This window comes from Gopherus evgoodei, chromosome 23 (assembly GCF_007399415.2).
Source record: "Gopherus evgoodei ecotype Sinaloan lineage chromosome 23, rGopEvg1_v1.p, whole genome shotgun sequence".
Classification (NCBI taxonomy): Eukaryota; Metazoa; Chordata; order Testudines; family Testudinidae; genus Gopherus; species Gopherus evgoodei.
The window spans coordinates 4,212,265-4,353,527 of NC_044344.1; the positions used below are offsets into that span (position 1 = coordinate 4,212,265).

The window sequence follows — 141,263 nt, forward strand, 5'->3', positions numbered from 1 at the left end:
TCACTCATACACACCACACATCTCCACACACAGAGATACATCACACAGTCATACCCATACGCATTGGACACACTCACCCCACCACACTTCTGTTCACATAGCCACACTCATACCCCCACATCTACATAGAAACACACAGATCTCCACATACAGTCACACTCACACCTCATTCCCCATCCAAACACACACCCCACACTGAACACAACTTCTCACACAAACATCTCCCTTCTCATGGTGAAAGACACACGCTTAATATTCACATACAACTCTCTTCTGACAGTGCACGACTAACACACACACACCCCCCCCTTCTAATGCCTAGATTATTGACGCCAATCTAGTCGTTCTCAAAAAGCCTTTTAGACAAACTGAGCTCAACGCCGGGGGTATAGCTCAGTGGTAGAGCATTTGACTGCAGATCAAGAGGTCCCTGGTTCAAATCCGGGTGCCCCCTCGAAACACTTTTGTGAATTCTTATTTTTAATCCTACTGAAAGTAAAGCATAATTTTTGCACGTATTGGGCAAAAGAAAAAAACTAAACCTGTAGTTTCTACTGCAAAAATTATTTAACGTCAGTGAGTCAGTTATTGCTGCAGAGAGGCCTTTTCAGCTTTCCTTTTTGCCCAGTAGAGGGGGTATGGCTCAATAACAGAGTATTTGCCTGGTATCTTAAAGGAATGTAGTTAAAATTCTGAGTCTGTGTGCTGAGGGAGAGCAGTTTTTATTATTATAAAAAATAACCTATCCAGTGCCACACATTTCCACAGCCCTTTACAAGTAGAGAGTAATGCGATTTATATTTATATACTTTGTGTATCAGTCAGGAGGACCATATCTTGCATTCTCAAGACAACTGGCTAAATTATCCAATAATAATTTCTTTCTGTAAGCTTGCTTAGCCATAGCGCTGGAGGTTTCTGCTTCAAATTGACATGTTCTTTGCAGTAAATCCCTTTGAATTCCAGAACTGAGCTGTTTGGAAGTGTGAAATATAGATGCAAAAATTAGCATTTCATTCATGACTAAAATGAACCAGCTAGGACTCACCAAAAACAGAACCATTTCTCTGAACCACATTACATTTTGGGAATTAGGATCATATGAGACCCAGAACCCCTGAGTTTGTGACTGCCAACCAAAGCCCCCACTAGCCAACACTTATCAAAACCCCAGTCAGTTTAAAATACAGTCCACTTTCAGCAAGGTTGTTGGTTTTGTATTATAGTCTCCTATATAATAGCAGCATTGAATGGACACAGAAAAACTTCACACAAAGATAAGTGGAGATTCCTCAGCATGAAATACCGTATTATAATGAATTTTGTGTGCCTGTCCATGAGAAACAGCTGTGTAACGAACTGGCAGGTGCACACACACATATATACACACACATATATCATCACCCACTACTGGATGGAATCCAAACTGCTCATGCATCATAGGACCTGTAATGCTGCTAACAGCTGATGGAGATGCTCCCTTGGCTCACTAGCAGGCTATGGTTTTGAAGCAGGAGTATTCAAGTTCTATCCTTGTTACTGCTGTGAAGCTTGGAGTGCCCATGGTATATAGGGTGACTGGATAGCCAGTGTGAAAAATCGGGACAGGGTAGCGAGTAATAGGAGCCTATGTAAGAATAAGCCCCCATAATCAGGACTGTCCCTATAAAATCAGGACATCTGGTCACCCTACAGGGTATGCAGCAAGAGAAACAACTCTGACGGCCTAGTCAGCTATGAGTTTGTTACAATATTAGCCTTGCCTGACATACATTGCCTCTTGTATGTCAGTTTTCCATATCCATGATCATATGTCATCAAGCCTCCATTGCATAAATGTACATTCACAAGTTTTGTGCACCCGCTGACACAGCAGCGGCAGCATGATACGTGTTGCATCCAGGTCTCATGGAGTCAATCTCAGAAAAAGTTGGCAACGTTTGTCTTTTGTTCTCCCATAAGGATTAGAGAAGGAGGCAGAGTCACCAAAAAAATTCAGTCTTGTGCAAATGTGTCTAACCCTGGATTTAGCATTAAATAAATAAGTATCATTAATTCTGTGCTGGTGAAGTGGTACCAGCCTACCAACATCCCATGTTCCCTAACCTGTACTATCTAACCAAGCCTATCAACATCTTTATAAAATCCCCAATTACAGTGGTATCAGTATACACACTAACAGCTAAAGACTCTAGCAACACAGGAGGAAATTAATCAAATTACAAAATGAGGTGATGGACATGCACTCTTTGCTCCTTAGTGAGATTGTCAGTTATGAAGCTTAATTTGTTTTGTGGAGTTTGGGCTGAGATCAGGCTTAAATATTTGAAACTGTGTACTAAAAGGTTAGGCAGTGTCTCTAGTAGTAATTCAATACTGCTTTCTGGGAAATAAGTATTTAATTGACTGCTTATGCAATGAGATCTTCAGGGGGATAGAAAATGTAAAGATTTTGTATATATTTGTAAAGTGCCACGTACTCGGATGACATCATATAAGTGTTTTGTAATAATAACACTATTATTAAATGGACTTTAGCAGAAGAGAAATACTCCAGTGTTCCAATATTTGATGAATAATTTGATCATCTCCTTTTCAAAGCCTGATGCATGTACTACCTAAATCCTCTGTGAATTCTGACAAGCCCTGCTAAATATCAACAACAAAGCAAAAAAAAAAGTGCTGAAATTAGTGTAATGAAATACTGAATGACTGATCATTAAAATAGCCCATTAATAAAAGATTAGTTAGCAAGTAACCAAGCTTCTTACAAGTCCTGCCTTCTTGCAATTTTTGCTTTAACTAAAATAAATAAAATCACAACAAACTTATATAAGATTTTGTAATTGCTAACTTCATTATGATTACATCAGGGTTTGTTAATTTCTCATAAATAGGACAGCTGTACAAATATTGGAGTTTAGCTGTGCAAGAGTGGTTGATTTCATTAATCATTAGATATGTAGTTTCAACTTTGAGCAATTACTGTAAGAGAAAGAGACAGAATTCTACAGTACTTGCAATGCAGCAAAAGCAAATTATGTACCCTAGGAGCACATGGAGGGCACCTAGATTTGTATCATGGACTACTTGATCTGTAGTTATATATGCTACCCTTGAACTATGGCTCACGTCCAAAGTCTGTTTTATTTTACCAGCTATGATTGTGAAATGACTGATGTTAAAGCGACATCATGGTCTGAATTTACACTGATTTTTTTTCCAAGGGGGAAGTGAACTGGAGTCTGAAAACAACAAGCAAAGGTGGTGCACATCTGAATCACAGAAGAGTATGAGCTGCTAGAGTAAAATGTTTTGCCATCCACATGGACCTAAGCAAAGAGAAATCTAAGTAGTCATAATTTAGAACTGTATCAAAAGCCCATTGAAGTTAATGGAAGTTTTTCCTTTGCCGTGTATACAATGACAGGCAGAAGAGTCTGCATCTTGAATTTCCGACTGTAGCAAACGAGCTGTCTGTGCACCTGATTCAGTTTCCAAATGGTCATGTTCACACATACAATCATTCCTCCAAATCCCTTTTCATTTATTTACAATCATTTGGAGAGTCGTGTGTATCTGAAACAGCCTGTTGGACAAAAATACTAATCTCCAGCTCCAAGAAGCTGTGGAAGTATAGTGTGGTGACAGAACAAGAGCTGCTGGATTTAAATACATCTGCCCTCTGTGTGTGATTATGTGTTATGGTTTCTTTAAATTAAAGTTATTAGAGTGAATGGTGCTGAATATATACTTTAAACAATTTAGATGAATATATTACAAATACCTATAAAAGAAAATATACGGCCCTTTCGTCAGTGAGATAACTATACAGATATTCAGTGACATACATTAGAATAATATTCTCGTTTTTCTAAACATATTTTCAAAGCCAACCCTTATTTCTTGAATGATGATGGTTGCTATTCTGACACAGGCTTTAATGCCAGTGATGCACACTTGCATCAAGCCCAGTCACATGCAGCTTGTTCATTTCATGATTCTGCTCAAAATTTGACTTTCCCCATTTTTAACCCCCCAGAGGGCTTGATTTGGCCCACTTCAAATACCGTCCTGTGTCTTATCACCTAGCCTAACAAACCCCAAACCTTTAAAAGCAGCTTAACAAAGCCAGGTGGGCCCCTCCTTTACCCCCCAAAGACAGGAAACACTGCTCTGCACACACTCCCCCTCAAGCCTTTGTGACTACCTGGGGGGCACACCCCACACTTTGGGAAGCACTGGCCCTTCTTGTCTCTGTACATAATCTCCCTGCTGTTAGAGCAAGAGCCTTCTTCTCTACAGCACCTGTCATCTGAAACAGGCTGTATCTCTCTACTGTGTCAACTCAGATATCCCCTGAAAGCAAGATCTTTTATTCCATGTTTCTTCATTTCTTGGGTTTTCTACTAGTAATACATTATTTTCATCAGCCTTGTAAAATTTTACTCATCCTCATAGAGTGAATAATTTTTTTCATGGCTACATTTAAAAGATATCATTAAGGTGTTCATCTTCATGGCAAAGGGCAAGTAGATATACTACCAATTTCTAAAAGCGGCAAAGAGTTCTGTGGCATCTTATAGACTGAAAATGTACTGGAGCATGAGCTTTTGTGGGTGAATACCCACTTCATCTGACAAAGTGGGTATTCACACACGAAAGCTCATGTTCCAATACGTCTGTTAATCTATAAGGTGCCACAGGACTCTTTGCCGCTTTTACAGATCCAAACTAACACAGCTACCCCTCTGATACTTGTCAATTCCTAATAAATGTTCTATTTTCTGAGAGGTCGTAGAAAAAGGCATCCGGGTCAAAACCACGGAAAGCCATTTTGAGCTTAAGGGGCAATACAAATTACAAAATAGTAAATAATGGGGCGTGTTTTCCACCTTTCCAGAGCTGCATGGACAGAGGCAGTTATATTTCTCAATGCCAATATATCAGCCTTCTGAGCAAGCTGTCTGCATAGATTGAAAAAGGACAGCTATTAAGGCCCTACTTAACTTGTTATTGCACAAACATATCTGTCATACCCATGAGTCTTTTTAACAAGGGGGAACCCCGTTGACATATTTATAATGGAAACAACTGCCATGTCTAGGTGCTTATTAATGACTTCTCATCTCAGCTTGATTAGGGATTTCAGATTTTTAAACTTAAATCTAATCATTTTCCAATTCTGAGATACCTAGTGAATGCAAAGAATTTTGAATACCAAGGAAGTTTATGTGAAAAATCCCTGCTGAGCTGTTCCTCTCAGCATAGTCTTGGCAAATGTTGTGGACGCATACCACGAACGGGAAGCCAACAATTTATATCACAGAAACTCACATTGCACAGTATTTGGGCTGTGTTACATTGTATTTCTCTCAGTTGTTACAAACCACATGTTTATTGTCAGTGGTTAATTTTGTGGCCATGAAATAGCAAGACATTTGTTTGCTACTGAAGTAATTATTTGAAACATACATTTCCCATTATTAACTTTCAAGCCATTAAGGTACTTTGCTGGTATTGTATACAGGGAGGGCCCGAACGGCAGGATAGTTGAACTGTTACACTCCGTATCACTTGTAGTTCCATCCTGAAATTAGGTTTAGACACTCCCAGAATAAATTAAAATAATTTACTGCCACCACATGAAAATGTCTTTCACATTGTGGCTCAATTGCTTTGAGATTCACAGTATCAGAGGGGCAGCCGTGTTAGTCTGGATCTGTAAAAGCAGCAAAGAGTCTTGTGGCACCTTATAGACTAACAGACGTTTTGGAGCATGAGCTTTCGTGGGTGAATACCCACTTCGTCGGATGCATGAGATTCACAAAACCACTAGGGCTGAAATATAATAATATTAAGGAAAAAATGCACACAAATTAATCCATTCTGATGACCACACAAGGATTCATTAAAAGCTCAGGCACAACCCTCCTTGTTTTTTCAGCCCCAAATTCACTAGTGCTTTCTGGATCCCTTTACAAAAGGCTTGCGGGGAGGGGGAGAGATATCTGGAGATGAACCAAAGACAGTTTCCTCTGCAGTCAAATGTTCTACCACCAGCTATACCTCTCCAGCTGGTAGAAGTGTGGAGAAGAGGGGGTTCCATGGAAAAATATTTCCAACCAGGAACTGTGACATTCTGGGCCTAATAATTCATATATTGCAAATATACTGCATCCAGCATGTAGCAGTTGAGAAACCAAAATAAAAAACAACTATTTATTGTTACAAATCCTGGCTTACTGGAGGTGCCTCTTATGGCTAAACCTGTGAAATGCTTCCAACATCAGAACCTCTCTGTGCACATGGGATGCTTCTTAACTGCTCTTTTCTCTCTTTTGGGCTTGTCTCTGACCAAAAAGGTGTTGTTTTTTTTACTGTGGGATAATCCACCTGTATTAGCTGTCTTGCTGTAAAAAAAACATCGGGGAGCCAAGGGGCTCTAGTTTTACTGCAAGATAAACTAGGAGAGAAAACCCCCATGAGAAGATGTCACCACTTATGTTGCCTAGCTACCTCACAGTATTAGGATCCTCACGCTTTTTACCACACACTGAAAAAATCCACCCTTTTAAGCAGCAAAGACAGTCTGCAGTGCCACAAGTGCTTTGTCTCCATGTAAAAGCAGCAAAGAATCCTGTGGCACCTTATAGACTAACAGACGTTTTGGAGCATGAGCTTTCGTGGGTGAATACCCACTTCCTCAGATGCATGAGTTTCCATGTAGGATTTCACAGTGAGCCTGGCTGGAAGACAGAGCCCCAGGGAACAAGCTGCAGATTCCCCTGATGAACCTCCTGCTCCAAGCAGCTCCTTCTCCCCCAGAAGGCCCCCCACCCAGGACATATGATCATATACAAAGATCTGATCACGCTCCCCCTGCAGGACACTCATCAGGCTCACATACTGAGCTCTTCTAAGCCCACTGAGTCCGAGCAGCATGTAGGTTCTCCCTCTGGCCTCTCGGGCTCACTCCTTGGATAAAGATTCCCTGCCAAGTGCTCCTCCTCAGAAGGTTGACCCTGCGGTCCAGGTGGTCTCTGCCCCAGATCTGTACTAACACTACAAGTTTCCCCAGCCTGCCTTTTCCCAGCACTCCCCGCAGCTCTGGTTTAAAGTCTAACTCTCTGGGGCAGTGGTTTTCAAGCTAGTTACCATTGTGGGCCGCATATGCAGTTCTCTGTGTGTTATGTGGGTTATATATCCACACAATATATATACTGCCCGTATGGTTCTGAGAATGTCACGTGGGTCATAGCTGTGTGCTGACTGGGCCGCAAGCGGGCTACAGGTTGAGAACCACTGTTCTGTGGACATGTGACTGTTACAACAAGGAACTCAGAGGCTTTGCAAAGTAACTTCTTAAATGCACGCATACGTTTATAAAACCCTTCCAGCTACATTCAAACATCTGCATTCAAACCCCTCCCCATAGTGCCCTCACAACACCAAGAACCCTGTAAGTTTTGATCAGTCCTTTGAGGGTCCCAAGACCCTCCTCTTCTGCTCAGGCTTCAGGCCTTGTCTCTCTCTTCCCCTGCAACAAGCTCTTCTTAGTGTGTTCAGGTCCCATGGTCAAAAGGATCTCCTTGGGTCAGAGATTTTTGCACAGTAGCTTCAAACACGTGTCCTCTTGTTCTTCTGGGGCATTTCCACAGCCCTCCAGCAGACACTGTGGGGAGAAGAAACAGTTTCCAATCTCTTTAGCATAGCCACTGTATTGCCAGGGCAATATTCCCCCTTAACACCTCCTTTGATTGTTTGCAGTGTTGTTGCAGCCATTTTGGTCCCAAGTTACGAGAGAGATGCAATGGGAGAGGTGATAGCTTTTTATTGGACCAACTTCTGCTGGTGGAAGAGAAAAGCTTGAAAGCTTGTGAAACAGAAGTTGGTCCAGTAAAAGACATTACCTCACCTACCTTACCTCTCTCAATGTCTTTGATTGTCCTGCTTCCAGGACAGGGTGTGTGAAATGTGACATGGTCCCTCCGGGTCAGCACATGATGGATTCAAGACACACCAAGGATTACAGTTATACACAGTAATAGCGTTCATGAAATCAGTCAGAATTTGTAAGTTTTATAAAGGCCAAAAGGAACCATTAGATCATCCAATCTTACCTCTTCTATGTCACAGGCTGTTAATTTCCACCCAGATACCCAAAGACTTTAGTTAGACCAAAGCATTTCAGTCCCTAGGAAGCAAAAGTGTATTTGAGGAAGAGAACAACAAAGAGACCCTTAGCCTTGAACTAGGGACTACTACTTAAATTGAAATCACAGGTTCTACCTCCTCTGTATAAACAGATCACTGCCTAAAACTGTCACAACATATACTCACTCTTTCCCTCCTATTGCCTTCCTGGGGCCTGTTTTCTCTCCACCCCTCCCCCTTCCCATACAACATCAATAATTCTGTAAACCTTGATGACAGCTACTTGTATTCTGCCAGGGAAGAATCAGGCCCAGATGTCAGGCTGGCCTATATAAGGGACATCGTGCAGAGTTATCCCTCTGGGATTAGCAATACTGGGAAACCAAGTGTAGATGGAGCATCTACATGTTAAGCCCTGTACTGCTTATACCTGCCCCTGCATGGGGTTAGACTATATGATGATGGCAGCTTGATCCCATGTCTTCACTGCCTTGTAACAGTAGAGCTAAAGGGAGGCAGATTATCTATTGAAGGCCATCCCCCCATTATCTTCCCATTTGGGGGATAAGCGTGTGCATTGTTCTCTTACAAGACTCGCTCTCCTTGCATTCAACAAAAACAATGAGGAGTCCTTGTGGCACCTTAGAGACTAACAAATTTATCAGGGCATAAGCTTTCATGGGCTACAGCCCACTTCATCAGATCATGAAGTGAAAAATACAGGAGCAGGTATTTTTCACTTCATGTATCTGATGAAGTGGACTCTAGCCCATGAAAGCTTATGCCCAAAAAAATGTGTTAGTCTCTAAGGTGCCACAAGGATTCCTCGTTGTTTTTGCTGATACAGACTAACACCGCTACCACTCTGAAACCTTTCATTTGACACACTCCCAGTGTGACATCCGGGGCTCTTCATCCACCAAACCCACCCACTTTGTTACTGAAAGCGAACATCTCTCCGGGGCTCTCACAATGAATAGCAGTGAAGCAGCCCTTACTGTGAGACTAAAGTAAAACAATGATTAAAAGGGATTCATTACTGTCACTCTTTCCCTTGTTCATTTCAATGAAAGATAAAATACAGCATGGAGAGATTGTTAATGAACTCGAGTGACTTTGCATGGAATGCCACTCTTATTTACTATTAAGCTGCATTTATTTGGCCTTTCTAAATTACACTGCAATTTGCAAAAAGGTAGCACCCACCCAGGTGGCAAAAACCTTCTGAGCTACACACATATTCTAGCACTGAGACACAGCCCCCCTTGCAAGAGTTAATGTGAGGTATGCTGCCCAAACCCTATTTGTTAGAGCTTGTATGTTACTTCTAGCACTTTTCTGTGCTCAAATTACAGAATCTGTGATTCTACATAAGCAAATCAAAATCCATAGTTAGGGTTAGTGGAAAAAGAGCATGTGCGGCTGCCACCTTTGTAAAGTGCTTGAGATCTGCTGAAGAAAAGTGCTATATAAGTGAAAAAAAATTTCTTACTTGAACCCACAGCCAAGTCAAAGCCCTGTGTTTATGACCTTGCTGCCTGCTATCGTGGCCACTCATACAGTCCCAGAAGACTGGACGTTCCAGGAACTTCAGGCATGGGTGTGGACCTGCCCCTGCCGGCATGACTTCATGTGCCATTTAGAAGAATGCGCCGCTCTGCCCCTGCCGGCGTGACATTATCCACACCGTGTGTGGAACATCATTCCAGCTCTTCAAAATGGCACATACATCCCCATCAAATACCAGTTTTGTCACTGTACCAGAAGGGAACAAACCTTAGAAAAGCAGGACTGACTGTTTGAAAACATGAAGGGCCGGCCTACTGCCTGCTGTCTTAGAACTGAATGAGAAGTCACAAATTCTGCATTGTTACTTCACTCGGCAGGCTTCTGGATGGGAAGATGTGATTGGAGGAGGCAGGGCTGGAAGGAGAAAAGGCTTTTTTCAAAACAAATCTATTTGATAATTAACAAAACTGCAAAGTGAATTCTGAAACCCCCCCAAAAGGGCTTCTTTACAATCCGTCATCCAGGGGCGGCTCCAGGCCCCAGCATGCCAAGCGTGTGCTTGGGGCGGCAAGCCACTGGGAGCGCTCTGCTGGTCACCACGAGGGCGGCAGGCAGGTTGTCTTCGGCGGCTTGCCTGCAGGGGGGTCCCCTGGTCACACAGATTCGGCTGCTGTTCTGCAGATCTGCCAGTCCCGTGCCTTCGGCGTATCCGCTGCCGAATTGCCACCGAAACTGCAGGACTGGCGGACCTCCCGCACAAATGCCGCCAAAGGCTGCCTGACTGCTGCTCTCAGAGTGACCAGCAGGTCGTCCCCCCGCAGCTTGCCGTCCCAGGCACGCACTTGCTGTGCTGGTGCCTGGAGCTTCCCCTGCCAGCAACACAGATGCTGTAACAAGTAGTGCTACATGTCGTGATTTAATAGGCAGAGCCTTGAAAGGATACAAACTTTGTATCGCATCTGATCCACAAACATGGTCGACGATATAAAGCGGATATCCGCAGATTTGCAGGGTTCTATTAATAGCATGGGTGCCTGCCTCTGAACTGATGCCCAGAGGGAATTGGGAGAGGGAAGTTTTCTGTCCTTACACTGGCATTGGATGAAGGGGTGTTTGGATGGGAATAAAACTGAGGTCCTGCCCACCCCAAAGCGCTTTATACCAGAGCAATGTTGTACCCCTGGTGCCCTGGCCAAACTCCAATGCTGGGAGAATTTGCCTTTGCAAATGCCCCCCTTCTCCATCAACCTACCACCAACCCTTCCTTCCTCTAGTGCCTGTGCCACGTGTGCTTGGTGGGCTAAGGATCTTACATAAATCGGCTGCACTTCCCCATGTGCCTCCATAGGTGGCACTGTGGTGCACTGAGACTACCAGCGACTGCAGGGACCAGAGCGCCATTCCTTACCGCGTGATGGACGTCTAGGGCGTAACTGCGTCACGTGTCGAGGGAAGTCACCGCCTCCGTGTCGTCGTGTGACGTAATAAGCCTTGCGCCGTGCGGGAGCTAATATCCCAGCATCCTTTGCGCCACCCTTCCTCTTTTTTTTTTTTTTTTTGGACCCAAGATGTCCAAGCGAGGTGAGGCCTAGTGAGAGCGGCTGGCACTCGGGGCGGGCAGCATCCGTCGCCATCCTCCGGCCCCGGGGGTCACGCGGCTCCGGGCCCCGGGGGGATGGACGAGGGGGAGCCCGGGCTCCCTTCGGGGCCGGGTTTGAGGGAGGGAAGGAAGCGGGGATAGGCCCGCTGGGGACGGGGACTGGCGGGTCCCGCCGAAGGGGTGGAGGAGCCCGGGCCTTGGAGGGAGTGCGGAGGTTTGAGGCTGTGAAGGAGTGGGAGGGCCTAGGCACTGGGGGGCTTTCAGGGTGAGGCCTTAGCTTGGAAGGGGGAGTGCTGAGCTCCATGTGGATGAGAAATTAGGGTCGAAATAAGGTCCTAGGTGCAGGGCCCAATTTGGGGGAGCTCAGGACCTGGGATTGTCCCACGTCTGGAAACTGCTCCTTGCACCTCGGCATGCGAGAGGAGCAACAAGCCCTGTAAGTAAGAGAAGGAAAAGTAGCTTAGAGATACGGTGCTTCCTTGGGTTGAGTCATGTGTTTGATGCCTAGAATCTACAGGGATGGGCAGGTTAAAAATACATTGGCCTGAGTGGAGCATTTTAAATCGCATGTTTTAAAATAGCCGATTTCAATAGGGCTTGAGACTGTTTGGATGATTGTGCTGTTGCCATTTTAGATTAAACAGTATAGCAAATGGAGTGATCGCTCAGTACTCTTGTTATTAATGCCCCTGCTGGTAGGGTATTTTATTTGAATTATGGTGTGATATAGGCAAGAAAACAAATTATTGCCGGTGACGACCCTGGTGCTGCAAATATTTAAATAGATGTGGAACTTTATTCACATATAAGCATTTATAGCCTCAGAGACTAGAATGGTATTTTCATTAAAAACCTCTCTTCTTGTAAAATCTGTCATTTCAAAACAGGACTGTATCATTGTTAACAGTGAAGAATTATTTAGCGTTTCAGTACATTAACAAAGTTGTTGTGAATTTTCTCATATGCCCTGTGCCAAAATTTTCAAAAATAGCTCCAAATTAGGTGCAAATGTAAGCACTTGTGGTTGGGGTTTTCAGAAACGCCTAATTGATTTTGTGGCATAGTCTTCCAGTGCATCAGAAGATGGTATCTGTTGCAAACATGGCACTGGCTATTTGCTTATCAATTTTCATTTGAGTTTGTGTTCTCCTAGTAAGGATGTTAATGTGAGACCTGAGCTGTTCTCTTTCAGTAGATATGAACAGCTTTCCGGGCAAAACTTAGTAGGAACAAAACCTAGGTAATTTCCACATAAATGTCACTAACACTAACAACAGTTAGGAAACTAAAGAACCACCAGAAAACATCGACTCCAGATTGTAAATTGGGGGGAGGAGGGAGTAAAGAACTAGTAACACAAATAAAAATGTGATTTGGGTTCTAAAAGTCACTTTATTTAAACTGTAATTTTATTTAAAATAAATGTATTAATTTTAATCATGATTCATATCATCCCTGACATAGGAAAGAGGTTACAAATGCTCTTCTTTTTAACCTACAGGACGTGGTGGTTCGTCCGGTGCAAAATTCCGTATTTCCCTTGGTCTCCCCGTGGGAGCTGTGATTAACTGTGCAGATAACACAGGTGAGTCTGTCTGGCTCCTTTCTGGAGTCAATATCACTTGTTTCTGCTTCAGCAGCCCTTCTGCCTTGTCCATTATTCTGGTTAGGGTTTGTATAGGTAACTGACTAAACGAAACCAGGGGTTGGAAGTTGAAGCCAGGCAAATTCGCACTAGAAATTAAGGTGCTAGTTTTTAACAGTGAGGGTAATTAACTATTGGAACAACTGGATGGGCTCTCAATCACTTGGAATCTTTAAATCAAGACTGGATACCTTGCTGAGAGAGATGCTGCTTAAGGTCAAACTGAAATTACGGGCTTGACGCAGAAATTACTGGGTTATGCCAGGAATCAGGCTAGATGATGATCATAATGGTTCCTTCTGGCCTTAACATCTGTGTATCTGTTAATCTGCTTCTGTAGAATTTAAATTTATCACTCAATAATGATGCTAAAAAATACCTCCTACCTCGGAAGCAACAACAGCAGCTTCCCCCTTCTGAAAAGCACTTGCTGGGTCTGTGGTCAGTGACTCAGTGAGTTGTCGTGGAAGGGCATAAAAAAGGCATCGCTTTTGGGTGAGGTGGCGGCATGTGCTGTTAACTTCAATGAGCGGTGTGACAGTGATCCATGAGGGGACATCTATTATGTGATGAGTTGGCTAATTCAAAATGGTTTTTTCCTTGTAGGTGCCAAGAACCTGTACATCATCTCCGTGAAGGGGATTAAGGGGCGCCTGAACAGGCTCCCAGCTGCCGGTGTAGGTGACATGGTCATGGCTACTGTCAAGAAGGGCAAGCCTGAGCTCAGGAAGAAGGGTGAGTGTTGGAAGTGTCCCATGGGCTGGTCTGTAAGTGTCTGCTACAGACGTGCTGTCCTGTCCTTAGGTGCCCAGATTTCCCACAAGGCAGTGTTACAAACGTGATTTGTTTCTTTGGGGAGGGAGGTGGGAATACTGTCTGGGCACAGCTGAGTTGTGTTTGTCACCAGATGTAACACAAATATGGGTGTGCATGTAGAGTATGCTGAGTCTAACCTTGATGTACGATGATCGCAGCATTGCAGCTCATATCCAGGACAGAACTAGAATTGACATAACAGCATGATCTCATCAGGCCTCCATCTGCGGCTGGACTTCCTAGTCCCTTGTAGATTGCCCTTCCTCTGGGAGGAGCAAGGCAGTTTCAACATACCAACAATGATGCTGGAAGTAGGCAGCCTGTCTCTGAAGCAGCAGCTTCCCCCTTCTAAAAATCACTTGCTGGGTCTGGTCAGTGGCTCCACAAGTTGTCGGGGAAGGGGATAGCAAAACCTCACTTTTGGGTGAGGTTAGCAGCAGCATGTGCTGTTAACCTCAGTGAGTGGCGTGACAGTCCTGAAAGTTCACGTTCTGGTTTGATTATTAGTATATATTTTTTCAATTAGTCTTATGTGTTTTCCCTGCTGGATGTCTCTGTGGGGAGTGACCTTGTGTCTGGATATGTGGCTAGGTTTCACCTTACAAAAGGCTGTTTGAGCACCAGATTAGAACATGAATCTACACCGGAGTGACTGAATACCATTCAAGTGTAACATTGCATTGGACTAGGTTTTTTTTTTTTTAATGGATATATACACACACACACGCAAAGCTGGATTTTCCTTCTGAACCAGCACAGCGAATGCATGCTCAGCAGAGAGCGGTCTTAGCCCTTAAAACTAAATACCAAATACTTGCAATCAGTAAATGTGTGGAGTGGTGTTTAGGGTGGAAACCTGCTTTAAATGCTTTGTCATAAATGTAGTTCCGGTGAAGGGCTTTGGCTTGACAGGCTGGAAAACTGCAGACCCTTTTGCTCACAGAGCAGACAATAGCCAGGAGGACTATTCCCACCTCAGCCCTACTCTTCACGGTTTCTGTAGCCCATCCAGACCTTAGCTTCATCTGAGAAGCCGTCACCAAAAAACATTTTGTGACATGGATGCTTGGTGGTATCAGTCCCAAAGGCCACTGATGGTAATAACTTTGGTGGCAATCCCCATACAACAGGAAACCTTTACTGGGACCAAAATCTTGTTTGCCCATTCTGTTGCCTATTGAGGCCTTGCAAGGGTAGGGCTCAGAAGAGGACACTTACTGTTGAACACAACATTGTACCTGGGTGATTCCTTTTGAGTTTCGGCTGTTGGGCTGTACTTGGACATTTAGGATCCTGAGCTTGTCTTTCTCCCTGCAGTGCACCCAGCAGTGGTAATTCGGCAGCGGAAATCGTACCGGAGAAAAGACGGGGTGTTCCTCTATTTTGAAGACAATGCGGGCGTGATAGTAAATAACAAAGGCGAAATGAAAGGTACAGATGGCAATCTATTGCACTGGACAAGAGCAAACTCATAAAGAATAGTGCAGCACAAATGTCTGCATTCGTGGCCCAAGGAGAGCATCACTGTTTTCAGGCAAAAGGACCAAAACTATCCTTAGTGCCATGAAAAGTGGGCATCTTGGATGCTCCTGCAGAGAAGTCATGATGGCTCTGTTGTTAATATTCTACATGCTGCCTGAACAGCACTCGCAGAAGAGGGATGTGGTCGGAGTGTAGAACGTAAGCTCTAAATAGTTCTTAACGTCTCCTTTTCCTTCCCCACTTTTACAGGCTCAGCAATCACAGGCCCCGTGGCTAAGGAATGTGCAGATCTGTGGCCCAGGATAGCCTCCAATGCTGGCAGCATCGCATAAACCTGCTCTATCCTCGTTATAAAGATAAAATAAAAGTGGTTGCACCAAAATTCCTAATGTCTGTGTTGATACCGTAAAGCTTGGAACATCACCTCCCTGACAAACCTGGCTAAGGTGCTCCTAGTGTGAGGGAGAGATTCCCTTTACAGCTTTAGTCATATAGGTATAATACCCTGTGTGGATACACTTAAGTGTGACCTTTTTTTGTTGAGCTTAAACGCCTTCCCAAGCAACACAAACTGAACTACGATAAGGCTCTCTAACTCCAGAAAGGGGTTATATGGGTATAACAATATCTGTTTAAAATCACCCCTAGGGTTATACCAAAATGTCTGTCTTGTGTAGACAAGGCCTGAGGCTCCGATAGGAATATGGCAACTTGGCTTTAAAAGCTGCGACTCTGCACCAGGAGACAGATCTTCACGAAATAACCCATGACAGAATAATGTCCTTCGCATTGCAACGCTACCTGATATTTTTACATTTGATACTACAGTAGAACCTCAGTTACGAACACAAGAGTTACGAACTGGCTAGTCAACTTGCACCCCTCATTTGGAATGGGAAGTAAGCAATCAGGCAGCAGCAGAGTTAAAAGGAAAAAATAAAAACACGTACAGTACTGTATTAAATGAAACTACTAAAAAATAAATTGAAAGTTTAAAAAAAAAGGTTTGACAAGGTAAGGAAACTTTCTGTGCTTGTATCATTTAAATTAAGATGGTTAAAAGCAGCATTTTTCTTCTGCATAGTACAAGTTGAACATAGTGTGACATGACATAGTGTTAAGTCAGTGTTCCGTTGTGAACTTTTGAAAGAAGAAACGTTCAATGTTACGAACTTTTTGGAGTTACATACAACCTCCATACCTGAGGTGTTCCTTCATAACTCTGAGGTTCTACTGTATAGGATGCTAGTGACAGACCAGCTCTGTGAGAAAAACACTGTTTGAGTTTGAATGACAGCATTGGTAATTGGGTCTTGCAGAGTAAGCTGAGGAAAGGAACTTTCTTACAGAGAACCTGCTTAATGTGGCCCAAGGGGAAAGCAGAGCCCACCACTGTTGGAGGAGGCGATGGCTGCAGCATGTGCTACTAAGCCCTAGGAATAGAGAAACAAATTTGAAGGTGAACTAAGATGCTTCCTGTGACAACTAAGGCCACGTCACAAGCTGATATGTGCAGGCTTGACTTCCAAATACCTTTTAAGGATGAGCTGATGGGCTCTTTAACTTTTTAAGACCAGAGTTACAGCATTTACAGTAAAACCTGCAAAAGGTGATAGTATGGGCTGCTACATAGTGCAAAAAGCTTCAGTCCTTATGCTGTGTGATGGGGCATGTCTCATCCACTTTTTTTTTTTTGCAAAGTGCAGAACTGTGGATGTGAGACTCAATGGAATTGTAAATAAATCCATTTTCCTTCTTTATACCAGTGTGTCAGTTAAGAGTGTGGCGGTTTTACCCTATGGTCTTGAAAGGGGTTGTGTAAGCATATTGGTTAAGTCCACACTTATGGAGCAGACACTAAGTGGGTTTTCGGTCAGTATTGGAACACCACTTCCACAAAAGATATTAACTATGGTTATGTCTACACTGCAAAGTTGTCGACAAAACTTTGTCTTTCACAGGTATTTAAAAAAAGCCCTTCACAAAAGAAAAGTTTTGCTGATGCAAGTGGCCGTGTGAACACAGCTTTGTCGGCAGGAGTGCTCTCCTGCTGACAAAGCTACTGGTGCTGCTTGCGGGGCTGGAAGTATTTTGTCTGCAAAAGTGCTGACAGAGCGTTTACACATGCGGACTTTTTAGCAAAAAGGCTGTGTTGACACAGCCTTGTCACTAAAAGCTGCATGGTGTAGACAAGCCCTATGTTGAATGAAGCACTCTTCTGTCGACATAACTCCCACTGTAGATGCAGCTATGGCCACATAGCTGCTTGATTATGGGTGTGATTTTCACACCCCTGACTCTTAGTTATAGTGCTGTAACTTTTCAGCATACAGGAGCTGGCTTGCTGGGAGCATGCATGGGGTGGGGTTTCCTCATGAAGTGTTAAGGGCTTCACATCTGGATCTTTACCAGGGCCTGTGTGGAGTGGAAAAGTCCTTCAGTCATGTTAAACCATACAATAATACTGTATGCTGAAAGTTTGGTTTTTGTAGGGCTTTGTAGGTTCAGCCCTTGTCAAACTCCCTTCCTAGTGCAGCCATTTGCTGCACTCCCTGCAAGGTCTGGAAATTAATCCCTGATTCTGTTTTAATTTGCTTCTAGAGCAGAGGTCAGCAACCTTTCAGAAGTAGTGTGCCCAATCTCAATTTATTCACTCTAATTTAAGGTTTTGCGTGCCAGTAATACATTTTCACGGTTTTAGAAGGTCTCTTTCTATAAGTCTATAATATATAACTAAACTATTGTTGTATGTAAAGTAAATAAGGTTTTTAAAATGTTTAAGAAGCTTCATTTAAAATTAAATTAAAATGCAGAGCCTGGTGGCCAGGACCTGGGCAGTGTGAGTGCCACTGAAAATCAGCTCGCCTGCTGCCTTCGGTACAAGTGCCATAGGTTGCCTAGCCCTGTGCTAGAGGCTGTCAGTTTCGGATTGTGCTAAGCAGTTTGAGTGGCCCTGACTAGACTACTTCACCAGCCGGCTGTTGCCCCTCTCCAAAGGAAGCTTGGAGTCCGAGGTGCAGGCACAGAGGAGGGCCTGGCCTTGATTTTCAGGATGGCTTGATGTGAGCATGAGGGACCTGCTTACAGCGGTGCCCAGGGGCTGGACAAGGCAGCAGGAGGTAGGTTAGACTAGCCCCCCCGTGAGCCATGGACGAAAAGAGGAGCGGGGAGGCAGAGCCTCGCCCCGTGGTGCTGTAATCTGCCCCCAAACAAAGCGGCCGCCTCTGATGGGGCTGATAACACCCCCCCCAGCCACCTGCAGCTGGCTAACAGCTGACTCCATCCCAGCCCCACGTGGCGTGACTCGGCTGGGCGCCAGCCTTGCGGGGCAGCGGGTCCCGCTCCTGGGGGGCGAGTGATGGAGAGGCCTGTGCCCCCCCCCCCGCGGCCTTTCCATTCCCAGCCGGAGCCCTGCAGCTGGCTCTGGGGAGCGTCCCAGGGGCGGCGCCGAACGTAACAATGTAGGGAGGCGGCGGCGCGGGCCTGGGGCTCACAAGGAGCCGGGGCTGGCGCCGGGGCGGGGGTCCTGCCTTTGCTCGCCATGGCTTGCCTGAGCAGGCGGTGTCTGCAGCGGCAGAAGGGCTTTATCCTGGACGGGGTGGCCGTGGACACGCTGGCCGGCAGCTACGCGCACATCCCGCCCAAGCTCTGGTCCGCTTTGCCCCCGTACAACGCCCAGCTGGACGGCCACGCCGCCAGCTACTTCGCGTCCCCCGCGGTCAAGTCCCTGCTGAAGCACACGGAGCAGGTACGGTGCAGCTGCCCGTGGCCACAGCCCGGCTCGCTGGGCCCCAGGAGTGGGAGTTTCAGGGCTCTGGAGGGCGAGGAGAACTGGTTGGCAGCTCGCCTGGGTGCTGAAATGAATGAACCGCTGGGGGAGCCAGTGACAATGTGATCATCCTGCTTTTCTCCCTGCTGGGTTGTGTTGCTACCATCTTAGTTCATGATTCTGTGTCTAGGACCAAAAAAAAAATTGGGTTTATTTGTAAGGGTCAAAACCGTGTCTGGCTATTAGGTGGCTCAGAGGAGACAGAATTTTACACAGTTCTCCTCCAAAGCAGGCAGCCTGCGGATCAAAAATGTGGAGTATGGGGGAGCTGTTTGGGGAAAGAGGATGGTTCGTTTCTTTGTGGGAAGATTAAGAAATCCCACCATCGCAGCTTGCCCTGGCATATTCAACTGACAGATTTCTAACCAAATTCACAACTAAACACTAAATGTACCTTAAACTGTAAACTATTTGGTCACATGCGTCTGACGAAGCGGGTATTCACTCACCAAAGCTCATGCTGCAATACATCTGTTAGTCTATAAGGTGCCACAGGACTCTTTGCTGCTTTTACAGATCCAGACTAACAGGCCTACCCCTCTGATATTTGTGTTCTGTTTGTACCATCCAGGCCATGACAGGGGTTCCCAGGCAATACAAACAATAATAAAATGACCTGTAATTAACTTTATTAGAAGTCCATCTCCTCCCCCCCCCCCTCAGATTTCACCTTTTCCTCTGCTTAATTTTTTGAGATCCTTGCTGTTTCTGACCTCACAATGGTTCTTGTGTCATTTTCAGTGAACTGTGATGTCAGAAAACACCGTACATGGTCAAACTAGCAAGCGGGAAAGGGAGAAGGAAAGTCATGGATTAGCAAAAATTAGCCATTTAAAGAGAAAACAGAACCATAGACGGACAAAGCGATCTGGGTCCTGAAAATGACTGTTGATAAAATGTTGATGTCCAGATTTTGGTAGAATAACAGGCAGATCTGTGGCATGTTGGGTTATAACACTGTGGTTATAATTCAAAGAATGATGTGGCATTACCTCAGCCAATAGTGGACAGCATAATTCCCTCTCACTTCTCTTCCCTAGCATAATGTTCTCCCTGCTTAAGAATTCCTGCCGAAGGTGAGTGCGAGAAAGGAATAATCTCAAAATAATGGTGATTTTGTGGTTCTTTATGTAGCTGGGATCTTTTCTTAGTTGCTTAATATCAGATCAGTTTAAAAAAAATTTTTGTAAATGTTTTGATCAAAAAGCGAACAACTGTTGCAGTCTGTGTGAAAATTTATTTTTTAAAGAAAAATATACAGGGCAAGCTACCATAGTCACACATGATCTACCTGCGCTGACCTTGTCCTCTTGCTGTCTGTGCTTTCTGTGCTGCTTACAGAAGCTCAATGCTACCCAAGCCATGGTGAGAAAGCGAGAGATATAATGCTCATTCGTATTCTTTTCACCTAACTGAAATCGCATTTCATCTCAATTTACTGTTTAAAATCTCACTGATGCTTCATAGAAAACTTTTGAAATAATAATCCTTTGCATTTGTATGCACTGCGTTAAAGAGCTTAACAAAGAGAAGGTTAAGGGGTAATTTGGTCACAGTTTATAAGTACCTATGTGAGGAACAAGAAGTTTGATAATGGGCTCTTCAATCCGGCAGATAAAGATATATCAAGACCCAATGACTGGGAGCTGAAGCTAAACAAGGACTGATTCAGGAGGGCAGAGTGGATGATCACAGTGGTCTCTTCTGGCTTTAGAATATATGAAAATAATGCCCATTGTGTCTTTCATGTGCTTTGTACAATGACAAACACGGTTGGTGCTTAATAAATAACTTAGACCTGGTTCCTGGAGTCAGATCTGCTAGCATGGACACCTGAAGCCATCATAAGGGATTCCACGCTTGCACTGAGGTCTGTGCTAGCAGATCTGGCTGCAGAATTAGGGCATCTTTCACTTTCAAAAAGCTCTACAAACGTTAGCTAGCTAATGCACAACCTGGTACCAGATTTAAGACACTAGAGTTACATCAGTGATGAATCTGGCCCTGTCGCTTTAGAGGGAATTCTCTGGATATATCCGATACTTTATGTATTTCATCTCCTTAGCTATTATTGATTAAAGATATTTTCACAGAAGCAGGATTGCATAGTTTCGGACTGGGGAACAGTAAAGATCCTGTTTTCATGCACCCCAGATACATTAGGAGTGCATATCCAGAGCTGTTTCTAAAATGCAGTGCATTTTCACGCTGTGTTCATGTGTCTTTAGAGACAGGACAAAGTCAGGTAGCTGGTTTGTTAGGTCCTGATCCGATGCTACTGAAGTCCATGGGAACTTTGCCATTGACATCAACAAGACTCTTTATGCTGGGATTTAGGGATGAGCCAAAATCTGGCTTTGTTCTGAGTTTTTGTTCTTTCTCTGACTTGCCCCAGCACCGAGGTGGTACATCCAGGGATGGTTGGATAGTGGATTATTTCCACATCTATGGACCAGAGCAGAGGTACCTGAACAGGAGGAACTGGGCAGGTGCAGGTAAGACTCCCTTCAAAAAGCTCTTCTCCAATCATCAGTTGTTCTATGTATCACCAATTGGGTTAAGAATCATGAGATTTTAAAAGAATAATAAATATTGGGTTCTTTTTTTTTATTAACGTGCTTTCTAGTTTCATAAAAGTTGGGGTAAAGTTGTCAAGTTTCAAACTTTTCTCCTCAGTCATAAGGCTACAAACTTACATTCCTATTAAAGGAAAGCTGAGTTTTTTGTGTAATCACTTGATTCCAAGACCTGGGGCTTTATGCAAACATCCCAGTGATAAAATTGTAAGAGTCGACAGTGCTGCATTCCACAGCATCACTTGGCAAAAATTCCTTTCTGTTAAATAAATATAATAGCATCTTTCAATTTTAAACACACTTCATAAAGGAGGTTACTATCATTTACCCCCATTTTACAGCTGGGAAACTGAGACAGGACATCACCTGCCCAAGGTTACCCAGCAGCAGAGCTGGGAATAGAACCTAGGTCTTAGAAGTCATAGGCTGGTGCTGTAGCCACTAGGCTACTGTTTTTCTGGAATTAGTAAAGCTGGGAGCTGTGGCTCTGACCTTACCATGTCCTGGCCACTGCAGCAGAGAGTACAGAAATTCTAAACAACTCACAAGGGGATGGCAGAAAATACCCTTGGTGTGGGCCCTGCTTTGGGCCTTCATAGGTGGCATTACTCTGGTCCCCAGTCCCCACTCCACAAGTTATGGGTCTTGGGAAAACTATTGTAACTTAGGGCAACCCCTCAGGCTAAGTGACACTTAGGGCCCCTTTGGTGCTCAGCATCCAGACAGCACCAAGCTGACTTAGCCCGTCTTTCCTGTGAATTGCACCTCCATAGAATCTAAGCCTGTGTCACCTCACACTTAGGGCAGGTCAAATCAACACGTTGCTCTAACTGTCGCCAGCAGCCCCTGGCCTGGGCCCACCAGGACTCCCAGTTGCTAATAGCAGAGCTGAACGGGTGGGGGATTTTTACTAAGTTTTCCCTAGCATCGACAAGGCTTCCGAGCTTGTGTGTAGCTTGCACACCAGTCCAAGTTCGCTCAGTGGCCTGGGTGAGTCGCTGGATGGAGCAGAGCTGGAAAGGAAGGAGCTATAAAGACTGATGGGGCCAACACTCTTCCCCACAGGCCACTCTTGTGAGCAGGTGGGCGGCCACTACAGCTTCCTGGCAGACGTGAAACCCATGAAGGGCTACAATGGGCGCTTCGGCTATCGTCGCAACACCCCAGACCTGCGGGTGAACTCGTCCTGCTTCGGCGAAGTCACTGTGTTCCCACTCCACTGATGCCAAAAGAGCTGCTTCTCACATACCCCCGATGCCAGCCCCTCTGGGGGCCATGGAGACCTGGAGACACTGATTAGGAGTAAGAAACAGGAGCTAAAATAAAATATTTGTTTTCGCTTGTTCTATTTTAACAGCTTGTTGTTATGGGTGATTTATTCGCCTAGGATACGCGCTGTTGATGCAGCATCTGGGCTCCTGCTTTTACCAGCTGCTCTGGAACTAGGCTGACTGATGCCAGGTGATAGCGCAGGATGACTAGCTCATGCATGGGCTTCCCCATGTGTTCAGAAGAGAATCTGTGGGCCAGCCCAGACCTTCATCCCCAGGGAGACGGGGAAGATACTACCTGTAATACAAGGTGCTTTAATCTCTATCTATAGAAGAGCCTAGATAGATAATAAAACACATGTATTTGACAACAGATCTTCATGTATACAGAGCATTAAGGGGGGGGAGAAAAATGGGAAAATATATTGTTCTTATTTGGCCAGGTGGATGACACCTAGTGGGCTCACGCCCTGGGGAGAAGCAGCAGTTAATATTTTTATAGTACCCGGAGAGATGACAAGGCCCCTGCCTGGAGGACACTTTGAGCGGTTGCCTCGTGTTTGTTGAGTTGGTTTGGTTTGGGGTTTTTTGTTCACTGTCCCCCCGCACGTGCAGGGACATGGGCAGGCTTTTGAGCGATTCAGCAGCGGGGTGAGATGGTGGGAATCCAGTGCTCTAATGGAGTGCTCTAGTCTAGTTCCAGGTACGGCACTAGAGCTGTTAACACAGGCCCCCCTGTAAGCAGCATGATGGAGTCTCGCTTGGGGCTCCATAGACTCTGAGGCTACCCCAGCGCAGGGGATGGTGCCATCTAGACTCCCCAGGGGTTCTAAGTTGTGTTATGCATGTTGCAAAGCTGGGCAAGGCCTAATTAGGCAACGCTCTGCATTATGGATGCTATGGCTTGTATAGTGTGAAAACAAGGCCAGGGATTACAGGGGCCTTGCCTATGCTAGCATTTGGGGAGGGGGTCTCCCATCATTACATTATCACCACTGGAAGCACCAATATAGACATTTTGACCATCTCAGACCTGAAGTTCTGTGAAAATAAAACAGCCCTTGCTGCTAATGAGAGAGGTCACACCCAGAGAAAAAGCCCAGTTGTTTGGCTGTAATGAGGGAGCTGCACAGAGACAGCCAGCCAGGAGTCACAGCTGGTCACCTGTCAGGTCCCGATCCTGCAGCTACAGCAATATGGGCAGAACCCAGCAGTTGTATAGATCCCCATTAACTCCCCTGGGGCTCCATGTAGGCAGATGCAGCTGCAGGCTCAGGGTCTGGTATTATAAAGGAAGCTGGAAGAAATGAACTGATCCAAATGATATCTGGTAAATTTCAAACAGACAGTGCTTCCGGGGGTGAATGTGCTTACTTTTTCTTACACTGCAGTGAGTCCCAGAGGCCTCAGTCAAATTCAGGAACCCCTAGAGCCAAGCATTGAACAAATCCCTGCCCTCCAGGAACTTGCAATCTAAGAAACCAAATGATATATGAAGGAGAGGGGTATTATAGCTTGACTTTTTTAAATAATAATCATAATTGTGATTCTCATCTCCCCCTTCATTTGCTTTATTCTATTTGACTCATTACATTCTACTCCACTAAACTCCTTTTTCATCCACATCACCTTCTTCATCTCCTTGCTGTAAGCTTATCTGAGGTTATTTTGGTGGTGTATAACCGGTAGCATGTTCTGCCCCAGAAATAGCTGCCTTTCCCTCAGTCAGGTTGCTACAGAAGTAGATATAGTGGGTGTAATCGCAAGCCAGCTTATTAAATAGGGCTTGTGTGGTTTCAAGGTGTGCTGGCCATGAGAAAGCAAACACAAGCTATTGAAAAGAAGAGAGCTTTTTTATGTCATTGGTTTAAAGAAACAGAACTCAGAGAGAGTTAGAGCTAGAACATTAGTACCTTGGCCCAAGTGAACCCAATTCAAACTGCAGTGAGACTTTTTTTTGGGGGGGGGAGGGGGTTAAATGCAGAATGAAAGCTGTGTGAGCAGTATGAGAAATAATTACAGGTGCAGTGAGTCTGAGACATAACTACCGGCATAATGAGTATAATGAACCTATTACAAGAAGTAGGGAAGAGTAACAATGTAACAGAACCAGTATCCCTAACTAGACTTACCTGTCACCTTTTTTCTTTCTGCAAGTGGGGATATAGCTCAGTGGTAGAGCATTTGACTGCAGATCAAGAGGTCCCTGGTTCAAATCCGGGTGCCCCCTCATTTTAATCAAACTAAAGACTTGTTGGTCATTGTGGACTGATCTTTCTTTGATTAGGTTTCAGCCAGTGAAAAAGATACAGACCACCAGTGGAAAGTGGAGTAACAATCTGAGAATCCTTAATGGAAATGTGGATATTAATTAAAGTGTATTTCATATTGCAGAGCTGAATTATATGGCTTGAGTTGATGTGACCGCTAATTCATATGAAATGATTCCCACCAAATTAGTAACAAAGATAAAGCAGGTATAGTTCAGTGGTAGAACATTTGACTACACCTCAAATAGTCCCTAGTTCAAATCCAGGTACCCCCCTCTCTTATTTATCTACTTCTGAAAAACAAAAAAATTACAATAGGTCTGTAACTATCACTGTTTTAGTAGGTTCACATTTTGCACAGAATTACAAAATTTAACCTCAATATACTCATCACCTGTTCATATCCATGAGCAAAATGACCCATTAGTTGTTTAAAATCACAAACTAAACAACAAAACTATGAATTTCTGGGTAATATTAGTACTTTTACTGAATGGAAAAACTGCAGGAATTTGACATTGGGTAGTTAAGCACCTGCTTAAAAATATGTTTAAAAAATGCCATTGGTACAATGGGGCCCTTATGTTCTTGGTCTTAAACCTCTAGGTGCTATTGTAATAATAATTAATTGAATAATTAATACACAGCTCCACAACAGTAGATGATGTACATGGGCTGACGGTTGAAAATGATGTTTTACTCACATTCTTCATCAGGAGATTCACTGTAAGGTGTAGGATAGGACAAGGTACGTTAGAGGGGCATTCAGTAACACATCATTTGATTTTTGGTAGAATACTTTTTTAGTGTAAGTGGAGGAACATCAAGGATGAACACTGAAGGGTCAGAAAAAGAACTGAGGTCACCCAGATTTGGGCTGGGGAGCCACTTGATCTTCAGTCAAATGCTGTACCCCAGAGCTATACCCACACCAATAAACATCCTATTGACTAAGCACTAAAAGAGATTTTTATGCGGACAGCCTAGTTAAGAATAATTCGTTTTACAAATAATTTGTGGTTACAAAAATTGAAGCAAATAGAATAATCAACTGGAACTTATTACAATAGCTCCTTAAATATATTAGGTGAAATCCTGACTCCACTGAAATCAATAACAAATTTCCAATTGACTTCAATGGAGTCAGGATAGCATCCACTGTATTTAGTAAAAACCTATCTTCTTAAGTCACCTTGCATTAAAATGAACCAAAGCACGTCATATTTCATGCAACCCTCTATACAGGGGAAGACCATTCTGAGCTCATCTGCTGTCCTGGCCACATGTAAATCCCCTTTAAAGTTCTACCGTTACCATGCTGCCTATACTGGATCTGATTGATTTGTATGAGTTGCAGGTTGTTATTCCTCTTCCCTGACATCTGTTGTTAGACTGGAAGCTCTTTGGAGCAAGAGCTGTTTGGAAAGCAACCAGCATAAAGTAGGTGTTAGCACAAATAAATACATTTAATAATAAAAATTAAAATGATTCAGGGATGATCACCATAAACAAGAACACTATCTACCACTGGCAAAGGGGGGTATAGTTCAGTCATGAGGCATTTAATTTCAGAGTAAGGGGTCACTCATTCAAATGCATAGGTGCTCCCCGAACAAAGACAGCTTTTCCTGATCTTCTGCAAAAGTCTCAGATACAAAGAAAGGTGAATTTATTAGGTCTCGGGTTCAAATACAGTGCTATATTTCTGACCATTCCAGCGTGTGCAGGAGTTGCTCAAAATGGCAACGCTTAAAATGAACGTAAAGATACAAGACACCTTTGTAACTCTGGCTGTGCCTCTTTAAGATTGTGATGCTACAGTCTGATGAGTCCATGGAACAATGAACTGGAAGTTATTAAAATCTCCTTCTTAAATATGTTAAATTTATTAGATTTATTTTGAAAACCAGCATCTGACTAATGCATCTTTTATTCAAATCAATGGAGACAATTTGTAGTACCTAGACATAAGGCACAAATTTTTAATAGAATAATTAACAATTGGAACAACTTGCATAGGGTTGTGGTGGATTCTCCATCACTGAATATAAGACTGGCCACATTGGGTTAGATCAATGGTCCATCTAGCCCAGCATCCTGTCTTCCAATAGTGCCCAATACCAGATGTTTGAGAGGGAATGAACAGAACAGGGCAATTTACCGAGTGATCCATCCTGTCATCCAGTCTCAGGTTCTAGCTGTCAGAGGTTTAAGGTCACTCAGAGCATGGAATTACATCCCTGACCATCTCAGCTAACAGCCGTTGATGGATCTATTCTATACGAAGGTAGCTAATTCTTTTTTGGAATCCTGTTATACTTTTGACCTTCACAACATCCTCTTGCAATGAGTTCCATAGGTTGGCTATGAATTATGTGAAGAAATACTTCTATTTCTTTAACACCTCTAATTATTGTACCGTTTATTAAAATGAACAAAGACCATTTGTAGTAGCTCCTTTTGACATTTTTTCTTACTGTCCCCTTCAGTGAATGATGGTATCAGTTCTACTAAATTTTAGTTCTAGCTAGATAACAGACTTGCACTGTAATCTCTGGGAGAAAGATAGAGACCATGTCTCCAGAAAAACATCAGTTTGTAAGCCCAGAGCAGAACAGTAGGGCTAGCCATAATCCAAGGCTTTGTCTTCACTACACTGTTAGCTCGAAATATAACTTGAGGGTTAAACCTTAACCCGCCTCCTGTCTTTCACTGACGGTTCACGGTATTGTTACCGATGAGCCAGCAGAGCTACACCTGTTCCCCAGCTTGGTTTTCTCCTCATATCAGGTGCGGATTCTTCTTGCAGTTCCCTGATCGCCCCGTGCTACTGTTTCTTAGGCCCAAAGCCCTAGCTCCTACTTCCCAGGCCCATACCCCGCCCCCATTGGTTCCTCTTCCAAAACCATGCCCCCCACACTTCCCAGACCCATAAACAGACCCCCACCAGGCCCATCCCCAACTCCCCTCCCCATTTCCTAGGCCCATAGCCCACCGCTAGGTCCCCTCCCCTAAAATGCCTCCCACACTTCCCAGACCCATAGCCTTCCCCCCCACAAACCCTGCTCCCCTCTGGGCTCCTCCCTAAACCTGCCTCTCACACTCCCCAGGCCCACAGCCTTCACTAGGTCCCCTCCCCAAACCTGCCCCCCACACTTCCCAGACCCAGACCTCTGCACACTGGATCTCCTCCCCAAACCCTGCTCCCCTCCCTAAACCTGCCCCTCACACTCCCCAGGCTCACAGCCTTCACTAGGTCCCTTCCCCAAACCTGCCCCCCCACACTTCCCAGACCCAGAGACAGCCCCCCACCAGGCCCATCCCCCAAACTGCCCCCCACAGTTCCCAGACCCCCCCCCCACACTGGGTCTCCTCCCCAAACCCTGCTCCCCTCCCTAAACCTGCCCCTCACACTCCCCAGGCACACAGCCTTCACTAGGTCCCTTCCCCAAACCTGCCCCCCACACTTCCCAGACCCAGAGACAGCCCCCCACCAGGCCCATCCCCCAAACTGCCCCCCACAGTTCCCAGACCCCCCCCCACACACTGGGTCTCCTCCCCAAACCCTACTCCCCTCCCTAAACCTGCCCCTCACACTCCCCAGGCACACAGCCTTCACTAGGTCCCTTCCCCAAACCTGCCCCCCACACTTCCCAGACCCAGACCTCTGCACACTGGGTCTCCTCCCCAAACCCTGCTCCCCTCCCTAAACCTGCCCCTCACACTCCCCAGGCTCACAGCCTTCACTAGGTCCCCTCCCTAAACCTGCCCCCCACACTTCCCAGAGCCAGAGCCAGCCCCCCACCAGGCCCATCCCCCAAACTGCCCCCCACACTTCCCAGACCCAGAGCCAGCCCCCCACCAGGCCCATCCCCCAAACTGCCCCCCACACTTCCCAGAGCCAGCCCCCCACCAGGCCCATCCCCCAAACTGCCCCCACACTTCCCAGACCCAGAGACAGCCCCCCACCAGGCCCATCCCCCAAACTGCCCCCACACTTCCCAGACCCAGACACAGCCCCCCACCAGGCCCATCCCCCAAGCTGCCCCCCACACTTCCCAGACCCAGACACAGCCCCCCACCAGGCCCATCCCCCAAGCTGCCCCCCACACTTCCCAGACCCAGACACAGCCCCCCACCAGGCCCATCCCCCAAACCTGCCCCCACACTTCCCAGACCCAGACACAGCCCCCCACCAGGCCCATCCCCCAAACTGCCCCCCAGACCCCCCCCCCCCACTGGGTCTCCTCCCCGAACCCTGCCACCCAACACACTTCCTAGGGCCCCAGCCCCCATTACTTCCCCTCTCCAAACCCCGCCCCTCCTTCTTGGGCCCAGATCCCCCCCACGGGCCCGCCCCCCATCTCGGGCCGGGCCGGGGCGGGGCGCAGGAAGTGGCGCCATCAGCCGGGGCCCTGCGGGGAAGGACTCGGCGCCGGGAGCTGACGCGCGGCCGGGCCCGGTAGCGGGGCGAGCTGGAGTCTCGGCCGCCATGGGGGGAGGAGACCTGGTGAGGGGCCCCCGGGAGCCCCCCGCGGGTTTGCAGCCTGCACCCCTGGAGTTTGCTCGGGGGGTGGAGGGTTAAATTGGGGGGGGGGGTTGTGGGTTGAAAAGCCGTTGCCATTGTGGTGCCCCCCCGCCCCCCCCCCGTGTTCGCGCAGGGGGGTAACTTGAAGCAAGCGAGTTGCCCCGGCGCAGGGGGCTTGAATTGAACCGAAACACGCGGACGTGTTTGCAGGATCGGGGCCCACATTTGGGTTTGTGGGGCACAGGCGAGGGGAAAAGGGCTTGCGAGGCGTCGTCATCTCTTTGGGGCAGGGACTGTCTCTTTGTGTGCTTGCGAGGCCCTGGCCCGCAGCTGGCACCCTGAGGTGCTACCACAATTCAGATAATAAGTAATGATTCCCCAACCCTCTGCCTAAAACACAAACCGACCCTCCCTTTGCTAAATTGAGGTGGTAAACAAATACCAGTGTCTTGGAGAAAAGGGACCCCCGAAGAACACAGTAGTTTTACAAAACCCCAAAGGTAGAATGCAAAGTTACACCTGCACTTTGATGTTTAAACCTTGGGGATTTTTTTCAGCTGATTTAAAATCTGTGTCTTGTTTGCTGCTCAGGCACTTCAAGGGCTGGTTTAGGTGAAAGTGAAACTGTTTTGTCTGTTTTTATTGGCCAAAATCTGATTTAAATCCCCCCTCCCCCCAAGATAATGACCTAAGCCTGCTTTGTTTGCATGATTACAGCTCCCACTGAAGTCAGGGGGAGTTGAAAGTGTGTGTGGAATGCAGGAGCAGTCCTTAAATTTGCTCACTAACCTGCCTTCAATATTAATAATCGAAAGCATTCAGAAAGTAGATGAGGAAATATTTGTTAAAATATGGCTTCTGTGCCCCTTTAATTCATCCTCCTGGCACCCCTTGTGAGAAGCGTGTGTTCCCGTTTCGCAGAGAGGCTTTGTGGGTCTGTGATATTAGCTTTCTAAAAACTGCTTGTACTGGTTCCTCTTCTCTGTAGAATCTGAAGAAGAGCTGGCATCCTCAGACTCTGCGCAATGTGGAGAAGGTGTGGAAGGCAGAGCAGAAACATGAAGCCGAGCGGAAGAAGATTGAGGAGCTGCAGCGGGAGCTGCGGGAGGAGCGAGCCCGGGAGGAGATGCAGCGCTATGCAGAGGATGTGGGAGCAGTCAAGTAAGAGTTAGGGAGAGTTTTATGCTAGACTCTGTGCGTGTGCCCTGTCCCTTGAAAGTCCTGTGTGCATCATTTGTACTCGAAGTACTTTGTGTCACCAGGAGGAATTTCTGAATGGGAACGTTCTAGTCACACATTTATTTTAGGACTTGAGTCGCAGCTACCAAATAACTAACTTTCCTGGCTGTCACATTATAAACTGTGGATGCCATAAAAAAATGAAGATGCTTGTTATAATGGGCCAACAATTACTACTTCTAGTTGATTAGAATAGAGCTTTCCATGTATCTTAGAGCTGGGAGATAATTCCATCCTGGGAGAAATTTCCTAGCAATGAAATCAATTACCCTGTGGAATTGCCTCCAGTTGTCATTTAAGAATGGACAAGGGCTGGAGTGTAGAGAGTAATCCTGCTGTGACAGAGAGATAGATAAGACTTAGTCCTAATAGGTCCCTTCCATCTAATTTCTAAGCCTTAATCCTGTAAAAAATTTACATAGGCATTTAATTTTCCGCCCTGTGAATGGTGACGTCAGTGGGTTTATTCGCCGCATGTAAAGTTCAGCCCCTGTGTAGATTTTTGCAGGATCAGTGCCAAAGATGGGGGTTTAAGGTCGGCTTACTCCCAAGCATTTCTGCTTGTCTTTGCAGAGAAAAGTGAAACTTTAGAGCAGCTTGGAAGGAAAACAAAGTAACATGACGTTTTTGCTTGAAACAGGAAAAAAGAAGAGAAATTGGACTGGATGTACCAGGGTCCTGGGGGTATGGTGAACAGAGAAGAGTATCTGATGGGCCGACCTGTGGACAAATATGTCTTTGAGAAGATGGAAGACAAAGAGGCAGGTTGTTCCAGTGAAACAGGACTTCTCCCAGGCTCAATTTTTGCTCCCACAGGTGCCAATTCTGTCCTAGACATGGCAAGCAAAATCCGGGAGGATCCACTTTTCATGATAAGGTACTAAATGGGATATTGACAAGGACAGTTAACCTAGGCAGGCAGTGAGTTGTGGTCACTGCTTGATGATTGGCCAAAAACTGCACAGAGCTCATCTGTTTTAAGACTCATATTCTGTTTGTCACCCCGCATGTCCCCTGTCCACTTGTTTCCTTTATCAACCTGTTGTGTCTTGTCTTTCAGACTAGAAGCTATTTGGGACAGAGACTGTCATTTACTATATATTTGTATGGCACAAGGGGGACCTAGCTGAGACCATAAAGTACTTCTGCAATACTAATATTTGGTCTGATTGGCCCGCAACTGTTTAGATTTCTCTGCTGACTCTCAGAGATGTTGCATGCTGTGATTTGGAGTCTTTTTTTCTTTTTCTTGCTGTATTCTGTTAAGCAAAAGAATTTGAACAAGGTACAGTTTGACTTAAGGTTTTTCCAAAAACCGAAGATTGTCTAGAGATCCTTTTGGTTCCTTGTTTCCTAAATGTTACACTATTAGTAATCTAGACTCTCTGTCTCTCTCTCTCTCTCTCTTCCTCCCTCTACCATCTATGAGACCACCCACATCCAGACAATTACTCGTGTGCTTAGGGGTTTGCAGGATGGGGGCCCAAGATGCATCCTGCTGCCCATGCTGTAGCTCGATGTGTGTGGGATTTTAAGCAGTTGATGCCCTCCAATAAGAAGTTGTAAATTCTAAATCCTTCAGTAGGAAGAAGAGGCTGCATTTTCTGCAAGGCTATAATTTTACATCTAGCTCTGGTGTAAATGATTGTATCGCAGTTGCATAGAATTAAATTCTGCAGCTGGATTTTGAAAGAGACTGGATAATTTTATGACCAATAATCATAGTTATGCATGCAAAGGAGTGCTGTATCTCATGCTGCAGGTTGTAAACAGATTGCTCTCTGACTCTAGAAGGAATTTTACTTCCCATGGGCAAGGCTTTGCAATTGTCTGGTTGCATTCCATATATATTGCTTTTGGCTGAGGTATCAGACATTCACCAGTGTCTCAGCCAGGATGGATGGCATCAGGACAAGTAAGTTCCTTAAGACAGGACTTGATGGAACCACGGAGCCAATCTGCACAGGGATATAAAACAGTTTCTTGATTGACTTTGCTATTCAGCATTAAAAAAACCCCAAAGGCCCCGATACTACAGTTAGATCTGTGGTCGCACTTACAAAGTCTGCCTTAAGCCCTAGTCCAGCCAATACACACATGCTTAACTTTACTGCCTTAAATAGCCCCGTTGATTTCAATGAGACAACTCTTGGTACGAAAGTCAACTATGTGCATACATGTTTGCAGAATCAGGCCTTGATTCGTGCTTTGATTTGATGTTTCATCTTTAATGTTTTGAATGTTCTTTGAAAACCCTGATGTTGCTTATTTTTGTTAGGAAAAGAGAGGAAGAGAAAAAAAGGGAAGTTTTGAATAATCCTGTAAAAATGAAGAAAATCAAAGAACTGGTATGTATTCTTTAACAGAAATCAGAAGCAGAATTTGCATTGAATTGAGTGAGAGCAGAATTGGGATCCAGAAGAAACGCTCTTTAGAGTAGTGGCTCTCAACCCTTCCAGACTACTGGACCGCTTTCAGGAGTCGGATTTGTCTTGTGTCCCCCCAAGTTTCACCTCACTTAAAAACTACTGGCTTACAAAATCAGACATACAAATACAAAAGTGTCACAGCCTACTTCTACTGAAAACTTGCTGACTTCTCATTTTTACCATGTAATTATAAAATAAATCAATTGGAATATAAATATTGTACTTACATTTCAGTGTACAGTATATAGAGCAGTATAAACAAGTTACTGCATGAAATTTTAGTTTGTACTGACTTTGCTAGTGTTTTTTATGTAGCCTGTTATAAAACTAGGCAACTATCTAGCTGAGTTGATGTACCCCATGGAAGACCTCTGTGTTCCCCCAGGAGTAAATGTTCCCCTGAGTGAGAACCACTGCTTTAGAGAGAGGAATTTTTCTATTCCCTGCCTCCTTTTGGATAAGAACAAAATAAGCTCTTTCATATAGAAAGTCTCTCAGCAACTGGTTTTTAAAAATAAACCCAACCCATGGACCATGTTATCTTTCCCCTTTCACTTGCTACATTATTGTAACAAATTATTTTCATTCTCAATTATCTTGTCACAGATCAGCTATGCCAAGTCACAGAGACAGTGAGGAGGACTCAGTTGGGCTCCATAGTAAAAGTCCCTTGCCTCCTCATAAGAGATTTTGCAAAGTGTGTGTTGTCCTGAGACTCTTTCCATACAGAATCTAATCTTTGTACAGCCTCTCATGATGGTGACTGTCTAACAAGTGTGTGAGCAGCAATGATCAGCCCTGAATTTGTTTTTTTCCCATTATAGTTGCAAAGCAGCTTGGAAAGAAAGGAAAAAAAGAAGAAGAAGGAGAAGAAAAAGAAGCACAAGAAACGCAGACATCGAAGTTCTAGCAGAGAAAGCACCAGCAGTGATGACGAGCAAAGCAGAGCGAGGTACGTTTGGGGGTTGTGTTCTTTTAAAAATCTCTACCCAGCCCATTGGGTTTGCATATAATATAGGAGGGATGAGAGTTCACTCTGTGACTCTTAAGGTCCCTAAGGCAGCTTGCTGTGCTCCAGTTGACTGCACAATCAGGTGTGTTTGGGCAGAGCTGAATGTAAACCGCAACCTAATCCTGAATCGTCCAGGTCTTGTTTTAACAGGAGTAGTTGGTATATTGTAGTTTGCTTCCCTTTTTACTATGCTAGCCCCAGGTGCCATTAACGATAAAGATCTCTGTTAGCACAAGATGAAAATTGCTAACCAAAATGTTACTGCTGAAATCCTCTGCTTCACCCTGCATTCTCATCCCATCACCCCAGTCCTTTGAATCCCTGCTCTGCAATATCCCCACCCTGGCCCTGCACAGTTTTGCCACTGCCTGCATCTCTGCTTTCACTACCTATATTTTCACTTATACCTATACAGTCAACTTGTTCTATGACTCCATTCACCTCTCTTGTTCCTCTCATGCTGCCCCTATGCTTAGAATGATTTCCTTCTCATCTGTCATCCCCCCCTTTCAAATTCCTTTATAAACCCCATTTTTATGAATCTGATATTTTTCATCAGTCTGACCCTCCCATCCCTGGCCTGCTGTCTCATTTCTTATGCTTTTCATTTACCTTCTCTTTCCCTGTCCCAAAGACCTTATCACATCTTATTCTGCCTTTGTAAACCACTCAGATCATGTTGTGGTGCTGTGTTATCTATAGTTATAACATGGTGATTTGGGGGGGATGATACACGAACCTTCAGTATCATTGAGGGGACTACATATTATTATTTTTTATATTTTCTATAGGGGAAAAACAAATTGGGAAAACACATTCCAGATACATACCTGTCATGTTAGACTGTTGGATAAACTCTGAAAGGTTTAACAGCTACAGTGGACAGAAAGAGAGATTGTATTCTTAGGTTTTTCAACTCCAAAGACTGTACTTTAATTTTTGCGTTTAGATCCAAGAAGATGGATAGTTCTTGGGAACCTGTTCATCCCAAAGTCCCAGGGTACGGCTTGCAGGTAGGCACATGTGCTTCTCACAATTTACTGTCTGTAGAGCGTGCCCATGTAGCTGTTAGGAATGCATGGCCCTAGAGATTACGCAGTGGTTTTAGGCTCTGGAAGAGGACTCTGAGAAAGGAGGTGGTTTTGTGGGTAAGCTCCCATTGGGACCAGAGATTCAAGTCCCATCAAGGATTTTGTCCTTCCAACATAGGTGCTGGAACTTGGGGTGCTGTCGCACCTCCTAGCTTGAAGTGATTTCCATCACATACAGGGTTTACAGTTTTGGTTCAATGGCTCTTAGCCCCCATACTATATAAGTTGTTCCAGGACCCCTGCCTTCCCAGGTGGAGAAGTCAAGTTCCGTTCCATTCACTGTGCCAGGGTCATATGTTTGTCTGATTTTATATCATGCTGTTTAAGCACCTGGGGTGATATAGTGGCTCTACTGGAGGCAAGGATAAAACTCCCATTGACTTCACTGAATCCAGGATTTCACCCCTCGTCTTCTACAAAAGGTCTTAACAACCAAGTTCTTGTGCACCTGCTAAAGATCTAGTGGGGCTTTTCACAAGAGCAAGGATCTGGCTCAGTTTTTTTGGCCAAACGTTCTTGTCCCCTTACTGTTCTGGTTAGCTGCTGCACGCCACACCAGAAGTGGCTGTATTTTTGGTGCTCCATGTAGTAGTAGTAAGTGTTTTGGGATGCAAGGCCCTATAGAAATATATGTTCAATATGTCTAAAGCCACTGCAGTGGACTATGTATAGATAGACCTTGTGAATGGATGGAGTTGTAGATGATGCCTTTAGCCTCTGTCTCATACATATGCATGCACTTTGCCTAGCCTACACTTTCTGCCTCATCAGCACCACGCCGGGGCTCCCACGATTTCTGCATTTAATTGCTCTCTGTTGAACGATGTTCTCTTCCTAATTCCAGGGTAGAGACCATGACCACAGTCACCGGCCTCGGTGCTCTCCAGTTGCTGGCCAGGAGAAAGCTGCTCACAAACACCGAGACCGCGCTAGGTCAAGGAGTCAGTCCGGGTCTCCTAAGAGAGACACTGGCAAGAAGAGTGCAGGGGAGGAAGAGTCTGAGCGCAGGAGGTCAAGATCGCCTGCTCGGCATGGTGAACAGTGAGTGTGAAATCTTCACTTTGAAACAGATTAAAGTAAAGGGCATGCGTGGCTTCTCTCAGGGGAGGAATTCACAGAAGTCAGTTGAATGCTCAGCAGCAAAATTCCTCCTATTATCCCATCAGTAACTCTTTCCCAATGTTTCTACAGCGTTAATTTCTCACATCGCTTTATCCCAATGACTTCAAATTAAAGCTGGTGGAACTACAGATGCCTGGCTTTGCATCAAGTGCAAGGGGCTGCCTTTGTAGCTGTTGTTAGAGATCTCCCAAACCATAAACAGGGCTTGGGAAGCATTTGATTTTATTCAGTAAATAAATTGTAATCTGTGAATTATCCCTTTATCCCAGAAATGAATAAGGAGAGACAGGGTAGGGTGAGACTAGGGTGACCAGATAGCAAGTCTGAAAAATCGGGATGGGGGTGGGGGTAGTAAGAGCCCATATAAAAAAAAGCCCCAATATCGGGACTGTTCCTATAAAATCAGGACTGTCCCTATAGAATTGGGACATTTGGTCACCCTACGTGAGACACACCATGCATTACAATTTACAGAGAAAAGTTGTTTAAATTTAATCATTCTTATGGTGGAAAGTTTTTCCAAATATTCTCACATCACTGACATTACCTTCTTCTAAACCCCTATCAACCCTTCCTCCCCAAAAGGAATTTTAATAAAAGTTTAATCAAAATTCTGACCCAAAGCAGAGTTGTGACCCTACAGAGGAAAAACTACCAGAGACTCCATGAAATCCACCAAGGACTTTGCTCTTGCTATCAGTTTTACATGGAAGGAGCTCAGATACAAAGATAATGGGTGACAGTGTAAAACCCTAAAATAGATTGTTAGAGGGACATTGTCAATTTGGAATCTGGTCAGTTTTTTACAAAATAGTTCAACCCCTGGTCTCCTTGCTACTCACACTTTTGTATTCTTTAAAACTTTTTTTTCCCTCCTATTGCTGCAAATAAAAATGACCCATACAAACAAGCAAAAGAAGAGAGCAACTATATGGGAAATCAGTGGAAGCAAGTTTACTCAAAGTGCAGCCAAATGCACAAAATAAACAACTGGAGAATTTTTTTTTCCTCTTGAATCTCTTTCTATTATAGTCATTTTAGGGGCTTTTTGTTTTAAAAAAAATTCAGGCAGTATGTGTGGTTTTTTTTGTTTTTGTTTTTTGTTTTTTTAAAGTTGATAGTGTCCCTTTAAAATATTGTTTGACGGTTAACGTGATGTCACTGGCTTTAACAAAATATTTGGTACTTCGAGATGCTCTGAAAAATGGTATATGAAGCAATTATTGTTATGAATCTTTACTTCCAGTCATTAAGTGTTGATAAACTTTGGATACTAGTTATTCCCTGCCAGTGCAAAAACTTAAGTTGGGTAAAAATAAAACAATTAAAAAAACCCATGAAAATAAACCAAGTATAGAAATTAATTTTTAAAAATAACATCCATTCTGCTGAAAGTGACAGGTAATGCACTGGAACTATAGGAGAGCTCTTATTTCAAAACGCCAGTGATTGTCCTTGTGATCTGTTAGATATCTGGTTGATACAGGAAGAGGCCATAGGTATGTTGATATTATGTGCATGTGGTGTTAAAAATTCTTTCCTGGGTTACAGGTACAGCACCAAAGTGGACAGGAAAGAAAAGGAAAGAGCTAGGAGCCCTTCTCCTAAAAAAGGATACCGACGACAGCATGCTTCAGGGTATACTAGGTAGGCAAAATGTTGCACATGTGGCACCTTCATAAGGAAGCTGTCTAGGCTGATCCTAAAATAATAGGCAGTGAGTAATGCAAAAACATAATTATTTTAACTAGCATGGACTAAAGGTGAATGGAATGAACCACAGCAGGACAGGGGAACAGTCCGAACAGTGTTTGATATTTCTGAGTGTGTTGTATTTTACTGTCTTGTACTGCTTCCTGTTGCGATGCATGTTCTCTTCCTGGCTACCAGTTGTTCACCTGCCATGTACCAGTCTGCGGGGGTGAATATCAAGTCATTGTTTTATCCCACAGGCTGGTAGCTAGTAGCATTCTATATCAAGGCCATCAGGATAATGGGATGCCCCTGTTGGTGTCCTCTTACCAATCAGTTTAAAAAACAAAAGGGCTTGGATCTCCTTCCCTCCATGGCCCAATGAGAATAGTGAAGCTCAAAACCCAAAAGACATTCCACTTAAGTGTGTGCTTAAGCACTTAGTTGAATCAAGGCCTGAAGAAAGCTGTGTCAGAAATGCCAAGAACTTGACAATCAAATAATTGTTATGGAAAACATCCAGGAGATGGGTGGCTATGTTGCCTGTTTCTGTCTTATGTCTTGAGAATGTTCATAGTTCAGAGCCTCAGCAAACAAGGAAGTTCTCCTCTGGGATTGCTGTGTTCAATAACGTAGTGGATTGTGTCCTTGCTATGAATAACTTCTGCATTAGAGTTTGGGAATGGGAGAGGCAGGGGGTTGGGGGAAGCTATTGTAATTAACAGCGCTGTTTCTGCCTCAACAGAAAGCTCTCCGCAGAGGAACTAGAGCGTAAGCGTCAGGAAATGTTGGAGAACGCTAAGTGGCGGGAAGAGGAGAGAGCAAACAATGTTAGGAGACACCGAAAGGAGGAGGAGCGGGAACGAGAACTGGAGAAACTCAGCTCCCGAGATGGAAAATTCCTACAGTGAGTGTCCTGCTAGCCCTCTCCTCTAGATGAGTTAAACGCAGAGAATAGTCTCCCAATGGAATGGGGGAGACATTTAAAATTAGACTCAACAAGGACACGGTAGAGAATAATCTTGCACTGGCTGCAGGATGGGATGGAGTATAGAACCTGATGGAGCTTCTCCCTCTCTACTGACTGGTTCCACGTTGTACAGTAGAACTAAGGAGGTTTAAATGTTTGTTTGTTTTTGTTTTTAACCTAACTCTCTAAAAGAGTAATCAAGACTTTCATGGCTGCCTAGTCATTCAGTGCAAGTGATTTGTGGAGCACTGTAGAATCACATGGTGTTTTACAAGCAGGTAAAGAAAAAATCCCTGTTCTCAGAACAGGCAATATCAAGGCCTGATCCCATAAATTCCCTGTACATAGACCTCCCATGGAAGTCTTTGTGCAGATGGCTTGTGTAATTGGGACCTAACTAGATCAAGAAATGACAGACCATGCGGGGTAAGAGGTGTTATGAGAGAGGCATTTGTGAACACAAGGGGTGAGATCCTCCCCCCTGCTCCAGGCTGTTTATGCTGGGTAAGAGTTGGAGCATTGTAAAGTGGCTTGAAAGCCCCCTATCGGGCTGGGAAAGGATTCTCCCAGTGTGGAACCTGAGGAAGACAGCTGTGTAGGTGTTTTCTGAGGACCGGCTCATAGACCTGGGGATAGAGGGTGTGGCAGGAGTGGTGTATACAGTAGCCCTGCCTTATACAGTGCTTTAGCCCAGGGAGCCCCTATGAACTGTCTGAATTATGTTGGAGGCTGTTCTAGCCGCTGGAGAAGCCCAGAATTGGGAAAGTGCAAAGTAGCTTAAAATCATCATAGACAACCCTCCTGGGCAGAATCCAAAGTTCCCTCCCCCTCTCAGAGCAGACAAGTTGACAAATTTGGCATTTTGTTCGTTACTTGAGGGCTTGGGAGGAGCATAGGATATTGTTTAATAATGTGGCTTGAGTCTTAAAGGTGATACATCAGGGATCACAATTATCTCTTCTTGTCTGTAGCTAACATCGCAATTTACAGCATGAGCTGTACCTATTGGGTTCCCAGAGGAGCACTGCCCTGATTTGAGGACAGATTGCTTTTCCCTCTTGTATGCTTCTCAGAAAGCAGCAGAATCTCCTGTGACAGATACATTGGTAATTAACAGTTCTGTTTGGAAGGTTGAGGAGTAATTGGGAACCTCTTAAAATCTATACAGAGAAAAACTGACCCTGCATATATGGTATTTAGTCTGTCACAGGCAAACCGTAGTCATTCAGCTGTTCCAATGCAGACTGCATTAGGAAGCAGCAGCCTGTTTCCTATTGTAGCTCATGCATGAGAGTTCAGGAACAATGAAGCTTGACTGGAAAGCCTGTAAAATTTAGACGGATGATCTGACTTTCTTTCTCATTCAATTCTTCTGCAGCCACATAAAACTGGAGAGTGCGTCCACTTCCTCTGTAGAGGATCGGGTCAAACGCAACATCCACTCCATCCAGAGGACACCAGCTGCCCTGGAAAAAAACTTTATGCAGAGATGAAACTTGCTCTCCTCCTGCTGATGTGCTGGCTCACAGAGGCTTTTTCAGAACAGTTCACAGGACACTTCTTCTCAGAGGGCAGCTGCCCCATGCACAGAGGGATCCTCCAACAACCTGCACAGATTTCTGAATGATACTTACTCTGTGAAAGGGAGCTGGACTTCTCTATATCAGCACAGAGTTCCTTGACCTTCTAGCTTTGTGAAGGCATTTATACCTGGAGTATTAAATTGCAAGGAGCCGTTTGGTGGAGCTACCCTTCACCCTTATATTCTATTTTTAACACTTTGCCAGAGCTTGCTTCCTGTTGCCCACCTAAACCAGCATCCATTTTTAATACTGTTCTCAGATGCAAATTTCTGGTAACTAATTACCAGACTCATTGGGCAAGTTGACCTCTTTTGATGCTTGAGAAAGGATCTATTTTATCAATACTCTAGAATCGGCCATGGGAACAAATTCACCTGTGGAGTAACTCTGCTAACTTCTGTGAAGTGACACCAGAGACAGACTTAGCTTGATTAGTATTCAGTGTCAGCAGTTTGGGAATAGGCAAGGAGGGTGTGTGGAGTTAGTTTCAGACATATCTGATCTGTGAAATATCTATATCTATAGAAATATGCCAAGTTGCTGGCAGGTTTGAATGATGTGTGTTAGCAAGGCAGAGACTTCAGTGAAAGGAATAATAAACTGAAACAAAACTCAAACAAGATGCAGGTAATAGAATAAAATATTTCTCTGGGATTTTGTACATATACATGGAGTAACGGGCATAAGTACTGGTGTGTATCTGACTAGGCTTTTTTTAAAGTACTTTTTAAAAAATCTCTGACTTTTTTCCAGAAAAGAGGGTTAGATTCTAATTGCAGAGAGCTCTGTCAATTCATCATTTAGGGCCAATTAGTAATTAGTGCAGTAGGTTACAGCAGCCTTGGAAAAGGGTCATAAAAATGTCCCCTCTCCACATAGATGAAAATGAGTATTGCATTCAAAAATAAAACTGTTGTGTTGATAAGCAGACAAAAAAATGTGCAGTGCTGAGTAACAGAATTCTGTTTGCAAATGTGTAGAAGGGGGAGGGGTCATTATTTGGAGGCTGAGGGTAGGAATGTGAGACTTAATTAGGGATTTCTCCATTTTATGAGGGGTCAGACAAATACATTTGTAGCTCAGAGAGCAAATTTTCATGACAGTTTTGCAAAGCTGATTTAAGTACCCTTTGAATTAACCATGCTGTATAAAGTGTTTTCCTTTGGCAGATGATTATTGCTCTATAGTAGCTTACTGCTGGGTTATTCTAAAATTAATGCAAATAGGAGTCAGAAATGAACCCACGTACTTTCAGGTATAATTTTTAAAAGTGGCTTAAAGACACAGTATTTCTCATACTTGCCTTTGTATATTACCACTGTGACTCCTTCCTCCTTGCTGTTACAGCAATAGGTTCTATTAAATGTTGTGTGGCCTGTTTTACAGCTGTGTATTCAGTCTCATGGCTCATAACCACTTGTCACAGAAACGACAGGAGACACTAGTAGGAAAAGCTCTGCTTCGAGAGAGAATTAGAATTGCACAGAGTGACTGAAAAAGGCCAAACCAAACTGTTCTAGGTCTCCTCAAGCATAAATGAGACTTACACTAAATGACTAGCCAGCAACCTTAAATCCTTGTAGCCAGGTAAGGAAATAAACCAGCCAGCTGCCATTATTAAAGAATCAGAGCTGGCTAACAAACTACAGATGTGTTGCTCCACGTAGTTGCTAAGAGAGAGCCTGGGCTCGCTCTCTGGAAAAGCCACGGGTATTTTGCCCCTTGGCCTGTGTCGTTTGGGGGTGGGTGGGGAAAGAGAGCCTCCCCTGGGGGAAAGTGACATGCTCCCCTCAGTGTAGGGAGGAGAGTTGCAGGTCCTAGGTCTCCCCCTTCCAACGCGGGGATCTTGGAGGGGGAGCTAGGGGGACCCCTGGAGCGGCACGTGGAAGATGAGGAGGGAGGAAGCTGCCAAGCGCCACCCCCCATGTGCAGCTGTGCCCCTTTCGCTCGCCCTTTAAGAGTGTGGTTACATAGATAGCAGACCATTCATAATTCCAGGCGCCTCGCTGATTATTGGTTACAGCAGGGCGGGGTGGGGCGTGACGTAATACGTCACTCAAATTGGGCGAGACCATCACTGGCGAGAGAAGGAGGGAGGCATTTTTTCCGCCCCCTTTCTCTACCTCGCCCCTTCTGGCGGTTCCCCCATCAGCCCAGAATGTCGGACGTGTCCTTAGGGTTTCCTAGGGGAACGCATCTAGGACTAAACCTGGACCAGGCAGTAGCTCCCCCTCCTTACACTCCTGCTCTCAGTACCCCTTGCCAATGTGGGGAATGGTACATCCCACTCTCCTCCTCCTCAGGCCTCCGCCATCTTGGCGCCTCCTCAGTGCAGGAGCCGGAGCGGGCTCGCCCGGCTACAGCGGCTGCTCCTTAGGGCTGGAGCGAACCACTGCACGGACGAGCAGGAGGGGCAGCTAGCGGGGCGGACGGAACCATTGTGGGGAGAGGGAGAAGCGAACGGGCCGGGGCGGACTGCTCCATCGGGCGGCGGGTGTAGGGGTTCGGGCGGAACCACTGTTTTGGGGGGCCGGGGCGGAACCATGCGGAGGTGCTGCTAGGGAAGGGGGGGCGGATCCGCCATGGCCTCGAACTGCGCGGGGGGCTCGTCGGCGGGGGGCGCCGGGGCGGCGCTGGGGGCCGCGCTCAGCGCCAGCAAGACCAAGACCAAGAAGAAACACTTCGTGTGTCAGAAGGTGAAGCTGTTCCGGGCCTCGGAGCCGCTGCTCAGCGTCCTCATGTGGGGGGCCAACCACACGGTGAGGCGAGCCCGGGATCGGGGCCCTTCCCCCCTCCCCCGGGACCCCGCTCCCCACCCGGGACCTGGGCCTCCGAGCCCGCCCTCGGGGGGGGGGCAACCACACGGTGAGGCGAGCCTGGGATCGGGGCCCTTCCCCCCCCTCCCCCGGGACCCCGCTCCCCACCCGGGACCTGGGCTTCCGAGCCCGCCCTCGGGGGGGGCAACCACACGGTGAGGCGAGCCCGGGATCGGGGCCCTTCCTCCTCCTTCTCCCGCCCCGGGACCCCGCTCCCCACCCGGGACCTGGGCCTCCAAGCCCGCCCTCAGGGAGATGGGGACAGCCGCACGGTGAGGAGACCTCGGGATCGGGCCCCCCATCCCCTTGGGGACCCCCCAGTGAAGAGCTCTCAGCCCCCCCCCATGCTGGGGACAGGTCCCCTCATTGGGACCTCTCCCGATGGCCTGGGCTCTTTCTGTAGTGCCCCCATGGGGGGGCAACTGTATCCTGAGGAGACCCTACTATTGGGATTGGGGGTGTTTCCCCATTCCTCTGAGGGTACCCCCCCTTCCCCAGGACACCCTTATCCCGGGCTCTCACCGTCCCTTATGCTGGGGCAGTAACTCCATGGCAAGGGGATCCCATGCACCTCCCTGCCCCAGGGACGTCTTCCATCCCCTGGGATCAGGGCCCCCACTCTGGACACTCCCACCCCATCCCTCTGGGGATAACTGCACCCCAGGAATGGCCCTTTTCCTTGGGCATCTATGGCTCAGGTCTTGGAGCTCATCCCGTTGCTTTCCTCATCCCCTCAGGGCTCTGACACCTCTCAGCTCAAGGACAGGGTCCCCCATCTCTCTGGAACCAGGAGGTCCTGCTTGGAGGGTGGGGGGTAACAACATGGTGGAAAAACCCAGAGGGTCCCCTGGGATCCCCATCCTTTCTGTGAGAGGCCAACTGTACAGTGAGATCCTGGGAGACCCTATGTCTCTGGTCTTCCCATTCCCAAAGATCCTCCTGCCTCTCCACATCCTTATGTGGGAATCTACCCTCAAGTAGTTAGCCAGGAAGGACCCTTGGCCCCTGCTATCCACTCACACATTGGATATTCCCCTAATGCTAGGAAACCACAAAACCAGCCTTAGCATCCTCATAGTAGGGTCAGATGCACAATGAGGAGATGCCAGGATTCTGTTCCCTTTCATTCTTCCCATGGAAACCCTTACCCCAAACCTTGGAGCCCGTGCTGAATGTTGACAATCGGGGGGCCATGTCTCAGGTGAGATCCCAGGGCATTGGGGGCCATAGATTTCCCACAAGGACGGACTGACACCTACCTCAGGTGGAAGCTGTGGGGGTTGACATGAATATCTGTGAAGCACTCTGAGCTCCTCACCTGTTGCAGTCTCCTTTGGATCCTGCTTCTGACAGCTTCATACCGTACTCAGTAAACGTATTCCCCCAGCTGCTGTGATTGCACCCAAAATCTTGTGCTGTTCTCCTCATACACCCAGATGGGATGGATTGGAAATGACTGCCTCATGGCTGTGGCAGGTAAACTGCCATGGCAGCAGTTAAAGATCTGAAATCCATCATCCTAGTAGAATATTCTTCTGATCATGGAATTCCAGAAACCTTTCTCTCCTCCCGTCCTCACTTCAAATTTAATGTACTTCATTTCAGGGCTGGGAAAACATTATTCCTTCTCATGGAGTGAAAGAACCTAAGCTATCCATTCCTGCAGAATTCACTTTGCTGATTATTATTTATAAAGCTTTCTAGCTCGTATGGTGGTGAAGAAAACCTTCCAGATATGACAGGATGCATGTTGTCTTCCTGAGTCAAAAGATGCTCAGGTGTTTCTGCTGCTGCTCAGAACTTTGCCAAGAAGCAGTCTAATGAAATTAGCAAGACTTCTGTCAGCTTCACTGCCTCTGTTAGAAGCTGTGAAATTAACAAGATTCTTATCAGTTTCACTTGCTGCCTCATAGTCACTGGAGCAGTTGCCACTTGGAACTTCTTGGTGGCCCTGGTCCCTTTTTGATTGGCCCTTGGCTGGTATGAATTTGGAAACATTTTTAGAGCTTGAATTGTTACGTTGCAATGGAATCTATTAACTCTCAGAACACTGGGCTGTGAAATATTTACTCAGAGAGAGGGAGACAAGGCGAAAGTTTGGTGCGAACACCAAGCTAGTAACATGATTATCTCAAACATATATTATAATGAAACTGCTGCCAGAAACTGCAAAGCTGCATCCTGTGGAGCCAGAAAAGGGTTTAGAAAATATCAGTTGTGACACTCCCCTCCTCCCGACAAACATCTGTGATTTCCTAATGAATTGTTGTCAATTAATTTTGATTTTACTTTACTTTGCCACTGGCCTTGTTGCTAAGAAGGCATTTACGTGAGGCTAAAATAGTTGGAGCCCACTTCCACCATCGTGTAAAGCAGAACAGAGTCTAAATTATTTGTATTTGCTTTACTAATGAGCAGTTGCTCATGCAAGCCTGTGTTTGAGGAGTCCTCAGAATAGGGCATCACAGAGTTATTTTTGTATGAGGTGGAATCGCTTATGTGCTACAAACAAATGAATTAGGCCAATTCTTATTATGCAGCAACTGTCTGTAAACAAGGCCCATTGCAAATGAAAAAGAACAGCTGAACCTGTTTTACAATTGGCCAGCCCTGAACAAATATTGACAGGAAAGCACCTTTTTTACTTTACAATTAGAGAAGAAACCTGCCCAGCTCTTAGGATGACAAATAACAGAAGCTGCAGTGAGGGTAATGCTTTGAGAGAGTCTTGTCACTGCCCAGCGCAGGGACTAGCCCAATTGGTGCATGTGCTTACTGAGAGCTTCTGAAACTAGATAGTGAGGCATATAGTTACGAGTTTTATTGATCACATCTGCTGCCGGTGTATTTATGCCACAGTTCTACCTCAAGTTCCAAAGCCCCGTCCCAGTATAATATGTCGGAAGGATTCTCTGCAATCCAGTCTCTCCTTTGGGTGTTCCAAAGGCTTGGTTAGAAATCTGAAGGGTTTGTCCCCAGGAAGTTATAGATCACGCATGGAGTCCTATCTTCCTATCCAAAGGTATTGAAATAGACTTAGTGTTTGGATATACTAGGCTTGCATCCAAGCACAGCAGTCGTCCAGGATGCCTTACTGGGCACTGGTTGTACTGGCTGGTATATCTCGGCTTCTGCTGAATCAATCCAGTGTGAACAGGAAGCCACAAGCATTGCAGCTCTACTTTTGCAGCCAGTCTTCTTAATTCCATGCTATGATGCATTGTCTCTCACCTGAAAATGTACCTGAAGCTCCTGCTCATAGACAAGGCCCCGTAACATGGCAAGCAGAATCTAAATTCTGCTCCACGGTCCCTGGTCTCTGAGGCACTGTAGAGGAAATTCTGCAACAACTCCAGATGTTTTTGGTTTTTTAAGAGATTTTTATGAAATATAAAAATAATATTGTTCCAGTAGCCCCGTGGCATTTATTGTGCAACTGTGTAATAAAAAAAATAGCTGGAGGTTTGCTTCAATGATCAGCAGTGAGAGTGTTAATGGTGTTGTCAATGTCACTGCCATCTGTAGGCTTCAGAGTTAACTGCTTCTTGCGACGAATGAGGTGGGTCACATCTCACCACTCCTATTCAGGCTGTGTGCTCTATAAAGTTTAAGTATATTTTCAATGTTATCTTTGCAACTATAAGGGCTAGAGACTTTTTTTTAGAAGCTCACGTTCTGGAGCCCATTTTTCTGCAAAGAGTGAACTCGATAGCTATAGAATGCACGGCCCTATTGGATAAACCCTTTCGGAGTGCCCGAATGTGTTTGTACCATTATGATTGTGATGGTTGTGTCAAAAATAGTTATAGTTGGGCCAAACTGTTCCATGAACAAAGGAGACAAACAATCATTTTATGCAATCCGTCTGCTTGTTTTGTAAAGATACACCCTGGGGTCCATTAACTTATTCTGGTAATAGCTAGGCCTCCCTTGGGTTTAAACAGGCTTGCTGGCAGCTGATGCAAATACAGTGCACAGTGGGCAAAAGTAGATGATGTGTCTGGAGATGTTAGTGCATGGAGACTGGGAGTTATTTTTTACTTCAGTTCAAGCTATAATTCTCTCTAACACTGTCTGACTTCATCTATACTGGCTGTGCTAAACCACATTTAAGCTAGGTGAGTCTGAACTGGTTTTTGATTGTACTTTGATACTTTGTGGCCCTGTGTAGTCAGGACCAAAAGTAATGATAGTTGGCAGCTGAATCTTTGAACCTGAAAGCTGCAGTGGGGGGAGGAAGCTTGTTTTTGCCTCCCTTCCTCCCTCTACCCCTCTCCCCAAAAGTGTGAGAAGTTGTGCAAATAGGAGAAATAGAGAGAGCTGGGAAGATTCCGAGTCCCATTTGTGAATGGCTCGTGAGTTGCACTGAAGAATTAAACCATGTTAAAGATGGCATCCTTGGGCGGCTCGCCACAGATGCTGTTGTCATGGCTTTTGGGGGAGAATAGAAGATTCAGGCTTCTCATTACTGGCTGTACATTTAGTGTCCCTCCCGTACATCACTTCATAGCCTGATTGAAAGTATTTGTGTAAGGAGTGGAGGAGAGGAACACCAAGACGGGAGGTGAAAATGTTAAATTGTGAAGAGATTCTTGGAAGGGATAACTACACTTCATGAAGCAACAGTGTTCTGTGCAAGTGGTGAGACCATAGTTGTCGTCGTAAGGGATTGGCTGTACCAGATGACAGGATTCTTGTGTTTGCCAGTGGTGGTGAGTGTCTCTCCCTGTTTCTACATGTTGAACAGCCATGTCTGTGCAGATCAAGTTAGCCTTTGTTCAGTGAGATGGGAGCTGTAGATCTGTGGCGTTTGGTGGGAACAAAAGGCTGGCTTCTGATCTGGTGTAAGCGGGTGCCCCTCCATTTAAATCCGTATATTCGCGATGCTGTCTCTGTGGATCTTGCTAATGGCAGCATTGTCTCTTCTTGAATCTCCATTTATTGAATGAAGCATCACCCAATCTCACAGGATTACTGGGATTTTGTGCTCAGCCAGTACAGAAGGCAGCTCTTTGGTACTTGATCCAAATAGTGAACCTGTGATTTGCAGAATACCATTGTTTTTGGCATGCCATATAAACTCTAGCCACAGAGATGCATCTGCTATATACTGTTTTGAAGTCGACTAAACTGATGCACTCAGCCTACCATATGCCAATATTCATCACATCCCTAATGTTGATTGTTTCTTTCGGGGCTGTAATTGACCGTTAGGTCCTTGCTCTGCCATAGATTGACTTTGTGATATTTGGTAAGTCACTTAGTCTTTCTGTGCTTCAGTTCTCAGTCTGTGAAAATGGGACTAATAGCACTTACCTGTTTCATAGGGGGCTTGAGAGGATAAATACGTTAAAGATTGTGAGACAGTTACTGTGATCAGGGCCATAGAAGTACCTAAGATACATCAGAAAAACTCAACTGGGTGATCTCGTGGCCTGCAACCCTAGCATACTGGGCTGTGATTCCACCACAGCTCACTAGCTGAGATCTCTGAGGTGCTTCAGGAAGGGGTGTGTTCAGTGTCACTAGGAGATGCTCGTCCCTTAATCAAACAATATCTAAGGGTGGTGCTAGGGGCTGTTTTTCTGCAGGAGTTTCCATCTCTGGGATGAGCTGTAGAACCCAAACTTACTGCTAATGGCTACAAAGAGTTCCATGGCATAATCTGTCTAATTAATCACACTTCAGCTCAGGAAAACTATATTTTTCTCAAATCAACCCACACGTAGGGTTTTAATTGTGTACACTATTCTTCTTCACTTTCTGCCCTAAACCATTGCGCTGGATTGGGGTCTGCAGTTGAGCAGTTGTATTCTGCTCCAGATGTGGTCAGATCTCAGTGCTTAAAGTGATCCCTACGTATATCCTTTACGTACCTCACGAGGGTGTCATGGAGCTTGATTAATGCTTGCAAAGCAGTTTGTGTTCCCTGGCTGAAGCACTAGAAGGGAACAAAGTGTTTTTCTTTTCTGAGCAAATTCCTGCTCTAAACAATCCTGGAGAATAGACTTGGATATGCTGTCATTTAGATCTTGTTTGTAAACAAATTGTGTTGTCCCATCAATTTACTAATGGTAATTGCCACTTTGAGGCTAGAGTCAGGTTTTGAAATGAAATTTATGCTTTTCCTGTTTATCCCATGAACAGCTGGCCCTGAATGGCACAGAATATTGATGTCTTATTGAATATGAAATCACTCTTGCTAATAAGGATGAGTTACCCACTGCAAATAAACCTAGAATCCTATTGATTACTGCTGCCTAAGAATTCAAGGCACTAAAGAATACCACAGCTTGCCCCACCTGTGTATTTACAGAGCAATATGAGCCATTTTTATTTTATCTTGTACAAAGGAGGAAATTGCATGTCCTAGTTAGTGGTATTGTGCTTGCACTCAGGTGAAACCAGAAGCATTTGCTCCTTGTTGCAGTGACTTTTCTGTTTGAGATATCGTCAGATAGTTCCATCTAAAGTGTGACCTGCTGCCAAATTCTGTAATCTGCCCTCCAGATTCTCATGTATCTGGTGGGTTTTGTTTTAAATTGATCGTGATGATGACTGGCATGTCATCCTATTTAAATCAGAATTCTGGGGAAAGGGATCGATGCCAGATTGACCAAACCCTGGCAAAAATGCAACAGACCAGGTACAGAATGGGCAGCAGCAGCAGCGTATGCCCCTCTTACCAGCACTTCTTTACTGACCAGGGCTGGGGGGTTGAGTGTCCCATTTGAGTCTTTGCTTTGCTGTGGTCTTGCCTGGAATGAGAATAGAAAGTCCAGTGGCAATTTTAAAAAGGCATAATGGGCCCTGTAAAGTGATAGTTTATTTTTCAAGACCACCCAAGAACTGATTTAATCTAAAAGGTCTTTTTGGTGGGAGGAGCTGAGGGGAGGAGAATGGTTGGAAACAACTTGTAGAGGGCCAACAGTGTGCCAGGCATTTTACAGTCAGGGATGAAGGCATCCCTGCCCTGAGTGCTTATGGTCTAGGACGGTAGATAATGTATCGATGGGATTAGATTAGTCAGCAAATGCACGGACTGAAAGGTGAATCTCAGTGTCTCTTTAGCGAACATAAGAGCAGCCATATGGGGTCAGATCTGAGGTCCATCTAGCCCAGTTTCCTGTCTTCTGTTCATTCCCTCTGGGGCACCTGGCATTGGCCACTGTCAGAACAGGGAATCATCAAATGATCCATCACCTGTCACCCATTCCCAGCTTCTGGCAAACAGGCTAGGGACACCATGCTACGGCCAACACATCAGATCAGTCCCCTTCTCCCTCCACTGGCTTCCCACAGAATATTGAGTCAGGTTCAAAGTTTTGGTTCTCGTCTCCATGGCCTGGGCCCAGGGTATCTAAAAGATAGAGGATGTGGCTGATAACATCACTCCTCTGGCACAAAGGGAGCTTCTGCAATAAGGGTAAAGCTCATCTGTGCAGGAAACAGCTTTCTCGGGGGTTGGCCCAACACACTAGAATGAACTGCCCCAGGAGCCAGGGACCATCGCAAACTTCGTCACCTTCTGTGCCAAGCGCACTGTTCTTTGATTTTGCTTTCTCTAACATAAATTCCTAGTAACGTGTGTCTGCACACACTCCTCTCCTTGGGGAGCGGATGAAAGAACAGACACGACAGATGTTAGTCACCTTGCTTAATGCGCTGTTGGAAGGCACTCTGATACTATGGTGATGAGAGCAGTATGTATTGTAGCATGCCTTTGTAGTTCCACTTTTATTTGGTCAAGATTTAATGTCTAGTGTCTGACTCCTCTGAAAGGACTATGCTTAACAGGCCCTTTGGAAGACATATGGTTGGTTGGTCTTTTTTGGGGGGGACTTTTAGAGTTCAGTGGCTATTAGCCAGGATGGTTGGGGTGCAAGTGTGTGCTCCAGGTGACCCTAAGCCTCTGAATGCCAGAAGCTGGGAGTGGAAGACTGGGTGGATCGCTCTACAGTGGCCCTGTTCTATACACTCCCTCTGAAGCTTCGGTGCAGGCTGCTACCGGAGACAGGATCTTGGGCGAGATGGACCTTGATCTGACCCAGCAGGTCTGCTCTTATGTTCTTAGGACTTGCTGGGAAAAGATGGATTCACTGAAAACAAGTAGTAATGGTTCTGACTTGAACTTTGAAAGGCAATGTGAGGGCAATAGGTTCATTTCCTGTCCTCAGATCCTAAAAACGGATGTAAAATATGGCAGCTGTCTGTTACAGTAACAAGGTATGTGGGTTACACTAGTGGAAGCTCTGGGATTTGCTATGTTCAATCCTGGACTGGTGCCAAGTGGAGACCTGACATAGTTTCAGAGGCAAGGGAACAGCAGGGACTAGAAACACCGGGTCAGCTCTTCATTCTGTTGATCACTTTGTAAGGTAATGATCCTCTGATGGCCCTCTCCTCTCAGGGCAAGTCACTTCCCATGTTCAGTATGGGATTGTAATACCCTCCTTTCAAGGGAGCTATGAAGCATAAGTAACTCAAGCTTTGAGATCCCTAAAAGGAGCTATAAAAAAATGCGTGGGAGGGGAGTGTTAGTGAGGCACCAGGAGGGTCTTAGGATCTTTAACGCAGATCAGCGTAAATGGGAGAAGGTGGTTGGGTTTAAACATCCAATCCAAAGAGGAATGCTTATAATAATGCAACACCCCAGTACAGCACCTACCCTCTCGATACTGGATGGCAGGAGTTCACATCTCTGTCTAGAGGGCAGCATGAAATACAGGTGCCTAAATGTCTTACCACATCATTCCAATGGCTTTAGAGGTGGCGCCATGCTACTCACGGTGTGACCGCCTGGCGCTTATGAATGGTTGAGCTGTGCTCCAGTGCCATCCAGAATAAAATCACACCCCATTAACATCTAGTGGCTGTTCTCCGCTGACCCTCAACTCAGTATCCAAAAGCTGGTAACAGGGTCCAGTGAATTCAGCTGGCTCGGGGAGGAGGCTGCCAGCGAAGGATTTTCCCCTTGGACGTTGATGCTGTGTCCTGTGGGGCAGGGCATGCTTTGAATGAGCATTGGAGTAGCCCCACTGCAAATCACACGTGTCAGTCAAAAGGGCTGTACCATGGAAAGCCACTGTGGCAGTAACCAGGAGAGACAAAGGTCAGACTGAAATCTTTTTGCCTCCCATTAGGGAGCTGTTCATCCGTAAATGTTAGCCATCTCCAAATACCCTTTTTCTCGCAGCCACTGGCTTTGGATACCTCTGTGGCTTTGAAGAGCGCTGTAATGTTGCCGTTGGCACTCTGTCCGAGATCTGGTCTAGAACAAGCAGATTGTGACTTGCCAGCTCTCACCATGCCGCAGGATAAAAAAGGGCTGAAAATGGCCATGTCTCAGGAGAGGCGATTTAGTAGTTCCTTCCTACTAGGCAGGCTGACTTGGAAGCTGGGAGCAGAACCTCTTATTAATGCAGAATTGAGGGTCTGCCGCACCTCCCACCTGGGACATCTCCTTTCACTTTGCACTTCTACACCCAGCCCTCAGTGTCTGCCTTGTCCGGGATCAGGCATTCAGCAAATGCAGTGAGAGTATCAGTCTCTTCGCTCCATTGCAATTTATAAATGATCGGCAGCGTGTAACATTATTTATTCATTCATTCGTCTGTACGGTACAACAAAGCACTTTATGTAAGTGGGTACCATCCCCTGATGCTGCTACAGAGTAAATACTGGACAGTGCTTTAAAGAGCTTCTGCTTTCAAATTTTAATCAGACAATGGCCCTTTTACTTTCTTCCCTCATTGCTGATTCCCAGGATTTTTCTCTTTAATAGTTCTCTTTTCACTTGGTAATGCACCTGATTTTTGCAGTGAAAATGCAGACGTGTTTGATTTCCCAGTTTATGTGCATTTCTTTCATGGGCAACAATGGGAAAAGAGATGTGAAAAATACTTGTCTGTTCAGTGATTGTGTGCCTTCCATCAGCATAGAATCATAGAATATTAGGGTTGGAAGGGACCTCAGGAGATCATCTAGTCCAACCACCTACTCAAAGCAGAACCAATCCCCAGACAGATCTTTACCCCAGTTCCCTCAATGGCCCCCTCAAAGATTGAACTCACAACCCTGGGTTCAGCAGGCCAGTGCTCAAACCACTGAGCTATCTCTTAGATCTCCATGTTCTTTGCAAACATTGAATTAAACCTTGCAGTCTCTCCAAGAGGTAGAGCTATATCACCCCTATTTTACACATGGAGAAACTCAGAGTCCTTGGATAAGTCACTTAACTTCAGGGTGCCTCAAAGAGTCCGGATCAGAGCCCAGGTCTTCTGACTCCCAGCCCACTGCTTTAACTACAAGGGCAGGCTGCTTCTCTTCAAGTATTACTGGATTGTTGCAGGCACATTTTAAAATAACAATGGTAATTGAATTGCGGTGGAATTACTTTGTAAATCCACTGTGTTAATACCAGATCAGTGAGTTGGGACTGATGTGGCCACTCTGACTTCCAAATTAACGAATAACGATTGGACTTGTCGTAGTCTGAGCAAACGTTGGGGTTTAGGTAAAGCTGAAGTGGAGGGTATTGCTTAGCGAGCCACGCTTGCAAAGAACGCTTCAGTGTGTCACTGGGGACAGTCACGCTTTGATATTTCTTATCATGTTGGTTCCTTTAGCATATTATAGCCACATGTAGCCCTCCCGTTGTTTTACTACAGGCTGTTTCAGTCCATGGTGCAACAGACTGAATGTTCATACATGGCTTTCTCAAAAGTCTCTGTTCTGCAGCGTGGCAGCCGAATACCCAATCGCCTGTTTCCATGTATTCCTGTGGTTGCCACACATGAACAGAGAACAACAGAGAGCCAGTGGAGTGATTCATCCTTTTGGGGGAGTGTGGGATAAGAACTACAAGAGACAGCCAAGGATGGAGCTGGTATCGCTGAGACAGCTGTATTGGCTAGAGAGAAGCAGTCCAGAACCTCCGTCACTGTCCAACCCATTATTTATACCAGTGAGAACTAGTTATGGAGTTTGTTGCCAGTGCAGCTTTTGACCTAAAGAGAGAGGAGTGTAAAAACAGAAAATCTGAGTGATGCCTTGCAGGACATGGTTAAATCTTTGTTCTCAAATCCTATCATGGGTGATCAATAGAAGGTTAACAAATTGTAGCTGCCTTAGAATAATGCAGAGCAGAGATTAGCTGGAAACGTACTTGCCACGTCACTGGCAAGTATGTATAATGCCCTTTTAAACTTGAAACCACAGCACTTTCCCAGATCTGTTCAGCACAGAAATGTGCTCTAAAAGTTAAATGAATTGTATCGCTTCCAAATCCGTTTCTAGCAAGTATTCAATGATATCCATAGCTTTCTGGGGTCACCAGTAAACCCACTGATGATGACACGGGATCATGATTCAAGTCTGAGTCTTGTTGGTTTTCCCTTCTCTTACAGATCAATGAGCTAAGCAATGTTCCTGTCCCTGTCATGTTAATGCCGGATGACTTTAAAGCCTACAGTAAGATTAAGGTGGACAATCATCTTTTCAATAAGTAAGTAGGTGTGGTTTCGCCTCCCTCTCCACTTGCTGTTCATTCTGTCTGTAAAGAGCTTCTGCTCTCTCTGAGGATTGGCCGTGACCAGTTCAGATGTTTCCATGCGTTGTTGTAAAGAGAGAATGTGGCATGATTTGAAATATGCCAAACCTGCGAAGCAGGGAAGTGGGTATTCTGACAGTACCTGCCAGGCTGTCTTGTGGTTTGGCCTTGGTCACTCACTTGGTTATGCAGAGGTGCAGTCAGTGCTGCGATAAAGAAAAGCTGTCGCTGTAATCACAGAGGTGTAGTTGCTGGATTGGGTTGAATTTGTTTTAGGGTTCGTGGAGGGCAGTTAATCCAACACCCTAATCCTCCTCCCACCTGACCTGTCTTCCTCAAACCTGCCCCAGAGAGACCACCTCTAGGAGAGTATGTGGGGCGGGGGGGGGGTTCATTCTGCATGACCCCTGTGGTTCTTTGTCTCTCTGCTGAGGTTGCTGACAAGGGAGCCAGTTGCTCTGGGGGGCTTTGTGATGTGGACTCTTGTCCTTGGGAACTGGATGGAGACCACCAAAGATCCTGTGTTTGGAAGTGCTCCAAACCAGTAGATGTAACTGATATCGGGAGTCGCAATATGTTACCTGGCTCTGAGCCTCCCGTGGTGCCTCAATTGAGGAAGAGGACTGTGCGAGGGAATCTTGCATTATGTATTAAGAGGAGCAAGACTGGAGCAGATTCGTCCACTCTCCTTTGTCTCCTGATGGTTAACCACTTGCCAGTAACTGACCTCCTCTTTACCTTACTGTATAAGTCCCGAAGGTCTGTTCTGAAACTAGAGGACTGGTTTCCCCAGCTTTTCATCTTAAACAGTCATGGTGCATTACAGGGTACATCTGCCCAAATTAGCCTCCAGGGACCAACTGGTTTCTCTAGACACGTCTTGGACTGTATGTTCCGTTGCTTGAAAACCTTGTTCTGGATTAAGGAAGCTGTGCTGGGCAATGGTTAGGGCACGGAAACAGAAGTACGAGACCTGGATCACTTACTCCCACTGTGCCCTTGAACAAGTCATTCCACAGCTCCACGCTTCAAATCCTTTACCTGCAAAATGATGAAAATGATGGACGCAGCTTCTAAAGTATTGAGGACAGAAGTGCATTGTGCTGTTTGTTGGAACTGCCACAATACAGTTGGGAATGTGGACTCTGAGCTTGTGTGTGAGACTTTTTTTTTTTTTTGGCCTTTGAATAAAATCCTACTATGTTTTTGGATTAGGCTTTCGGAATCATAGAACTGGAAGGGACCTTGAGAGGTCATCTAGTCCAGACTCCTGCACTCCAGGCAGGACTTAATATTATCTAGACCATCCCTGACAGGTGTTTGGAGATTTTTAAGAGCAGGTTAGACAATGATGGAGATTCCACAACCTCCCTCGGCAATTTATTCCAGGGCTTAACCACCATGACAGTTAAGAAGTTTTTCTTAATGTCTAACCTAAACCTCCCTTGCTGCAATTTAAGCCCATTGCTTCTTGTCCTGTCCTCAGAGGTTAAGAACAACAATTCTTCTCCCTCCTCCTTGTAACAACCTTTTAGGTACTTGAAAACTGTTACTGTGTCCCCCCTGTCTTCTCTTCTCCAGACTAAACAAACCCAATTTTTTCAATTTTCTCTCTTAGGTCATGTTTTCTAGACCTTTAATCATTTTTGTTGCTCTTCTCTGGACTTTCTCCAGTTTGTCCACATCTTTCCTGAAATGTGGCACCCAGAACTGGACACACTACTCCAGTTGAGGCCTAGTCAGCGTGGAGTAGAGTGGATAATAATGATTGATAAAAGCACATATCACTGTGAATTTACACAGTCCTTCGCAACCATGTAAGACATGCACCCTCTCCTAAAGAGCTGGCAGACTAAGGACCAGATCCTGAAAACACTTTACCTACATTAGTAACTTTTCATGAGTTATTATTTATTACAGGTATTATCATAGTGCCTAAAACCTACAGAATTGAATATGACCAGTTCCATAGTACAGGTTAAGTGTTTGCAGAATAAGGCTATTAGGGAACACGCAGAACAATAATTCAGGAAAATGCAAAGCTGAGAATGGCGGAAACATGGGTAATTGAAACAATTCCGGGGCTAGTGGTGAAGTAGTAGGAGCTTAGAGCAGGAAAATAGCTTTGAAAATTGTACTACGGAGTTTTGCTGTGCCTGAATAACGTCTTGCTGTCTGTCCTAGGGAAAACTTGCCAAGCCGTTTTAAATTTAAGGAGTACTGCCCAATGGTGTTCCGAAACCTCCGCGAAAGATTTGGGATTGACGATCAAGATTATCAGGTACGGGGGACAAAAACCACTCATGGAGATCGCGAGAGTTTAGATATTTGCCGTGTTTGGTTTTGCAGGTTTCTAAAAGAGCCGCAGTGGAAAGGTGGTGTGTCACATTTGTAGGTTTGGGGGCCTCTTCAACAAAGTGAATGTGCTGAGTGATTATTTTTGTACTAAGGTTTTATCAAGATGCTCTGTGTTTGGGATCTTTCCTAACAGCACAGCTGTGACCATTCAGACCTGTCTCAGATGTGGGGGCAGGGAGGGGAACGGCCCATTATGTCCTGCAGTTTGGTTTAAATCCGGTTGTCAGAGTGGTTGCAACTCTCTGGGATGTAGAAGAGCCTCCTTTCTCATTTGTGGTTTTTAGCTCTAAAGAGGTAGCAGATACTTAACAGGCAGGGAGATAAGAGGCCACTTAAATTAGATAAAACAGATTAAAAAAAGAGAGGCTTTGATAGCAGCCTGACCTTTAGCAGTATGAGTGTCAGGTAATTAAAACATCTTATCTTTGCAGCTGTGCAGCTGTGGCTAACTGCTGGCCTCGTGCCAGCAATGGTCTGCTGATGCGTATCTACATATTCTTTGAAACCTGCAGCATTGGGCCAATGTATTGATTAAGCCTGATATTTGAGTGTGTTTTCGTGTATATGATCTTGTAAAAACGCTCTGTCCCCCAGCACGTCACCCACTTAATGTTTTCTGGCATCCTGGCAATATTTCTCAGAAAGATCATCACAATTCTCCCTAATTATGTCTCAGTTATCACCCACCCTCCTCCGGCTAGTGTAATGAGATTTGTTTTCTCACCCCAGACAGCATTGGAAGCAAAGGTGCAATTGCTATTATTATTCCTTTGGATGACAGCGCAGGGCTCATCAGGAGAGGGATTGCCAGCTACTCAGTTCAGTTTCTAGTCTCCTAGTTCAGGAGCCCGGAGGGGAGCATATGTGAGTGAAATGCACACTTGGTACTGCTTTGATGCATTGTAGCAGCATCACCAAGAGATGACGCATCGAACGGGCCATGGAATACCCCTGTAGAATGGATCTGTCCAGATTTGAGTTGATATATTGCTCTTGGCATCACGGTGGAGGTCTGAGCAGCTTGTATTGTAGCTGTCCTTAGTCCTTCAGTCTTCAGAGCTGTCAATCCAGCACCTTTCCTTAGCCTGACATTGGTTAATTTGTTTTAAAGGTTTTTCCCAGTTATTTTTCTGTTGTAAGAGTCAGGTCTCGGTTTCTACAGCAAGGTAGCTTCATGTCTGTAAGCGTTATTAGGAGCATGTTGAGAAGAGAGACAGAGTGGTTACAGAATGAGACTAGGAGCCAGGGGAGCCTGCGTTCCGTTTGTCACTCTGCTACTTTCTTGCTGTGTGACCCTGGGCTTGTCACTTAACTCCCTTGCCTTAATTTCTTCACCTGCAGAATGAGGTCTATGGAGCACATTGAGATCTCTGGATGGAAAAGGCTGTGTAAGCTCTTGATGAACTTTATTCTGAGTGGTTGTTCTTTTTTCTGTAACTATATTTCAGTAGAAGCCTCTTTCCCGATACCCTTCCCCCCACTTGTTAGATTCCCTTCTAGTCTGCTGCCTTATTGCACACTCAGTCAGAATGGACACACACAGGATGTTTTCACAGAGCAGAACAGATTTCCTATGGCAGAAGCAACAGTTTTCTTTGCTTCTCTTCTGCAATAGACTGTTCATCACAGTGAGAAATAAACAGTGGCTGCAGTTCCATGGTCACATTTCACCCTGCTAGCTCTTGTGACAGCCCGTCTGCTGCTTTGGAGATGGAGCAGAAGAGACTATAAAGAGCGATATCTGTTGGAGGATGAGGAGGGGGGTGTGTGTGTGCATGCACATGTACAAGGAGCACACTGCATACTTCACAGCTACAGCTGAATGATTAGCTCTGCTGCTTGTGATGGAAAATTCCTTTCATCTTATCTCCTGGACATTGTGTTTTTTCCGGTGCACATGCTTTCTTGAGTTTTGGCCCTTGGGAGAGTAGACTGGGACTTAGGAGATCGGCGTTCTATTTCTGGTTCTGCCATTGGCCTGCTGGGTGACCTTGGGCAAGTCACTTCACTGCCCCGTGCCTTAGTTTCCCCATCTTTAAAACAGAGATAATGATACTACCCTCCTTTGCTAAAGCACTTTAAGAACATCAGAGTGGCCACACTGGGTCAGACCAATGGTCCATCTAGCCCAGGATCCTCTCTTTCGACAGTGGCTGGTGCCAGATGCTTCAGAAGGAATGAGCGAAACAGCTTAACGATTGCATGATCCATCCTCCGTCACCCAGTCCCTGCGTCTGGCAGTTGGATGTTTAGGGACACCCAAAGTTTGGAGCTTTGAGATTCACAGATGAAAAGTGCTCTACAGTAGACGCTTGTTTGCAGCAGCACCTGGGAAGAGCAACTGCCGCTTACGAGCACCATTTCCCCTGGGAACATTTTCCCTACTACGAATTGTCACCGTTCCCCATAACAGCATCAGCTGTTCAGGAGCGACACGGCAAAAGGCATTGACATGCTGCTACTAATGAACACCTACTGTATCGGTTACACTGGGTCCCATCGCAAATAAGGAATTTCTCTAACAAGGTGCTGTTGGGTATTTTTCATAACTTTTTATTTACTACGATAAGCTCTAAAAAGGCTTGCAACAGAAACCTTTTCCCGCACTCTGTGACCCCACTCTGCTCGCACTTAATCTCTTGCCTGCACATTGGTATGAGAAGCAATGAGGTCAGGAGCAAAAGGCAGGTCTCCTGCACTCAAATCTCAGTTCTGCCACAGTTTCACCGTGTGAACAGGAATTCTTATGTACATCTATGTTTCCCCATTGATAAAAATGTGGATATTCTCAAACCACCCAATGAAATCCCTTAATGCTGGTAAGGAATTTTGAGATCATCTGGTGAAAATCAGAATATGTGTAAAGTGTCCAGGAATCCTTGGCTACTGGTATTACAAAACCAAGTGGAAAAAATGGTGCTAAGGTTATTGATGTTGCTTTTTAAATACTAAAGATGGAAATGCCCTAGTGCGTCTGTGCGCTAATACTGGACACAACTGCATGTTGTAGTACTGCTAATGGAGCCATGTCAGCTGAAATATTTGGGGGCTGTGTACTTGGAGCAGGAGGATCAGAGTTCTCTCCCTGAAGTTGCTGTGAAGGTCTGAATGGCTGTGATGTGCAGCCTAGGGATGCGTGTCAATAGGAGGCCATTGATCTGTTACAGTATCATCTTTGGAATCTCGGTGACATCTGGAGAGAACCCACATAAGCCAGTCACTAGAGATGACTAGTCCCTGCTTTCACTGGTATGGACTATGCCAGCCTTTATTTTTTCCCCCTCCTGGCGTCGGACATTCTCTGTACAGTGATTGCCTTGTACTGGCAGAGGAAGTGCCGCCGTCGCCCAGCCTGTTGGCATGATTTCATGCCAGGCTTTATCCAGATCTTGAAGCGGAAGGTTGGACAAAGCTATCCTAACTAGCTGATGTGTAGCGGGTTGGCTGGAAGAAATAACTGTGTGGGTGTTGGTTTCACACAATTCAACGTGCCTCTTACATCTATTTATGTGAAAGTTGTTAGCTGCTTTCTCTCTGCTGTTATTTTTGTCCTCTGGCTAATCTGCCGTAGCATATTTTTACGTAGCCTAGATGCTCTTTTCTTAGGTTACGTTGTATTACTCAGAATCACTTCCTATCTGGGAACACCATTATTGCGTCACTTTCCTCTCTTGCCTAATCTGTCATTTATGTAGTACCTGGCACTCTGCAAGAACCATGTCTCCCATCTCTGGGGTGGGACAGTGTCAGATGTTTAATAGCACTCCACTGGACTGAGGCTGTGTAGGACAGGAAGTAAAGAATGCTGCATTCAGCTGAAATTTCATTGGGGTTTCAGGCAGGTAAAATGTAATTTATTTGAGTGGGAATTGGGCCAGGAAGCTATATTTTAATCATCCCTACTCTGTGGGGGGAGAGAGAATAAAGTAAATTGGAGCGTCACGACAGGATCTCTAAATGACCACAAATGGTTAGAATTTCTGCTTCCTGACCCCTCTAAAAGAAGGGAAATTGGCTTGACGGTGGCAACTGCTTGGTTTTTGAGATGATGCGTGTTAGCCCACACAGCACCTACTAAGCTGCAAATGTCAGCAAAAAGCAATTCCCCCATCTCCCTCTCCCTCTCCCCACCCCCGCTTTCCCTGATGGTTTCTAGGCCATTGGCAGGAAGTGAGTTTTTCCCCTTCTGCATTAAAACCAGGTGCATTTAAATGCTTCCTTCTAAAATGAAAACTCTCTCCTCAGCTTATTTTTTAGTTTGCAACTGGAAACCCCCCTAGTTCACAGCAGGCTCTGTTTGCCTACATGTCCCATGCTTCACAGGAGCAGAAAAGCAGGCTCCCTCTGCTGGTATGCTTTCAAAAAGCTCCGTGAGTGGAGAAGAGACAGCAGTAGTAATCACTGGCATTAAAATATGTGATGTTGTGTGTAACCGGGATCCAGAAAAGCACACGTACTTTTGGCGACACAGCATCCTTCATCCTGATGTGCATTTCGAAGCACACGTACAGGTGTAAGGATTAGCTTGTGTGGGTAGATATAAGGAAATAGCAAAATAAAATGGAATGCTTCAGAGTCTAGTAAAATGATGATTTTGCTCCAATCCATAAAACAATGTCCAGGGCTGCAGGAGGTGGGGGGGGGGGAAGAGTTGATCTTTAAAAGAGGAAGGATGGCCTTGTAGCTAGGCAAGAGATCAGAATTCAGTTCCTAGTTTTGCCACAGAATCTCTGTTGGACTTCAGGCAAGTCACTTCATCTCTCTGTGCCTGAACTGCCCAGCTTGTGAAATGAGGAGGACCATTCCTCCCCACTCTCTCTAAGTAGCAAGCTCTGTGGGTCGTGTACAGTCTCTTCCCGTGTGTATGTGCAGTGCCCGGCACGGACACATGGTATAAGCGGGAAAGGTGCAAACAAGCTGTTCTTGCAGAGCAGTTGCAGCAAGGGGAGGCTGCAGTAATGGGTAAGGGCAAAGTGACACACACTCGTTATGTTAATTCGTTATGGATTGAGGAGGATGTCAGTATGACAGCTTAGACCAAAAGCTCAGCTACTGGCGTGCAGCAAAGAGGGATTGGGAAAGATCAGAATAGAAGCTTAACAATCCGTTACCTGCCAAAGTTGCTTAGACTGCAAGTTCTTTGGGGCAGGGACTGCCTCTTTTTGTGTTGGTTCAGTGCCTCGCAGGATGGGGCTTGGGCCTTTAAGGTGCTACCATGATATTAAATCATGATAATAAAGACACCAAAGAAGGCTTTTCTAAAGGTTTGACTACACTAGACTTCTAAAAATGTCCCACTGGTGCAGTAGTGGTGAAAGTGCTAACGTAGACCATCCGTTGGCATTTTGACCATCACATCATATAACCCGTGTATAGCTGACATGATGATTAAAACTCTAGCGGCCGCCAGAACACTGGCTGTCCCAGAACTGTCCCCTACCTCAGCTATCACCAGCAAAACTGGACTAAGATCGCAATAATGGGAATCCTTAAGGGGCAGGGAAAAAGCGTAGAATAGATACGCCTTCTGTGGCTACTACATAAATTGCAGTTGCAACATTTCTAGCACTCCACTGTATTGTGTTTCATCAGGACTTGAGGCTATTCATTAAGTGGTGTGGTCAAAGAATGAAACAACTTAATTGCGCCTTGTCACAGAACATTATTGTCATGGATTACTCTACTCAGCAGTTCAGTTTGGATTTTCCAATCTTGCAGTGAGGATTGAGAGAAGCTGCTCATCTTGTTCCTAAGGGTGGGGACAGGAATATAAAGGAGAGTTCCTCTAGCATGTTGGAAGAACAATCACTATTTCTGTTCTCTAGGCCCTTTGGTCAAACTCCCAAGAACAAGAATAGCAGAGAACGACTTTTGGTTCAAAGGTGACCTGCAGAGGCTTTCTAAGCAGTTAGGCTTGTGCCAGTTTTTGCTGTGTTACGGTGGATCAAGAAAGTCACCTTTTTAAAAAATCCTTTATTCCTACTTGTTTTTATACCCTGGATGTATCAGGAATGTCCAGTCTGGCTGTCCTTGGTTTTGCTGGAGGAACTTGAAGGAGTCTCTGACCATGTGTATTGTGAGCCCTTGCACCACCACTGAAGGGGTGAGAGATGATGAATCTTCAGCAAAGACTTCCTTGCTCCAAAATGTGTGTGAATCACGGGCATTGAGTATGTGTTAACAAATTGATGGGCAAGCTTTTAAAGATGGAGGCCAAAAATCAAGGTGCTGGATCCCAGATCTGGGCACCTAAATAAATGGCTTTGCCTTCAAAAGCATCGAGCATCTAACAGCTCCCATTACACCTCTACCCCCATACAACGCTGTCCTCGGGAGCCAAAAAAATCTTACCGCGTTATAGGTGAAACCGCGTTATACTGAACTTGCTTTGATCCAGCGGGAGCGCTGCTTTACCGCGTTATATCTGAATCTGTGTTATATTGGGTTGCGTTATACTGAGGTAGAGGTGTATTCGTGTTACCGTAGAGTCTAGGCGGTCCAGTCACAGACCAGAATATTAAGTACTAAGTGCCGAGGGGCTGTACAAACACACAATAAAAAGGCAGCTCACTGAAATCTGTTTATCCTGTTGGGAAGCTAGAGAACAGCTGGACCTGTTGAGCTGATGCCTTGGCTTTAAAAGGGGGGGCTTGCAGCTTGTTACCATTTCCTCTGATAAGATGCCACCTCTTCTCTCCCCCTTCAGAACTCCGTAACACGAAGTGCCCCAGTGAACAGCGACAGCCAAGGTCGATGCGGGGCCCGTTTCCTGACCACCTACGACAGGAGGTTTGTCATTAAGGCAGTGTCGAGCGAAGACGTGGCAGAGATGCACAACATACTCAAGAAGTACCATCAGGTACGGTGAGTCTAGAGCCCTGAGGAGAGGGTGGCGGATAACGCCTTAGGGGCACATCTGATGCATTGCGGTGGGAGCCTGATGAGTTGAGACTAGTCCTTGGATTCAAGTGGAACGGCCATAGCTTCAGCTACAGCGCGTGGCAGCTTTTGCGCGGGGGAGGTTGTATGGTTAGAAACTGGATGCTGCCAGTGGCCCCAGGTTGTCTTCTGTTCTTTTGGGAGCACAGTGGGATTTTTAACTTCACCTCTCCCTCAGAGGCCTGGCCCTCCTAACAGTGTAAATATCCCTGGTCTGCAGGCTTGCCAGTGCTCGAAAGCTATAAACCGAGACCTCTTCCTAAGGTTCCACGTTGGATTAGAAAAGCTTTCCAGATGGATAAGGAGGGGAAATTGCTATTTTGCAGAGTGGGGGAAAAAGTAATCCGGGTCAGCTGCTGTGCATAGAAATGGCTGCTCCATTCTGCTGCTCCGCTGTGTGTTAATGTGTCCTTTTGCCTCCCTTGAGCAGAGGTATAGGATGACCGTTAAAAAGCCCCATTCTCAGTTGGAACTAGACACTTAGTTTCTCTTTGACATAGTGCACTACCGGAGACCTGTAGCGTGACTTCCTCTTTCCCTCCTCGCCCTTTCAGTTTATAGTGGAATGCCATGGGAACACCCTTCTCCCCCAGTTCCTAGGCATGTACAGACTCACCGTGGACGGAGTGGAAACCTACATGGTAGTCACCAGGAACGTATTTAGTCACAGGTTGACTGTGCATCGGAAGTATGATCTGAAGGTAAGGGTTTGAAAGCGGCAAGTACCTCTCCCTGTATAGGAGCCCCTTCTTGTTTCTTTATGGAGCGTTCTTAAATTGTTTTTCACACTAGATCAACAAGGTGCTGACTTTCCTTTTTCCTGAAGGACTTTGTCAAGCTTTGGTGAACCTGGATGGGGACATCTCTTGAGGTTGAAACAAGAGTGGTACCTGTGCCAGCCCCTAGTTGAAGAGGGAAGAGATACTGGATAAGTCCCATAACTCAGATCCAGGACCTTCCTATTCCGCTAAAGCTTGCCAGTCCTTCAGCTCCAGCAGTGCAGTTGGGACCTGGTACTTCTAATATTGAGGTTCCCTGTATAAAATAAATAAGAGTAGAAAAGGGCAGACACAAGGTATTCTTGCTTTGCAGTTTACTTTGAAAGAGCCTGATGGTCTATTTCTGTAGCTGCTGAGACTAGGGAGTTCTAGGCACAATGTGTTTTATCTCCTACAGTTTGTGGCCAAGACAGGATTACCTTAAGAGCCAATCAACACTGAACCGAAGTATTCACTTTCCTTTTGTTAGCATGTCACTTGGCTTCACTGTGTTTCTTTTCATCCTGCCTTGTCTGCACTAGGAGAGATGCATATTATTGAGATAAAACCCACTTCTTCATAGCATAGTGTGTGAACTGCATTTCATAAAGCAAAGGTCAGAAGCTTTTTGCAGCTGTGTAGTTCCTGGAGGTGCTAATGCAGTGAAACCGTGTGGTCTGTTGTCATGGACGTGAGAAAGTTGGGCAGGATTTCATCTTCACTGTTCAAAGCATGGGTTGTAGTGAGAGAAGGGTTCATGTAGGGATTCAGGTATTGGGCCATTTAGCCCAGATTCCTGTCTCCTATAATACCCAGGATCAGACGATTCAGAGGAAGGTGCAGGTCTCTCTCCTCCCGATCAAGTATATTTTTTTAAATCGGGGCAACCCATTGCATTGCTCAAATTACTGGATATAGTAGAGAGAGACCACAAACGAGGGAAAAGGGGACACATTCTCCAACCAGCTCAGACCATTGTCTGGCGCCTTTATATTGTGTTTTTAAAATATTTTTTTGGGAGGTTACCTCTTCATCAGAAGCAAAGAGGCATTTAAAAAAATTAATTAAGTCTTGTACATTTACTCCTCGTGACAGTCAATTTAAATGCTGCTGATGGCTGCTCATGGTGAATTGTGTCCCACTTCTGTTGTTGTTATCAGGGCTCAACGGTCTCCAGGGAAGCAAGCGACAAAGAAAAGGTATGAATGATACTGCTACTTTGCCTGTCCAAGAACAACATTTCATTCCCTGTGGTGCTTACAAGGAGTCTAGCCAGCTAATTGTGTCTTCGTACCAAAGGGTTAATGAACAGTGGAACCTGGTGACAGCCTAAACTGCTGGTTCAGTAGAACGCTACCTTTGTCTGGGCCAAATTCCCCATTGTAGCAACTGTGTGTTAAGCCACTGCACAACTTTTGGGGGACTGTCTTCTTGTTGTACAAAATAAAGTCTTAACAAAAAAGCAAAGGGCTCGCCTGACAGTCTAGGTGTGGTACAGCCTGGTCCCCTTGTTTGCCAGGCTACTGGCACTGCCAGAGGAGGTACCTAATAATAACTTCATATAAGGTACATTTTCAGAAGTGCCTACGTCCCACTGAAAGTCAGTGTGACGTAGGCTCTTCCAGGAATGTTGCCCATTAGTGCCCACAGCGTGCCAGGTATCTCACAGACCAATCTGAAGCCAAAGGGCCAGATTGGGAGTTAAACACCTAACTGGGATAGGCACTTTGGTAAATCCCACTAAGCATTTACCTCCATCTTTAGGTCCCTAAATCCCTTTGTAAATCTGGTCCAGATACCCTTCTCTAAAGAGTTTCCAGCCTAAGGCTCCAGTCCTGCAAACCCCCTATGCCCATGCTTAAGGTTACTGCCATAAATAGTACTATTGAAATCAAGGGACCTACTCATGGTAGTAAACTGAAGCACATGCATAAGGGTTTGCAGTAGGTATAGTCCAGGGGGATGGGGCACACCAAACAGCAAAGCCATTTAGTAGAGCTGAGCACACCTTGTTAAGGCCACACTTTTTTTGTTTCAATTTTTTGGAGCTGTCATGATGATCTAAGGAGCAGCACTTCACTCATGCAGGAAGGCTGGGCTGGAAGGCTGGATTGGTTGCTCACAGGGTCTTTGAGTGGAGAAATTGGAGGGATCCTGGAAGCCTTCCTCTCCTCACTACACACTAGCCTCCCAAAAAGTTACAGATCTCTCGCACGAGCCATAGAGAATTCCCTTTTCATAATTAAATCTCCAATACCTGGGCATAATCTAACCTCACCTTACAATTGCCCCGTTGTGCCTGGTTATGTGGGGTTACTCCCTAACTATGATTTCTTGCCTTACATGGCTTTGTCTGGCACCACATAATATTTAAATAAATTGCCATGGATTGCCATGCCTCTCTAAGGATGAAAGCATGTAATTCCCAGCTGTACATGCAAAGCGTTTGTGAAACTTAATTTCTTTAATATCCATGAGAAGCACTTACATTGCAGAAACTCTTGGTCCCCACTACAAAGTCCTCAAAATGCAGGGGATTGATTTTCATGTAAAGACTGGGGAAGGGGAGCACTTGTCTCAAGATTTTCTAATCTGAAAACAACCACATGAATTTTTCTTCTCTTTGTGGGGTTGTCTAGCCCCTCCTTGGCTGAGACTGTTTATCGAGCTTTCAGCCCGAAGCAACTATTCTTGGCAGCCTTTGAAACTGAGCTGCTGTCGGTATCTCTGTTGCCGCATCCTCCCCCAGCTGGAGCCAAGCAAATGAACTTGCTGATAAATCCAGGTGCTTTGCTCCATGCCATTTGCAGGCATATGGAAATGAGCGAATCTCTTTGCTTTAGAAGACTGAGTCAATGCAGCGTCCTCGGTTTTCCATTTGTCATGTTGATCCAGTTGATATTTTGCAAAAGAATGAAACCACCAATAGCTGTGGCCATTGGCATTAGGCTCAGGACACCTAACACAGTCCTCTCTCTCACAGGCCAAGGATTTGCCAACGTTCAAAGACAACGACTTCTTGAACAAAGGCCAGAAGCTCCACGTTGGAGAAGAGAGTAAAAAGCACTTCCTTGAAAAGCTAAAGCGGGACGTGGAGGTAGAATTGAAATGGGGCTCAGATTGTTGCCCTGAACAGGTCTCCAACAGCTGTGCTTTGTGACCCCGCAGTCCCATCCGTCTCCCCTTGTCCCCCGCACCCCCTCGGCCAAATGGTACAGTAGCTGCATTATTTTTGAAGTATCCATCCTCTATTGCAATTGCTATGGAGGAGACTGGGAAGTGATGAGGAAGAACAGAGAATCTCTTGTCTCCTCCCAGTCGGAATGCATCAGAAAACACCTTAGTGAATACATGGGGTGCTCTAGGAATACTCATCTGACCCAGTAGGCCAAGGCCTGTGGTTCAGCTGTTTTGTTATCCTGTCTCTCACGGTGTCCAACACTAGGTGGGCCTCTTGGCTCATACAATATTGCCCCAACTCTGTGTGCGTTTGTGTATCAAACATTGGTTGCCTACTGGATGCAAATGTTTCAGCAGTCTCCCTGGAGATCCATCATAGAAGGTTCCACTGGCTGATTCCACGTTGGTTAGCTGGCTTAGCTCTACTCGCTGTTATCTTTTCTGTCATGATCCTCTCCGCATCCTGATGTTTTCTTCCTTTCTTTCTAAAGTGGCAACACCTCTCAGTCCCTCTGGCTTGCTATAGGTAACCAAGCACCTGTATCACACATTGCAAACATTTGGACTGATTTCCTGCTGGATGGACGCAAGTGCAGCATCTATCCCCTGAGTGTCTGAGAGATGAGAGACTGACTGTACTTGATCTCTGTCTTTCAGATGGTCCTGAACAGAAACAGCAGGCCATTCCTGGTGCTGCAGTCCTTTGATCAAACTCACTGTGATGAAAACTGGCTGTCTCCGCTCAAAATGCAGAGGTGTTTTCTCCTCTCCATGTTGATGATGCAGCCAGTTGGTTTTATCGCGGTTGGGAATCTTGATGGGATAACGTTTATATAGACACACTGCTAACACGCTTCTCCAGCTGCCGTAGCTCTTCTGTAACCCCTTTCCAGGCAAGGCCCTCAAACCAATGAAACCATTAGAGCTAGAAATGGTCAGAGCAGGGGACTGAGGGTCAAGATTCCTGGGTTCTGTTCCCAGCCCTACTGCCAGCAGATATACGTCCTTGGAGCAAGTCTCACATCATCCCAAAGCCAGATATAGAACCAGATTCTCCCCTCTCTGCTCTAGTCACAAGACCAAGCTCCCTGGAGGCAGCACTTGCTGAGGTTTACGTAGCTTTGGCTCATGAGATGTGCCTTTGCCAATTGAAATGTCCCTACGTTTTTGTTGCTCCATCCTCCCAGTTTTTAGCTCAGCTGAAGATCATGGACTACAGCCTGCTAGTGGGCATTCACGATGTTGACCGGGCAGAGCAGGAAGAGATGGATGTGGAGGATCGGGCCGAGGATGAGGAGTCTGAGAATGATGGCATTGGCGGGAACCCTATTGGCTCTTACGGGACCCCACCTGACAGCCCCGGCAACCTCCTCAACTTCCCGCGGTTCTTCGGGCCTGGGGAGTTTGACCCTTCAGTTGACGTATATGCCATGAAAAGCCATGACAGTGAGTGAGGAGGGGTCCTGTTATGTGGAGGGGTAGAAGAGCATGTCCTGTTTTGGGTGGGGTACACCCGGCAAGAAGTAACCCAGACCCCCTCCCCGGGAACGAGTCCACTTGGATGTTCAATTCCCTTGTTGTAAATGGTAAATGTTTAAACTCCATGGAAACAAAGCTTTCAGTGTGGGATGTAGATGTTTCTAGAGGGTATGTGGGTCTCTGCTCTGATGTTCCCGGTAGTTCCTCTGTTCTGTCTCTTACAATCTCCAACCATTTACAATCTGCTTCTCCCCCCTGCCTGTTAATTACATTAAAGCAGATTTATATACTCTATTAATAGAGGTGGCTTTTCAAGTGCTGCTGATGTAGCTTGGGGGTATGTTAGAGAGACTTTTTTGTGTCTTCTCAGGTGCCCCTAAGAAGGAGGTGTATTTCATGGCCATTATAGACATTCTTACGCCGTACGATGCAAAGAAGAAAGCTGCACATGCTGCCAAAACAGTAAAACATGGGGTAAGCAGGTCTCTCCTCTGACAAGTCTGGGTCTCTCTCGTTTTGTTTGTGGTGCTGACTTTTGAATAATTGCTAAAACCAGTTTTTCAGGGGCCTGGAAATTTCCCCACTGCCCATGAGATCCTTCCATCTGCAACAGATCTGATCTGTATCCTGTTGGTATCCCTCATTAATCTGTTCACCAGGGCTGAGCCTCCTGTCCTGTTGTCGCTGACTCAGGAAGCAAGGACTCAGGTCTCTCCCTCTTAGCAATACAAACAACAGACACTAAGCTACTGGGCCAGACCACTGAGGGAAACTTTCATGAGCCAGATCTCCTGCTCTTTTCCGCAAGTGACTAGTGCTGGGCAAGGTGCCAGCTTGCCAGCCCTGAGGATTGCAGTCTTCCATCCCCAGAACAGTTACAGAACAGCCACCATGCCTCAGCATTGACCTGGATAGAACCGCCTCTAGGAGGAGAGGAGAGATCAAGGTCTTTGGCCGATTGGCTTCTCCCTCTCTGCTCAGACTACTACCATGTGCAGTGGTGCCTGGTGACCCTGAATCACTAGAAAGTGGACTGACACCCAGCAACTTGGCTTTGCCTAGGTCACCAAACAGCCATGAGGCAATAACTTTAGGTCACTACCAAACAGGGCTTTAAAGGAGCTGGCGCCTTTCCACGCATTCATCTCCTGAGTAGAGCCCCAGACTTAGACAAAGTAAATTTCTTCAGGTCAGGAGTCTAGCAGTCATGGAGCTTGGAACCATGTGACTTGTGGATTCTTGTTGCTTAGCTGTGCTGGTGCAGTAACCTCCTGCTGTCTCCTCATTCCCTGGAGCTTAGCCTGCAGTTATGAACAGTCCCCTGCAGCTGCCACAGTGCTGCCTTGTAATCTGTCCTTCGTGCATTGCAGGCCGGGGCGGAGATCTCCACGGTGAATCCGGAGCAGTACTCTAAACGCTTCAATGAATTTATGTCCAATATCCTGACATAGTCACCTTCTATCCTGAGCCAGAAAGGAAAAGAAGAGGGGCTACTTCCAAGCAGAGAACACGGCTTGTGACACTAAAACAGACACTGTAGCAGCACGTGGGGTATGAGTGAGTGTGAGCGTGTGGCACTGTATGATTTACAGGAAACTAATCTAGGTGCATTCTCAAATATTCCACTTGACCCAGGTGGAAAAGTGGCTTTTTTCCTTTTGTTACAGAAATGCCCAAATAGAGATTTGAGGCTTTTTTAAAAAAGAGAATCTAATTGCTGCAGCAATGCTGTTCATAATGACATTTTCTCTTCTCTGATCACGAGACGCCAGTAAGGATACCACGAACAGCTGTTTAAAAGGGGGAGCTCTAACCTGTAGCTTGTGTTAAATAAGAGGAGAAGCAACACCTAATTCCACAAACTGCTGTTCTTTTTAATGGACAGCTTGTTTGTTTTTTAACAGAAAGCCGTACAAACCCTTTTATTTCATTCTTGGTAGGAGTCGGGGGGCAGGGAGTAGTCTGCCATTTCAAGAATGAAAATATGTTGAGGAGCTGCTGAACCTTAACTAGGTAAATTCAAGCTGGGAATATTTTTTGGGGGGAGGGGGGTGTTAAAAATTTATTTTACTTAAATTACCATCAGAAGAAAAACAAGGGAAATGAACATCTACCAAAGCTGGTCACATAAGGCATAACTCATAGAAGCTAAAAAGTAGTATGAAAAATACTGGAGAGCCACAGAACCATCATGCTTGGGATAGGCAGCCTGGGAAGATTTCCTTGAAGAAAATCATGTTAACTTATTCTGCAGGTCTGGGGTTACATTTGGCTTTCTAGAAAAAACAATTGTTAAATCTCCCTGCCTCTAAAATAGAGCTGACGCGTGACAGTTCTGCCAGTGTTAATCTAGCTAATGTTCAGTCTTCCTAACTCGTCCAAGCCTGTTACAAGTACTTGAATTGTTGCCTGAGAGAGGTTTAAAAAAACAATCAAGTCAACATGACGTGCATCTTGAAAAATGTAAATTGCTGTCAGTTTGGAGTGTTCTTAGTTGTGACTGTATCCCCAGTTCCACTGCTCAAGGACTCCGAATTTGAGCCATAATTGTCTACGCTCTGCTCCAAGTCCATAAATCTAGCTGGTAGAGTGAGTCAGTGGGCATAAATGACTGAATGCTTCCTCCAGATATTTTCCCCCTAAGGAATTTGAACTGATTTGCGTGATTGAATTATGTCCTATTTGTCTCCAGACCACTTGTAATATTTTTCACAGCCAAGCTTGTCGAACTTGCTGTAAGTTTAATTAGTTCTGCTGCACAACAGTTATGTCTGGGTTTTTTAAAGCAGGATTTAGCTGTTTTGAAGAGATACCTTGCAGTTGACATAAGTTGCTTATCTGCCTTGAAACTCTTTTCACAAATGCCTTTGTTTCAGGAATACGCTGTTAGAATGTTTGTGTCCTGTGCTATAATCTGTGCTAGTTTGCTCTGTCAATTTGGTCTTGTCTGAGAGATAGGTGGTACTCATCGTGTCCTGGTAACTAACTAGACTAATGCTAGCTGTGATTGGATTCTGAATGCAGGATGACTTTTTTTTTTTTTAATCCACGTTCCTGATGTGATTCCACAGCTCTCAGCACGGGGGAATGACGGGGGATTTGTCAAGACTGAAAAATAGGCTGAGAAGAGTACATTGTAAATATTGTTTAAAAAAGGTCTAAAACAAATCATTGATTTTAATGGGACACGAAACTTTTTGTTCATTCGTGGGTCATTCCCTTTGATGGGGGACAAATTTTTTATGCCACTGTAATCCATTGTCTTGTCTTTGTGTAAATTTGGGGAACTAACATGCTATTGTCTGACACCCTGGTAAGATTCTCGCACATCTTAGGGTGTCTGGCTCACAATACCACAAATCAAGTGCAGATAAGAGAAAACATAGAGGGATACTGGTTGCTTTCCTCTAAACAAAAAAATGCACTTATGTCTGCTGTGAAATAGGAATTAAATATCGATCGCCTTTTACTCTTGACAGTTTAAAAAGTCCTGAATCTACATTTTTGGCCTACTAAGTTTGCCACTCTCCTTGTGGGAAATTAGATGAAACTTTAGTGTGCTAGAGACTTATAAATATAAAAATTTTTTTTAAATCAAAACAAGTAGTTCCTGCACCCAATGTTACAAAACACATGACACTAAGGATTTAAGACCTTGTCATTTATTTTCCCACTCTAGATAGGGAGCAAAGAATCCTCTGTTAGACCCCAATTGGTTGTCTCAATGCCTTGAGTGGTATAAAAGCCCTAAAATATCTATTCACTTTAGCACTTACCCCATTTTGCCATTTTTGTTGCCATACTGTGTGTGTGTGTGTGTGTGTGTGTGTGTGTGTGTGTATATATATATATAAAAAAAAAACTAAATGCAATTTTATCATTTAAAGATGTATTACCCAGGTATAACTTTGTTTAACATAAGCAGTTTGTATATTGTTTACATTTTGAGAGGTAGCATGTTAAAAATGCTAATTTTGTTTCTAGACAGTATTTTTTTTTGTTACTATAAGAGGTGAAGCTGCAAATATTTGATTTGTTTTTAAAAGGGACTTTTGCTTTTGTTATTAATCTTGATCTAGAATACCTTTATTCTCTTGAGTTCAAGTATTTAACTCCCCTTCTCCCCCGCCCCTCCATTAATCCTGATTTTTTTTTTAAACTGCCTGTAATAACTTAATCTAGTTTCAGTCTGACTTTGTGTTCCAGGTTGCTGAATGTTGATATACTTCTGCCCATAGCATGTGCCCGCCAGCCAAATGGCAGGAAAGTCTTTTTTCTAACATGCTATTTTTTTTTTTCTAGAGAATACTGGGCAAAAAGGAAAAAAGCTAGGGTGGAGCTGGAAGATAGTGGGGTGTGGGCTGAAAGGGAAAATATTCCCTAATTCTAGGAAAAATTAATCAGGGCAGGAGCATCTCTCTCTTGCTCGCTGCACTGGGCCTAATCCTACCTGGCCAGTTTCTAGTTTCTTTTGCATACAGACTGATTGTCTGTCCTTGTCATATACCTACAAGAGTGGCAGCAGGGGAGGTTATGGAACTCACTTGAAGCCATGTGTATGATTCTGTTTCCTTCCTCACTATCAAATAATTTTTTCTACTTATCACTTAATACAGTGCCTCTGACACCCTAGTTTTGTTTGTAGTTGCTTTAGCTAATTATGAAGCTCTAGGGGGGGTGGGAGTGTACTTAAAAAAGGTCAACTGGTGTTTGACTTAATCCCAGAGGGGTCAAATGGCCTTGGAATTTTCAGCTGAAAATACTGGATAGGACCAAGGCTGTTATGAAAATATTCAAGATGTTGCTGTTTGTTTAAATAGGGGATGGCATGCAATTTTCTTTATGTAAGACAATGCACTTTTGAGGTGGATACAGACTTTATAGCATGATGAAGGGCCTGCTCTTCCACTTCCAGGAAATCTAACTTGATTTAAGTTTTACTGTCAGTCAAAATTTAAAGTGTTTTTAATAATGAGGGGTGCTTGCTCTTTGCCCATCTGGGCAAAGAATGACTGCTTTTCCTGCCAGTGGCTATCAGAACTGCCTTCAACTTCAAGTGTTCTAACCCCAGGTAGAGGCATAAACTTGTAGTGTGACTAATTATAAATCACCGAGCAAAAGACTTTCTCCATATTCTGGCCTAAACGTATGAAGGACTCCCTATCCTATACTTACTGTGCAGAGATGCCCCACTTGTTGCTGTAGAAAGGTTGGAGTGTTTTTAAATTTGAGGTGGTATAAACAAACATTTCAAAGCTCGAGGTGTGTGCGCTGAAATTCTGGTTGCACCATCCTATAACTAATGATTCAAAACATTATTTGTAACAATAATTTGAAAACAAAATTGCAATACCCTCCCCTCCTGCTTTCAATGCACCATTTCCAACTTGCCTACCAGCTCCTGTCCTCCTTAGAGAGCTTATTTTCCAGCATCCATGATATTAGCCATGACTGACTTTCCTTGAAATGTATAATGAATTCTTGTGTAATAGCACTAGTAAAAGTAGGGGAAACCCAGCTTTCAATCATCTATGATTAGAGTGGGTTAAGTTTACCACTCTGATCTTGTGCTGTTCTTTTAGATGTATGATACTAAATGCACTTGGATTGAGCTGTGTTAAATGAGCTTATTACACACAGGTCAGGGGTGGGGCTAATCAGTTCAGCTGAAAAAATGTGAATAAATTAAATCAAACTAAAAAAACAGAGCATTCTAGATTTTCACTGCTGTTTAAGTTTTTTTTAAATAGGAATCAAGTCCTCTGTGCTTGTCTGTTTGCTAGGAGCAATTTGAGAAACTTACTGTTTTTGAAATGCATGCATGTTACAAGATGAGTCTCAGCTAGAAAAAAATTAAATTTGTGTACATCATTGTTTAAAGTTCTTATCTTCCTGGTGTGCCTGTTTTTACTGTAGCCAAGCCATGCAAAATCAGATTCCTAGCCTCTGCTACTGCTGCCATTCCAAGTACAGTTCTACAGCTATAATCCCAGTTGAAAAAGTAAATACTGTTTGCTAGCTGTTTTGTAAGAATCTCACTCTGAATGTATGCACTGCTGCCTACCCTGAAAAGCCGCAGTTTACCATTAATCTTAGTATTCGCCAGGTTGGATGATAGTGAACTCAGTTCTAACAATATAGCTGAAAACCTAGCCGCCTCATTGTGGTGAGGGGTACTGCAGAGTGAATACATGCAGATTCTCCTGTTATGTAGTTATTTTGTAATAAGTGTACTTGTTGCATCAGGCCTGCGTTCTCTCCCTATAGCATATTGACTCAAGAACAGGCAAGCCCCATACAATAATGGAGAGAGTTTATTTAAAAAATAGCCTGGCATGTGAAACAAGCACAACCTTCCGCGGCTAGTCCATGCGTGCTTTCAGTGTCCTGGTGGTGATCTTGTCTTTTTCACTGCAAAGAAAGGAGACACAAACTACAACCTCATCCTTCCAAGTGGATGTTGCCTTACAAAAGAGAGGTGGAATGTGTCTATGTAATGCAGTAACTCATCAACATCCCCTCTGATCAATTCTCAATTTCAGGAAGTGTTCTGGGCATTAGAGGTGAAAACCCTATTGAGCTGGAGAAAAAATAGAGCCTTTGCCAGCTGTTTTCACACAGCCCAAGCTTCACACGGCTCTGCAGTTGTCTATAGAACAAACTAGTGGTTGATAGCACCAATTATTGCCTTCCAGCATAATACCTCATCTCTGCTCATACTCCTAAAGAGCGTTTAACATGTTGACACCCTGACTCTGGTCTGAGGGATAAGAATGGTGGGGAAGGGTAGTCACAGGGAATCCCAGAAATAAGAGGGTAATGGGAAGCTGGCACCCAGGGAGACAGAGAGGGATGCAAGAAGCCCCTGCTGTATGCTGTGAGCTTGGCCTACAACTGCTACGACAGATTTTAAGGTCAAAAGGCACCATTGTGATCGTCTAATCTGACTCCCTGCACATTGCAGGCGACAGCGCCCTGAGTTACTGAAGTCCTCAAATCATGACTGAAAGACTTCACATTACAGAGACTGCCATTTGCAGTAGTTTAAACCTGCAAGTGACCCAAGCCCTATGCTGTGGAGGAAGGCAAAACCCAAGGGTGTCTGCCAATCCTACCTGGGGGAAAATTCCATCCTGACCCCCAAAATGGTGGTCAGTTAGACCCTGAACATGTGAGCAATGCCCCAGTTTGAGGTCTCCCTACTGATTGGAGACAATGTAGATAGGGAGCCATTTATTCATGGACATCTAGCATCCCACCATGAATCCTAACACCTGTGCAGAAAGACAGGTTTGAAATAGGTCACTGACACTTCATTCTCCTGCAGGGGTGAGCCCTAGCCCATCTCCCATTGCAGTTTCAGATGGAGCTCTGAACAAGTCCCTCCCTTCATTCGCTGAATAACAAAACTAGTTTTATTTCCGAACACAATGGCTGGGACACTGCTGAGGACTCATTAGGGAGACGCTACCGAACATAAGGGTCGGCCAGTCCAGCAACAAGGCAGCTTTTAGTTCTGCGTGGAAATCTTGAATTCCACAGTGGCATCTCAGGGTGAAGTAGTAGCACTTCCTAGGTGCAAATAATCGTGACTGAAGGTGGGGAATGCTGCTAACAGCAGCTATACTAAACTCTTAATTTACTAGCACTGGTGCTGCTGCAGCAAGTTAGGTTAGCACTCATGGGAAGTTTAAAGATCTAGGGTAGACAGGACCTTACTAAAGAACAGCAGAGGTCACACCTGGTAGCCATTCCTTGACTGACTTAAGGCTCTGTGTTCAACTCTGCTCTTTCTCTCCATGGGAAAGAGACTGTGTGAGGTGTACTTACATTATATGCACTACCACACCCATGCCAGACACAGCATCTCTGTCCACTGCATTCAGCATAGCCTGTGAGATCGTTTCAAAGAGGTGGTCTGGCTCCTGAAAAAGGAGGAAGGGAAACTCTTTTAGTTGGCTTCTATAGCTGAGCTACTAGGGGTTGGGGCAGTTCACCAAACTGTAACAACCTGACCCTCTCCATGCCTGGGGGGGAGAGGGTGTTAGGGCACTGGACCAGCACATGGGAGACCCAGTTTCTATTCCTCACTCCACTCCAGACTGCTTGTGTAACTGTGGACAAATCGCTTTGCCTCCCTGTGCTTTAGTTCCCTATATGTTAAAATAATGCTTTCTTACCTCCTGGGGTGTTTGTAAACATAAATACATTAAAGATTATACAAGGGTTTTCATCAGTAGTCTCAAAGCACTTCACAAGGTAGAGGCATTATTATATAACAGGAGTAGCCTGAATTCCCTGTGTCCAATTTAACAGCAAAGAATAAATTAAAAAAAACATCCAAAACAACAGATATTGCCACCTCCTCACTCACCATGTCAGGCTCCCAGAGGGACTCACACATGCCATACATCTGCTCTGAGCAGGTGCCACTGACAACAAAGTCATCTGTTATCATGGGACAACCAATCAGGTCCAGAGAGCAGATGAAAGGTTCATAAGTTATGGGGTCCAGGCCAGCAATAACTGGCTCTGTGTAATAGGGTCCAAACCTGCGAACAGCAAGGCATAAGTTAGAGCAGTCTAAGGGTGCATAAATGTGAAGTAATAGCAGAATTCTAACTCGACAGGTATTTAAGGAAAGTGCTTATCTTGGGTGTTAGTGGGAGCCTTTCAAATTAATTTGGAATTACCCAGTTACTCTTTTAGAACCTCCTAGCTGTGAATGGACTTTTATTTCAGCAATATTTCAGTGACAAAAAGACACTGAAATAATCTGCTTCCCCATTGAAGTCAGTTTTAAAAGCTGTTTACGATTTCCAGATTCTGGTGTTTAGGCAAATCATTACTTATAGGGAACAAATATTTTTGATCTGGGTTCAGGAAAAAGTAAGTGGTCCTTATATTTCAGAAACAGGTGTCCTCTGCATCCAAAAGCACATAACCATCACGTTTTGGTGTTTTAAGTGGTAGGGGAGAATCTTTAGATCCCACTGGCCTGCCTCCAAACAGCCTTCAGCAATAGAAATGTGGTACAACTGGAACTTTTCAATAACATTCAATATCTTACATTTGTTCTGTTGGGGGTTGATCTAGAAGAGAATTCCAGGTCATTTCAGCACATTAATTTGCTTAACTCAGAACGCCTGATCTACGAATCAGTGTTTACATAACTTAATTCGCTGATAATAGTCTATGCTTGATTCAAGATAGCAGCTTCCTGTTCATTAATTGTCACTCAGTGTGACACTCTTCTTTGTGATAGTAAGAATCTAGAAACAACCGAGCTTTCCTTAAACATCGGACCCAAATTGAAACCAATTTCATTCCAAAAACACTTCCCCTCTATGCTGTTAACGATCCATCTCTCTAGTGAATGCTTCAGTGACCTAGCTCTTAAGTCTTTGGTGTATGACACCCATACAATAGTTATGTCTCCATTAAGGTTTTCCCATTACTGATAATTGGTGCTGCCGAATATAGTTTTACTGCATGTGTAGACAGGACTAAGCCATGCTCAGCACCATTTCAGAAACTGGCGGAACTGTGCTCAAAGCACGATTTATTCACCGAGTCCATCTATACATGGAGTTCAGCACTCTTCATCTCCAGTTCAGCTACCACAGTCAACGTAGGTAAATCGTCTTTGCCGACACTAGGAAAATGAACATGCCCCTTGACTCCTCTGGAGTCGTAATTTAACTCCATTAACCATGCCCTGATTTCAGTGATCTCTGTGGAATGGCTCAGCTGTTTGATATTTACCGTTTCTCATAGAGTAGGTTGGCCACCATACTCATGAGAGTTTGGGGCTTGATCTGTCTGCCTTCCTTCAGCTCATAGAGATTCAGCCTGAACTTAAGCCGCTGGGCCCTGCAGATGAGATCAAAATCCATATTAAAATCACATGCAGCAGGACCTCTTCCATCCATCCCAATGGTTAATATTTGCTAGTAGAGATTAACACAGGGGTCGGCAACATTTCAGAAGTGCTGTGCCGAGTCTTCATTTATTCACTCTAATTTAAGGTTTCGGGTGCCAGTCATACATTAATGTTTTTAGAAGGTCTCTTTCTATAGTCTATAATATATAACTAAACTATTGTTGTATGTAAAGTAAATAAGGTTTCTAAAATGTTTAAGAAGCTTCATTTAAAATTAAATTAAAATGCAGAGCCCGGTGGCCAGGACCTGAGCAATGTGAGTGCCACTGAAAATCAGCTTGCGTGCCGCCTTTGGCATGGGTGCCATAGGTTGCCCACCCCAGGATTAATATCTGATGGACACATGATGCAGGCATGTGTATTTAGAATGCATACACATATACATTTCAAGTGTGGACATCTGGTTCTCACTTGCCATGTGCTCTTAAGAAATCAGACACAGCTTTGATTTTGGAACACAGTGGATTTTTTTTCTTTTTTAAAGCAGGGCACAATTAGCCAACAACCAATGTTGCTAGTCTTTGGCACTGTGGTCGAAGCATGTTTTCAAAGACCTTTGGGATGGTTCAAGAATAACCTCAACAGGACTGACTGGAGTGGGATTCAGAGAAGGCAAGTCTTGGTGCTCAGGCAGCCCACACCTGGATGAATAGACAAAGATACTACCTAAACATCTGAGTGTAACATATGTTGCGTCTTTATAGATATACAACAATCTCCTTTCCTACAGGCCAGGAATATCAAGTGTTCACAAGAGAAGATTCCACTTACACTGTCTGCACATCTGTGGCAAGCCCAGACAGTCCAATATATAGTCTGTCTCCCATGGGGAAAATCTTCTGAAAGTCTGTGGTCACCATCTGAGCCTGAATTCCAAACCGTCTGTCCGATGCAATGGCCACACAGTTTTTCCCCTTCATGGCCATTACAGCCCCTCCATTATAGGACATAATAGACTATAAAAGAAAAAAAAAAGAAAGATAATTTTAGGGTTCAGTGACCATTTATAGTACATTAATTATACTACAAGAACTAGTATCAACTAGAGCCATGCAGCTTAGCCAAGACAAGTCAGATAACACCCCCTGAATCGGTTACACTCTATACACTGCATTTGCTTAGGTCTGTCTCGTAGTCTGTGCTAGATCTTTAGATCATTTGGTCAAGTACCTTCTAGAACAGGGGTCGGCAACCTCTGGCACGTGGCTCACCAGGGTAAGCACCCTAGCAGGACGGGCCAGTTTGCTTACCTGCCGCGTTGGAAGGTTCGGCTGGTCCTGGGATGGCGAACCGCGGCCAGTGGGAGCCACGATCGGCCGAACCTGCCGACACGGCAGGTAAACAAACTGGCCCAGCCCGCCAGGGTCCTTACCCTGGCGATCCACGTGCTAGAGGTTGCTGACTCCTGTTCTAGAAATACCTGCAGGTCCACCCAGGGCAAGTAAGCCATTATCTAGCTGGCCTCACTGCTACAGAAAAGTGTCAAATATCTCATTTCCTTTAACAAATGCCAGTTATACTGACCATAAATAATTAATTCCTCATTTGAAGTCATTTTCTCGTTGGCATAGTCATCTTAAAAATATTAGGTTCTCCAATTTTTCATTCTTATTTTCTACTGCAATAAGGTTTATTGCAGTACCAACTTAATTACCTGATCACCTCATGCACATGCTGTATGCACTGTCTATGTATAAACAGGATCTTCCTGAGACTGAATCTGTGGCTCTAAAGGAAGCTTCACGTCCAGGACCACAGATAAGCTCTCCGCACCATTCAGAATACCAAATAAACTCAGAGGGCTAAGCCCTTCTCTCCTGCTCCCCCTCTCTAAAATATTCTGTTGCATGCAAGGCCTAATTCTCCTTGATGACATTGCAGAATGTTTGTATCCTGCTATTGCTGCACACCTAGTCTGCTGTCCATCTGACTAACAGAGAAGCTGATCAAATGTATGAAGTCCACGATTAAGACACTTTATTTCCAGTATAGCTAAACCCAGAACTTCTCTGGTTTACAATTAATTTCATACTTAAATTCTGTTAGTAAAGCTCCCTCCATTAATTGAGTAGTAGCAGTAATCAATAAATAAATACCAGCAGCATCTTTTCTATATCATGTTTCATCAATAAAGCACTTTACAAAGGTGGGAAGTATCATTATTTCCATTTTCAACAAAAAACTTCCCCAACAGACTTAATATTGGCTTATTAAAGCAGTATTTGAAGCAATCCATCTAATGCAGGGGTTCTCAAACAGCAGATCAGGATCCTATTTAAATAGGGTCACCAAGGCTGGTCTGGGCCTTGGTCTCCAGCAAGTCTGAAGTCCAAGTCCTCCCACCCAGGGCAGAAACCCTTCGGCTTCAGCTCTGTTGGGCAGGCTTGGTCTTCGGTCCCCCATCCTAGGGTTGTGTAGTAATTTTTTTGTTTCAGAAGGGGGTCAGGATGCAATGACGTTTCAGAACCACTGATCGAATGTAACAAAGCATAAAACTCTGGTGTTTTGAGGGCAACCATCACAACTGAAACAGCATCAATGAAAAAGTTTAAGTATCCTAACTGAGGACATGCAGTAGGAAGACGGGAGACAGTTATTAGTATGTAACAAAACAGCGGATGGATCTTGACTGTGCTATGTGCTATGTGAACACAGAATCAGAGGCAGTCCCCTGCCCCCAAAGACCTGTCCTCACAGTCCTCCTTATAGGCAAACAGCCCTATTGTAGCAGAAAGTAACAAGCGTTGCAGGGTTCTACACGCTAGTTTTGCTGTAGCACCATCCAGCCAAGAATCTCAGTGCAATTTACAAACAGCAGGCCCCACGGTCACTTGCTGAGCACTGACCAGGGAAGCATCATCTCCACCTAAAAAGGAGTAAAGTGACTTGCCCAAGAGCCAAGACAGAAAAAGAACCCAGGACTCCCGGATCACAGATCATATCACTGGGCCACTAAACGCTCCAGGGTGGCCACTATCCCCAAGCAGCCACTAGGGTCTCATCCTCCCCCACACCCAGACAGGGCCACCACCTAGATCTTCACCCCACCTCACCAGGCCAGGCCCGTCCCCAAAGCCCCCCAGCCTCCCTCCCAGCAGCAGCAGATGCCCAGAAAGGACCAGCAACCAGGCCCCTCCCCAGCTTCCAATCCTAAGTGTCCACGCCGGCCTCGGGTCTCCCCGCCCCCTCCAGGGTCCCCCCAGACTCCAGCCCCGGGTCCCCCCAGCCCCTCCCAGACTCAGGTCCTCCAACCGCCCCCGGGTCCCCCCAGGCCCCCCAGACTCGGTCCTCCAACCGCCCCCCGGTCCCCCCAGACTCCAGCCCTGGGTCCCCCCAGCCCCCCCAGACTCGGGTCCTCCAACCTCCCCCCGGGTTCCCCCTAGACTCCAGCCCCGGGTCCCCCCAGCCCCGGGTCCTCCAACCGCCCCCCGGGTTCCCCCCGGCCCCCCCAGACTCCAGCCCCGGGTCCCCCCGCCCCCTCCAGGGTCCCCCTAGACTCCAGCCCCGGGTCCCCCCAGCCCCCCCAGACTCGGGTCCTCCAACCGCCCCCCGGGTTCCCCCCGGTCCCCCCAGACTCCAGCCCCGGGTCCCCCGCGCCCCTCCAGGATCCCCCCAGACTCGGGTCCTCCAACCCCCCCGCGGGTCCCCCCAGACTCCAGCCCCGGGTCCCCCCAGCCCCCCCCAGACTCGGGTCCTCCAACCCCCCCCCGGGTCCCCCCTGGTCCCCCCAGACTCCAGCCCCGGGTCCCCCCAGCCCCCCCCAGACTCGGGTCCTCCAACCACCCCCCGGGGCCCCCCAGACTCCAGCCCCAGGTCCCCCCAGCCCCCCCCAGACTCGGGTCCTCCAACCACCCCCCGGGGCCCCCCTGGTCCCCCCAGACTCCAGCCCCGGGTCCCCCGCGCCCCTCCAGGATCCCGCCAGACTCGGGTCCTCCAACCCCCCCGCGGGTCCCCCCAGCCCCGGTCTCCCACCCCCAGGGTCCCCCCAGCCCCGGTCCCCCACCCCCAGGGTCCCCCCAGACTCGGGTCGCCCAGCCCCCCCCGGGCCCCCGTAGACTCCAGTCCCCGGTCCCCCAGGCCTCACCATGGCGCCGGCTGACGAGAACACCACCAACGGCAACGATTCTCCCCCACACCGGCTCCTTCCTGGCTGCCGCGCCGCGCACCCAAAACCGCTACCGCTCCGAGACCCGCCTCCCGCTCTTCTCATTGGCGGGGAGCCCCAGCCCCGGGACCGCTGCCTGTTGGAATTGGCGATCCTGCGCCGTCAGTCACGGAACGGGGCGGGGCCAGACCTAGCGTTAAGGTTAAGGTTGGTTGAGAGGAGAAAGAGGCTGTATGAAAGCGAGAAAAAATGAAGAGTCATAGCGAGCGGCGCCCGCTGGGGCACGATGGGATCGTGGCGGACTGGCTGAGCCTGCAAGGTCGGGCGCACGCGCAGCTGGCTGCATGTATTGGGTGCATGGCTGCATTGCCCGTGTATATGGCCCTTCTCCACATCTGGCTGGCTATATGCAGTGGCGCTTACGCATCAGTCACCGGCTGGCCAACTGCAAATGCTCAAAAATCACGAGGCATTGCTCTTTCCCCCGCCCCCCCCCCAAAAAGATGGACTTTTAAATCATGAGATTTTTAACGTGATATGCAGGGCTCCTTTCCTTTGCCTTCAGGGGTCTCCACTTTTGAGGTGTGTTTGCTTCACATTTTCAAACTTTTCTCTGCAACAGTAAGGGCTACATATTTACTTTGCTTTCAGATAAAAGCTGAGATTCTCACATAACCCACTCCAGGAGCTGGCAGTGGAAGAAAAACACTAAAAATAACGAGACTCACAATAAAATTATGTTTCAGAGTGGTAGCCGTGTTAGTCTGTAGCAGCAACACCCATTTTTCATGTTCTCTGTGTATATATATCTTCCTACTGTATTTTCCACTCCATGCATCTGATGAAGAGAGTTTTAGCCCACAAAAGCTTATGATCAAATAAATTTGTTAGTCTCTAAGATGCCACAAGTTCTCCTTGGTTTTTTAATAAAATCATAGAAGATCAGTGTTGGAAGGGACCTCAGGAGGTATCTAGTCTAACCCCCTGCTCAAAGCAGGATCAAGCCCCAGACAGATTTCTGCCCCAGATCCCTAACTGGCCCCCTCAAGGATTGCGCTTACAACCCTGGGTTTAGCAAGCCAATGCTCAAACCACTGAGCAAGTTACAAACACTGCAGTTATGCCTCACTACCTGTATGATGTAGTATAGCTGGCTATGCAGCTGGCTATGTACATTGTTTGCTGCTGACTGCTTCGTATATTGCTGTATGATTGGCAGGATAGAGGTCAGGTCCTCTTACATCTGGAGGTTGCATAAAGAATCCAGAAATATCTGAGAGAGATTTCACATAGTCTGCTGAAATGAAAGACCAGGACCCGAAAAATTACATTGTGATAATTGTAAGAAGTGAGACAGATAAACAACACCCAAACCTTTACAGCCAGACAACTACAGTTATATGGGTTCCATTGGGTTGTACAAACAAAGTCAATTAGCTACTAAAATAAACATGTAATATAAATGCAGAAGCAAGAGAAAATGAGTCTCTGGATAAATACAGGTACCTTTCCAGGGCTATTTATTATTTACATGACCCATAAGCATATGTTTCTTCACTTGGACTTGATCCTGGAGACCTTCCTCGGTCAATATTCCCCTTGAAGACTGGACATATATTCAACCATTGATGGTACATTCTTGTCTTTCAACTATGTGATTTTGTTAACAGCATTCAAACCGAAGGGGCGATAGGGAAGGCTTCTCTGTCTCTGATGCAGTTTATACCCTTCTCCACACAGGGCTGCCCAGGAGATTCAGGGGGCCTGGGGCAAAGCAATTTCGGGGGCCCCTTCCATAAAAAAAGTTGCAATACTATAGAATACTATATTCTCGTGGGGATCCCTGCGGGGCCTGGGGCAAATTGCCCCAGTTGCCCCCCACCCCTCCCCGGGGCGGCTCTGTCTCCACATTTTTGGATTCCGCTAAATTTACTCTTTCCAAGGCATCTTTTCCCTCTTGCTTCTTCTGACAAGCAAAGTAGCTGCCTTTGAAATGCACCAGATTATTTTAAACAATAAGTATTTTTTTAAAAGAAAGAAAGAAAGTAAAAGCGGATTCCAGAGAAGGAGTCCCTAAGATCCTCCTAAAAAGATATTGGCCCAGATCCTCAAGGTATTTAGATCAGTGCCTAACTCCTATTGACTTCAACATGATGAGCATTAAGCACCCAAATTGCTTTGAGGATCTGGGCCTTTAACCTCACACTGTGTATCATTTACTTCAAAGGCTGTTTGGATTCACAAGCGGTTTGGAATACAGTTTATTTGGTGATCTTGAAATACAGTGAATTAAATGGGGGTAACATTGAGCCAGAACTTTCACACTTATTAGTGATAACTTCTCCAGCTGCTCCTGCACCTCATATTTCATGTACCTATGCTGCTTCACATCATCTTTTGAGCCTGCTGCCGTGGGAACACTTGGAAACATTTGGGTTGGAGCTTTTGTTTAAAAAAAAAAAGACTCTTGTTAATACTGAAGTGTGGCATGGAAATACAGAGAGCAGCTTTGTTGGAGACTAAACAGAAAACACTATTTCTCACCCTATGACTGCACTGTTTTCCTTTTCATGTCAGCATTTATTAAACTGCAGGCAAAATATGTGGGTTTTAAAATATTTCTCATGTAGAATTTCCCCTCTCCCTCTCTCGCCTCTGGCATTTCCTTTCAATGTTGCAAGCAGCAGAGCTAGTGGGCTGAATTCCTGCTATTCCAACATTAACTCTCTGTGGCTTTCCACCAAGAACTTGGGGGCACACTTAGCTCCCCTGAAGGATATGTCTCCATTTGAGCTGGAAGGTGTGATTTCCAGCTCATATAGATGTACCTGCACTAGTTCTGCTCCAGCTAACACCTAAAAATAGCATCGTACCCATCAGGGCTGGCTCCAGGCACCAGTGTTATTGGGGCAGCACGTCCAGGTCTTTGGCAGTAGCTTAAGCGCCCCACTTTAGTCTTTGGCAGCAATTCGGCGGCAAGCCCTTCGCTCCATCTCTTCCTCTTCTGTGGCACTTTGGCGGCAACTCAACTGGGTTTTTCTTTTTTTTTTTCCCTTCGCTGCTTGGCGCGGCAAAAAGCTGGAGCCGGCCCTGGTACCCATTGCAGTGTGGGTGGCAGTTCGGCCTAGCAGCTCTGAGTACGTACCCAAGGCGTTGGGCAGGATTGTACTGGGGGCAGCTTGCCCGAGTGGCCACCTGTGCCACTGTGACCACTCTGCTATTTTTAGGCACCAGCTCTGCTCGAGCTACAGTGAGTACATCTTTGTGAGCTGGGCACTGCACCTCGCAGCTCAAAGGTAGATGTAGCTTTAGACACCCAGATAAATGGTCAGATTTTCACAAGTGCTCAGGTCCTATTTAGGCATCTAACTAAAGTGGCTGGATTTGCACAAATGCTCAGCGCTCTGCAGCTGCCAGTGAGAACAGGGAGAGGTACCGTGTGCTGAACGTGAGTACACATGCAGCTGTTTCATCTAGGTGCCTGTACAGGATCCGCACATGTTCGAAAAGCCGTCCCTTGAGCCTTCTTGCTTCTCCCATCTGTAAAACCCAAATCCTTCCTGCACATCAAATGTAACTTAAGGACACGAACTAGGCTTTGCCATGCCTATCCATCATGCTTCTTGCCAGAATGGCTACCTCGTTGTGTCCCTATAATGTAACTGGTTTAGGAGGCCAGGTTATTGATCTGTCGCACAACCCCCAACCTGGAGGGCTAATAATGTATTGCTTTTTGTCTGCTCCTGTCCAGCTTGGCTAGCCCTCCCAGCAGTTAAAAAACCCATTGGCGTCACCCTTGGGGACATTGGACCAAACAAACCTTCCCACCATGTCAAGGTGCAGACTTTGGGGAAGGATCTGTAAAATAGGGGTAATCATAACAACCCATCTCACAGGGAGCTGTGAATGTTAATCAACCACAGTAAAGCTGGAAAGTTGCTAAATATGAACATTCCTTCAGGATCCTTTCTCAGCCTCAACCAGTGATGCTCATTATTGAGGTTTAATGCCCAGGATAATCTCTGTACACCCTACTGCTTCCAGTTGTGTCTGAAGAGTCAGCAAGACTGTATTGATTTGGATTCTAACATGTCATGACAGCCCAGTGCTATGGGACGCGGGGGCCAAACAGAACACTTGGCCCCTCCAAACAATCTTCAAGGACCTACAAATTATTGTCAGAAAGGCCAAAGTATGTACAAAATTACTCAATATTATGCAGTGAAACAGCAGCAGATTGCCAAGCCATCATCCTTTATATAAATGATAACTCACAGCAAAATACTGTGATGCATGCATCTGACGAAGTGGGTATTCACTCACGAAAGCTCATGCTCCAATACATCTGTTAGTCTATAAGGTGCCACAGGACTCTTTATCGCTTTTTACAGATCCAGCCTAACATGGCTACACCCCTCTGATACTTGACAGCAAAATACTGATGCAGTAGCCAACTTTTCCTTTGTAAAAACTCTTCAAAATCCAAGATTTTTCCAGGGGGGTCTAACTAGCTCCTGGAAGGTTATTTGATTTTTCAAAGAGCAATATCCAGAGGCCCCAAAATACCCACTCACCCACCTCCCATCATGGGATCCTGCACCAGACTGACCCTATAAGGCATGGGATGCTTTATGTAGCTACAGCCATGAACCTTAGCCCTGAGCTCTTGGTTATGTAGGTTGGATATTCGTCTTTCCACCACCGGGAGGCAGCAGCAGCAGCCCTTTCTCCCACGCTCAAGCGACGCTGCTGGGGGTAAGGGGGGTTGGCTGTTGCCATGGCGTTTTGCCTATCGGATGCTGGAACAGGGTTTTGTTTGTATCAAGGCTCTTCTTGTCCAGATATATGTTCACTCTGTGTACCCCCCACCCCAAAGGCGAGGTGTATTGATCAGCTCGCAGACACGAGGCGATAATAAAGTCAAATGCTGGAGGTTAACCAAGGCGTGGGCTGGAGCCGTAAAGGGAACAGACAACCTTGCAAAACAAACACGCCACCAAGGGAGGGGACAGGGACCTTCGCTTTCCGTTGCATGATCGAAACCGCCAAGAAAATACCAGCCAACCCGTGCAATTATTGACGAGCGGTGCAATTAAATCAGTGCAGTACACATAGTCTGCTCTGCTGTGAAATGATCCCCGAGAGGGGCTGGCTCCTGCAAGGCTCTGAGCACTTTGCCCCCCGCACCCCCTTTTCCAGCGAAGCACAGGCTTCATTTTAGGCTCGTCTCGAAGGCAAGTTTCGCTGGATTGGGGCCAGAGCGCAGAGCTCTCTTGAAGATGGAGAGACCTGGCTGAACTGAAAAGCGGGAGGGTCCTTTCCCAGTCCCAACGGATCTGTCTTTCACCTGGATTTAACGCAGCTCCCCCTCAGGGATCATTATTTCTTTTTCATCCTTATGTGTAAACGCATTGCCCCGTCTGCAAGATCCTGCACAACCGCTGCGTTTGGTCTATTTCAGGTTACTACTTAATACTACCCGAGGTAGGCATTGAAGTGTACATGTGTTTGTGTTTCGTTTAAAGCCTTAGCAAAGGTGTTCACCGTCCTGGGGAAGAAGTTTGCTACCCAACTACGCTGATGTGTCAATGAGACAAAAACGACAGTAATTTTTCCCCTAAACGAAGACTTTTGTTTGAAAAGTGCAAAACTACAACCATGGGATAAATCTGACTTCTCTTTATATACCAGAAAAGATGGATGTAAGATCTGGGATCATTGTCCAGCGATTGTATATAAAATAATTAATCTAATCTATTTATCGATCCCCATACACACACTATCTAATCTATCTATCCTCACACATTCATCTAATCTATCTATATCCCAATATCTAATCAATCTACACACACCCCCAATATCTATCTATCTGTCCCCATACACACCCCAATATCTACCTAGCTATCTATCCTCATACACACCTCATATCTATCTATATCCCCATACACAACCCAATATCTGATCTATCTACATACACACCCCAATATCTATCTATATCTATCTATCTATCCCCACTCACTCATCTAATCTATCTTTCCCCAAACACACTCTATCTATCTAGTTATATAGCCTCTTGTTTTACCAGATCTGACTTTTTGGGTCAATATTTTGGGGGAGGATCGGGCTAGGTATATGAGAAGAAGTCCGTTTTGTTAAACTATTTGATCAAATCGCTCGACAATGCACCTAGGTCTTACATTCTTGACCTCCAGGGCTTTCCCCCGCCCCAATGGGTTGTGAAATTAGCATAATATTATTTTCTGTGCCGATAGTTATGCAGTGAATATTGACCTCGCTAAATATCTAGGCTAAAACAGGACGGATGCTGCAGTCGGCACGGGGGTAGATTTTGGGGCTTGAGCTAGGATTCGTCGATGGATGGGAGAAATTCCAGGAATGGTTTTAGGGGATGTGATTCTTAGCACTGAATCCAGTTTCCCAGGGAGGGGGCTCGCTGAGACGGTTTCATCATTGATTTCACGCCACTTCCTTTGCATCTCTCGATTGTGTCCATCGGTGGTTTAGGTTCTCAAGGGTGCCCCAGCTAGCAGGGAAGAAATGTGGTTTGTAATTATCCCCTGGGCCCAGAGCTGCGTGGCTTGAACTCAAGAGGAGAACTCGGCGTCTCTGATCTTTTGTGCCTTCGCTGGCAGCGGGGTGCGAAGGCCGGGAATGAGGCTGAAAGCGGAGCGGCAGGACTGGCTGGAGCTCAGGTTCAAGGTTGGAGTGGGATTGTGCAGCAAACACACTTCACGCAGGCGCGTAGGAGCGGGACCATACTGAGTATCCGGGCCGTGTCCTTTATGAATGAATGGGAGTGCGAAGGTTCTAACTGTCGCTTCCTTAAAATAATCCTAATAAACACCCCCAGTTCCAGCTTCTAATTCTCGTCAGAGGGTCATAACAATTATCACAAATGTCCTCTGAGCACCTTCTGCCTGAGAGGGGCGGAACTGCAATGATATAATCTATGATTTGATACATTTAATTCTATCCTGTCCTTTCCTGGGGAGGGGGAGAGAAGGGAGGGGCGGAGAGGACATTTAATTAAATGAACCAACCGTGGTTTTGTTTGTTTGATTTTGTTTTACAAAGCAGCTGAGAAAAGAGGAGTTTGCGCTCAAAGCCCCCAGAAAGTTCGGCTGAGAGAAGATGGCAGAAAACACATTTCCAGGAGGGGGGGGGGAAAAAGAGTGTAAAGCTAAAAATAACAAGAGTACGTGTGGCACCTTAGAGACTAACAAATTTATTTGAGCATAAGCTTTCGTGGGCTAAAACCCACTTCATCAGATGCATGGAGTGGAAAATACCTGTCACCATGCTAGGAGAATACAGAGACGGTGTGTTCCATTCTGTGCATCTGAAGAAGTGAGCTGTAGCTCACGAAAGCTCATGCTGAAATAAATGTGTTGGTCTCTAGGGTACCACACGTACTCTTGCTCTTTTTGCGGATACAGACTAACAGGGCTGCTACTCTGAAACCTGTACTCTGTTTGAGTAACTTTTAAACTTTTTAAAACATTAAATGTGCTGCCAAATATTTATCTTCTGTCATGAAAAGAAAAATATTTGTTTGATCTTCTATTCTCCTTGGCATTTAGCTGTTACTTGGAGCTCTCAGTCTCTGTATTCTCCTAGCATGGTGACAGGTTTCAGAGGGGTAGCCGTGTTGGTCTGTATCAGCAAGGACAATGAGGAGTCCTTGTGGCACCTTGGAAACTAGCAAATTTATCTGGGCATAAGCTTTTCCTCTCTTGGTATTCACCCCTTCTTGTCAACTGCGGAGAATAAGCCACTTCCACCTTAATTGAATTGGCTCGTTAGCACTGCCCCCCCCCCCGCACTTGGTAATACAACTCCCATCTTTTCATGTGCTGTGTATTTATACCTGCCTACTGTATTTTCCACTCCATGCATCTGATGAAGTGGGTTTTAGCCCACGAAAGCTTATGCTGAAATAAATTTGTTAGTCTCTAAGGTGCCACAAGGACTCTTGGTTTTTTTGCGGATACAGACTAACAGGGCTGCTACTCTGAAAGCTAAAAATAGTCTTCATTTTAAAGAAGTAGTACTGGATAATGTCAGGGTCATTATATCAGAAATTTACTGTGACACAAAGGGACACAGCTAGCCAGCTAGCTATTGGGGAGTGTATGGAGATAGATAGATAGATAGATAGATAGATAGATAGATAGATAGATAGATAGATAGATAGATAGATAGATAGATAGATAGATAGATGAGGTGGATGGGGATAGAGAGAGAGAGTTAAAGGATTGGGAAATAGCAAATGCACAGCGAAAGAAAGAAATCCCAGCAAGAGAAATATAGAAACCTGAAAGAGACTCGGAGACAAATGAAGAGATGGATGGGTAGGTACAGCCAGACCACGCATGGGGCCTGATCCGAAGCCCAGTGAAACCAGTGGCAAGATTCCCCTCGACTTCAATGCCTTTGAGATCAAGCCCTTAGTAACAAATTCACAGAGGTAGAGAGAGCGCAAAGAAACGTATCTATAGAAGGGAGGGGAGGGCAGATCAAAGGAAGCTGGATAACAGAAAAAAGTAAAGTCCCCGGGGGGAGAAGTCCCAGATTATTTAATTCTACGTTGATAAACCCACCCTGTAAAAACAGGACTGATCCAGCCCCGAGCAGGGAAACCGGTTCAAAATAGTCCAGAACCTGGACACAACTCTCATTGGGAGAGCTCTGGATCGGGCCAACTGGATGCCCCTATATATGCCATGTCTATGTGTTTGCATAAGGGTGTGACTTGCGCCAGACACACACGGATCCCTGCACGGGCGAGGTGGGGTGGGGGCAGGGAAGGCCGCAGAGTGGACAAAGAGAAGGACAAACTGAGAAATAGCAGCTAGGTCTAAGGGCCCGATCCTGCCGCCTGCCCCCCCCCAGGGGATCTCAATGGGAGTTTTGCCTGAGCAAGGACTGGCAGGCTGAGTAGCCGTAGATAGGGGAAAGGGAGATGTGAGGGGCAGACAGGAGGCTGGGAGGATGATGGAAACAGTGGGGGGGGGGGGCTGGGGGGAGAGATGGTCAGGAACAGGGAAGACAAAGCGGAAATTCAGATGATCTCTGTTCCAACAAAGCGCTATAGAGCCAATAAAGTGTCTATCCCATAGGGTATGCGGGGGCTGGGGATTATACCAAGATCACCTATGGGCAGAATGTCTGTATTACTCTGTCCCTAGGGGCTATGAGGATCTTCTCCAGGACATCCATCTTTCTTTCTTCTTCTTTTTTCTCTTGCTCCCCTGTTTCTTTCCTTTCTACATAATTTCTTCCTCTTTTCTTTTCTCTTTCTTTCCTTTTCTCTCTCTGTCTTTCCTTGACTCCTCTCTGTATGTGGTTACTCCAAATATCACCTTAGGTCCCCATCCTGCAAACAACCCTACATGTGCTTTGAAATTTACTACAATGAAGCTCCTGAATCCTGGCAAGTATCAGGGGGTAACTGTGTTAGTCTGTATCCGCAAAAACAACAAGGAGTCCGGTGGCACCTTAAAGACTAACAGATTTATTTGTATGTAAGCTTTCGTGGGTAATCCTGGCAGTCAAGTGTTTGCAGGATGGGGACCCTCGCATTCAAAACCAAGGGTTAAAATCCCCTTCCATGTGAAAGCCTAAAGGCCACTGCCATGAGAAAATAGTTGTCTTAAAAAAAGAAAAAAAGAAAAAACTCCTTGGAAAACAAATGCACAATAATATGCATTTTAAAACAATGAGCCACAGACCACAGAAGGGATTAAAAAAAATCTTTGTAAATGATGCTGCTGGATTTCTTTTAATGCACAAGTTAAAGAGAAATTTGCTTCTCTAAAGGGTATTGGGTTTCTTTATCCTCCCCCTTCCCCCCAGTTCTCCAGTGCTCTGTAGGAGACAGGATTAATTGTTTAATACAGAGGAGTGATGTTGTGCCAAACGGAAAAGGATCCATATGTATAAAACTACCTCAAAATGCACAACAGATTAGGCAGCTTGGTTTAAATGAAAACTTCAGGCCTGTTTATGTTCACACTGCTGAAATGGACAACTCTCTTAAAGGGACAGCCCCCCCATCTTTTCTTTTCTTTTCAAAGCAGGTATGTAAAGTGTTTCCCACTTTACGGTGTAGCTCCCAGACTATAATCTAAAGGCCACAGTGTATCTGGGACTGGGAGGAAATCCCATACCTTAATGCAGTTCACTGAGAAGAGGAAAAGCATCAAACGCAGAAGCAGCTAGATGGAAATATTTTGTAAAGCCAGACTGAAGCAGGCCCATTGTTCCTCCCTTTCGCATATTACTGGGCCTCTCTGTAGGAAAATATTCCATGCTGTAAACTGAAGAAATAAACAGAAATTGTGATTCCCTTCCTGGGGAGTTGCTTTTCTCTTTGCTTTGTGAACAATATTTCATAGAACCTGAAGTCAGAAGGGACAATTCAGATAATCTAGTCTGACTTCTTAAGTAACACAGAATTTCACTCACTAATTCCAACAATAGAAAACACAAATCTTGCCCTATTAGTTTCAATAGTAAAAAAACAAATCAGATGAGGCAGAGGTTGGTTTGTTTTAAGCAGGTTTTGTGGGGGAAAAAGTTGTTTTCAAAATAGGGAACTGGAATTAGAGAAGGTTGGAAGTTTCATACCCTCTGCTCCTCGTTCTTTTACTAAAAATAGTTATTGCTTTCAGGTCTCTGATCATTTTTTTAATATCCTGCCACTCATATTTTCTTCTTTGCAGATGGAGATGCTTATTTTGAGGGAACCACATGTTTGTATTACATGCTGAATGGTCTCCAGAGGCCAGATTTCCAAGCACTCAATGCCTGCAACCAGGGACAGATTTTCCAAAGAGCTCAGCTCCCAGTCCTGCAAACACTTCAGGATGTGTGTAACATGACCCACCTGCACAGTCCTGTTGACCGCTGTGGGCCTTCCCCAGGCCCAATCCGGCACACACTCTTCATTTTAATCCCAGCCGCAGACCTGCTGACATTATAGCAAAGCACAGGTGTAAATGCTGGCATTAGAACATCTGCCTCTGACTGGATTTTGGCAAATTTAGACCCAGATTCAAAAAAGTCTTTAGGCACCTCTCTTCTACCGATTTCAAAGTTAAGAGCCTAAATAGCTTTGTGGATCTGAGCCCTAACCCCTCTCTCCTAGTTGGTCCTACCCTTTACTCCCAGGCAGGCCTGAAAACAACTGCAGTCAGATTTTTTGGTGAAGTCCCCACCCCCAATTTTGTTATTTTCTGGGGGGGAAGGGGTGAATCATAAATTCAGGGGGGTTGAATGAGGTAAAAGGAACCTGAAGAGCAAGGCTAATCTCTATGACAACCTTTCCTTCTCTTCTCTCTGAAGAAAGGGGCACCCATGCGAGGCATTGATATTCACAGGAAGTGCTATTAATACCGACCAGAGTCACCTGGAGCTAATCGCTGGTCAGAACTGTCTAGCTCCCCTGCTTTCCTGGGGGTATGGTGGGCAGCTAAAAGAAAACCATCTGTAGCCCCTCAAAACCATGGAGAAACTCTTTGCACGTGCCAGCTTCCCAGCCTCCTCTGAGACTTGCATTCATTCATTCATTTTCCTCCTTAGAGCTTTTGGGGCTCAGGTCTCTAGCCCCCTACCTTCCCATTGATTTCAGCCTAAATTGGAGAATGCGGACCTGGATGACTGGGACATTCTGTCCCCAACCCATTACACAAGGGATACCTTGAACTAACTAACTCACTCACCTCCCCCCACTCCCAGCTCTCTCAGGCTGTGTATCTGATTGTAGGACAAGTCTGGTTCGCAAACGCTGGTCCCTACTCCACGTCCTTTCAATGCAACGCAAATAAAATCAACCCCCAAAAGGGAGCCAAGACTGCAAAATACGATCGGCTTCCCCGCGTCCCTGGGTGGGCTCGAACCACCAACCTTTCGGTTAACAGCCGAACGCGCTAACCGATTGCGCCACAGAGACCAGGACGGAAGCGGGCTTTGCGGCCAGCGCAGTCAAGTCATAGCAACTCTGCCGCTGGCCACGGGGGGCAGGAGGGAGCCAGGAGAGGCGCGCGAGAGACAACAGCTGCTTGCAAAGCTAAGCAAAGCAGGCGGGCGAGCAAAACCCAGCAGAACCGGGGGTGCGGGGGGAAATAGCCTTGAGCAGCTGGACTCCCGAGGCGCAGACGGTGCAGCCCGGGAGCAGGAATGTGCAGCCCCCCAGGTGGCTTGTCCCTTGTGACCTTGCCTAGGCATCTAATTCCTTCTGCTCCTTAAGACGCAAAGGAGACTAGGATTTAGCAACCGAAGGTGGGGAAGATTCTCCTGAATCTCGAGAAGCGTGTGTTGGGAGGAAGGCTCCTGTTCCCGACAGGGCGTGGGTGTGCTGTGTGTCCCCCTGCACATTTCCAGCAGGGGTATCATTCTCCGCCCTGAAACATTGGCGGGTGGAGGGGAGATTTTTAGCAGAAGTATTCGGCAGTTTTCATGGGTGCAGCTGTCACCCCTCCCGTCACATGCGCATTGTCAGGGTGCTGTCAACACCTTACAAAGTTAGTCGCCCCTTCCAGGCTGCACTGTTCCAGGGGGAAAGAGAGTCGCAAGACACAGGGTGGATGTTTTACGAGACAGATTTCTACCGAGATTGAGGCAGCGTTTCAGTGGCATATGCTGCTGGCCTGGGCATCTCCGAAAGGTCTTGCTAAAGACCCTCTCATTGACACCCCAGAAATCTCTCTCGTCACTTTCCTGGAAGAGAGCTCAGCCTTTGGCTGGGATTCTGCCCTTTCACAGCTCGAGCTGAGTGGCAATGTTGGTTTCGGACAGCACCCTCGGTTGCAGTTTGTCTGTGTTACCTCGGCAGGCGTTAGTAAAGCCCAGAATCACCCCACTGTGTTGTGTCACTGGTTAATAGGAAAGAACTCCCCACTGAAGTCAGAGACGGAGCTCTGCTTAAAAAGAGGGGGCTTGATAAAAACCCGTGTGGAGACAGTCGATGAGATCTTTTAACTCAGGATGGGTCCCCTACAATATCCTACCCAGCTTCCTCCAGTCCAAACTCCAGGCTGTTTGCATACAGTAGAGCACAGGAGTATGGGCAAACTGAGGAAGCAGGCAGCCAACCCATCCCTTTACGATTGTCTTCTGGGTTAAAATCAATCAATGGAGTGTAATTAGGTTGCTTTACAAATAGCCCAGCGTTGCAGGAGGAAAGGGGAGTGCTCTAACCCCTTTTATAAAAGCTCTAGGTAGATGTTCTCCAAAGAAGCTTGAGGCAGGATGATTTGGGATCTTGGCTAGTCCTCGGGGTCAAAATATTAGTGAGCATATCAAAGCAGGCGCTTCAGGAGAGAAGCGTCCTTAAAACAGAGCTCCCTGATGTTTTGGGAGTAAAAAGAGCTAATTCCATGGGGCTGATTTTCAGAAGAGCTCAGCTGTTTAGGCACCCGTTTTTGAAGAGCTCAGTTCATTGGGGCCTGAATGTTGCTGAGAATCAGGCCCTAAGTAAGAGTTGAGCTGCTTTGAAAATCTGACCCCTCAACGGTGGGTGATGAGAACTTGAAAAAATGGGATTCTGGACTCTGTCCTGCAGGCCACAGCCCTTTAAATAAAATCAATGGCAAATTATGATGTAATGGGCCACCAAATTCCGTTGTGAAAGAGGGACCAGTCTGAAACCTGTTACATACTCAGCAAGTTTTCTCCATATTGTGTACAAAAAAAATTGTGGTTCTGGGTTGTAGACTTCTACTAAATCCAACATTACTTGTTGTGACCCTCTGCAAACTGGAGCTCAGAACAGAAAAATTATGAATAAATATTTAAGAAAATATCTAGTCATTCTCAATACTAATATGACACTTTTCATCCTCAAAGCTCCTGATAAGGATTAATTGGCTAAGCCTCACAGCGCTTCTTTTGAGACGGGGAAGTAGTATAATCTACATTAGGCTGAGAGGGGAAACTGAGGCATGGAATTATTCCGCGAATTGGGTCAAGATAACAGAGATGCGGTCTCAAAAAGCCGCTGCCGTTTGGGTTCGTACGGCTGGCACCCGGGGGAGGGGGGATTCGATTTGTAAATAAGAAAAATCAAGATTTGTTTTGATCTGGATTGATTCCCCTTACACACATTCAGTTAGACGTAATAACGCTCTTGTCCATCTAACCTCATTCCTGGAACAACTAGATACCCTCAGTCCTGAGGATGGGCCAGTTCGTGCGATTTTTAATCAAGCTCAGCTCCTCTGCAAGACAAAGGACTGGCCTGGTGGTTAATTCGGTTAATTCTAGAATCCTCTGATTTTCCTGTTTAAACGGGGGGTCACTCTCCAGTTACACAGTGCAGGGCATTCGCCTCCCTGGGCATATTTCACGTCTGCAGCGTAGGTGTGACATTTCAACACGCTGAATAGAAACCAGCCTTTTGTTGTTTTGTATTAGCATAAGCACATTCCTCTCACCGCTGCTCCTTATCAAACCAACAAAAATCCATGGCACATCATTGACTATCCCTGTGTAAGACAAGTAACCCCACAGGCTCGCGCTTTTCCTTGTTGCCATTCTGCAAGTTTTATTTTGTTTCTTAGCATGGGAAGATTGAGTAGAATTAGAGGCAATTTAAATGCACGTTTGGTGCTTAAAGCCTGTTCCCATTGAAGTCAAAGGAAAAATCCCTTTGCTTTCAATACCTCAGAGCCCTACATGGGGACGGTCTCTCTCGTTACCTGCCAGATGAAGGCTGCTTGATTTTCATGGTTCCATTGGATAGTTTCTGAGCAGACCATTGCACAGAGATGCATAATTGCACCCTAGTTTAAGAACTCTAAGTCGCCTGGAGACAAGTTGTTAACAAGTTTGTTTAAAAATAGTTGCTAACATTTCCAATACAGAGATTGCTGCTGATCTATCATAATCAATCTTATCCACTCTCAATCCACACACACATAAATACAACATGTATGCATAGCTACAGATAGCTAGACAGACCGATAGAGATGTGTATGTAAGTAGATACTTATATTACCACATATATACAAACACACATATATAGAAGGAGAAAAATATTCATATTTCTATACTCCCAGCTAAGTTCTTCAACACGCACAGAGAGCTGATTATTTGACTGAAGATCTGTTTTACATGTCCTTATATCTATAGCGATCTATTAAAGATTAATTAAGATTAAGATCTGATTAAGATTAGCAACAACTCCTATGTTCTCTAGATGCAAATTACACGGGTGTGTGTGAACCAAGCAACACAAACTACCGTTCTTTGGTTCATCTAATTCATACTCATTTGAGTTGCAGTATTTTATTTGCAACTCAGGAGCTCAGGGCCAATATCAGTTTTAGATCGATCTATCTATCCTTCCATCCACGTGTCTATGCAAATATCCTCAGTGGACTAGATAGATTCCATAACAGGTATGTCCATGTCTGTGGGCATGGATAGCTTGCTAGGCACACAGCGTGCGCACGTACAAAGCAACCCTTTGATTCACCCTTTAGAATTGTTCTGTATATTTTCCTAGCAGGAGGCTTCTGCAGAGCATCCGTTTCCCATCCGACCAGGGCCCGAGAGGAGTGAACAGCCCCGTGGCCTCGAGACGAATGGCGCGTTTCCTGTCAAATGCGCTTTGCCTGCGCCCGCGCTTAGTTATTCCTCAGCCTATTTTTTATTTCAGAGCGAGGGTGAAATTAAAAAAAAATATGAAAAAAAAGTAGAAAGCAACGCGTGTACCTCCATTGTGCTACCTTTGGATTCTCCTGGTGCCTTTAGTATGGATCCTGATTGCAGAATGGGATTGGCACATGGGATTTAGGCTCTGATCCATGTTTGCACACTTAAGCAAGTGCTTAACTTTACTCGCAGCGGTAAACTTCAGCGCGTGCGTAAAGGTTTGCAGAATCGGGGCTTTAGACAGTATGTAGAAAACGTGTTTATGTGCTCAGAGCAGACACACACACACACACACACACCCCTATCTGTCTACCTGGATAACTCACTCTGGGAGACAGGCTGTAATAACACGAGATGACAGATCCATTTTTTTCATCTGGGCTTTATTTCCTGAGTATGTTGCTGCCTATTTAGAGTAATTTTGACCTCGTTGTTTCTTATATACGGATTTCTTTCTTCTTCAATTCGCCTGCTCCTGGAACCTTACCCAGATGCCGTACTGACTGAAACATATTACGGGCCCGATCCTGAAATCCTGATTCAGAGAAAAACTCCCGGGGAATTTTGCCTGGATATGAACTGAGAAATGAAGCCCCTAATTAAACACAATTAAGAGCCTTTTTATTTATCAAGTAGATTCTGTTCTATCCAGAGGGAGCGGCCAGAGGGAGATCAGGGAGGAGATATAAGTACATTCAAATATTTTTCCAATTAAATAAACACACACGCACGATTAAGGAAGTATACAGAATGCATGATTTTTCCCCATACAGAATGGGAAGTGCGATATCGATGCAAATAACAAAGGTTTCTTTAAAATTGAGTTTGACAGAATAATTATTTGTAGATACAAGAGGGAGATGGGACAAGGTGAATGATCTCTTGCTCCTATGAGGAACCAGATCTCTCAGTCATTTACACACACACACCCCCAGGTTGAGTGAAATCCATGCACCGGTTAAGTAAGCGGGAAAATCTCCCACTGACTTCAGTGGGTCACGATATCAATTCTAGTGTTTGTTGCCACGGTGTTAGTAGCCTTCTTTCCGCAGATCACACTAGGGGCAAATCCAAATCTTGTCTTCTCTCACACCAGTGTCATTCCGGAGCACTGTAAGGAAAGCTGGAAGAATCTGTCTCAGAGAAATTGGCATATTCTCCTCCTCCTTGTGGTAAACAGGATATGAAAGAAATGGCCCGATGCTCATCCTGGAGACAGCATGGCAAATATTTCCGAGACAATCCTTGAAAACTAATTCCTGCGAGAACCTTGAACAATTGAACGCGCACACTCACAAGGACACAGACGCACATCAAACATCAACGCACACAAATCATCGACTCTAATAGACAGCCCATAAAACAGACGCCCAAACGTACACAAAACGTCTCACGCAGGCACAGAAATATACACACAGAACACAGAAACACCAACACACACGCAAAATCCCACACAACACACCACCACTCCTCCCATCACACACCCCATTAAGAAAGTCTCCTCAAAGCTCATGAATGAGACCCCTTGATGGTATTGGACTCTTTGAGACTCGGTGGGAAAGTCTGAGGAAGGATCTTCGGTGGTTTCTCTTGCTTCTGACAGCTGAAGCATCGAAGTAATTAATTCTTCATGCATTGGCCTTGTTGTTTCCCTCCTAAATTAAGAGAGAGATCAAATATACCCGCCTCTTACTATCCACCTTAATGGGCTGTTTTTTAAATTCACACGTTCTTCCTTTTCAGCCAGCAGGCAGCAGGAGCGACGAACAAAGCAGAGGAGCAGCAGCCACTCGCCTTGCAAAAACAGAGCCATATTTAGTAAGAGGAAGCGTCGCTTCCAAGAGGTGCCGGCTCTTGGACCCTGATTGGGTGGAAGGCTGCATCCGCGATCTAAATTCAGCCAATGGGCTCCTGCGTTTGAATGCGCATTTTGCCAGCAAATAGGGGAATCCTGGGCAGAGAGATTAGGAAACCGGACAAAAAGCAGTTCTGCTAATTTATGATGTTTTTTTAGTGAGTGACAGAGCCACAACAGGAATTAGTTGGGGGGGGAGGGAGGAGATAGGCAAAAATGATGCATATAGATACACAAAGATGTGTTAAATATATTGTGTCTCGTGTAATCTGAGCTAGTTTTCTGTATAGACAAATAAATAGCTAGATGATGTTATATACACAGATACATAAACCTGATGTGTGTGTACTTAGATAAATATATGTTTGATAGATACATACATATGATGTACACACACGTTCCTTTTCTATATATGTGTGTGTATATAATAATGTACTATATATTGTAGACATCAATGAAAGCAACTGAGAATCTTGACGATCCACCTGCAAACATTTGTGTGCACATAGGTATAGCGAGATGATTATAGACAAGCAGACATGTTGTAACATGTATTCATGTAATTGTCTAATTGTAGCTATTTGTCCATCTAGCTAGACTGGATTGGAAAACAATTATGAACATAAATACACAAAGATGTGTGTACGTGGACATTATAAATATAGTTGTGTCTCATGTAATCTGAGCTGGCTTTCTGTGTAGACAGATATAGAGCTAGATAATGTTGTATACACAGATACATATACGTGGTGTGTATAGATAGATATGATATATGTGTACAGATAAATATGTATAATGTATATACACACTCACCCTTTCTATATATCATGCGTATATCATATAAACCCATATCACATGTCACATTTATCTAAGTACACACACATCAAGTTTATGTATCTGTGTATATAACATTATCTAGCTATATATCTGCCTATACAGAAAGCTAGCTCAGATTACATGAGACAATATATTTAACTTGTGTGTGCATAGATAAATGGATAGTTATGATGTGTGTGTGGGTACAGACACAGAAACACACACACACACACTTTCTTTCTATATATGTGTGTATATAATAATGTGCTAGATACAACGTACAATATATAATATATACCAGCACCAATGAAAGCAACCAAGGAAGCTGGAAGATCCATCTGTAAACTTTGATAAGTGCATAGGTATAATGAGATGATTATATATAAACACATGTGTATGAAACGTGTTTATATCATTGTCTGGTTCTATCTATTTGTCCATCAAACTGGATTAGATGAGCTCACACCCACATCCCTCAGCTTCCTGGAAGATGATGGCTATTCAGAAGCTGGAGGAGAGCATTAACAAGGAGACTGGCTGGGTGGGTGACTTTCCTTCCAGGTTGTCTCTGCTAGTTTGCAGTGATGGGAATAGATCGGTGAGACCGACTTGCCAGAAGCCACCAAAAATGTCTAGTTGGCAACTGAGTGGGACCCTACCAGCCTCTTAGGAGGAAGGACTGACTTGAATGGATCCTTAATCCATTTCGCAGCAGGCCACCTGCAGGTGCCAGTGACTTTGAGATCTGACCTCGCGACTGTATGTGGATATGTGTGTAATGGAGAGAGACAGAGGTGTGTGTGTGTGTGTGTGTGTGTGTGTGTGTGTGTGTGTGTGTGTGTGTGTGTGTGTGTGTGTGTGTGTGTGTGTGTGCGAGAGAGAAAGAGAGAGAGAGATTTTAAAGATTTCTGTCACCAGATCAGGAAACTTCTGTTTTTCATTTTATCTCTGAGTTTTCCGTAGGACTTTTAAAAAGAGTCATTAGGGTTTCCCTTCTCAAATGGTGAACCCTCCCAGGGGGACACTCTCCCAAGCAGCTGGTATAACACCCCATTGGGTTCGGAATAAGCCCCTGAGAAGGTTTTCATTTCCCGTTTGGAGTCATGCGTCCAGAAGAAAGAGGGCCTCGATCCTGTACTCATTGAAGCCAACGAGGGTTTTATCATTTACTTCAATGGGAGCAGGATCTGGCCCGGACATTTGCACATTGGGCGATTGCTTGATTTCAATTTGCCTCCTGAACAAGCAGCTGGTGCCCTAAAAAAACTAGAACATGAGAAGTGGAGCATCGTGCCCAGAGGCCACGTGGAGAGGACTCAGGCTGACCTGTGACGCCACCCTCCCCGTGCTCATGTCATGTCCCCCACGCAAAGGAAGCCAGCTTTACAAGCCAGCCAGCTTTTGGCTGAGTCTGGGGTTTCCTGTCTGTCTCGCTGATTTTCTTGATGTTGGCAGGCTGAGCCCAGGTGCATTGTGGGCGGATCTGTACTGTGGGCTTGAATCAAAATCAGACGGGGCTGGGTCGTACATGTGTATGCGTTAAACATCCGGACTGCACAGGGAAATATCTGTTCTCAAGGAAAAAAGAACAGGAGGACTCCTGGCACCTTAGAGACTAACACATTTAATTGAGCATAAGCTTTAGGATCTTTTTTAAAAGTATCACACCATCCAGAAAGTAGACTCCAAAGACAGTGCATCGGCAAGGATCCCAGGCAGAGCTTTAACTCAAACTGCCTCATGCTCAGCTGTATATGAATCTTTTCCAAACAGCCCTATCATTAAAGCAGGATGCCCTTAAATGCGTTTCCTGTCCCCACGTGTACCCTGGTTTAGAACTATCATCTAACCAGTTTAACTAGGTCGGTAAAGAAAGAAAAAAACAAACCACTGCCTATAAATTGGGGAGTTGATACTTAAGTCGCTTTAGCAAGAGGTAAGGAATGTGCGTGCGTGGTATGTTCAGGACTGTGGGATAACGCCTGTATATTTATATATGACGGACAGAGGTTTGTGTACACCCAGATACCAGCTCTGCTCTATGAAATATTCGTAGAGGCAACAAGGGAAAACAGTATCGTTAGCCTCCCCATCTCTCCTCTGATTCCCCGCTCCCTCCCACCAGCCTCCGACCCCTGTTTTCCGAGTGACAGCAGAGGGAGAAAACAGCTGTCACCTAGCTAAGATGTTTTGATGTTTATTTCCTTGCTTGTTTATTTCATTGAATTTGTTTATTTAATACAAACTCTCTGGGCCCCGCCTCCTTGTTCTCACCCGCTGAGGTTCTCAAGGGAAGGTGCTGGCAGGTTTGCCTCAGTGGAAAGTTCAGGGTTGGGGCAACCAACCACCACTTTGTCCTGCTGCTCCTGCTTCTCTTCGCGGACTTTCATACTTCCCAGGATCTGGCCAAATGCCTTTTGAGGATCTCTCTCTCTCTCTCCCCCACGCATCCCATCCCAGCACCTTTCCCTGGAAGAAGACATCGCAGAGTTGCTTTACGTGCAGCTTCCCATCTCAGGGCACCAGCTTCTCAAACTGGGGAAAAATTACGTGGCCAGCAGTACCGAGACTAAAACCTTAGTTCTTGGCTTCTTTCCTGTGCCTAGGGTCTCTGTGTATGGCGAGGGAAGGGGGGGGGAGATGAGAGATCTGGGGATCTTAGCACCTCTCCAAAATATGGATGGAGTTAAGAAATTAGCAAACTATTTAAAAAACGACTCGCGTTGTTGACCAATGCCCCCAGGATTCTGGGCGCACAGCACCCCAGAGAGCAGGAGGGGAACGGGCAGACGTGGGAGTCTACTGCCTCTGACTGGGTCTGGTGCAGTCTGAACGCAACCCGCTTACAAATCTCCCTTTGAAAAGATATTTTATCCCGAGCGATTTATACTATGTGGATGTAATTTAATCTATGAGAGAGAGCGAGAACAGACAGTTCCCATATGAGGGGAAATTAATCCATTTAGCAATGTTAGGAAAGAAAAGAAAGAAAGATAGATGGGGGTGGAGAGAGAGAGAGAGATTCACTACAAACATACAAAGCAACCTTTGGCTAGATCCTCAGCGGGTAAGAAAAAAATGTTACGCCCGTTTACACTAGCTGAGGATCTGCCTCCCTGTGCAGCCCGTGAGGTACCTACTGCCCCGTCCTAAAAACTGTGTTGTTTGAAATCAAACTGCAACAAGTGCAGGGAAATTCGGGTCTCTTGGGGATGGGTCTGCCCCAAGCCTGGCGCCTTCCGCAGACTAAGGAGATGGACACCGACTGCAAAGCCTGTTTTCCTTCCTGAGCCGTCTCCGGATCTTTCCTTTGAACCGATTTCTATTCGGTTCCCCTCCCCAGCGGGGACCCCTCACCCGAACGCCAAACAACCACCGCGGTCTGTGCTTGTAAGGAACCGAGCACTCTCAAGCCCGATTAAATACCGTGTTATGTTTTGCTAATTGTGGCGGGGCTGCTAATTGAGATAACGGCCAATCAAGGCATTTCATTGTAACCGGAGCCCGACTGAATCCCACGGAGCCTCCGAATTACAACCCCCTCTCCGACACACACGCGTGACTCCACCACACACCAGCTATTTCCCTGGACTAAGAGCTGACTCGGCTAAGACCTCCCAGAGCCTCCTCCATTTCCCCACCAGCCATCGATGGGGATGGAGGGATGAGCCCAGACAGGCAACAACTGATGAGGAAGACCCAGAGCCTCACGTCTCTATATTATAATAATAATTAATAAAAACCAGACACAGCTTTGGCCAGAGCTCTCGGGGAACCATCCAGGGAGGCAAAAGGAAGCAGTTTTCTGTAGCCCGGGCAGGCTGTGAACAATAAATCACACAGTTAGGGTTTTATTGTCTGGCTTTTCTATCTCCAGCCCCTGGCGCCAACAAGCAGCCTGCGTGTGCGTGTGGAGAGAGAGCGCGTTGTGTAATGTGTGTCTGTGGACTCCAGGGTGCACGATCCAAAGTTACAACTCGATATGTTCCGAGAGAGCGAATATCCGCGGTAGCGCCTGTGGCTTTAAATTGCAACCCAGGGGCTGCTTTGCATGCAGGTCAGGTGGGTGCACCAAGCCGCTTGCACGTGGACGACGCACGTGGCGGGCAAGCCCAGTGCTGAGTGATCTCAAGGCGTGGTGGGGTGGTATTTGCAGGGTCCCTGTAGCCCAGTAATGAAACCAGCACAGATTTCAAAGTCAAGGGCTCTTGTGCCAGCACAGCAGGGGTGTGCGCCTGGGGAAGCGGCTGTTAGACACAGCCGAGAAAGTGAACATGACGAGATCTGTATCTTTCTCCGCACGTTTCTATTCTGGTAACCCCTAGAGACGAACATGATTTTCCTCTCTCCCCCCCACATACTAATGACAGTAATAAAAGGTGCTTACAGCAGACGCCAGGTTGTTGCATACCTTGTTTTTTTTCCCTCAATCCCACAACAGATTAATGCTAAAAAAATAACCTACAGTGTCTTTGTTTGTGGGGGGAGGGGGAGAATCCGCTAACTTTCTGCGGTCCTGTGAGCAAAAAAGTGTTCTTTTCTGTAGTGAGCTGCACATATAAATATGTAAAGGGCGAGAGAGAAATGCATTGGCTTGTTGGTCTTATTAGTTAGACAAATGCAAGATAAAACTGAGGAGAGGGAAAAAGCACCTTTCCTTTAGGTCACCCATCAGAGCTTAAAAGATAACACCGATGAATCTAACGACCAGACCTGCAAACCAACGATAAGTTTCACATATAAAATAAGAGGAATGAACAGTGCATACTACGGATCTGACACAGAGGTCTGATCACAATAGATTTCCATTTAGCCTGCTTATTAAAAGGTCATATTGATGCTGGCACTAGCTTCCTCTTCCCCTCCCTAAACGCATGTGACGTCAATATGTAAATTCCCTTACAAAGATCCTACAAAAAATCCATCCCACTGATCAGGTGCCATGCCATGATTATTTGTACCGGCGCTAATTTGACAAATGAGTTATATTTCCCCCCTTTTCAAGATAAAGAAAGTAGAAGCTGTAGGCTAAAGTAGGTTAGATACTGTTTTGAGATAATTGTTGCCTCAGCATATTATTTCTCTCTGTCATAAGTAAAAACAGGAGGGAAAGAAATAAAGTAGGTGTGAACCAGTTACTTTTAGATTATAAAGCTTGTTAAAGAGTTAGCAACAAATGTATAATTCTAGCAAGTCACTAATCTGGTGGGTTTGGCCAACCAGAAAAAAAATCCTTTGTTATGGAACTGACCTTAATTAAAAAAAATATGAGTTTTATTCCGAAGTACTTTCTGGTCCAGAATATGTTCAGGAAAAGGACACAATGCTAGATTGTGGCGCTAGATTCTGCAATCAATCGGGAAGTGTCCTTCTAACTTTGCCAACAAAAACTTTCCAGCTCGTAAAATGTTAAAATGTACTGGTGTCAATTTCTTTTTTTTTATTCAGGAGTCGTGGGGAGAGGAGTTTTGGGGGGTTGGTGTTAGGTTTTATTTTCTGAATTTTTGCTTTTGGCCAGTGTCCACTTAGGCAAAAGAAGTCCCTGCTGATTGCAATCACTTTATGAGTGTGGCTTCATTGCCTCTTGGAAATATACTCCCCTGAACGAATCAATTTTTCCTTCCTCCCACTTTTTTCCCCCTCTTTTGGCTGCGTTTCTTTTTTAAAGTCTTCTCCTGCCTGAGAGCACCTTGAAGTGCAGAAGAGACTCGATCAACATCAGCAACAGAAAACTTGGCTGCCCAAATGAAAAAAAAAATAAAAAAAAGGAACACCAGAGAGAACTTTTGAGGTTTTAAGAGGCAAGATAAAGTTACCACAAGGCCCAGAAATACATTTAGCCAGCGTTTGGCGCCTCCTCACACCAAACTTCCGCTGATTACAGCTGCAGAATAGAAACGGATGATGCCTTCTGGTTTCAGATCGAAAACCAAACACCCCATCTGACAGCACGGGAGTCACTGCCGGGGAGCGGCAGATAACCATGGGAAATCTAGAGCCGGTAAACAGGGGCAAGTGATACTTTTTGATGCCGTGGGAATCCCGTAAAAATGGAGCAAGAAAATAGGCTGAAAGGGGGTATCCTGGTCGTCACAGGCACTTAATGTTTGCGGGTTTAAATACATATCGCCGACACGTGTTATGTGTCTACATCTTTGGGAGTGTGTCTAATTCTGGAGCTTGATTCGGTTCTGCCCTTCGCCTCGCACCTTCCTTTAAAACCCCAGCACACGTACAGTCACTTCGCGCTCCTGTCAATGAAGACACGAGGCACAGAACAAGGCTAAAACTGACCCCGACGGCTTGAGGCGCAAGCAGGGGTGGGAATGAAATTGACAAGGCAGGTCGAAGTCCTGCTTCCCCTTGGGCAAAGGAGGAAATGAAAGGAAGAGGAGAGAAAACCCACCACGAGGCAGATCTAACAAACCGAAGCGAGTGGGAATATTTGAAAATCTGGTATCGAATGTAGGGATGGTCGCGTGCTTGTAAGAATTATAAAGGGGCAGTGAAAAGGGGCACGGGGCGGTGGGGAGGGGGAAATCTGAAGTCCTGCCTCTGTGATTTAAAAACAAAAGCAGAGAAGGAGAAGGGTTATTTGTCTCTGAAGGCTGGACGTTCCCAAACTTCAGCGGAGACAGTCTCCAGAGAAATCACGCCAAGTTGTCTACAGCGGGGCTGTACTTGGAACTTCATGCGTTGGGTTTGAATCAAAATGTTCGGGGGCGGGGGTCTGTGTGGACGGAATAAAGCCACGTCCTTTCATAACGAATCCCTCAAATTGTCTCATTTCATCCCTGGCTTCTTTGCTTCATTTGATTTGATTCTTTTTATTTGTGAGCCTTGATTTTTGTTTTAAGAGAGACCGCAACAGTCGTGTGGGAGGGAGAATAAAGACGTGTGTGTGTGTGTGCAGAACTGGACAATCTGGAATATCCCCGTGTCTCTGCCTTCTAGGATATGTCAGCGCCTTTTAAATCCATTTCTCTTCATGGTGCACTCTAAGCTATGCCTGGCTGCGCTGTAAATGGATACAAAGCGGAGAGCGAGGGGGGGAAATATATATACACAAACGCAGATATTTTTCCTGGTGCAAAAAAAAAAAAAGAAGAAAGAAAAAAAACCGTTTGCTTCGAGACTGTAACGAAATAGAACATAACTTGCTACGACACTGGATCATCTGCTATTTTTTTTTCCACCTTCCCCAGACATGAATGGCAAAATCCGGGAGCAGAAGGGCCGGGTCTCCTCATCGACCCCTCCCTCCCACCGATTTCTTCCCGCTTATGAGTCCCATTGATTGCCAGTCCCCTGCCCCTCTTTTTTTTCTCCCCCCATGGAGGGAAGAGCGGAGCTGCTTTTGTTCCGACTGGAACCTCATGTTTCGTAGCTTCCCCAGCTTTCGCGACTGCGGTTGGGTCCCTGGGAAGGGGTTTGCGCCGGCGGATGCTGCTGATTCTGTATTGTCAGGATGCTCCGGGGGGCGGATGCCTGGGGGGGGACGGACGAATCTCTGTTTTTGTCTCCCCCTCCTTGCACCTCAGCCCCTTTGCAAACACCCTAAAGGAATGAGATCACGTGAGACAAAGGGGGCGGGGCCACTCTCTTGTCTGGAAGGGAAAAAAAGCCATTTTGTGCCCCCCCCCATGAGATCCCATCAGCAGCTACACAGACGCGTTTCTTCCAGCTCCGACACTTTGGCACAAAAAATAAAAGAAAAGGAGAGAAAGGGGGGGTTTTGGGGAGCTCGCTGTTTTCCCAATCCTGCTCGCCCCCCCTCCCCCGAAAAGATCCGGGATCAGGTAGGGACACACCTCCCCCTACAATCCCTTTTGCTCTGTGGGGTGTTGGGGGGTGGAGGGGGAGGGAATAGATCTCTCCCTCCCGCCCCCCTCCAGGGAAGGACTCGAGTCTGCGGTCCAGGCTGCGAGCTCCCTGCCTCAGCTTCTGTGACATCTTCTGTCTTTCGGGGGTTGGTTTTTCTTCCTTCCTTTTCTATTTTTCCGCTCTCTCTCTCTCTCTCTGCTTTCAAGATGGCCGATCGGTTTATTTGGTATCCATCTCCTGCCTGGCTTCCTATCTTTCTCTTTGTGCTGCTGCTGCTGTTTTTCTGGCAGGGTCCGGAGGGGGAGGGCGAATTTACATGAGATCCCCTCCCCCCCCAGACATGGCAGTTCACCCCCCCTCCCCCAGCATCTCCACTCTCTCCCCCAGCCGGGGAGGGTGTCTGCTCCCCCGTGCCCGCTCTCTTGGCTTCTTTCTCCGGCGGCTGGCTCTTGGCAGCCCCCTTCTCTCTCTCCAGTTGGCACGCCTAACTTTTCGGATCCCTTTTCTTCCCCCCCCACCGCTTTTCTTTGGCCCCGACGCAGGGAGGCTGGCAGCCGGGCGGGGGCTGCCCCGATGTGTGGGGGGCAAGGGAGACGGGGGTCTGGGGAGAGGGAACCGGCTTTGACAGCACCCTGCCAAGCCCTCCCCCCCCAGAGCCCCCAGGAACTACCCCACCCCGGGATGCCACATTGTAGGCACGCGAGTCCTGCCCAAGGGCGCATGGACGTGGGTGGCGTGGGGGGGGGTGTCTTAGGAACTGAGATGTTGGAGCAATATGGCGCGGTTTCTCCACGGTTGGTCAGAAAATGAATGTGAGGAAGGTTGTGTGTGTGTGTGGCGGGGGGTAAAGATCCCCAAGTTTAGGAGACAGCGATTGTACAGTGCCGATGCGCCCCCCTCGGGCTGGGTGGGGATTCCAGGGTCTGGGATCCAACCCCAGCGGGGACCGACAGAGAGAAGAGGGGTGGGTGTGGACAGAGGAAGGGGGTCCTTGTTTTTCTGTCATTCCCGAAGTCATCTGGGTCCCATCCGCTCGTGTGAAAACAAATACATAGAAAACAACATAATGTACCACCCCCGCCGCTGCAAAATAAAGCAGAGGGGGCCGGTAGGGGTTTGCCAGGAGACCCTCGTGGGGGAGGGGGTGGGAGTGAAGTCGTTGCAACAGAGTCAAGGGGAGCTGCGGCGGGGGCGGGGGGCATCTTTCATTTGGTTTTAATTGTCGCGATGTTTTGCGAATCAATATGGAAGTCCAACGAAGCTATCCGAGTGGGGCTCAGTTTTCTATATCAGAAAGAGAGAAAGGAGAGGTAGGAATTAAAATCCACTTTGAAATTCATCTCACCCCCCAAGCAAACAAAAAAAATATATCCAGTTAGATCCCGCCAGGGTCTTTTTTCTTTTATTTCTCCCTCCCCAACTACGTGTGGACACCTCGCAGCTAATTAGCGCGGATCGCCCCTCCATGCCTGATGAATAATAGATTGCAACAGAATATCAAAATGAGCCCACAGCTCGGCTTGGGGGAGGGGGGGAAAGGGGGTTGGCAGGAAAGTGGCTCTCCTTTTCCCCACCCCCTTTTCCATGTCGCCTTTTTTCATTAAAGGGGGCCATTCTTCTAACTTTGGGACAGAATAAATAAATACAATAAAGAATTCCCAACCCCTCCAAGATGCAAAGAGAAAGAGCCTCTCCTGCTGTACCTTTCCCTCCAGAATTAAAAGGAGGGAGTTCTTGTGTATGGATACATTTATATATATTCCCCTGCCCATAGAAGAGTTACTTTCTCTTTGTCTGTGGAACTCTTTCTGGAGGGCAGATATCTATATTTCTTGGGAGGGGAATGTGTGGGACAGAGGGAAGGTTTTATAATTATGGAGGTCCCTTTCTCCTCCAGTTTAGCCATTACCTCTTCCAGAGAGCTGCATGATGGAAATATTCCTCCCTCACCCGAGATTGTATTATCATCATTATTATGGAGCGTCTGCGCACAAAGCCTGCTTTGTTTGCAGAAAAAGATGCATGAAATAACCCTTGTGTAACCAAAAAAAAAATAATCCCAACCAACCAACCAACCAAAACCAAAACAAACCAGAACCCATCACTGCAAAGGAATTGCTGTTCTGTTTGATACTGATGAGGTAGGAAGGGGAGAAATCTCGTGTCAAGGAACTTTGGTAGCAGCGAGCTAATTCTTGAGGGGAATGGACCAGTTTTGCCCTTTGAAATCGGGGCCCTGAGTTCAAGGTTCGCCATCCTTTGCAGTGTCCAGGCGTCGTGCTCGCGTGGCTGGTCTTTAGGCGGGACGGATCCAAGTTGTGAATGGGAGGGACCCCGTTCCATTGGAGAACGTTGGGGCCGTTTCTAGTGGCCGGGGGGGTGTCGGTGTATTTGTTCTTCTCTGCCGAGGTGACAACCCACGGGGCTTTTCACGCGTGGGTTCGAAGGGTTGTCTTAGGACGCAGGCTGGAAGGCTCCATACAGGGAGCTGAGACCGGACATAGGAACCTCACTTGCGCACACTGGAGTCGGTACAGGAGGATATAAACTTCCACAATCCAAGACCTAGCAGCGTTTTGTCCCGGCAATCGATCCCTTTGTTTACATGTATCGACAGGTCCCTGCGATCTCCCTGAGTTGGGGTTGGGGGGTGGGGAAGAGACAGCATGTATGAGCCAGCGAGCTCCGCTTCTTTGCGAACTGCAGCAGATTTGCGCCTCGCCTGGTTGTTCGCAAGGCTGATCTTGTGCAGTGAGCGCTGCTTCGCAGCTTGAGACGTTGTGTGGGTGGGTGTCTTGTGCCTGGGGGATTCCTCCTGCCTTGGAATATGGTACCATTGCTGGAGGGTTTCCCGGCTTACTTGACAAGTTGTAGAATGGCATGCAAACAAACGCAGGGACGTGGCGGTTATTTCTTAGCTGGGGCAGAGAGGAAGGAGGGGATGACAGCGGTCTAGAAGTTATGGGGAACTTTGAAATGTCCTGCTCCCCGCAAATTCGGTCTCCTTTCTCTGTAAGGGCTGGGAGTGTCGCCCCTGTGCCCCGGCGAGCTTGGGAGCAGGGGGGAAGAACTCCCGGAAAGGTGAAATTCACCCCTTGGGTTGATGTGCACAGACCACCTTCCCCTGCCTTCCGGGGGTGCGAATTGCCATCTGGGAATATAGACTCACCTTCCCTTGCCCTCCTTCTTTCGGATGCTGGCCACCCACATACCTGAAACCCTGTCCCCAGTCGCCCCTTTCCAATGTGTATTGGGAACAGTTTCAACAACAGAACCCGTAAAGTGTCTCTAATTCTCAAGGCCCCGTGGCTTGAACAGTCCCGCTCGGGTGCTATTTTCATTCCCAGGCCTAGTCGGCTCCTGCCTCCAGACCTCCTGGTCTGTTAATAATGATTAACTATGCGGAGTGGAAAGACAAAACAAACAACTAACATCATATCACAAATAAGCCAAGATCAGACCTGGAAATTCAAAATTCCTTTTACCTCCACGGAGGCGCTTCGTTTTTAAACGAGCATCATTAGAAAAGTTCTCCCCCATTAGGAACCTCCCCGTGAAACCCACCGAAAAGCTAGCCCACCGCTAAAAATGGATTGAAAAGTGACAGCAGCCCACTGGGAAAAGATTGAGCAGCTCCTGAGAGCACTGAGAGGGGTGGTGATTCCCTGCTGCCTCTGAAATGGCAGAGCAGAGCTTTGCCATCGTCTTCCATTGGAGCATCACTTCCTCCCCCATCCATATCTTCCAAAATAAAAAGCGAGTTTACTCCAGATACCTGTATCTACCCTCACTGCCCTACTAGCCTGGAATGAACGCCCTGCGCCAAATTTTCAAAAGAACTCTGCTCTCATGGAGGCACCAAAATAAGTGGCCAAATTGTCATGCTGGGGACTGGACTTCCCCCTGCCCCCTTTTGTTGTTGTTGAAAATCTTGCCTTTATTTAGATGCTTAAAGTTGAGCTGGCCTCTTTGGAAAATCTAGTGCTGAACACTTGAAAATCAGAACCCCTCATCACCTCTTTTGAAAATTTGGCACCACTTCTCTGCATGCCAGTGATTTACACAGGCAGATGGACTGTGGGAATTTGCTGTCAGTCATTGATTGTGGTGTCTAACACAACTCAGCCTCCAAACCTCTCCAGACTGTTGCAGCCAATATGCTTGTCACCAACAGATGTGATGCCAAGGGGTTTTTCACTGGAAAAATACTTAATGACTAACAAATACATGTTGCCCTGGATTTCCACAACTGTTTCTGGCAGGGCTAGATTCTGTAGCAAGTCCTCTTCTGGGGCTGAAGAAACCTGCAGCAGTCAGACGAGATTTTGTATTGATTTTGTCCTGTTCTGCTTTGTTGACTAAATAAAGCATTTAAAAGGGAAAAAGGAAAGAAAGAAAGAAAGAAAGAAAGAAAGAAAGAAAAAGGAAAATGACACCTCCTCTCTTCAATTGTGAAGCTCTAGGGCTGCAAAAAAGATCCAGTTTCATCTCTTGGATTTTTTTTAATACAAATTATTTGGAAGAACTTTAGAGAAACAATCCCCAAACAGCATTTTAAAAGTCTGAGTGAGGGGGCCCGATCCTGTTTGAGCTAAACTGGAGAAGTCAATCGAAGTTTTGTCTGGGGACATGATGGAGAATGGGGCTCGCTACAAAGTTCCCTGCTGCCTTAGAATTCACCGCTGGGATTTTCTGACAGCATTTCCATGAGCTGCTCTTAAATCTTAACTTCTGCTGTTATGGACAAACCCCTAATTATCCAGATATACGTACACTCTAATATCAGGGGTTTCTGAACTGCTGCCTGTTCCCTGAAATATTGAAAAGCTCAATTCTATTCCTCCAAATCGATGGCAACTTCACCTACTGGCTTTGCGTTTAGACATGGGTAAATTAGAGCAGAATCTGGCCCTTTGAATATCGTTGCTGAGTCCTACTGCCCCTCCATTCTCCCTGAAAGACAAGGGATGGTTAATCTACCATAGAGTGCTCTGTTCAGCTGCGTAGGGGTGCTTGGTGGATGGTTTATTTTTTATTTATAGCTTCGAGAAAGCAAGAAGGACTAGCAGGCTAATGCTGCTCTGACTGGCTTTTCCACTCAATTACTCACTGTTTCCTCTGCCCCCCGCCCCCACCTCCTCAAATCCAGTTTTGGGGCCCGTCTGTGGAAAGGCTTCTCTTCGCCTGCATAAAGCTGTATTCATGGTCAGATGCTGCCTTGAATGTTTCCATAGGAGATAAAAACTGCACAGTTGCAGTGAATTTGGGAGGGGTGTGTGTGTGAGAGAGAGAGAGATCAGCCACCAATGTTTTGGTTACATCTGTACAAATATTTTCTTGGTTTTGAGGAAGGGGGCCGCACCCGCGTCTGCTTAATTCTCTGAATGACCCATCGTGGGGGAAGGGGGGAGAAAAAGAGGGTGGAAATACCTTAAAGCTGCCCTTAACGTTGAGAAGTTGGTTCACGGGTCACTGGTAGGTCCAGAGGCAAAGATCTATCTAATTTCAACTCTCATGTTATGGAGGTCGGACTAGTTCTAAAGGTTCCAGGCGCCCCTCTCACACGTGAAAACCATCTCAGACTGGAGGCTTCTGCCTTATTAATTAATGCCCGTCGTTGTTGTTGCTAGCATTAATCTGAGGGGGAAAGCCCCAGAGAACATCATTCTGATTTGAGTGGTGTGTGTGTGTGTGTGTGTGTGTGTGTGAAGGATCTTAAAATATATAGACTCTGCCCTACGGGGCAGACAGAGAGAAAGGGGTTTAGACGTTGCTTTTGTAGAGGTACTGCAGAATTCAGAACATTTGAACTCTTGCTTTTTGGCAAAAAAGTTGTGGGTTTTTTAGAAAAAAAGAAATTAGGAGAATGTTCACTCCAAAAATCCCTGGTCGGGTGAAGACTACTTGACTCTACACTGACTTTACCTGAGATTTTCAAGTGGTTTTGGGTGCCTGACTTGAGATATTTTAAAAGGGTCTGATATTCAGAAAGTGCTGGGACACTCCCAAAATTAAGGCACCCCAAATCTCCAAGCACTTTTGAGATTCTTAACTTGTATTTTCTTGGGAGGATTTGAGTTTCTTGGAAGGATTTGAGTTTCCGCTCTACATTTGAAAAGCTCTGATGCATCTTCTTCTAAAACCAAATCAAATGTCAGGGGAAAAGATCAGAACAATTCATTTTTCCCCTCCCCCTCCAAATCTTTTTTAAAAATTGAAAAATATGTGTAATGTCTTGTGCTCATAGAGAACGTGGAAACTTAAAAAAAAGGAAGCAGGATATATGTGTATATAATAGCAAGAGGCATAACCCACAGCATTCTGCAGAAAATCAACACGCCAAATAATTAATTTCCATGGGAGGAATAATCTGTGTCTCGGAATTATTGTCTCCTTTTAAGATGTTTTTCTCATCCCTTTCAAACTGGGACGGTTGCACTGCAGACCGGCTATCGCCTTCTTGCGAGGCAACGGCAGCAAAGCAAAATTGTTTGGTAATAGCAAGGGAAAACTTTGGTGATCTGGAAAGATAACGTGTCCTAGGCACAATCTGAGGGAGGCTGAGAGAGAGAGGGGAAAAAAAAGGGGCGATTGATCTGGTTCTGGAGCCTTGTCGAGATTTTAAATCCAGACCCACATCTGAGGTCACGTGCCCTCTTGCTTTGTGTAAACCCTCCTCTAGCGTGCTCCGACTGTACTTTGGAAACCCGAAAGGAGAATTTCCTGTTGTCGGGGTCTGATGCCTACTGTAACTGCTAGCAAAGGCTGCATTAACCCAACACGTCGCTGGTGTCTCTTTGTGAAATGCAGGCGTGTCTGTTTTGCAGCAATAAAATTATATGGCATTATTATTAATTATTATTATGATAAATAATAATATTTTCTAATAAGCGTTTGGGAACCCGCATAACCAGCTGTGCATGTCTTGTCTGGTGATAAATGGTGCCTCTCTGATATTGCCAATCGATATATTGTTTTCCGGTTAGGGAAGGTAGCAGGAGGGGAAGTGGTGAATCCTGGGGGATCTGCGCAGGAGTGGGGTGTACGTTTGGATTTCTAGTGACTGTGTCCTGGAGGAGAGACACCTCCAACGGTGCCGTTTAATCAAACGATAAAGCAACGTGCTCCACTTTAATATAACGCTTTCCACCAGAGGATCAAGGAGGAGCCTATTACAAATATGAAAGGACTCAAACTTTGCAGCATCCCTGCCAGGTGGGGGGAGGCATCATTTCTCTAATTTCGCAGGCGGGGGAATCTGAGGCAGCAGAGAAGGAAGGCACCTTGCCCAAGGTCATTACCAGAGCTGGAGTGGTGGGAGGAAGCAGATCGCTAATCTCCCAGTTACATCACAGACCATCCTCTTTCAGCCCCCTAAGGAGTTAATATTTTAAAGGAAACAGGGGGCCTCTGCAAAATTAAGCCCGAAGGGGGCAGTTTAAACGTAATCAGCTCTGGGTTTGGTGCAGAAGGGGAAAGCTGCATCGGAGCTGTTTAAATAGATTTTTTTTAAGGAGGGGGGATAGACAGGGAAGTGAGTGGATGGATGCCGGGAGTGGAGGAGGATTGAGTTTATTTATTTTCTGGGGGTGGGGGTGGGGAAAAGGTCAGGGCTGTGGAGGGTGTTTTGGGGGGTGACCGGGGGGGGTGTTTTAAAAGGAGACTAGCGCCAACCCCATCTGAGTCATGAAATCAGGGTGATTATCATCCGGTTTAATAAAACCGGTTTGTGCTGGCGTCTGGGCTCCCCCTCCTCCCCCTCCACCTTCCCTCTCCTTTAGAGACCTATGACGCCATTTGCTAGACTGGGAGGATAACATGAAAAAAACCACGAGAGTCCTGCAGAACTCATTGCCCGGCGAGAGCCCGAGTCACTGGAGGGGGATTGGATTTCAGGTGCACCAGGCAGGCCAAAGCTTCCCCCCCCACCGCCTTTGCTTGGCTGTTGCTGTTGGCATCTTGCCAGCTGTTACCCTGCAGGTAACTATAGAAACCAGCGCACAGGGAGCCTATCAGCAGCCCCAACGTCACCTGCGCCTTGTAAAGGGGTCTGGGGGGCACTTCTCTACCTTGAGGATGCTGAGGCTTGAAGGGGCGGGGGGGGGAGACGTGCTGCTATTAAGTGTAATCGGGGGGGGGGGGATGGAAGCAAACAAGCCGAGAGGACCCCAAGGGGTGTGAGAAGTGCTTTTGCCTTGGGAATCTACAAAGGGAAATAAAGCTGGGGGGGGGATGACCCAATCCAGTCCAGAAAGCAGAACCGGGCGTTTCAAAAACCCACCAGCCTCTTTCTGACCCGCAACTGTTGTGTTGTTGGCTTGTTTGCAAACCACCCCACAAATTCTTCCCAGCGGGCAGGCGCTAATGCTGGGGCGGCCAACGGGGCTCTTGCTCCCCCGAGTTGCCAGCGCTGAAGGGGAGGGGCGGCGGGGAGTGGTGGTTTTAGCCACCGCCTGGAGCAGGATAGTCCCAATTTCTCCTCGGCCCCTTTCCCCTTTGACACACCCACCTCCGTGCTTAAGTTTTGTCCCACAGTCTCACCTCGGTTGTTTGTCTACTGAGGCTGGGGGAGTGGGGGAAGCACCTTTGCCTTGAAGTTTGATCAGTCACTGTACCGATGGGGGAGGTCTTTGATTGGCACAGTATTGTGTACAGCTTTTGTGAACGTTAAACGCTTTCCCCAGCATTTGTGTGTGTGTGTGTGTGTGTGTACACACTTCTGCACCTATCCTTTGCAATGGTTCACCATCCCAAGGGTAACCCCCTCTCCCAGGCCGCTCGGAGGAGTTTGCTGCGCTCTGTCCGATATAGATTAACGCCCGGCCTGGATTATAATAGGTAGATAAACTTCCATTTTTTAAATCAATCCCCTCCATGCCCAGGATGTGGAGAACTTGTCAAGAAGCAGCTCATTTGGACTAGCCACAAGAGGGTGGGTGTTTTGTTTTGTAATTCAATAACAAGGATTTTACATAAAATAAAATAAAAGGAACCCGGAGAATGGCTTGTAAGGGGACTGAATCTGTGTGTGTGTGTGTGTTCGTTCCTAACAGTCTGCCCCCCCACCGACGTCACGCACAAAAACATTTGCACAGAAATAGATTTTAGTTCAGCCCCCCCCTCCACCTCGGATGGTTGTAATAATATTCTGGCTCCTCGCCAAGTATAGGAGTTACCATAGAAACAATAAAACTACAGCGATTCAGGGCCCCAGCTCGAACGTCTCCTATAGTAAATATTCAAGTAACGGGAAAGGGGCTAGGGGTGCAGCAATTACATCGACATCTGCGACTTTCTGCATCTCTCTGCACTTGATTGCATCGACTGGTGATGGATTTCCCAGGGGGACTGGATTGGAACCCCACTTGATTTAGAGCTGCAAACGTCCTGCTCAGAGTCTCAGACTTGGCAAAACCCTTTCTTGTTCCTTTCCATGTTGCTTCCTTCATGTGTGTGAGGGAACTGAACCTTGCAGACAAGTTATGTTTTACCGCGACTACAAATTCTGCCCGGTGCTTATCTGTGTGCCTAGCCCTGGAGTTTTTACTTCAAAATCCTTCTGCTTTCCAAGGAAATATCCCCCCTCTCCTGGGGCGGGCATAGGTGTACACACACACACACACACACACACACACACACACACACACACACACACACACACACACACACACACACACACACACACACCCCGAACTACCCTCCCCACCCCGCCGCAAAGCAAATCTATTCATTCTAGCAAAGGCGACCCATAGTTTTTTTCTATCTAGATTTGGGGGCCTGGCTGTGAAAAGCCAAAGCACGTCCCAGATTTGAAAAAAAAAAACAAACCCAACACCACCACAACATTCACGCGCGTGCCCGCGAATCCAGGTCCAATTGTTAAATTCATCTCCTGTCTTAATGAGGTGTGTGGCCGTGTGGCTTCTGTCACGGGCAAGGAGCCAGCAGCCGGCTCTGGAGTCTCTATAGAAACCACGAGGCACGACCGGAAAATGCCTTTGACCATAAAACAAAATGCGCTGGCATTAAAACATATAAATACCCGAATGGGGGGCAGGGAGGCAGACAAAAGGCCGAGTTCCCAGTCGCACCAGTTGAGGCTTGGGGAGGGGGGCGATGGGAGCTGTTAAGGAGACATCTCAGCAGGGACGGTCTCAATCCAGATTTCTTGTCCTGGGGGGAGACACACCAGAAGTCCAGGAGACCTCCACTTACACGCACGCCCCTTTTCTTGCTTTTAACAGCGATTTAGGGGAGGCGGTTCATCGCTGTGGGTTTAGGGCCGGATCCCACTGCCTAAAAATCAACACCCACGCCTGCAGAACAAGCAGGCGACGAACGGCCCTCGCCCATCGGCCTGGAGGCGAGTGGATCTAGATTTTTTTGGGGGGGAGAGGAATTTAAGCTGGCACCAATCGCTCCTTTCCCCTTCCTCGATTTCCCCGGAGGCAGAGCCTGTCCCTTTAAATACGGTCCCGCAGTCTATTCCCCACCGAGCCATAAGTATCCATCTATTTAAATACCCCCCTCCGGGGGTCGTGGGCACTGCCCCCTCTGGGGGTCGGTGGCTCTGATTGGGGGGCGATGGGGGCTGGTTTGCCTGCATGCAGGAAGGCCCTGGAAAGGGGCGGTGCTGCGCTCAGGCAGGCAGAGAAGGAGCCGCTGGGGAGACAAAGGTGCCGCTTCGCACCTTTGCCAGGCTGGCCAGCCCGACCGACCCCCAGTTTTCCGCTCTCCCCGCCCGGAGCCTTGGCTATCAGGCGGGTGAAAGGCGAGCGGAGGACCCGGAGCCTGGTACCCCCCCCGGGTTCCGGCTGGGAGATCGCAGCGGTGAAGGACAACAAGGAAAATGTGGATCCGGGGGCGCTGAGGATTTCTTGTCTGGGCACCTTTCGATCCGTGCAGGGGAATCACTGTCTGCGGTATGTGCCCACGCTGCGCTGCGGGGCACAGGGAACGGAGGTGTGGAGGGGGTTTTGTGTGCGGGGATTTGGCTGCAAGGAAACAACCCCACAATGTGTGTCTAGGCCTGGGGAGGTGGGGGAGGACAATAGATGTGATCTAGAGACGCGGTAGAGCTCATCGGAGACTGTTTCAAGTGGGTGTGGCATGACATGACAGTGCCACGCGTGGGTGTGGACGGGTGCTCTATATTCTTCCATGTGCTAATATGGGGGACAGATTACAGCCGGCTTTTATGCGTTATTAGATGGGCCTCCTAGGACACTGGGTTGTGTTTGTAGATGGAGGTGTATTTGCAGGCTGCATGATGCCATATGGACCCATTGAACGTGTGTGTGTATATTGCAGTTATGCATCCGTGTACATCTTCAAAGTACTGTACCAATATGATAGATAATGTAAGCGCGCATGAAATAAAATATACACACACACTGATTACAAAATAAGGCACAAAGAACATAGTTGTGGTGTATCCATACTCGGTATGAGTGGACAGACACACACTATTCGTGTGTATGTAATGGAGGTAACACTATGCCCGTGGGTATACTATTCCAGTGCTTTGAAGATGTAAACTTCTGTATGTGTGCAGATGATTCATAGGTACCCAGACGCCTACTGAATGTGTATTGGGTGGTGTCTATTCTCTGCACATTGTTTATGTGCCTCTGTAGCGTTCATTGAGAAATGCATGTGTGATGTGTGTCGTGGGGTCTGACACGCCTGTCCTTCTGGTCTGTACGCGCAGGTACCTAGGGGTCGTGTAAAGCGATCCTCAGCAGAGCTTCTCAAGTCTGGCTTTCCCTGGACTTGTGCGCTTAATGAATTGCGTGTTAATGTTCAATTAGACCATTTATCTGATTTGTTCCGGTCCATTGCCCTGCTGGAGGGAGGGGGCTGGGAGAGGGTGTGAGGCGTGATGGAGAGGGATGAGGGCAAGACCATGAAATCTCCCCTCGGCTTTGTTATCTGGTGTCAGCAGCAGGCTGGGGAAGAATTAAAGAGGACGTGTGGAGAGCCAGAAGCCAAGGTGAAGCTGTTGCAGCTCCTAGCTAGGTAGGATTGAAATGCCAGCTGCGTGGTGCTGCTGTGATCCTTCTGCTCAGGGGCTGCAGGCTTTGCTCGTCTCTTCTCCTTTTCCTTTTCCTTGAGGTTTGCCCAAGTAGCACACCCAAAAGGAGGGCTTTCTTTGGCCATAGTTTGATTACAGATGATCCTGAAATGGACTACAGCTGAGGGAGAAGAAGGTAGAGGTCCACTTGGAGTAAGAGACCATTGGGGAAGGAGGAGTTTATTGTTAGCTAATGGTGAGCAACGAGGCTCTTGATTTTTATTTTTGTTTAAATATATAATTTAGAGGGGTTTCCCTGTGAAGGGTCTCCATTTAATAAAAAAGTGTTCCTATAATAATCTCCATCCTTGCATCTACAATGTGTGCATAATCCTGAGTGGAAAAACTGGACTGTGTGTGTTAGGTTGAGCCCTATTATTTCTGCCCAGCTTCAAAACACACTAAGGAAGCAGTGATAAAACCTGAAAGCTGCATGTTGGGTCAGTTTCTTACCTCCTTTACTACCCAGATCTATACAGATGTACCAGGCGCATCACTTCTTTATACTCAGCTGTGCTGCCTGGTATTTTCTCTGAATTGATTTGTCTCCATTAAAAAAAATAAAATCACGTTACTAAATACATTCTTTATCTTGTATGGGTTTGGTCAGGGTTTGGGAGTAAAAAGAAAGATTCACTATATAATGTAAACTATAGGATCACTATGGGCCAGATTGTAATACTCTCAGTGACTTTTATCTTCCCCCATGAGTATTATTATTCTCTTACATTTAGATTGTGGCAGGACCTGAACACCACAACCAGTTCTGGACCCCTATGTGCCAGGTGCTGTGCAAACCCATAGCCAGTTAGTCTCATCAACATGATTATATTTGGAAAGGGTGCTACCCATCCCCGTTGGACTCTATGGGGGCTGCAAAGGAGGATGTTTTGTTTTGTCAAAATACAATACTCAGTCCTCCATCCCTTCTCTCTGTATTATTGCAATTTCAGATGCTTTGCAAGGCCTGACCACAAAACCCAGATTACAAGGTGTGCGTGTGGGGGGAGGGGGAATACATCCTAAAACCAGAGACTCCTGTGGTTTGTAACCTACTGAGCCATTTGCTTCTGGAATGTTGCCTTCACTAGCTCCAGCTGATGACTTGGTTCTGGTAGTTGCAATATTCCAGGAGGGGTGATGACCCTGTAGATGCCGCTAACTTGATCCTCGGGGTGGGGTGGGGTGTGTGTGTTTGTTTCCAGAGAGGATCTGCTGAGGCCCTGATCCAAAATGCACAGAACCACCAGGATAAAGATCACTGAGCTGAATCCCCACTTGATGTGTGCTTTGTGTGGCGGCTACTTCATAGATGCAACCACCATAGTGGAATGTTTACACTCCTGTAAGTGCCCTCTGTACCTAGGGGGGTGGGGCGCAGGGGAAATCAGCTGTTCCCAATGAAATGCTCTTTTCTTTCATTCCACCAGGCAGATCTCCTTTTTGGGTGTTAAGCTCAGAAGCCAGTTGGTGGTGATGAGAGATTCCCCAGCTGCTCACCCGAATATAAGTCCATGGGCCAAGATTTTTCAAAAGTGGCTGGTGATTTTTGGGTGCCTAACTTGAGATACCTTAAATAGGCCTGATACTAGTTTTTCAGGAAGAGCAAAGCTCTCCCTTTCTGGAAACCAGGGCCTCCTTGTCATGTGACACACCCCCAAATTTGAAGCACCCCAATTGGCCTCCGATTACTCTCTCAATAATTTTGAGGTGAATTGGTGAAGCTAGAATCCTATCATATTTCCAAGGAAAACTGCTGCATCTCTTTGGGTGGAAACACCAAAGGTGTGGATTTCCTCAAGGGGACCTTAAAAGGTGGGAAAACTGATACACAGTAATATTTTTTCACGCAACGTGGGAATAAACTGTAGAATTCACTGCCACACACATTCACCAAGGCCAAGACTTTAGCAAGATTTAAGACATTTCTAGGGTTATCAAGAATACCAGAGTTATAATTAACAATGACAAACATTTGGGAAGGGACATTAACCCCTGTGGTATACAGGGCTTAAGGCAATCTCTCACTATTAGAGATCAGAATGAGAGCTATGTGTGTGTGAGGTGGATAATCTCATATCTGCCTGCCTATGGGTTCTTCTACCTTCCTCTAAAGCATCTAGTTCCAGCCACTGTTCAAAGACAAGGTCCTAGATTAGCTGGATCCAGGGTCTGCTCCAATCTAGCAATTCCTCTAATATACCTGCAAAGAGAAGCAAGGTGTAAGGGAAACCAGGCCTTGCTAAGAGGGGAATGTGGAATAACCCCTGCTGGTGGGATCCCCCTCTCATTGGTACCTGGCTGCTAACAGATGGACTAAATGGAAGCAGTCACAGATTACCTTCCAATCAGTGAGGGTAAAAAATTATCTTGCTCAGAATGTCTAAGCAGTTGCCTGTTCACGGTGGGTTAAAGCCAGCCCTGTACAGAGGGTCAGGGCAAGTTATGCACCACTTATATCCTGCTTTGGCATAATTTATGTCCCGCTTAAGCAGGATATAAATGGAGCCGAAGTGAGACTTAATACCTTGTGCTTACATGTCACGTAGGCCTCGTGCTGACTCTTTGCCCAGGGGTGATGTTCACCCTGTGCATCTGTATGTTGATTTCACCCTATTTATTTTTGTCTCTTTCTTTCTTTAGTCTGTAAAACCTGCATCGTCCGCTACCTGGAGACCAACAAATACTGTCCCATGTGTGATGTCCAGGTGCATAAAACCAGGCCTCTGCTCAGCATCAGGTGAGGGATCTCACTCTTCTGGTTCTTGCCCCCCAGCCCTAAATATGTGATAACACAGAAGTTGGGAAGCATCAGGCTCTGGATTTCTGCTGTAGCATGTCACTCAGCCCCACTGTCACAGGTAATTCTCGTCCCTGATTTGCTGCAGTTGGGAGATGGATATTTTGGTCTAACTTTTCCAGATCCACTAGTAGTGATTTTGGGTGCATCTATTACTGTTTTTTTGAGAGGGGCGGCAACTTGGGGTGCCTGAACGGGCCCTGATTTCCAGAAGGTGGATTCACAGAATTAACAAATAACAAGGTCCCATTTTAAAGTCCCCCAAAGTGGGCACCAAACTACTATTTGCTTTGGAAAACTGAGGTCTCTCTGTGTAATTCTGACACTTATTCAGCAAGGTATGTTCCTAACCATCAGCAGGTGAGTAATCCATTGTCTCCAATGGGACTAATTTATTTTCTTAAAGTTAGGCACATGTGTGGGACTCAGGAGATCTGGATCAAATTCCCAGCTCTGCCAAAGACTTCCTGTGTCTGGCAACTTAGGCCCAGAGCCTCAAAAGCCTCCACCCAATGGAGTTAGGCACTGACCTACCTTTGAGGATCCAGGCCTCAGTCTGTATGTGACTCAGTTTCCCATCTGTCCAGTGGAGACAACAGCACTTCCCCATCTCACTGGGATGTTTTGAGGATAAATCCATTAAAGATGGTGAGGGACTCACGTACTACTGACATGGGCACCAGACAGCTACCTTAGTTTGCTGACTCAGGGCACAAGCAGCAGAGAATCATAGACGTTTGTATTGGGAAAGACCTCTTGTGGTTTTCTTCCTTCAGCCGCTGCAGTGGATGGTCTATAAAATCAAGAACGTTATTTTCTACTAAAAAGAATAAGTATCTTCTGTTGAAGCCAAGTGAAATCTGCTGCCCAGGAGGAGCAGGACTTGCATTCTGCAATTTTACGCCTTATAGCATAGGTGCTGGAACTGGGGGTGCTACCGCACCCCCTGGTTTGAAGTGGATTCCATTATATCCAGGATTTACAGTTTGGTTCAATGGGTCTCAGCCGCCTCACTGTAAAAATTGTTCCTGCACCGCTGCCTTAATTTACTAGAATAGCCTACTAAACTATATCTGACACCTTATAGTCTATTGTGTGTAGGTTATTTGAATGTTGACCCAAACTCTCTCTTATCTCCTTGAATGCTTGCGGGGGAGGAGAGGAAGGAATTATCAGAACCAGAGTATCCTAACTCTCATTTTTCTCATAACAGCTGCACAGGCCAGGGAATTCTGTACACGGTCATTAGTTTGTGTTTGATGTCATCATGGGCATTCCTGGAGTGTTTGACATCATAAGCAAAGCCCTGGCGGGGCTGTGATGTCAAGATAGTCCCACCTCAACAGCTTCCAGTGTCTCACTCACTGCAGATGCAGTGCCTAATGTAACGAGGCCGCCCTCTCTGTGTTGTATATCATCAATGAGATCCGAGCCGGAAGGGCAGACGACAAGCGTCATGATGGAACCGACAGGACCAGGAGTGTCTCTGAATTTTCCAGCCCTCTTTAATGATGTTATAAAGAGATCGGGATGATTAATTGGCAGGGAAAGGCCCAATGTGAGTTACATCCTCTGTCAGTTTGGACTGAGTACCCGAGGTCATCATCAGACAGTGCGCGGACCGCAGACGTCAGGCTTTGAAGCCACGACAAGAGAAATGTAATCTGAGCCCGCTTGTGGTTTATAATTCATTGATCCATTTGCCTTGGAACGATGCATTCCCCTCCCAGCGGAGGATTATTCTGCGTGAGCGTGCAGCTGGCTGTGTCTCAGCCGCTACTATTTTGGGTGGGTCAGTGGTTTCCAGATGCCTGTTCCATGCCCAGAACCACTAGGATCAAACTAATGCAGTTGAACCCCCACGCTTGGTGCATGCTTTATGCCGCCCCATTCGTCTGGGTTTGGGGAAGCCAGACATGTCTTGTCGGTCGTAGAATTAGCTCTGCAGGTGGTTGGCATAGAAACCATTAAGGCTGCAATACATCACTAGAGGCTTTTTTTAGCTCTTCCATGTAAATCCGTTTCTGTAGTAACACTTCTTCTTTTTTTTTTTTTTTTTGGTTCCCTGTGAAATATTTACACTCTAACTCCCACAGACCTTTCTGTTAAATATCTCTGAATGTGTGCACAGACCCAGACGGAGATGCACTCTGCCAACATACAGACAGACACAAAGCAGCAGGCTTGAATTGCACTGATCTTCCAAGCTCTGAGATATCACCCAGACCTTACTTTATCGTTTGCATTGCAGTAGCTACTAGTCACAGACAACCCCTCCCTCCCCTGCTATTATGTTAGCCACTTGGATTGTGAATGAGAATGAAATCCACAGTCTTCTCTCTCTCTATTTTTATCAGAATCGGGTAGTTGAGGCGTAGACTTGGGAATCAGAAGGGGGTGGGAAATCTGTGTCAGCGTTTGGAAGAAAACTTGTTCAAGTCATGCGGGTAACCTAACTCCTATTGAAATCAATGCAAATTAGACACCTAAATACCTTTGAGGTTCTGGGCCTTAGACCAAACGTTTCTAGGGTGGATCCCTAAACTACTTCTTAAACAAAGTGGCTGAACTTTTCCCAGAGGTGCCCTCATCTCTCATTGCATGTCAGTCGAAGTCTATGTTTAGGCACACAAACTTAAAAATTTAGCCATAATCTCTTTCTCCCTTAGCTTCCCCATCTGTAAAATGGGAATACTGATCTCAGCTTGCCTCCCATGAAGGTCTTGAGAGATTTGATTCACAGAGGTTAGCAAAGCACGTTGAGAGCTTCAGATGGAAGGGGCTAAAGATGAAAAGCCCTATATCTGAGCAAGGGATCTTTATTATATTATAGAAATCATTTTGATATATGATCAGTGACCCTGATGTTCCCATTTTTTCCATTTGTTCTTGGAACTAGAGACATAGCCCTGCTTTTTGGGCCAGATCCAAAGTCCTCATGACTTCCCTGTTTGACTTCATTGGGTTTTGGATCAGACTCTGAATTTGCATGGTTAATCAGTTTCCTTTCTCTTTTCCTTTCCCCTCCATCTGAGTTGCATAATACCCAGCTGTGTTGTCAGAAATGTCAGTCATGACTATTTTAAGGACTATGGGTTCAATCCTGCCAAGTGCTTGGCACCATTCAGCACCAAGTTTCGGGATACCAATAGTATCCAATGGGGTTATGATATCCCAGACACACCTGGGACCCCTGGGACACACAGTGGGCATGCACCCTGGGGCTCGAGCTATTGGGTGAAATGCTTATTGACTCATACAAGCATAACGACTGGCTTGTAATTAACCAGCCAATCAAATGACAGAACTTGCTCTTTCATTTGCTTGCTGTAAATTACAAAGCAAATTCTACCTGGGGGACATGTAAAAAATAATTGCAGAGGGTGGTCTCTCAATCCTGTGATGACATCAGCAAGGAATTGTAGATTAAAGGGACATGATTAGGCTAAACACATCGTTTTCAAGAAGAGCAACTGACTGTCCCTTTTTATGAAAGGTCTGTTATTAAAATAGGAATAATTGCAAATGCAGCGGTCATCATTAACACATTTGTTTTCTTCTGACACTTTACTTATGGTAATTTTTTTGAAAAGCAGCTATACACTTTAGGGCAATTTCAGTATACAGTTCAGGTATTTCAGGGCCTAGAGAGGTAAATAGATACTTAATGGTATATACCAAAGTGCCTAAATGAGTTAGATGGTTGCCTCCCTTTGAAGGCCATGGGAGTTTGGAGCATGTTCTGCTTAGGCACAACTGTCAATCTCATTAGGTGCCTATTTGCATTTTTAGGGATCTAAATGCCTTTGGAACTCGGGCCTCAAGTCACTTTTGCAAAGGGGACTCAGGGATGGAATTCACAAAGGTGCCTGCTTGCCTAATTCCCATGGAAATTAAGCACCTCGGTACTTTTGTGAATACTAGCCCTGTGTCACTTAGGCGCTTTAGAAAATGTTACCCTCAGACGACCAAAAGGTAGAATTGGTCACTTCCTGCTTTGGTTTATTTTATGTTTTGCTGAGTAGTTTTTATGTCCCACAAAGCAGCAATATTTGGAGCAAATACTGCGGAAAGATGCCAGAGCCCAAACAAAACATGGTATTGTTGTAATTAAAAAAACAACTCATGAAAACATTTCTGTTGATCTTAGAGATTTGTAAAAGCTGATTCTTCAGTATTGCCAGTGCTAAGAGTTCAAAAATCATGAGCCAAGCTCCCCACATATCATGATTAAGGCTACAAGTTGGTCATGGAGGTCACAGATTGCAGGATTTTAACATGACCTCCAGGACTTCAGGCTCGGGCTTCCATGATTTATTGTTTATCGCCCACATCCTGTCCATGAGTTTTACTAAAAATACTTGTGACAAAATCTTAGCCGTACTCATGATTAGCTTAATAATCATGAGATATATATTTTTAGGCATTGGGATCTCTGAACTTGCTTTTCTGTTTAAGCTTTTAGAGTGCACATGAGAGGCAGTGTGACTTAGTGGGTAGAGCACTGGACTGGGACGTAGGAGACCTGGTTCTAGACTAAGTTCCTTGGGGCCGGGATCAAGTTTTGATTCTGTGTTTGCACAGCACCTCACCAATGGGGTCCAGGTACTATGGCAATGCAAATAAAATAATAAGAGTCCTGGTTCTGCCACTGGCTGGCTGGGTGACATTGGGCATGTCCCTTCTGCCTCAGTTTCCCCAACTGTAAAATGAGGTTAGCCATACTCACCTTTGTAAAGCCCTTTGAGTTTTACTGATGAAAAGTGCAATCTTAGAGGTGGGTGGTGGTTATTATTTTCCAGCTTTTCTCTGCAATCTCAAAGGCTAGAAATGTAATTTAAAAAAAATGAAATGACATTCTGATGTAATCACTGGATTTCAGGCATTCCATAAAACATCAAATAGCACAAGAGTTGGTAAAGACTGGATTGATTGATTTTTTTTTTAATAAGGTGATTTGCAACCTGTGTCCACGTTCCTCAAAGTCAATAGGAGTTTTACCAGCAATATTTTAATTGGCGCAGAGCCTGTGCAGCGTAGTCTTGAATTCCTCCGACTGTGTTCCTTTGCAAAGGACCAGTGCAATCAATGTCTGTGCACTACTTCAGTCCCATGAAAGCCGTGTTTTGAGGGCTTAAATGGTGCCCGAGCCTTGTGCTGGTCTTTTGCACAGGAGTGGAAGGTGCACTATCTTAGTTTGGCTAGAGAACGCAAACAGGTGACTGGAATGGATATGGAAGTAACTACATTGACCCTCCCTGATTAATTCATATTTGTGTCTTTCAGGTCTGACAAAACCTTACAAGACATAGTGTACAAACTGGTCCCTGGGCTTTTCAAAGGTACAGATACAGACAACAATAATCAGATCAAGTGATAATGGTGATGATTTGCGGGTAGTGCTCTGGCCCAACTCTGCTCCTGTTGAAGTCGATCCCGTTACATCATCGAAAATGGGGTTAAAGTGCTTGTGAAATTGCCACCCTTAAGCCCTGTGCAAACACAGAAGTTGCACCCCTTTCACTATACCGGGTTAGTTACAGTGGTACAACCTGCTTTAGTGTGGACGCAGTTATATTAGTATAAAGGAGCTTATACCAGTGTAGCTATTTCCATAGGGGGAATAAGCTATCCCAGTATGGGACACGTTCAAACCAGTATCACTGCATCCACATGAAGGCTTGTACTGGTATAACTATATTGGTAAAATATCGCACTCCCAACTGGGCGTAAATATGGTGTAGACCGGGCCTTGATCTTCTATTCTCTCTCTCTTTTTATTCTTTCTTTCTCATCTCTTCCTTGCTTTGATTCATCTTCTCTTGCAGATGAAATGAAGAGACGGCGTGACTTCTATGCAGCCTATCCCATGGCAGACGGTAAGTGTCTGCAGACAAGAATAGCCTCAGTGTCTCTTCCTTTCTGTTCTCTTCTCTCTGTCTTGATGCTCAATACATTTTGGGAGGTTTGACGTCTCTCTTCCTGCTCCCTGTGTAGTTCCCAATGGGTCTAATGAGGATCGTGGGGAAGTTTCCGAACAAGACAAAGGGAACCTGACAGATGATGAAATTGTCAGCTTATCCATCGAGTTTTACGAAGGAATGAGGTAAGATTTTGTTGCTCTTGCTAAACTTCTTCTGTTCTGAGTCAAAATCCTGAACTTTCTGGCTACCTCTCTAAGATCTCATTTGTGGGAACGGATCGAATCCTGAAGACTGTTCTCAGTGTTCTCTGTCTTTCTTTACTCAGGTAAAGCTACAGTTCAGGTCAGTGGGAGTTTTACCAGTATAAATACTCAGGTGGGAGATGTGTGCCTCTCCATAGGGCTGGCACAAGCCTTAAATACTTTAGCTGCTCATATGGCTCATATAATCTGAGCACCTCACAAGCTAATGTATTTATCTAGAACCCCAGTGTGGCAGAGTGGTGGTGTTCCCATTTTTACAGATGGGAAAACTGAGGTACAGCATGGCTAAGTGACTTGCCCAAGTTGCAAAGGAAGCCTGTGGTAGAGCAGGGAACTGAGAAGTTCTAGGCAAGCACCCTAACCACCAGCCCATCCTTCTTCTCCAGCCTGTGTATCCCTTAAGTCTTCCTTGCGCTTGCCCTCTACTGAAAGATGTGATTCATTCCTGCACAAAGTACAACCCAGTAATAGCTAGACAGGTGGTGAATTGTGATCGCTCCTATTGACTGGCTGCCCCCCTGTGTCTGTTGTCTTATACTCAAATCAATCTTTTTGGAGGAGGAACCAGAGGTGCTGACTCCGTGGGTGCTCCAGCCCTGGAGCACCCATGAGGAAAAATTAGTGGGTGATCAGCACCCACTGGCAGCCAGGCTCCCCTTCTCCTCCCCCCCGAGCATGCTGTGTCCTCACTCCTCTGCCTACCTCCCAGTGCTGCCTGCTGCCAAACAGCTGTTTGGTGGTGCTAGCACACTCTGGGAGTGGGTGGGAGGAGCGAAAACATGGTGTGCTCATGGAAGGAGGTGGGGAAGAGGCAGGGTCAGGGTGGGGATTTGGGAAAGGGGTTGGAATGGAGGCAGGGAAGGGGCGGGGCCGGGGACAGAGGGGGACACAGGAAAAAGGGGAAGTCGGTGCCTATGGCAGGGATCATATTTTTTTTTGGTTGTGTGTTTGTACAACAGCTAGCGCAATGGGCCCATGGGTCCGTGCTTAGGGCTCCTGGGCATTATGGCATTGCATCCTCTTCTATTTATATTACTTCAGCTCTGCACCTGTTACCTCTTTTCTCGTAGACAGTGAACGATGAGGCAGGGACGATCATAGGTGTGTACAGAACCAGCACAATGGTGCCCATCCTGGCTGTGATAGTGACACACATGTTAGGCAATAACAAATCATCTCTATGAAAATACTGTCAAATTTAGCAAGAGCAGAGCTGGGCAAATAATTCAAACAAATATCGGAGGAGAGAGGATTTTTTCTGTAGTCATTCGCTTTGGCGCTGCGCATGCGTCACTTTGCGCAATCAAGTTTTACCGGCCCAAATTCCCCTGCAATCTTGCAGGCTCGAATGCTTCAATCACTTTCCTGGTGCATTCTCTCCTTGTACTTTATGAGGCTCTTCTAACCATAACGTCTGAGCAACTCACTGACATTCAGGGAATCTATCCTCACAACACCGCTGAGAAGTAGGAACATGTTAATGGATAAAATTTCCCAAAGTGCCTAAGACCCAGTAGTATTTAGGTGCCTAATTCCCATTGAAATGTGAGGATTGGGGCCTAACAAACTTAAGAAAATGTTGCTCTTTATCCTTGTTTTCCAGATGGGGAAACTGAGACTGGGGAGAGATTAAGGTTTATTTTTTTCCCCCAGCTTTCATTTCACCACCCACACAGAGCCCGTAGATTTTTCCAAAAAGCGCTCAGCCCCTAGCAGCTTCTAGCGAGAACACTGAATGCTGCTAGCACCTCTGCACAGGGGGAATTTCAGCCAATCTGTTTGATTCTCCACTCCTTTGCATCTGTTTCACACACCACTGTCCTCCCTGGGGTGACTTCTGGCTTACTCTGGTGTTAACAAGAATTGGATCTAGTCTATTTAGTTCAGTGGGGTGCGGGGTGGGTCTGGCTGGTTTCTAATGGGACCAGATTAAAACTTTGCCAGGTATTTCAGCAGGCCCACTTGTAGAGATCCCACGTATCTCCAGCACGGTGGCCTGATCCAAAGCTTATTGTAATCAAAGGAAGGATTCGCGTTGGCTTTGGAGTGGAAATGCTCTAGCAAAAGTCACTCATATATGTTGAAGATGCCCCATCCAGGGGTCAACTATACACTCATGGGTCCCATTTCAATGGGCGTTAGGTACCTAAGCACCTTCCTGAATCCCAGCCCATGTGATTTATTGACTTTTAGGGCTGAAAATAAACCCAGTGCATGGTTTGGGAAGAGACTTTGAATACTCGTTTTCTCCAGTAGCAGAGATCTTGAGTAAGATTCTGGATGTGTTCAGCACTCCCGCTGACTTCTAGTGGGCCAGGATTTCCCCGAGTGCTTGATTGCCCTGGAAAGGTTTCCATGCACTGCATAGAAACTGCTTGAGTTGTCGGGGAAGATAAACATCTAGGCTGTTCTTTCATTAGAACCTGGACCCTATAGTTCTATAGTTGATTTAGGCATTTAGGAGGAGTGTGAGGGGGTGTCGATCTAAGTTATGTAGGGTGAAGAGATGTCCCGATTTTATAGGGACAGTTCTGATTTTTGGGTCTTTTTCTTATATAGGCTCCTATTACCCTCACCTCCTGTCCCAATTTTTCACACTTGCTGTCTGGTCACCCTAAAAGTTACACAATTTCAGCTACGTGAATAACATAGTGGCAGGCAACGTACTTAGATCGACTTACCGCGGTGTCTCCACCGCAATGAGTCGACTGCTGCCGCTCCCCTTCGACTCTGCTTGCGCCTCTCGCAGTGCTGAAGTACAGGAGTCGATGGGAGAGCACTTGGGTCTATTTATCGCATCTAGAGGAGATGCGATAAATGGACCCCTGCTGGATCGATCGCTGCCTGCCAATCCGGTGGGTAGTGTAGCCATACCCATAGAAGTGATCGTGTACAGACTATAGAGCCTCAGGTGTGTTGTGGGTGTGCAGAAGCTAATTATGCTTATGAATGGAGGGTTCGTCATATGACCTGAAGTCATCCGCGTGGAGCACTGTAGCTGCAATACACAAGCTAAAACAAAGCCGTGAGTCTACGGCATCCAGAATGGTAGAGCATATTGCAGTCACGAAGCCTTTTAAACGCTGGCTCTATGGCTTAGCTGGAGACGATTATCTGGTAAGTGCCTCTCCACCACCGCACATCCAGAAAGAAATTAACCCTTGTGTCATGACTGTCTTGGCAAGGTTAATATCCCCTCTCCGTGGTTAAGGGGGCGACGCTATTTTGTGTTACTTTTTTACAAAAATGCTCATTCTGTCCCTTCGTCCCTAGAGATGAAAAGAAAGGGACGATTGAAAACGGGGATGCGGAGAAGGAAAAGGTAAGTGCTGTCAGGCTGATCGCTCAGAGAGACCTGCAGGTAAATAAAAGAGGTCCCAGTCAGTGTGGGGACTGGGCAGGAGGTAGCAGAAAGCAAGGCTGATGCTTCCTGCACTGGGGCAGCTCTGCTAGTGCTTGCACCAGGGTCCGTGCAAGTTCCAAAGAGCTTGAAGCGGAAGCCACATTTTGTTTCTTTTGGCAGGGGTATGAGTGTCACGGAGTGTGGGGGAGTCCGGTCCTGCACCCCTCTTCCTGGGACTCACAGTGACTCTTAGCCAGCCAGTAAAACAGAAGGTTTATTGGACAACAGGAACACAGGTTACAGCAGAGCTTGCAGGCACAGTCAAGACCCCTCCATCGAGTCCTTCTGGGCTTTCAGGGTGCTTGGATCCTAGCTAGGATACCCTGAATTCCGCCCATCCAGCCCCAAGCCCAAACTCAAACTGCTTCCCTCTTGCCACTCCCTTCTTTTGTCCCCTTCCCTGCAAAGGTGTTGACCTTTCCCCTCCCTTACCTAGCTCAGGTTACAGGCCCTGGCATCGTCCATCCCCTAAAGTCCTCCCCTGCTCTCCCACTCCCCACACAGACAGTCCCTACTGCATCACAATGAGACAGCAACAGATGATCACTTCTTTCCCCTGGCCTTTGAGCTGCTGCTCCCCCCCGCCCCGATAATCCCGTCTCCAGTACTCCCCGCGGTTTTACACATGGATCCAAATAAAGAGTCAAACTCACTCCAAGAAATGGCTTTTTACGAAGGTTGGGTGCGGTGCAAAGGCCTAGGACCGATCTAAGCATTGGGGCAGATAAGTAGGAACTACTAGGATCATGGTACAGGTGGGGAATCTGAGGGGCAGAAATCAAGGCCCACTTTTTTAAAGGGGGCCAGTGACTTTGGGTGTTTCAAATTTTGGATGCCCAACTCCTGATGGACTTTTTGCCCAGATCTTCAAAAGGCCTTTAGATGCCTAACTCCCAGTGATTTCAATCTGAGGATCTGGATCTGACTTTCAGAGGGACTGAGGCCCTGTAGCTTTTATTGATTCCAACTACAATCTGGGGTGGTCTTTGCTATTCACACAACAATCAAGGAACCACACAGACATGCATTCTCCATCCTGTATTATGCAGGAGGTCAAACTAGATGCCATAATGGTCCCATCTGGCCTTAAAATCTATGAATCTAAATAATGGTGTTTGCTGTATATACACCCCATGCAAGGATTAGCTATATAGACACTGTGGCGCTTACTGGGTTCTGGCAGCTACTAAAACACAACACAGTGAGCATCACTAGAGAGCTCGCAAACTATTTTAAAGGATACCACCCTATTCCTCGGCACTACAAGCACCCTCTGAAAGACAGGCCCAAGATGTCTCAAACTGGACATCCAAAAATCAGTGGTTGCTTTAGGAAATTTGGGCTCCCAGTCCCCACAAAGCACATCTGTAACTTTAAGATCAATTAGTTCTAATTCTTCGTTGGGCCAGGGCCTGAGTGAACCTTGCCCAAGGGCCATAAGCAGCATGCTGGATGAGGTTAGAACTCAAGCCTTCCTGGTTCCCAGCTCTGTGCTTAGAGCAAATGATCCGAGATAATTTTTTTTTCTAGAGTTTGGCACTATTAATCCTGCGAATTTCAATTTGAGCTCGTCTTCCTTCTGAAATATTAGTAAGGAGGAAATCAACACAGACACATGCGTATAATATGTTTCTCTGTATAAATATATAAAGACACTGTTAGTTCTCTGGTTATCTCATAAGGGCTTTTCTGCTTACACTGTGCAGCCCTTGAGAGATTGAATGATCTGATTTTTAGTCTAACCAGTTAGCAAGATATTTATTTTGGTCCTAGTTAATGGGGTGTGTGAGTCATTTTATGTCCTAGAGGCCTCCGAGTTAAAAATCAGTCAAAGGCATTTTTCTGCTGCTGCTGTTTTCTCTGTGAGGCGCTCTACCCCCTGCTCCCCACCCTTGCGTTGCAAAACCAGAACAGTATAGATTGCAGCAGAGCCCTTTGCGTGTGACCTGCAGGTCTTTCATGCCCCCCTGCTCTGTTTGTGTACGATAGATTTACAGCTGCTCCTGTACGTATTTCATTCCCTCTCCTGTTCCAGCTGCTCAGCTCTCAGTAACCCTCTTCTCTTCCCCTCCTCCCCCTGCCTTCCCTCTGGTCTTGCCCCAGAAGAACGGTGTAAGGTTCCTCCGGTGTCCTGCTGCCATGACAGTCATGCATCTGGCTAAATTTCTCCGCAATAAGATGGATGTTCCCAGCAAGTACAAAGTGAGTAGCGAGCGATCGGCAACTGGTTCTCGGTCACTGCTTGATCTGCTGACCTCTGTCAAGGTCCCATGCAGTGCGTGCCCACTGGGGCAGCGCCCCTCAGGCCGGCGGTGTTTGGACGGTCGCTTGTTACGTCCGTGGAAGGTGTATGAGCATTTAAACATTGTCCCTGGGGCCTGCTGGCTTTGACCAGTACCTTCTTACACCTCTCATTCTAAATACGCACTGGGGTCCTCGCTGTGTTCAAAACCCTCATGTCCCCATTCTCTTTTCAATGCCGTTATTGTTGGATATACTTCGATATTAAGCTCTTTAGGCCAGACCCATTTGCACAACAGGACCCTAACTGAGGGACTGTTGCAATACAAAGCTGTATTAGATATGATGGGCATTTTAGTAGCACCTCAGGACCCCAACCAAGATTGCAACCTACCATTGCCTAGCACCATGGTTCCCAAACTTTAACAGCCTGCGAACCCCTTTCACTAGCACGTCAAGTCTCACTAACCCCCTCTTAAAAATGAATATTTCCAGGGGTTTTCTCCTGTACCCGAGTATAAATGATCAAAGCAGTGATCTTGGAAATATAACATTTGGTTTTATGGCATGCTTATTACACACTATTTATTATTAATTATTTATCATTACAGTATTTTTTATTACATTATGAAAACGGCAACACTCTTCCAAGATCTCACTCAAAACAGTTCCTCCTACACAAGCGTTCAGGTCTTGAGCGGTCCAGGCAAACAGCACACGTTATAAAAAAGCTTAAACTTGTTCTTTATAATAATTTTAAAAACAAGACTAGCTGCCTATTTCATTTTAAAAACAGCAAAAAATATCCACCTCCCTTTCTATTTCGTAAAAGGAGTCTTGATGTTTCAGTCTCCTCACTGTGCTAGATATGCTTGCTTTGATCTGCTTAACTCTTGGAAGTCCAAGGACTCCATGCTGCTGGCCCCATGCTGCCCAGGATCCCTAGGGACAGCTCTGTCTGCCATTAGGGAATTTTTTCCCAAGAACCCCCTGTAACATTTCATGAACCCCTAGGGATTCATGAACCCCAGTTTGGGAACCACTGGCCTAGTACAATGGGGCCAGAGGAACAGCTGGCGTCAAGTTGCACCATTTGAAGTCAACGGCCTTGATTTTGCACCGGCAGAGGCGCTGCCCCCATCTGTTTCAGAAGAAGAGTGTATCTCAGAAACCTCCTCCCTCCGCCTTTCCCCCAAAATAAAACCAAACGCATTCTTGACACTCCGGCAGCCCTGCACCGGTGCTGGAAATTCCAATCTCAGAGACCTCCCCAGATTTTTCCGAAGATTTATTACGTGTTTCTCTTATTGAAAACACACACTTGTTTAAAGGCTTGGCAGTTGTCATAATACTACTTAGCACTTATTCACCGTGCTGTACAAACATTTGCTAATTAAGTCTTGCAGCCCTCTTTTAAATAAGCATCCGCCTCCTCATTCTGTACCCCAGGGGAAGCTAGATGTGCCCAGAGCTATTCAGCAAGCCAGCACAAGGGTTAGACCTCAGTCCACTAGACAACCCTCACCTATCCGGTCTACCCAATAGGGCCTTCTTCAGAATGATTCTGATACTGATTCCCAGAGCCTACCAGGAGGGGACCTGACACGGGTACATTGGACCCGATTCACTGCATTTTGTATAGAGTCACTCTGATTTGGTAGTATTTTTACACTCATTTTGCACTGGTGTAAGTGACTGGGCAAAGTGTGGAGCAATGGTTAATTCCGCCCCGACTGCCCGATGTTCAAAAGAAGCTTAGAACCCCCTTCGGCACCAAAGTAAGTGGCCAGATTTTCAAAACAGCTCGGTTGGTGTTGGACTCTTAGGAAAATCTGGTCTAAAGTGGGAATGGGGCACCGTGGAAATTATTTAGATGCCTAAATACGAGCTGAGCTCTGTTGAAGAGGAAATCTGACCCCTTCTGTCCAACCGTGTATTGGAAAGCAAGTTATTTTATTTTGTCCTTGGAACCCCTGGGGTCACTGGAGGGGGAAAGATTCACTGTGGTCTGTATTTGTCAGGTGGAAGTTCTCTACGAAGACGAACCTTTAAAGGAATATTACACGCTTATGGACATTGCCTATATCTATCCTTGGAGAAGGGTGAGTAAGAAACTCCTTCTTCTGCGCTGGAAAGATCTTTGTAATTTATTGAGAAGCAGTGTGGTCCAGTGGGCAGGGCAATCATCTGGGATCTAGGAGATGCGATTGCCAGCCCTGGCTTCATGGGTCACTTCCCTTCTCTGTTCTGTTTCCCCTCCCACCATTCATCTGCTTGGTGTCCCATCTCCAAAGCTTAAAGTCTAGAGCAGAGGGCCTCTGAGTTACTACAGAGAATTCTTTCCCCCGTGGCTGGCTGGCAGGTCTCGCCCACATGCTCAGGGTCTAACTGATCACCCTAATTGGGGTCAGAAAGAATTTTTTTCCCCATGGCAGATTTGGTACAGACTCTGGAGTTTTTTTCACCTTCCTCTGCAGCATGGGGGCACTTGTCACTTTTTGGTTTGAACTAGTGCAAATGGTGGATTCTCTGCAACTTGAAGTCTTTAAATCAAGATTTGAGGACGTCAGTAACTCAGCCAGAGGTTATGGGCCTATTGCTGGAGTGGGTGGGTGAGGGTCTGTGACCTGCAATGTGCAGGAGGTCAGACTAGATGATCATGATGGTCCCTTCTGACCTTAAGTCTGAGTCTTCAGTACTGGGTTTCTCTCTTTATGTTCGTACAGCACCTAGCGTAAGGGATCCCTGATCTCTGTTGAAGTCCATTGATGCTACTGCAAGACTCCTAATGATTAATACCAGTTAATCAATACTAATTTTCAGGCAATAACTCAGCCTCTTTTCTAATGAAATATTTTTGTGATGAGCGAGTGTTTTTTCAGTGGTGGATAATAACAATAGTTAGGGGAAAGGTTTCAGAAGGAGAGGTTTATTCTTCCAAAAATATCTTGGACCTCAATTTTCTAGACATGCTGGGCACCCACCACTCCAGCTGCAGCTAATGGGAGCTGCAGGGTGCTAAGAATCTTGCCAGTTCTCATGATTTTATAAAATGATTCAGTCTAAACTAGCTGTTACAGCTCAAGGAAGATCTTGAAGTCATTGTGGATAGTTCTTTGAAAACATCCACTCAATGTGCAGCGGCAGTCAAAAAAGAGAACAGGATGTTGGGAATCATTAAGAAAGGGATAAAAAATATGACAGAAAATATCATATTGCCTCTCTATAAATCCATGGTATGCCCACATCTTGAATACTGCATGCAGATGTGGTCGTCCCATTTAAAAGAAAGACATATTTGAATTGGAAAAGGTTCAGAAAAGGGCAGTAAAAATGATCAAGGGTATGGAACGGCTTCCATATGAGGACAGATTAAGACGACTTGGAATTTTCAGCTTGGAAAAGACACAACTAAGGGTGGGGGGATATGATTGAGGTCTATAAAATCATACTGATGTGAAGAAAGTAAATAAGGAAGTGGTGTTTACTCCTCATAGCACAAAAACTAGGGGTCACCTGATTAAATTAATAGGCATCAGGTCTAAAACAAACAAAAGGAAGAATTTCTTCACACACTACAGTCAACTTGTGGAATTCTTTGCCAGAGGACGTTGTGAACTCTGTTATGGTCTTGGCCTTCAAAAAAGAACGAGGTAAATTCATATAGGGATAGGTCCATCAGTGGCTATTAACCCGAATGGACAGGGATGGTGTCCCTCGCCTCTGTTTGCCAGAAGCCGGGACCTGGTGACAGGGGATGGATCACTCAATGATTCCCTGTTCTGTTCATTCCCTCTGGGGCACCTGGCACTGGCCACTGTCGGAAGACAGGATACTGGGCTAGATGGACCATTGGTCTGACCCAGTCTGGCCGCTCTTATATAGAGGGAGGGACCTTTGTGAGTCTGACCTCCTGTATAACATGGGCTGTAGAACTTCCCACAGATACGTTCTAGAACATGGTTGTGGATAAAAGCTTGAAAATGTGACCCTGAAAGGCAAAAAAAATCAAAGGCAAATTTTTAAAAAACCCAACAAAATAAATCCAGTTTATAAAAGTCTCATGATTTTGGGGGCTTGACTTGCGATTTTTGACACTCCCCCTCCCCCCAGTGTTGACAATACTGTGTTCAGCAACTCTGGAAAAAAAACCCAGGCCCCGACTATTACCCGCTGCCCCCACACCTAGAATGGGAGTCTGGCTGGCGCTTCCGAAGGGGCATCGGCAGGAGGGGACAGTGCAGGGTTTGAAAACCGAGATCCATCAAAAAACATTTCCCTTGTTGACGCTTTCTCTGCTAGAGCGTTTAATTAGAACCAGGTGCTTCGAAGAGCCTCAGTTCACTCTCCCAAGCCCACGGTGGGGCGCCGGGGGCGAACTTTCAACAACCGTCCTCTTCCTAGCCAGACATAGCTGCCTTGCACAAATCCACTGT

At 45.9% G+C, this 141,263-nt stretch overlaps 6 protein-coding genes and 4 non-coding genes across 15 annotated transcripts in view; 8 read left to right on the forward strand and 2 right to left on the reverse strand.

Moving 5' to 3' along the window:
- Positions 1-382: 382 nt before the first annotated feature.
- TRNAC-GCA lies at positions 383-454 on the forward strand. Its single transcript has one exon. It is a non-coding gene; the product is annotated as a tRNA-Cys (tRNA).
- Positions 455-11,141: 10,687 nt separating this feature from the next.
- On the forward strand, positions 11,142-15,591 carry RPL23 (ribosomal protein L23). Its single transcript, XM_030541553.1, has 5 exons — positions 11,142-11,247; positions 12,768-12,851; positions 13,518-13,646; positions 15,045-15,158; positions 15,459-15,591. Exons 1-5 carry the CDS (start codon positions 11,235-11,237, stop codon positions 15,539-15,541), a joined length of 423 nt encoding a protein of 140 aa, XP_030397413.1. The 5' UTR covers positions 11,142-11,234; the 3' UTR covers positions 15,542-15,591.
- On the forward strand, positions 13,322-13,454 carry LOC115639243. The gene has a single exon (XR_003997637.1). It is a non-coding gene; the product is annotated as a small nucleolar RNA SNORA21 (small nucleolar RNA).
- A 3,115-nt stretch (positions 15,592-18,706) lies between the features above and the next one.
- Positions 18,707-22,968, forward strand: C23H17orf98 (chromosome 23 C17orf98 homolog). Its single transcript, XM_030541543.1, has 3 exons — positions 18,707-18,957; positions 21,434-21,533; positions 22,680-22,968. Exons 1-3 carry the CDS (start codon positions 18,751-18,753, stop codon positions 22,835-22,837), a joined length of 465 nt encoding a protein of 154 aa, XP_030397403.1. The 5' UTR covers positions 18,707-18,750; the 3' UTR covers positions 22,838-22,968.
- A 2,075-nt stretch (positions 22,969-25,043) lies between these two features.
- Positions 25,044-25,115, forward strand: TRNAC-GCA. The gene has a single exon. It is a non-coding gene; the product is annotated as a tRNA-Cys (tRNA).
- Positions 25,116-29,568: 4,453 nt separating this feature from the next.
- CWC25 (CWC25 spliceosome associated protein homolog) lies at positions 29,569-42,204 on the forward strand. 2 transcript variants are annotated; one of them, XM_030541391.1, is made up of 10 exons: positions 29,569-29,665; positions 30,672-30,844; positions 31,563-31,799; positions 33,201-33,270; positions 34,176-34,303; positions 35,313-35,376; positions 36,299-36,495; positions 38,128-38,223; positions 39,014-39,175; positions 40,617-42,204. In XM_030541391.1, exons 1-10 carry the CDS (start codon positions 29,648-29,650, stop codon positions 40,729-40,731), a joined length of 1,260 nt encoding a protein of 419 aa, XP_030397251.1. In that variant the 5' UTR covers positions 29,569-29,647; the 3' UTR covers positions 40,732-42,204. The 2 variants fall into 2 exon arrangements, with proteins under 2 accessions (XP_030397251.1, XP_030397252.1); XM_030541392.1 differs by lacking the exon at positions 29,569-29,665 and adding an exon at positions 29,977-30,183.
- Positions 42,205-43,135: 931 nt separating this feature from the next.
- On the forward strand, positions 43,136-75,785 carry PIP4K2B (phosphatidylinositol-5-phosphate 4-kinase type 2 beta). Of its 2 annotated transcripts, XM_030541673.1 has the most exons (11): positions 43,492-43,580; positions 55,046-55,143; positions 57,373-57,469; positions 63,556-63,649; positions 64,253-64,405; positions 65,040-65,186; positions 66,404-66,442; positions 68,227-68,340; positions 69,611-69,869; positions 70,273-70,376; positions 71,273-75,785. In XM_030541673.1, exons 2-11 carry the CDS (start codon positions 55,092-55,094, stop codon positions 71,351-71,353), a joined length of 1,140 nt encoding a protein of 379 aa, XP_030397533.1. In that variant the 5' UTR covers positions 43,492-43,580; positions 55,046-55,091; the 3' UTR covers positions 71,354-75,785. The 2 variants fall into 2 exon arrangements, with proteins under 2 accessions (XP_030397532.1, XP_030397533.1); XM_030541672.1 differs by lacking the exon at positions 63,556-63,649 and having other exon boundaries at positions 43,136-43,580.
- Positions 75,786-76,198: 413 nt separating this feature from the next.
- On the reverse strand, positions 76,199-84,070 carry PSMB3 (proteasome subunit beta 3). Its single transcript, XM_030541674.1, has 6 exons — positions 83,930-84,070; positions 80,617-80,801; positions 79,668-79,775; positions 78,277-78,454; positions 77,733-77,827; positions 76,199-76,313 (listed from the first exon to the last, which is right to left on the reverse strand). The coding sequence occupies exons 1-6, from the start codon at positions 84,053-84,055 to the stop codon at positions 76,265-76,267; spliced, it is 741 nt and encodes a 246-aa protein (XP_030397534.1). The 5' UTR covers positions 84,056-84,070; the 3' UTR covers positions 76,199-76,264.
- An 11,780-nt stretch (positions 84,071-95,850) lies between these two features.
- On the reverse strand, positions 95,851-95,924 carry TRNAN-GUU. The gene has a single exon. It is a non-coding gene; the product is annotated as a tRNA-Asn (tRNA).
- A 13,996-nt stretch (positions 95,925-109,920) lies between these two features.
- PCGF2 (polycomb group ring finger 2) overlaps positions 109,921-141,263 on the forward strand; it is a 39,121-nt gene continuing 7,778 nt past the window's right edge. For 2 of the 4 annotated variants that reach the window (XR_003997598.1, XM_030541460.1), the window contains exons 1-9: positions 109,921-110,098; positions 123,402-123,541; positions 124,840-124,936; positions 130,283-130,338; positions 130,825-130,875; positions 130,994-131,102; positions 134,457-134,505; positions 136,690-136,788; positions 138,849-138,929. Coding sequence is in view for 3 of the 4 variants with exons in the window: in XM_030541460.1 (XP_030397320.1) it covers positions 123,430-123,541; positions 124,840-124,936; positions 130,283-130,338; positions 130,825-130,875; positions 130,994-131,102; positions 134,457-134,505; positions 136,690-136,788; positions 138,849-138,929 (654 nt within the window). In the remaining variant the exon portion in view is untranslated. Of the gene's footprint in view, positions 110,099-122,282; positions 122,393-123,401; positions 123,542-124,839; positions 124,937-130,282; positions 130,339-130,824; positions 130,876-130,993; positions 131,103-134,456; positions 134,506-136,689; positions 136,789-138,848; positions 138,930-141,263 lie in introns of those variants that run through there. The other 2 variants (XM_030541462.1, XM_030541461.1) reach the window with 2 other exon arrangements.

Coding starts and splice junctions, on each gene's coding strand:
- RPL23 (XM_030541553.1), top strand. Junction 13,647..15,044: donor GCCTGAGCTCAGGAAGAAGG/GTGAGTGTTGGA, acceptor TTCTCCCTGCAG/TGCACCCAGCAGTGGTAATT. Junction 15,159..15,458: donor TAACAAAGGCGAAATGAAAG/GTACAGATGGCA, acceptor CCACTTTTACAG/GCTCAGCAATCACAGGCCCC.
- C23H17orf98 (XM_030541543.1), top strand. CDS start 18,751: ATGGCTTGCCTGAGCAGGCGGTGTCTGCAGCGGCAGAAGGGCTTTATC. Junction 18,958..21,433: donor TGCTGAAGCACACGGAGCAG/GTACGGTGCAGC, acceptor GACTTGCCCCAG/CACCGAGGTGGTACATCCAG. Junction 21,534..22,679: donor GAGGAACTGGGCAGGTGCAG/GTAAGACTCCCT, acceptor TCTTCCCCACAG/GCCACTCTTGTGAGCAGGTG.
- CWC25 (XM_030541391.1), top strand. Junction 30,845..31,562: donor GAGGATGTGGGAGCAGTCAA/GTAAGAGTTAGG, acceptor TGCTTGAAACAG/GAAAAAAGAAGAGAAATTGG. Junction 35,377..36,298: donor TCCCAGGGTACGGCTTGCAG/GTAGGCACATGT, acceptor TCCTAATTCCAG/GGTAGAGACCATGACCACAG.
- PIP4K2B (XM_030541672.1), top strand. CDS start 43,404: ATGGCCTCGAACTGCGCGGGGGGCTCGTCGGCGGGGGGCGCCGGGGCG. Junction 64,406..65,039: donor TACTCAAGAAGTACCATCAG/GTACGGTGAGTC, acceptor TCGCCCTTTCAG/TTTATAGTGGAATGCCATGG. Junction 69,870..70,272: donor TGCCATGAAAAGCCATGACA/GTGAGTGAGGAG, acceptor GTGTCTTCTCAG/GTGCCCCTAAGAAGGAGGTG.
- PSMB3 (XM_030541674.1), bottom strand. CDS start 84,055: ATGAGAAGAGCGGGAGGCGGGTCTCGGAGCGGTAGCGGTTTTGGGTGC. Junction 80,802..83,929: donor TCTCGTCAGCCGGCGCCATG/GTGAGGCCTGGG, acceptor TTTCTTTTATAG/TCTATTATGTCCTATAATGG. Junction 79,776..80,616: donor GCCACAGATGTGCAGACAGT/GTAAGTGGAATC, acceptor TCTCATCTGCAG/GGCCCAGCGGCTTAAGTTCA.